The sequence below is a fragment of the Eleutherodactylus coqui genome, chromosome 1 (assembly GCF_035609145.1).
Source record: "Eleutherodactylus coqui strain aEleCoq1 chromosome 1, aEleCoq1.hap1, whole genome shotgun sequence".
NCBI classification, from domain to species: Eukaryota; Metazoa; Chordata; class Amphibia; order Anura; family Eleutherodactylidae; genus Eleutherodactylus; species Eleutherodactylus coqui.
The window spans coordinates 73,958,223-74,102,401 of NC_089837.1; the positions used below are offsets into that span (position 1 = coordinate 73,958,223).

General features: G+C 45.1%; 2 protein-coding genes across 2 annotated transcripts; both read left to right on the forward strand.

Moving 5' to 3' along the window:
- The first annotated feature begins 925 nt into the window (after positions 1-925).
- Positions 926-59,253, forward strand: NOL10 (nucleolar protein 10). The gene is made up of 21 exons (XM_066597287.1): positions 926-1,103; positions 4,002-4,047; positions 4,532-4,630; positions 4,762-4,839; positions 5,524-5,561; positions 6,836-6,972; positions 11,291-11,356; positions 11,537-11,597; positions 11,710-11,795; positions 12,675-12,753; positions 16,411-16,560; positions 18,656-18,722; positions 20,068-20,120; positions 35,793-35,919; positions 37,663-37,742; positions 37,833-37,931; positions 38,053-38,139; positions 39,328-39,501; positions 40,214-40,461; positions 54,586-54,688; positions 58,867-59,253. Exons 1-21 carry the CDS (start codon positions 1,038-1,040, stop codon positions 58,987-58,989), a joined length of 2,067 nt encoding a protein of 688 aa, XP_066453384.1. The 5' UTR covers positions 926-1,037; the 3' UTR covers positions 58,990-59,253.
- A 39,086-nt stretch (positions 59,254-98,339) lies between these two features.
- On the forward strand, positions 98,340-104,469 carry ODC1 (ornithine decarboxylase 1). Its single transcript, XM_066597299.1, has 11 exons — positions 98,340-98,498; positions 99,445-99,591; positions 99,706-99,848; positions 100,083-100,256; positions 101,169-101,341; positions 101,512-101,646; positions 102,407-102,572; positions 102,713-102,875; positions 102,966-103,081; positions 103,742-103,956; positions 104,044-104,469. Exons 3-11 carry the CDS (start codon positions 99,747-99,749, stop codon positions 104,180-104,182), a joined length of 1,383 nt encoding a protein of 460 aa, XP_066453396.1. The 5' UTR covers positions 98,340-98,498; positions 99,445-99,591; positions 99,706-99,746; the 3' UTR covers positions 104,183-104,469.
- Positions 104,470-144,179: the final 39,710 nt, after the last annotated feature.

Here is a 144,179-nt window from a genome sequence, read left to right on the forward strand (position 1 = left end):
AGCCCTTGTACCGCCATTTTGACAGAAAAATAAAAAAGTTCTGGCTTTTGAAATGTGGAGATAAAAATCTCCCAAAAAGTCGTTGCGTCCTTTGGGCCCAAATAGGCCGCGTCCTTAAGGGGTTAATCCGTATTTGCTGACATAGTATTTTATCTCTACAGCGCAAATATGGATCTGTGTTTGCAGAATAGAAAATAACACCAGTGAATGCAAATTTGGAGACAAAAATGGTTTAAAATTAGCGCATACTGCGTTTTTAAAGCACGGCCGTGACAAATACAGCCATGTAAATAAAACATAGATTTACATTAGCTCCACACCGCGGTCCACAAAACACGGACCAAATGCAGAGTAAGAATACACTCATCTGAAAGCGGCCGTAACCATTAACGGGTTTTTACAAAGTGTTACACGCTAACGCAAAAATGACATGACGGCCTCCGTGACAGGAAAGCCGCAATGTGTAATTTTATAATTCTAGTTTTATTTATCAAAAAAGTGTGAAAATTGTTCTAAATGTATAAATATGCACGGCTGAAATACAATAAATACGGGGAGGAATCCACACAAGAAACAACAATGTCAGCTGTTATGCCAACCACAAGATGGCGATCCGATTAGTTATCCGCTAACTAAGTGCGTCCGCCTCTGAACGTAAACTCCAGCGCTGACAACCACAAGATGACGTTTATCTCCGAGCAATGATTCTATCAATCAATCCCATTGGCCCATGACGTCATCTCTTTGCGCGGACCTCCGCAGCATGGCGTCGCCAACCAAGTTCCTGATCAGTTATCCGCCAACCAAGTGCGTCCGCCTCTGAACGTAAACTCCAGCGCTGACAACCACAAGATGGCGTTTATCTCCGAGCAATGATTCTATCAACCAATCCCATTGGCTCATGACGTCATCTCTTTGCGCGGACAACCGCAACATGGCGTCGCCAACCAAGTTCCTGCTTCCTCTCCATGTGGCTGTGTGAGTATCCGGCGGGCGGCTCTCGGTGTGTTAGCAGGTGATGAGGCGCCGGTGCAGCCATGCAGGTGTCTAATGTGAACGACGTGAAGATCTACAACCTGAGCTATGGGAAGTCCCTGCCGGAGGTGAGTGCTGCAATAGTCTTATCATGAAACTGCAGCAGACTTGGCCCCCCATGACTGTCTTAAAGGAGTGTTCTCATACCTGGGCACCTATGGCATCTTTTTGGGACCTTCATCTATCAGGGGAGTGGGGTGCCACGACCCCCATGTGTCATAGAAATCCATGGAGGGGTCAATTCTCTGCTTTGGGCTCTTGCACACACGAGCGGGTAGCGGCAGCACACTGCGTGCGTATCTCCTGTGCGGCAGTACACTGTGTGTACGTGCCAACACTATCTTGTATGCCCACTTGTAGAAAGAGCCACCGAAACAGCTCAGATGTGCCATCCACGCCCAACATGGGCACAGTGTCAGAAGTGATGACCAACTCCCGTGCCCCCACGGCATGCTTTGTTTTGAAGCTCCCAAACATGCGTTTGGGGCGATTTCTAATGCTGGGTTCTCACAGGGCGGATTCTCGGCGGAAATCTTGCGGTTTGGCCGCAGTGAAAAACCGCGAGATTTCCGCCGGGAGAACCGCCGCTGCAAAACCCGTGGCGGTTTTGAAGCGGCCGCTCTCTCTTCCGCTGCGGCCGGCACTCCCATAGTGGAGAGCGCGGCCGCAGCGGAAAAAAATAAAAATGAACATGCTGCGGTCGGCAAATCCACGCCGCAGCAGCGGCTTCTGCCGACTTAGCCGCAGCGGATTTGCCGTCCCGTGTGGACGAGATTTCTGAGAAATCTCGTCCACGTGGCTGGCTAATCCTGGGATTAGCGGCCGCATGCGGATTTGACGCAGCGAAATTCCGCACGGAATTTCCGCAGCAAATCCGCCCCGTGTGAACCCACCCTAAAGGTAAAACGGATGCGAAAAAGTTGTAAAATTTGGCGCAAGGCTGACTTTTTGTGACTTTTTGCAGTCTACATCGTACTACACAACTTTTCCGAAAAATGCACACGGCTTGTAGAAGGCATGCCGGCTTTGAGCGACACATTTCTAAACTTCTTTTTGTACTTTTTATCTTTTCTAATAATTTTTTTTTACAGTATAATGTAATACCCTAGTATTACATTATACTGCATTTTGACAGGTATTCTATCAAGACTTGCCATAGGCACACCTTGATAGGCAATCAGTCGTGGCAGCCCCAGGGGCCTTCAAAAGGCACTAGTCGAGGGCAGGGGCATTTAAAGAGTTAACAGCCCTGATGGCAGCTGTTGTGGACGGATGGTAGCTATCGAGGACAGCCGACATATGCCTTGTATGGAGCGGAATGGGCTTCTGATCTCGCTCCGTATGAACCCCCTCCTACCTATGTATTATGTGTTTCTTGCTGCGTGAAAGGGTTAATACCGTAGGTTGTGAACCTGGCTTATAAAACCAACCAATCAGCTGCTTGGGATCCGTTTTCATCATATGAGCTCGATCCTCCTCCAGAACATCCAAGGAAAGCAGTTTACTTCCACGTGATACACCTCGCTGTGTGCGCCACTTTCTGGCATAAATGATACCAGACAGCAGCTCCTAGTCAGTGCACAGAGGAGCTGAGATGCGCCTCACGTATGGAGAAGCGTGCGCCTCATCATATATTAGGCGCGTCATGTGCTGACGGAAACTTATGTTAAGACCGATGTTTGAACCGCTGATCGTAATAAATTCCTCCTCGGTGCGTCAGTGGGGTTTTATTAACGGGATATTCCCTTTTCGGCTTTTCATAGGGAATGGGAAACCGCTGCTATAGTTACTGGCCGCCTGGCGTTTTACTACGAAAACAGCCGAGTGCCTTATCCCAGTGCAGTTTCTGTAGCTCTTATTGATTTGAATGGGAGTTACGGAAATGGTGTAGCGGACTCTACTGGGCTGAAGCGCTCGGCTATTTCCGACAGGTGATTAGAAACAAGAGGGCCGGGTGTTACCGTCTCGGCCATGAAAATCTAAGAAGGAAATCCCCCTTTAAGACTAGCATTAGAAATGTCAGTCTTAATAGAGTTGTATTCTGGGTACCTTTTGGGGCAGAAAATGGGTGCTGGATGCAATTTGGTGGTAGTTATGGCCATATAAAAAAGGTTTAGTGGCCCTGATGCCAACTTGTCTCTATCCATTGAGCCAGAGGATTGGATGATGCCACCCTGTAATTGAAAGCAGCTACATGTGTTTTGTCTTCATTGGAATAGATAAAAGCTGCAGAAATGTAAATTGACTTTCCGAAACCTTTTGATATGTCAGAAGTTTTGCTCCGCGGGGGTTGCGGGCTCATTGATTGCTAAGGTGAAGGGGCAGAAGCTCTCAGCTGGGCACTGTGCCCCTTCTGCTATGCGCAGAGTACTGATTTGTAGACTTTCCAATGAGTCCGTACATTCCTCCGTGAAGAACTCATCAGAGATGGAGATATAATGAGCGCTTCTTTCCCTTCCCTTCCATGATTGGCCGCACCGAGATCCCCACTGATCTGACATCTCAAAAGTTTGCTGAAAACTTTGTTACACTTTCGCAGTAACTTCACGCAGCCTTAATGCTATCAGTGGTCACTTCTGAGACTGGGTGGTCTCGGGGGCCGGTGCTGGGACATGTCTTACTAGGACATCCCCTTTCCATATTGCAGCGATCAGCTGGTTCTCAGGGGTCTGGCTTCATCAACCCCAAGTTGTTATCACAGGGAGATATACTGCAGTGTTACATGGCAGCTGTACTGAGTCCAACCAATAATATTCCAGTGTGTGCTCTGGGTAAGTGGGGTGTCCCTGGCAGGGAATGCACCCCCTCTATAAGGTCAATATATAATAAAAGGGTAGGGGTTGTCCTGGTACGACAACGCCTTATACTGTAAGTAATTTTTGGGATAAAGCCTATAAACTATTCCAGTGAGGGGTGAGATATTCCGTAATCAGTTACTGACATGATTTCATCTTCCTCTATTCCAGTGGCTTTCGGATCGGAAGAAGAGGGCGCTGCAGAAGAAAGATGTCGGTAAGTATAAGTAATGTGATCCGTGCAGCCAGTTCCTGTGGTTTTCTACCTTCTCCAATGAGGATATAACCCCCGGCGGTGCTGCTTGTATTGTGCTTGCTGGTGATGACCTTTTACCGTATAAAGCCCCCGTCTACACGGCGCGATCATCCCGCAAATCGCTGGTTAGATGAAGTGCCTTGTATGATAATTGTGCAGTGAAAGAACAATCAGCGGTAAGTCGTTGACCAGATCTTTCATGCAGACCATAAAATTATCGTTGGTCCGCAGCTGAATCGGCCTGTGCATCTATGAATGATGGCCTCCTTACTGTCCATGGAGGCTGGGGTCTGGAAGAGATCTCTGGCCCCCTCCACCTCACTGAGTGCTGGGACGGCTGCCAGGCGCTGTAGTGCCCGAAAGTCATCCCGTGTAAAGAGGCTTACATGGTGTGATATCACACAGCGGATGTGACTAGAGCCATGTCTATCACTTGTATCCGTAGATGTTCAGAGGAGGATCGAGCTCATCCAGGACTTTGACATGCCCACCGTTTGCACCAACCTCAAGGTCTCCAGAGATGGACAGTACATTATAGCAACTGGTAAGTGTGGAAGGTCTCCGTGCCGGTCGTGATGTAACACTGCATGTATGACGGAATGGAGCTGATGGTTCATTATGTCTTTACGGATAATATACGGTGCCATAGATGACCTTTCTGCCTGTCTCTTCCAGGAACGTACAAGCCTCGTGTCCGCTGTTACGACACTTACCAGCTATCTCTGAAGTTTGAGAGGTGCTTGGATTCGGAAGGTAATCATTATTTAGGAGAGCGGTCGTTCATATATTCAAATACTCTATTTAGGGGAAAATAATCTGTTAGTCGGAACAGAGTGTGGCCGAAGCTGAACATATCTGCACAGAAGTTCACCCGTATTTGCAGCATGTCTGCTTCTTCTGCATGTTTTTTATAATCTGTTTTATGTAGAAGGGTGAGATCCAACATAAGGCCTCTTTCACACAGGGAGCTAGGCGCACGAAAACCACGCGGCTATTAGAACCAGGCGCATGTGCCGCACGGACATTCTGGATAGAATTTCCGCAGCAAATTCGCCCCGTGCGAACCCAGCCTAACAGCCAGTTAATTGCGATCAGGGTTGGATGTCCAGTCCTGACCGCACTGAGGAGCTGGGAGAGTAATAGGAGGCAGCGCTCCCTCCCTGGACAGTTGTTACACTTCCGGCGATAGCCATATCCAGCGTGCTGCACTGACAGTGAGTCGGAAGATCAGCTGACTGATGGGGATCCCCAGTGGCGTGCCTCCGGGAACTAATGATGCATTATCGTGAGGATAGGTCATCAATGGTAAAAGTCCCCGAATATCCCTTTAATTCCATGGCATCTTCCAGGATAATGTCCCTCCTTACACACTGCACTGCTTATGACTCGCTCGCTTCTGCTGATTTTTGTTTCTGACTGATTTCTTTTCTCTTTCAGTGGTGAAATTTGACATCCTATCAGAAGATTATTCAAAGGTATGTGTTCTGTTAAAGGGGTTTCCCAGGACTCTTTATTGTTGACCTATCTTCCTAATAGGCCATCAATAGTGGATCGGACGGGGACCGCCACTTGGGATCCCACTGTTAGTGTGCACAGCGCTGTCAGCATTGCAGTGACCCAGGTTGGTAATGCATTGAATTCAATGGAAGTTGTGTTTGTAGTACCAACCTGGGTGGCTGCAGTATTGATAGTGCTATCCGCACTGAGAGCGGGCCTGGTGATTGGCTGATCAGTGGGGGTCTGGAGTGTCAGACCCCTTGCTGATCAACTAGATATGACCAGTGCGGAGCAAAAGTCCTGGAAATCTTTCTAAAGAATCTTCCAGTTTGTGCAATAATATTCACAGTTGTCGGATTTGTTGCAACAGTTTCATAGGTGTGTGAGTATCCAGAAACCACGTTGTAGGAACTAGTTCTCGTTACCAGAAAGTTTTTCTTCACCAAATCTCCTTAGTTTGAACATACTGAGAAAACTGGTAGTTTTTGTTAAGGTGGTTTTAAATGTAAAGCACCCAGTCATGACTTACTCCTAGGGGGACGTCACATCGGGATGTTTTTTTGGCAGGCTGTTTTTGCGGGGTGGTTTGCCATTGCCTTCCCCAGTCATCTTTACCACCCAGCAAGCTGGGCACTCATTTTACCGACTTTGGAAGGCTGAGTCAACCTTGAGCCTTGAGTCTACCTGAACTATGCTGGGATCAAACCGGCAAGAGCTTAGGACCACATTTCTGCTGTCTTAACGCTCTGCGCCACTCGAGGCTCTACTCCCCTAACACTCTTTACATGTTAGTAAAACATGGCTGCTTTCTTCCAGAAACAGCACCACTCCCGTCTGTGGGTTGTGTCTGGTACTACAGCTTAGCTCTGTTATTAAGCAGAAATTCCAGACACAACCAACAGACAGGGGAGGTCCTGTTTTTGAAACGAGCAGCCGTGTTCTTCTAATCCTGTACACCTCCATTACTTATAAGTGGGCTTTCTTGAGCAGATGAGTGTTTGGAGCTCTTTTGAAGTTTTGCACGCTGGGCTCTTGTCAGTAAATCTGCCACCAGATTTACCCTGCACTATATTAGAGCAGCCAAAATTAGTGATCGGGATCCTGATTGCAGTGCGGGGTCACTTTAATATCTTTCTGGTATCTGCAGTCTTTAGGGTGTAAATAAATGTGATGTTAGGAGGCATTCTGTTACTGGTGGCAGCCTAAATGTAATTAGAAGGGCCCCTTATTAGTTGTGCTTGTTCTGTTGCAGCTCCTCTTCCTCCATAGTGACAGATATGTGGAGTTCCATTCACAGCACGGCTTCTACTACAAAATGAGGATACCAAAATTTGGCCGAGATTTTTCCTACCACTACCCATCCTGTGACGTGTACTTTGTTGGAGCCAGGTAAAAGTGACACGGAGTTGCATATTTAACTCTGATCTCTCCTTTACCCCCTGCATCCAATCTCTCGCCGAATATGTCAGCTGCACCTCAACAACATCGCAAGAATCCACTCTTTTCTCACTGTGAACACGTTAAAAGTGCCCTCATACACTCCCGGCTCGATTATTGCAACTCGTTGATGATCGGCCTCCCCTGTACCAGACTCTACCCTCTCCAATCCATCCTGAATGCGGCAGCCAGGCTCATCTTCCTGTCCAGCCGCTACTCGGATGCCTCTGCCCTGTGCCAGTCACTGCACTGGCTGCCCGTTAAATACAGAATTCAATGTAAACTCACTACCTTCATCCATAAAGCCCTCCACAGTGCAGCGCCCCCCCTATATCGCCTCCCTCATCTCAATCCATCACCCAGCCCGGGCTCTCCGCTCTGCTAACGTAACCAGACTGCGTGCCCCTTTAATTTGAACTTCTCATTCCCGCCTCCAACTTCTCCAGAGCAGCATCGGTCCTCTGGAACGCACTACCAAAGGCTACCCGAGCAATCCAGGACTCGCAGAACTTCAGGCGTGCTCTAAAAACGCACCTCTTCAGGGAGGCATACCACATCCCCTAAACAAACCCCTCTGTACTCCGCCTGATAACATGCTCCCTGACCTACTGACTGCAATCCCTGCTAGCCATCATAAACCGCGCCTGCAGTCATACTGTTTCTGCCGTCACACGGCTAAACGTCTGACCATTGTCTATGTGTATAGCATCCCTCACTCTCCACCTCGCCATATTGTGCACAGCTCCAGCCCTTTACCTTCTGTATCACCCCATTACTTGTAGTATGTAAGCTCGTTGGAGCGGGACCCTCACCCCTATTGTTTCCATCAACTGATTACTATGTAACTGTGGTTCTGTAATGTTTGTACTTTTGTCTTTCTGTATTCCCCCTGTCTATGTAAGCGCTGCGGAATATGTTGGCGCTATACAAATAAAGATTATTATATGGTGCACCCTGCAGTTGAAGGCCTGGGAGGCCAATGCTGTCTCTAAGAAAGAGTTTGCGCGCCTCCCCCTGGGGTCTCTAGGCTGTTTGGTTCTCAGCTGGACAAAAACATTTCTGATTCCACGGGAAGGAGTAGTTCCTATTTCCCGTAATAGAGGCCTAGATTTGTTGGCTCCAGAGGGGGCAAAATTTTTCTTTTTCGGCCCTTTAACCTCAGACCAGAGGCGAGGTCCCTCCTTTAAGCCAAGGCTGGCATTGCACCCACATTCTCAGCATGGCAAGCCGTTTTCTGCTAAGACCTCTAAATGAGGGGCAGCCCCCACTTGGGGTTTCCAGGGTGGGGGGATGGCTGACCCTGTTCTGGGATGCCTGGATTGCCCACATTGTGGGCGCATGGATTTTAGAGGTGGTCTTTGCAGGTTATGCTGTTGAGTTTGTTGCCCAGCCACCCGAACGTTTTTTACTTGAAGGGTGCCAGAATCTCCTCTAGCAGCCAGAGCCTTAAACCATTCTATTTGCAACCTGCTTTCTCAGGGCGTAATAATGCGGGTCCCATCCTCCCAGCGCTGCATGGGTTTTACTGCAATCCATTTCCTGTGGCCAAACAGGACAGATCATTCAGGCCGGTCCTGGATCTGAAAGCCCTAAATTGCTACATAAGAGTTCAGCATTTTCGCATGGAGTCCCTAAGGTCAGTCGTGACATACATGGAGCCGTGCAAATTTTTCTCGTTCATGGATGTCAAGGACGCCTATCTGCTCATCCCCATTTGTCAGGTGCATCAGCGTTTCTTGTGGTTTGCCTTTCGGGACAGACATTACCAGTTTGCAGCCCTCCAATTCGGGTTGGCTACTGCACCCCAGGTTTTTACCAAGGTGTTAGCGGTGGTCATGGTGCTCCATCTAAAAGGGATTGTTTCCATTCCTTATTTGGACAGCATCCTGATAAGGGCTCCTACTTGGGGGAGTCCAACCTGCAGTCTTCAGGACACATTGGGCACTCTGGTCAGATTCGGATGGGTCATCAATTTCCCCAAGTCGCCCCTCATCCCAGCCTAGCACATAATCTTTTTGGGCCTGCTATTCGATACGGCGTGTGCCAGGGTTTTTTTTGCCGCCGGAGGAATTGTGTCGCCTTTGGGAGCACATGCACTCTCTACAGGCGCCAGACTGTGTATCCATTTGCCACTGCATGCGAGTGCTGGGCCTCATGGTTTCAGCTTTCTAGTTGATCCAGTACGGTCAGTTCCATGCCCAATCCAATGGGCCATCCTCTCACTATAGTACATTTTTGTGGGGTCACTAGAACATAGGATCTCAGTACCTCCTCAAACCCAGTGCTCCCTCCAGTGGTAGCTGGATTCTAAGGTTCCCTGAGGTCCCCCCCCCCCCTTCCTCCTGGGAACCCCCCAGTGTCATGTGCTTACTACAGATCCCATCCTGACCGGCTGAGGAGGAACACTTCAGAGTTTCAGGATGCAGGACGTCTGGACCTCCCAGCAGTGTAGGTTGCCCATAAACGTGCTGGAACTTTGAGCCATCTTCCTCCTTCTTCAGCCCTTTGTGCGTCAGTTGAGGGGTCTTCCAGTGGGGGCCAGACGGACAACCACCAGGACGGGCACCCGCAGTGTGAGAGCCATGGCAGAAGTGGCAAAAATTCTGTCCTGGGCTGAGCGGTCTGGAGTAGGGGCTTGGCCTCAGTTCCTTTAAAAGAATAGGTGTTGGCCCTCTCGGTGCTTTTTCAGCGTCGTCTAGCCTCAAGGTGGGCGGTCTGCACCTTCTTGTAAGGTATTGCTTACGCCGTTCCTCCCTATCGATCCCTGGTACTGCTTAGGGACCTAAACTGGGTGTTGATCGCATTACAATCTCACCTCTTTGAACCACTAAAGGATGTTCCCATGCGTTTCTTGACGTGGAAGGTTGCCTTCCATTTCCAGGGTGTCTGAGTTGGCAGCTCTCTTGGCTCAACCGCTGTTTACCGTCCTCCATCAGGATAGGGTGGTATTACGACCTATCCCATCATTTCTTCCTAAGGTGGTATCCACCTTCCACCTTAATGAGAAAAACGTCCTCCCCTCTTTTTTTTCCCTGCCGCCGATCATCCGCTAGATTCGGTCAGCCATCTCTGAAGCCTACCATGCTTCCGGGTCACGGCGCATTTGGCTCGGGCAGTGGGGGCATCATGGGCTTACAATGTTGGAGCCCATTTAACCCCTTTAATGCAACGGGACGTAAGTTCATGTCCTGTGAATGCCATAGGCTCAGAAGTGAGCCCTCACTATCCCTCTGTTGGAGTTGGCTGTGACTGATAGCTGGCCTCCCGCTGTAATAGCGGGTATCGATGAGAACACTAATCCCTGCTTGTTAACCCCTCACATGTCACAATCCATATACATCGCGGTATGTAAAAGGTTCACAGATGTAATCATGGAGGGCCGGTGGGTTGCCATGGCAACCAGACCCCATACACTGGTGTCCTGGCCTGCCATGATTTGTGATTGCAGTTGTGAGCAATAATGCATTGCAGTACAGAAGTACTGCAATGCAATATCATAGAAATCAGAGCTTTCATGGTTCAAGTTCCTACAGGGGCATATAAAATAATTAAAAAAACATAACCCTTTTGTTTTTTTCATTTTTGCCTCCCAAAAAAAAAGGTATTAAAAATGGTCAAAAAAAGCTGTATATACCCTAAGATGGTAACAATAAAAACTACAGCTGTCACGCAAAAGACAAGCCTTTACAGAACTTCGTCCATGTACAAAAAAAATATTTTATTCTGCAATAAAAGTGGAAAACCTACAAAAAAAACCCAAAATTGGTATAGTTGTAATCGTACCAGCCCCCAGAAAAATTGTATCATGTCATTCATACTGCTTGATTAACACTTTAAAAAAAAAAAATGGCAGTATTGATGTATTTTTTTTTTTCTCCCTGCCCTTCAAAGAAAAATTTATAAAAGTTTTACAATACATTTTATGTACCCAAAAATGGTACGAAAAAACTACAAATTCGCCACCCAATAAACGGGGCCTGGCCAGGTCCATGGTAAATTAATAAAAAAAAGTTATTGCTTTTGAAAAGTGGAAATGAAAAATTGATAAAATTTGCATATCTCATCTGAAAAAAAGCGAATAAAGGGATTAACCTAAAGCTAAATAAAACTCTGTAGAGCTGGGAGTGAATGCAGACGTGCCTCTAAATCAAACGATATTCATGCTTTCCACCAACAACCGTTTGATGTGCGAACAGTTAATAAACCTTGTTTTTGTGATGACCATATATATATAAAATAAACTTATTTTATAATTTTTTTCTTCTCTCAGTTCTGAGGTCTACCGATTAAACTTGGAGCAAGGGCGCTTCCTGAATCCCCTTCAGACTGAAGCTTCGTAAGTAATCTTGATGAATGCTCTAAGCCACTAGGTGGCGGTAGATTGTCACGAAGCAATAAGTATGTTCATTCTGCAGAACCTCATTGTCTGTATATAGTCGTACGTCTTCTCCTATAGAGGTAGACTTGGCTGACAGTTTGTGTATACAGTCAGATTGATTTTATATTTTCCTTGCAGACAGATTAACGCTTGTGACATCAATCCTACGCACCATTTATTCGCTGCTGGCACGGTGGAGGTAATGTTTTTTGCCAACATCATGTCTTTTACTTTTATAAGACCTCTTAGCTCTTGTCTGGTGATACAAGTTGCTTCCTGCTGTTTTGCCTTACACTTGTAAATCTTCCCAGGGTAAAGTTGAATGCTGGGACCCTCGAATACGGAGTCGTGTGGGGATTCTGGACTCCGCCATTGGCAGTGTAACCGAGGACACCGAGTAAGTTAGATGACCAACTCTACTTCGTCGTTTCTTTTAGAGCCCATAAAGATGGACATTAGACCAGCACGGGCCGGGATAATCTAAGGGCTCATTCACACAGGCATAAATACGCTGCGTATTACGCATTGAATAGATCCCGTAGATTTCTGTGGGTTTATTCACATATGCGTATGTATGCAGCCCAGAAAAAAAACGCATTATGTCCTATTTTAGTGTGTATTACACACCCAAATAGCCCATATTAAAATCAATTGCCCATTCAAATCAATGAGGGCATGCTTGTGTGTTTGTTTTTGTTTTTCAGGCGCGTTAAAAAAAAAAAAAAAAAAAGAGGCAATACGCAGAGAATATGTATTTCAGTCATGCAAATATGCTGCATATTTACATAACTGTAATACGCATACGCCTGTGTGCAAAGGAGTAACTTGAAGCTCTTGGGCCCCAATGCAAAACTTGTAACTGGACCCCCAACTATAATGCTTTATTCATAGTACTGGGTTCCCTATATGGAGAGGAGAGGCCTTATGGGCCCCCTAAGGCTCGTAGGCCTGGGAGCAACCGCTTCCCCTATAGTTACGCTCCTGCCCGTGTTAATGAGCCCTAAGTGGACTGGTCACACAGACCGATGGCTCATGTGAAAGAGCTTGCGGCATGTCTTCCTCTCGTCCAGGTTTAATGAATGAGAAAGCAGATTCGGTGTGCGGGGTCCATGAATATCGGATGGCACATGGGCAGGTAGCCATGTGCTTTCCAATATGAGTTTCCCTGGTGCAACCCGCAGCTATCCGAATATGGCCCAACAGGTTACAGATGCTGTCAACTTGGGTGCAACAAATGTCTGCATGGTGTCTTATCCTGTGACTGTTTCCCTTCCAGAATTGAGGGTTTGCCATCGGTCTCTGCCCTGAAATTTAGCGGACCTCTACACCTGGCTGTGGGAACGTCAACTGGACAGGTAAAGAGATACTGGACGTATAAACAAAAATGTGTGCGACACATCAGGCTGGTAACCAACCGCCATCACTAAGTATGACCTGATTGCCATCCTATGCTCCGTGTGTATTGGCTGGTTTATCCTATAGGAACCTCTATGTCCATTCTAGTTGTAGAATTCCTACTCCTGACGTTATGTAGGTAGTTTGTGGCTCACCAGCCATTCTGCCTTTGTTTTCTAAGGACTTGCAAACCAGGCAAGATGATGAGCTCGTCTTTTGACTTTATACCTCTCATCCCAAAGTTTTGCAGTGGATTACGTCTGCAGCGGCCATTAGTTTGCTGCAACTTTTGTGGGACGTCATACAGCCGTTGCTCTCTTAAAACATCTTGCAAGTCCTGTAGCTCCGCTGCGTAGGCGTATGTAGCGGAAACCATCATCGGAAATGTGCCAAGTCCTCCTATTAATAAGGGGCTTTCCGCTCAGGACAAATTAACTTTTTGGAGTCGATTATATAGGGAATCGTTTTTAGGATCCCCATCAATCGGTTGTAATCTGAGAAGGCAGGGAGTGTCCAGTTTGCCTGCAGTGCCTCTAGAGGAGCAATGAAGCATTACACAGTTCTCATTGAAATCAAGTAGGCTGTATGTATAGTATACATGGACATGTTGGGTCCTCTATAGCAGTGTTCCCCAACTCCAGTCCTCAGGGACCACCAAGAGGTCATGTTTTCAGGATTTCCTCAGTGTTGCACAGGTGATGTAATTATTGTTGGTGCCTCAGACATTGCCACAGGTGTTCTTACTATAGGATATCCTGAAAACATGACCTGTTGGGGGTCCCTGAGGACTGGAGTTGGGGAACCCTGCTCTAGAGTGAGAGACCTTGTTCCTTCTAGCTTCTCTCTGCTCTAGATAATAAGAGTTTAGGATATAGTAGCTCAACCCCCCCCCCCCTCAACCCATTTCAACTTTGCATGGCAAAGATGACTGACTACACAGATCTAGAGTTAGAAGGCGCTCGCACTTTGCTGACTTGCTGCAGATTCTGTTGTAGATCCGCAGCAGATTTCACGCTTTTGATTGAAGTGAGGGGGTGAAATCTGTTGCAGATCTGCAACAAAAAACGCAGCAAAGCAGCGACATGTGAACGCATTTACATAGGACAACTATCAGCCATATATAAGCTACAGCTGTTCTGTGTATATACGGCCACCAAGTGAGAATTTGCTTGCTAGTCTCTGCTGCCGTGGACGCTCCGACCGTTAACTTTGTATGGGAGAGGGGTTGAAATTTCAAATACACCCCCACCAAAGAACCTCACGCCCCATAACTAGTCAACAAATTATATTTCGGCCCGTGTATATGCTCCCAACAATTCGCTCAGTGATTGTGGTTCACTTGTCCAAATTCACAATCGCTCTGAGGAAATGACACACTAAAGGCCTCATGTCCACGATCGTATGAAAATGACGCCCATACACAATGTATTGCGTACGGACTGCTTTTTATATTCTGCAATGTATAGGGCTCACGCTGCAGGCTACGCAGAGAAATAGTCCACTGACTTTCATGGACTCCATTCACTATATCAGGCGGCCGCGTAATACACAATGAAAACACGGTTGTGGACATGAGCCATTCAGTGACTATTCTGAGTGACTATCCAGAAGATAGTCACTCAGCCAGTTTTATGGTTTTTTTTTTAATTTTTTTTTAAATTTTTTTATTTTTTTTAGATAAGCCAATTCTCGTCTGAATCGCTGCTAACTCGTCCACTCAGGCAGCCTGTTCATACAGGCAGATACATTGTTGACTCGTTAAAACGAGAAAGCCTTCAGAATTGCTGAGTCCTTTGTATAAGTGAATACAGAGACTGAACGAGCGCTGTTTAACCCTTTCCAATCCACTGTGTGACGTTTAAAGAAATTATGATTAAAGGCTGTTTAGCTCTGATGTCAGGGTTCTCTTATTGTATATTGCCATCCTCTCTGCTGTCGGAGCCTATCTAACGTGTCGCCTCAGGCAGTACTGGTTTTAGCCAGCAGATAGTGCTGTTGTATAACGGCAGAAAAAGAGTAAGCCCCCTAGGAAAACCAGGATACAAATTGGACTGGAAAGGGTTAAACCAAACATAAACGAACGAGCTAATGACTATTTTTATATGCCTGCATAAAGTGAACGACTCGCATTCGTCCTTCAGTCGTTGGCTCGCATTTAGATCAAACAATTCTACACTTTCACTCGTTTTGAACGATTTTTTTAAATGATCGTTCCGTCTAAAAGGACATTTTAGTCTGATGGGTGTGAAGCGTCCATGTAATGAGGTCTAATGCCCCATTTACATGGGACTGTCGGCTAAACGATCTGCGCGAGTGGGTGACGCCACCGCCAGTTTGCGCTCATGCAGAGCATTTAGACGGGCAGATCCTCGCTGAGTATCACTCGCTTCTCGCTCAGCGCTTCACATTCTATGTGACCCACTGAGCCGGGTGCGTTTAGACGCAGTGAGAAGTGAGCGAATCGGCCATGATTTTTATACTGGTTAAAAGTGAGCGACAAAGAAAAAGTAAACTAGTGCGCGATGGGCGCAAAATGTGTTCCAACGTAAATGACCCTTAAATCCAGGAGTTGAGTTGACTTGTGTTAAGGAATAGAAAGTTCTTATCAGTTTGAATTTTCAGATTATTTCTGCCTCTTCTTAAAATGCCCATTTTAGTGTTAACTCCTTTTACATCTGACTGAGTCCAGAGCTGTGACCTCCTTAAGTCAGCACTCTTTTCCCTTCCATCCTATATTGCTCTGGCTTATCTTAAAGGGGTTGTCCTTCTCTAGCTGCTTTTCTGAAGGAAGCGGACAGCTCTGTACATTGCACAGTGGTCTAGATTGGTACTGCAGGCTAAGTCCTATTGAAATAAATGGGATTCAGCCTGCAGTACCAACCCGGGTGAAATATACGGAGCTGTCTGCTTCCTGCAGCAAAATGGCTCGAAGTGGGACCACGCCTTATGCATCAACCCATGTAAATGTCTTGATGTAGCATCCACTTAAAGCTTATGCATTTCTCTCAGTTCTTCATTTTGTTAACCTACCTGTCATTTTTCTGGTTGGCTTCACCTCCATTAATACGTTCATCCGTTTACACAAGAGTATTTCACAAAGATGATTGATAAAATGGGAAAAGGCTTCGGCCCAAAGTTAATGACCTTTTCATAGCAAATAATCTGATGTATGCCAGTGTCAGGCTGCACAGCTCATTCTATGCACTGTGTTAGGCAATAACCCCCATTGAGTAGAAGGTGGACAAATGGACAGAATTCAGGATGGGATCCAAGAATCTACTGGAAAACGCTGTAACCAAATTGTCAGAACATCGAGTCCCGGCTAATGCAATTCTGTATTCAGGATATAAAAAGCAGCTCAGGAAGGACACGCGATGTGCCTATCAAATGTACAAATTGATTTAGATGGTTTTAACTAGTTCCTAGTGAATGGGACTGCACTGCTTTGTAGCTAATAAGCTGTTCATAGACATCCGATAACTGTTCTCTGCCACAGATGACCTGAGGGTGGGTCAAATTATTTATTTTTTTTGGGGGGGGGGGGCTAGAAAACCCCTCTAAGTACATATTCCAAAAACAAGCAAATGAGTATTTTAATGCCTGTGTCTCCTTTGTAGGTTCTGGTGTATGATCTTCGTTCCAACAGACCGCTGATTGTAAAAGATCACCAGTACGGGCTACCCATCAAATCCATCCAGTTTCACGATCCATTAGAGCTGATTATATCTTCTGACTCAAGAATCATCAAAATGTGGAACAAGGATAATGTAAGTGCGCCAAGATGTGCTGCAGGGAGAGCATTCAGACAAAATCTACGAGATATGCCTTCCCTTAACCCTTTGCAATACAATTTTGGATTTAGGGTTTCCTAGGGAGTTTTCTCTTTCTGCGATTTATAGAATTTTGCCATCTGCTGGCTAGAGCCAGTACTGCGGTATGGGACATGCTGGAGAGGCCTCTGACAACAGAACGGCCAGTAATATACAGTAAGAATACCCTGCCGGACGTCTTCCGACATCAGAGCTGTACAGCCTTCAATCAGAATGTCTGAAGACGTCAGACAGTGGATTGGAAGGGGTTAAAGCGACCCTCTTGGCCTTGACAAACAAAGAGACTCGGCGCTGCCACCTGACTACTTGGTGTGCACTGTGTATTAGCATGCATCAGTAGACACTGCATGCTGCTCTGATTGGTCGGTACTGCTCACGTGGCCAATGACAGTGCAGGCACAGCTGGAGTTTCCTTATCCGCTCTGCAGTTAGCTAGCTTAAAGGGGTTGTCCCGCGAAAGCAAGCGGTGTTAAGCACATGCGCAGAAGACCTGTGCGGCGCGAGCACGCCGGAGCGGCCCTATTCAACAGAACAAAAGAGGAGACTGCGCAAGCGCATCTAATCGAGGGAGAAGGAGGCTTCGGTCGGCGCCATGGAGATGGGGACGCCAACACCGGAGGGGGTAAGTGAATAACTTCTGTATGGCCAATATTTAATGCTTGATGTATATTACAAAGTGCATTAATATGGCCATACAGAAGTGCTGAACCCCACTTGCTTTCGCGGGACAACCCCTTTAAGTCTGATTTCTCACCTCGTCTTAGCTAGCGTACGAAAAAATGTACAGACTAGGCTGATAAAACCTTGTGCAAAAAAATTCTAATAATCACCTATTCTGTACATTAAAAAAAAAAAAAATTAAAGTGCAGTTAACTCTTTAACCCTTTCCAATCCAGTTTCCCTGCCACCCGCACACTCCCCAGCTCTTATCTAATTTGGGTGCATACAGCGTGTTGTTGATTCTATGGTATGACTCAACAGAAACGCATAAAAACGACCCGTCCTGAAGATTTAATTAGCTATCTTTTGAAAATGAGTGTTTCACACCGGAAGATCGTTTGTAATAATCCTGTAAATATATGTATATTGATACGGTGTAACATTTATATAAGACTGTTCTTTTCTAATTTCGCTAGTGACAGATTTCATTAGACAAATTAGTAATTAAGTCTTATTATGTCAATTAGCAATGAATAGTGTATGCAGAACAGAGTTCTGATATCGGAGGCCGTTCTGCATATACATATTACACTATGCAGAACGGCCTCTAACATCGGAGCTCTGTTCTGCATAGTGTTAGAAACGTGTCAGATCTCGTACAACATCGGAACTATGCTGGGAAGTCTGAATGTTGGGCGAGGTCCCACACTAGATTGGAGAGGGTTAAAGAAGTTGAGAGAGGGGAGCAATCCCCAGAATTCCGTCCAGAATTCATCAAAGATTCCAATAGCATGAAAGGCCGTCGGACAGCAGCATATCCATAGGTGGGCAATATTTTTTCCAGGCAAGACACGAACACCATAAAAGACAGCAACGTTTTCGACTCTGCTATAGTCAAGCTGGAGGAAGATGCCGTAGAGTTGAAACGTTGCTGTATTTTCCGCTGCACTTGTCTTGTCTGCAGTAAAGATTGCCCGTTTTTGGATATGCTGATGTCCGACTGCCTTTTTACGCCTATTGGTCTCGTTTAGCAGTCTAAGTTTCTTTTATCTTCCTGCTGCCCCCTTATGCACTGGTTACAGCAGTAAACCGGTTATGCCTGCACATCTCAGGGGCATTTGCCCTAGTTTTACTGTAAATCTAGCCGGGATTACATAAATGAGTGCATTTTTTAGATTAATTTTTACATTTATTCAGCAATGCAATTATTTATTTCAGAGCCAGATTATAGTCAGAAAATGCTTACAGATGGCAGGAAATGCCCGCCCCGTCTTTCCATCATGCCACAGCTTGTGTGTCACATAACCGCCGCATCTTATGACCACATGATGATACTTATGGGATTATTGTTTGTTCTTTTTTTTTTCTACAGGGCAAAGTTTTTACCTCCATTGAACCCAAGGCTAATATAAATGATATTTGCCTTTACCCTAATTCAGGTGAGAACCAGTTTTGTGTATGACGATGGGCAATGTGATCTCTAGTTCTCACCCGCCATCCCTGCTGATGATCTCCTGGCATGCTGCACCTTCACTAACATTGTTTACTGTGATGGAGAGGGGTGTCCAGAAGCAATCTCTGGCCCGCTCTGCTTCAATTCACTGAATGATCCTCGCTCCTGGGTAAAAGCACAGGAGCGAAGATTGTTGGGCCCTGCTACAATTGTCCCATGTAAAGGTGCACTTAAGAGTCCAGTGAGCGGGTCTATCAGTGGTTGATGGGTTATTTCTGTACACTGATACAGAGAAGGGTGTCAATCGTTAAAGGGTTTTGGGGGTAAAAACGTTTTTTGCAGAATGGAATGTAAAGTGGCCACTACTTACATAAACTGGTCTGGTCAGGCATTCAGTCGCACTGTTCTGACAATCTCCGCTCTGGTCACATGACCACAGCGTGCCATTCAGCTCATCAAGCACAATATAAGGGGAGAGTCTGATTGCTCCCTGTGCATTACAGGGACCTTTTTTTTTATCTTCAACACAAATGTTTTGGGAAAGTACCAAAAGTATTAAAACGTATCACTTTACATCCCCATGGATGGTTAGACCTACATTTAACCTCTTACGCTTATGTATATTTTTCTTGTGGGGTAGAAAATCTTCAGGATAGGTCATAAATAGTCGATTGATTTAGGGGAGGGTCAGCTTTTCATGATCCCTGTCAATCAGCTGATCACCAAGCCCACTGGAAGCAGATAGCACTGTCAACGTTGCAGTGGCCCAGATTGGAACTGCAGTCACAGCTCCCATAAAATGCAGGAGGTGTTCCTGCAATCCCAACATGGGCTTCTGCAATACAGACAGCGCTGTCTGCTTCTAGCCCTACCCGCACTCATAGCCGGTCTGACGATCAGCTGATCGGCAGGGATCTCAAGCCGCAAACTCCTGCCCATTAACTATTGATGACCTATCCTGAGGATATGACACTGATAGTAAAGCCCTGGACGACCTGTTTAAAATCCCCTGTGACTAATATGCTTTTGCAGTTCTCAGCACTGACCAGCAGAGGGCGGTGTCGTATAGAAGTGTCTATTGCTGTATACATGAAGCTTTGTTACAGAGGTTATAGCATCAGTTTAAAATCTTTTTAGCTTGCGGTAAACCAGCAGTTTAAAAAAAAAAAAAATGTAAAAAATGGTCAGGTTCCTCATGGCTCAATCTGATAGAACTTTCCCATGGTCCTATGATCGGGCAGCACCTAGTCCCAGTGCCCGCACACCTGCCAGGTGTCTGATGCCAGTAGAGAAGCACACTTTCAGGATCACATCTCCTTATGTGTTCTCAGGAATGCTCTTCACTGGTAACGAAGCTCCCAAAATGAATGTCTATTATATTCCGGTAAGTTCCGTCCATTCTGTATAGTGGGGCGCCATGTGGAATACACTGTATTTATTATTTTTTTCCTCATTGCATTGTAATTAATATGCACAGACGCCTAGTGAGTTTGGCCAAGTACCGTTTACGAGCCACAATAGGATGCCAAGTTTTTATCATGACAACTCTGTTCTTGCTTACATCAATTTGTTAAGCCTCTTATTAAAGGGGTTGTCCCATCATTACATTTTATTCATTGTGCAGATCATAAAAAAAGTTAACCCCTTCATGACTATATATATATTCGAACACACATCATGCAGTCACTGGGAGCGGATGGTGTTCACTTCTATTAAGCCTCACACAGCGCCTGTATACTGACAGCCGTCTGTTTCCAAAACTAGGCCAACATTGAAAGGTGCAATAGACTGCAATACTGAAATATTGCAGTGTATTTTGTGTAATGGAAATACAGTTAATTGAAGAGGTATGACGCTTGGAAGGCGAGAATGAAAAATGGCGGGTCCTTAAGGTGTGTCTACTTATGACTTTTACATGGCATGGCTCCATCTGCTGTTCAGAGCGAATATTAATGTGCACATTCAAATGATGACTGCTGAAGGACATTCGGCGGCCACTGACCACGCAACCTGCATAGTGATCCTCTGTTCACTGTAGAAGTAGCTTTCTGCCTGTTTGTCGGGAATGCTGTACATGGTGCTATAGAGGAGAAGACTTCTGCATGGGAAGGGACTATATTGTCAGCTGCCAGAGGGGGGAGGAGACTGATTCATCTCAGAGCTGCCACCAGCAGGATTATGGAAGAAACACTACAGATGGCTTTACAGTTGTGATAGGCCTTCAGGACTAAATGATTTGGGATAACATTTTAATAATGTGGACAAAACTATAGCCTGTATTTGTCGGTCAGCTTTCTCAGACTCTCGAGTGGTAAATCCAGCTTAGTTATGAAGAGGACCATGCCCTGCTGTTATATCATGGAATAACCAGATGGATTTGCCATTCAGGACTGGTGGAAGCTGTAAAGGTAGCAAAAAAAACAATCAACCTCGCACAATCTTTTATATTAATAAAAACCGGAAGCATGTCCTCTGTAGTTGTCACCAACTTGCCCAAGAGCCGTATATTGCACAGCCAGCCAGTGATATGGAAGCAAGGGATACATTACTATGTAACTAGGCTGATCTGCCACTCGGGGTTCTGGGAAAACTCGGTCTGGCCCTTTGGGGGTCGTAGTGGCAGACTTTCCTATCAAGTTGTTCATTTCTGGGTTTGAGTCCTTTGAACCTACCGATATTGTCGGCGACTGACTACTCTCTAGTGGGGGTCGCCCAACTATTGTCAGGGGAAAGAAGAACTGTGGATGTTAAATTTCAGCGAGGTAAGCCGGCGCCAAAGCGGTCTGGCCGAACCAAACGTTTACGTGTGTGAGGGAGCTGGGAAAACAGCTGTTGCAAGAATGGTCATTTGTTGGCTGGTTGTAGTGGGTGTACGGGCACCATTGGTAGAATGAAGGGGTTTTAGGTCCTAAAGGGGTTTTTCTATTAAAGACAATCATGCCTTATCTACAGGATTAGGGATAGATGTCTGATCTCTAGGGTTCAACTAGGGCTGGGCTTGATTCTTATTTTTTCCCAATCCCTTCCCGATTTTGTGATTTTTATTTTTTTTTTAACTTCTATTTTATTTCATTTTTTCTTTTTGTTTTTTTGTTACTAAACAAGCTAAAAATACGAGTAGGCTTTTTTTCTTTTTTTTACTTAAAGGGGTTGTCCCGAGGCAGCAAGTGGGTCTATACACTTCTGCATGGCCATAATAATGCACTTTGTAATGTACATTGTGCATTAATTATGAGCCATACAGAAGTTATAAAAAGTTTTATACTTACCTGCTCCGTTGCTGGCGTCCTCGTCTCCATGGTGCCGACTAATTTTCGCCCTCCGATGGCCAAATTAGCCGCGCTTGCGCAGTCCGGGTCTTCTCCTCTTCTCTATGGGGCTCCGTGTAGCTCCGCCCCGTCACGTGCCGATTCCAGCCAATCAGGAGGCTGGAATCGGCAATGGACCGCACAGAAGCCCTGCGGTCCATGAAGACAGAGGATCCCGGCGGCCATCTTCAGCAGGTGAGTATGAAGACGCCGGACCGCCGGGATTCAGGTAAGCGCTGTGCGGGTGGTTTTTTTAACCCCTGCATCGGGGTTGTCTCGCGCCGAACGGGGGGGGGGGTTTAAAAAAAAAAAAACCCGTTTCGGCGCGGGACACCTCCTTTAAGGAAATGGCATACACAGCAATTTTTTAACATACGCGAATTATAATCAAATCTTAATGGGACAATTCTGATAATTAGTACTTAACAAGCAATTGGTGTGTATACACTTATGTAAAGTAAACTTTAAGGCTCATGCCCATGACCGTGTTTTCGCAGTGTTGCAAGGATGCGTGATACGCTGTGAATTGAGTCAATAGACTTTCGATAAAACAGAAGGGGGAATTTTAAAAAAATAACCCACTACGCATGGCCGTGTACGTGTGATACACGGGCATGTGCAGTGCCATACAAAGCCCTATGCGGTCTCTGCCGGCAAAGCGTATGGCTGCAGGGAGACTCGCAGCATCTTGGGCATATGGCCAAGGGCATGAGCCCTTAGTCACATGAGGGATGGGGTTTTACACCCTGCAGTCATCCCAGCCCCCCCATGTACTATGCACACACCCCATCACAACCTTCATGCACTTTCCTCCCATTAGTCATCACAGCCCCGCTCCCCAGTGTCCCGCGCATCCCACTCGCCTCCAGCCCAGTATTGGCCCCCGGTCTAGTTCAGTTTCACAATTCTGATGAAAGTTTAAGGTGCATTCACACACAGATGATCGCTCAAAATTCGCCAGGATCTGACAGTTCTAAGCAATCATTTTGCATTGGGTACTAATGGGCTAAACATTAGAGAACAGTGGGTATTTAGAGAACAGTGGGTGGTCTGTTCTCTAAATACACCACTATTCTACAGCGGGACAGCGGCTGTTAACAGCTGTTTAAAGAATGTGATCAGCACTGCCCGCAGAGAACTCAGCGTGCCGTCCGTCCTATCTTATCCTGAGGCCCGAGGATTTCATGCGGACCTGAAGTCAGCGATGGACGAAAAGTGCATGATGGGCGCACACAACGATCGCTCAAAATTAAACCCCAGCAGTCCCAAGAACGGCGCACCCCCAATGCTCCACATGAAGAATGTGTAACCACTAATCCATTTACTTCTATTAGAGTGAGTGAGATTGATGCGCTCGGCTCTCTATCCCCTAGAAGTGAACGTAGTGATGGTCGTGTGTGCACCGCTACTTCATGCATATAGGGAGGCATTCAGGGTGTGCTGTTCTTGGGATCCCTGATGGTCCCAGTAATCAGACATGGATCCCCAGTCCTGTTTAAATGTCATTAGTAGGAAAACCTCATAATGGGCCTTTTTTTTTTTTTAACTATTTGTCTCATTGCAGAAATCCAACCTGCAGGGCTCCCACTAATCAGCAGAATGAAGGGCATGCGGCGCCCCTTTAAACCCCATATCGCTGCAAGGTTTACTCAAGTACGCCATTCATATTTAAGTCCTGAAAACCCCTTGAAGGCCAGTTTCACATGGTCTTAAGTGAGATGCACCTAAGAACCTTTGGCTCAGCTTGCATTGGACAACACATAGACACCCGTCCGTGCCCCGTCCCCTGCCCATAGACCTCGCACTTTGCATGTCCTATTCTCACAAGTGGAAACTGACAAGAATAGGACATGAAGTCAACTTTTTTTTTTTTTTAATGCAGACCCCTGGTCCATGTGATAAATCATTCACATGAATAGCCTCAGGGGCCCTTGTAGGGCATTGAATACACAGACAACACACGGCCTGAAAGTGCAGCTCTGTGAATTGGCGCTGATATGCTTTACAGCCACCTGAGAAGCAGAGTTGTACAATAAAGTATTATGCATTTGGTATATGAGACAGACCTAAATAACGGCTATAGGAACAGTCCGCCCCCCCCCCGCCTGCACTTTTAAAGTATTTAGTTACGCTATTTAATGTTGCCTTGTGGTTGGAAAGAGAACGCCCAGCCGTACCCACATCCTACTCCGAGCGGCGTGTCACCCTACAGCTGAAGTCAGTTCATGCATCAGCTCCTTGTAAACAAAGGCAGGCAAAAATAGACACACAAGGCAAAGGGCAGGCAGCCTGCAAGGTGCCAACGTAAGTGCCAGGCGAGACCCAGCTCTGGGGTAAATCCAATAGAGGCAGATCTTCAGCTCCGGGATTACACTGCAATATCCAATTATGCAGTCTAGGGTCGGTTAGAGACAGACATATGTTTGTTCTGTCTGCCTGTCCTCAGACCCCCGAGAGGCGAGATTATTCTGCACGTCTTCTCAGAAAAGCCCATAAAAAAAAATAGGTGTGCCTGACCGAGTCTAGATGCCGTCTTCTGCCCCAGTGACACACTTTCATATACTTTGCAATCATAAAACACGATGGGCTATATGATGTATAATTTTGAATGCCTTTATTAAGTTTCCAGCCTGCGGCTCCACCAATGGGAAGGTCGGCTTGTGCTGCCTCCCTTTGGGCTGGGACTAGACGGGGACATGAAGGTTGTAGTGCTGCGCGCGACGTTGCATCTATTCATGTTCAATCAAGTTGCATCGTGGCCAACATGACGGCTGAAGAAAGTTCTAATCTGTTGGATTTTGGTCGCAGGCACCATAGACCTCAATGTAAGTCGCATGTGACTGCTTTGGCTGTTTGAACCACCACCTTACAGCTCTGGACCGGTCGCACAGCAGCAAATTGCAGTTTGTTAACATTAATGAGACTTGATGTCGCGTAGCACATGTCACCATGTCCGTAATGGGGACCGCATGCACCACCATTGATTTGCATTAGTGTATTCAGATGAGGGGTTTTTTTTCCGTTCATGTATGGAGGGAAAAAAAAAACCCTGCAGCATTTCTCATTTTCATTTATGTTAACTGACCGAAATCGCCCATTAAAATTAGTGGGATCACATGGAAAAACACAGTACATGTGCAATTACATGTGTTAATTACGTGTTCACGCTTGTTGCTGGGAGATGTAGGAAAAAAGAAATATCAATTGGGTGTTCTTGCAGGGTTTTGTGTTTTTTTTTTGTTTTTTTTTTAGTGTGAGAAAAACTCCCTTGCACATGCTGTGACAGCGGTGCATTATTCGGGCTGACATTGCATCCGCCCGTCTGAATGAGCCCTTCCGTTGCAGGAGGATGCCTGTGTGCGATGCACTTGGGGATAAACACACGTGCGTGTCTATTGTGAAAATCGCATGTTATTTAGGCAGGAAAAATTAAAAAACCTCATCGCACTTGCATGAAAATCGCATCTGCGTGCAAATGCAATGTGATTGTTTTTGTGCAGATCCATATAAAATAATGGACAAAATCACCCAAAAAATAGCAAGTGTTGCGAGAGCAAACAAAATCGCCCATGCATCGCATCCTACAATGCACCAGTTTTGCACAATAAAACCGCCCTAGTTAATTTTCAGCCTCTCCTTTAAAAAGGTGTATTCATATCTCGGGCTTCTATAGTATACAAATAGAATGTCATAAAAGTCTGATAGATGTGGGCCCACCTCTGAAACCCGCACCAATCACTCCCAGCCTGGCTGTCCAAAGGTGGCTAGGAGTGGTCGGGATTATGGAAACGGCTGGACAGGCTTTGCTAGTCTATTTCCAAAGCACTTACAGAAGGCAACGGAGTTATGGCAATGGCATAGCCCGGCGCTCGGCTGCTTTTGTAATCCCAGCCACCTCATACAGAGTGGTGGTCCCACTAAAGCCAAGCAAAGGCGAAGCAAATTATTTTTTTTCCCCAAAAAGAAAGATAATGTAAATTGATTGCTTTCTTATGTGTATTGCAAAAGGTCCTTTAAAAAGGAGACTTTGAACAGCTACATCAATGTAAAGAATTGTGGGAAAGCATGAGCAAAAAGAAATCGCTCTACCTACCTATAACACAGACAAACCACTAACTGCATTGTGGAGAACCCTAGAGAAGAACTGAGCAGTGCTGATGTAATTCCAGTGGCTGTGGAACAGTAAATCACTCATCACTAGCTGTGGCCACTTATCTGTGAGTCTTTGACTCTCTCTTGCGTCACAGTGCTAGACACCACTTCCCCAGTAGTTGGCACACAACGGCATCATGTCACTGAAGAAACAGCCTCTCCTCTGACTTGTTCTGCACTCCATCCCTTTTAGCGCATATACATTCTGCATTCCATATACATACAGCACAAGCACTCCGGCCATGGCTGGACAATGCAGTGTGGCAATGCATGGAGCAGAAAAACAGTTCCAGCTGTATCCATGCAAAAGCTTATACATGGGTATGGGGCTGAGATGACGGAAGGAGGGATTCGAGGGAGGGGTATGAGCTGTATTGAGTGAATGGGATGGGTGTAGGGAAGAAAAAAAAATGTACTTGTACATGACAATCAGACCCACCCTTTATGGGGCTTGCTGAGGTGACCAGGAGCGTCATGGTCACAGGACTGTCAGAAGAAAAAGCAGAATGGCGCACCTGAATACTACAAAAGGTCAGATCTATATAAGTAGTGTCCACTTGATTGTACATACTCCAAAAAAAGTCTCTTCCTGGAAATCCCCTTTAAACTTAAAGCAGCCCTCCAATCCTGGGACAGAATTTGTCCAGCGATGAGAGGTGGGGAGTTTTATATTACTTGGTGTCGTCTTTCTCCCTTTTCTGCCACCAATCCACTTGTTTCTGGAACTTCTCTTCATTCTTCCAAGATGGCTGCACAGATTCTTAGACTACCCGTTGCACACTGAGCACTGGTGCTGCATTCTGCTCTGATTGGCCAGTGTGGCTCATGTGACCAATCTGAAAGCAGTATGCAGTGTCTGACTACAGATGCACAATGTACATTGAGTAATCCAAGCAAAGGCAGACAGCAGCATATCCAAGTGTTCTTTTATTACCCCAAACAGCGTATAAAGTGCAACGTTTTTCTCAAGGGTCATGGGAGCCGAAAGGTTGCACTTTTATATGCTGGTTTGGGTAATAAAAGAACACTTGGATGTGCTGCCATCTGCCTTTGCTTGTATTACTATGTAATGCTAGATGGGGTCAACCCGGGCGGATGGTCTCCTGCATTCGAGTGTCCATTGGTGCTCTTTCCAGTCCTTTTCTTTGAACATACATTGAGTAGTCACAGGAGCGTAATGGCCATCTTGGAAGAATGACCAGGGCCCCAGGAACAACTGAATAGGCTGCAGAACGGGCAGGAAGGATGGCAGCAAGTTATAGAACTCACCACCTCTGGTCCCTGGCTAAATTTTGTCCCCAGAACTGGAGGGGTACTTTAAAGGGTAGGGTCATAAAAACCCCTGCCCGCCCTCATTAGTGCGTATAGACTGTTTAGGGGTTCCGAGGACCTAGCTCCCAGCAACTTACTCTGGTGGCCATCTATACTGGAAACAATACATCTGAATCATCGATGGAAGGCCGGTTTCACATCTACCTTGGAATCTTCAGACAAGTGGTTCCATCATAGATCTGGCTCAAAATACTGTAATGGAGTCTGTCCGGCGCTATTTGGGTCCATCCAGAGACAGAGCCATTTGCCCACGGGGATTCCCCTTTCCTGCTCCCCGAACAGAGTGGGAGGGTAGAATCCCCAACACAGGTGGGAAACCGTCTTAATGGGCTGTTGACAGGAGGTCCCGACCAATTGATGACCACAGTGGCTCTTCTCTTTACCACTGTTGTGTTTGGCAGCTGGAGGTCACCTGCGGCTTCTCGCACGCCATAGCTCTAACAAATCCAGCTGTTTCTGGTCCTTGTCGGAAGCCTGTGAATATTTGGGGAAATAAAAGCAATTAAAGCCTTCGCTATGGGATGTGGTGCTGCAGGGGTGGAGGACGTTCACAACAGGATATACCTTTTTAATCTTTGCAATAGTTTAGCAGTGAAGTAATTATGGCTTGGACATGAAGGGACCTGTACGGGTGAGACCGCGCGGCCTGTGTTTAAGCTGATTTACGTCAGCACTCCGCGTGAGGAGCATCAAGGGAAACCTAGAAATTAGCTCAATACCTGGAACTGAGAAGTTTTCATGGAATTGTTAAATCCCGCCGTCTTGTCGCTGGGTGGTTGTTTTTAGAAATGTTTTTTTTCTAACATGTGACTCACTGGAAGAATCTTCAAAGACCTTGACTTGTATAACGAAGAGGCGCGTGTTCTTTGGGGATGCACAATGACATTTCTGTCTTTGGTTTCGGTCGGACTGTAGAAAATATTTAATGCGAGTAGCCAAAAATATAATGGAATCCGTAACCGCGGTCTTTCTCTTAGAAGATCTGTTTGTGGTTTGGACTGCCTGTTGGCTTCTCCATATTGGCTCCGGTCACTTGGTCGCCCTGTCTACCCTACATCTATGAGAGGTTTTCCGAGATTAAAACAAAAACTGTAGAGCACATGAAATTCCAAAAACAAAGATAAAACATGCTCTCCTTTTACATGTCCCCTCCGGTCTAAGGCCAACAGTTCCGTCCTGGAAGTTCTTGCAGTAATCACGTACGTTCACATTTATTTCTGTCGCCGGTTTTAACCCCCATAACGTTTTTTTATTTTCCCGTCCATGGGGTTGTGTTTTTTTTATGAGTTTTTACCAATACTATTTTGGGGTACTCATGAATTATCTCCGATTACAGCTGTTACGGATAGGTGTCAGCTGTCAAAGACGGCAGACGCTTGCCTTGTATGAAGTGGGCTCTGATCCCAAGCCCACTCCACACAGTGAGGCTCAATGACCTCCATATGTGTACGGCACATGTCAGCAAGCTGTTAAAGAGATACTCCCATGTTGGCTTTTTATATCCAAGGTAGAAACCGCTGCCATGGGTTCCTACCACCCACCCGGAGCCTACAGAAAAGGCCTGCGGTGTGCTACGCTGTTCCCTGGCTCCCGTTCACTTCAGCAATGGAAACAGCCCTACGCTAAGTGCTCGGCTCTTTCCGACAAGTGGTTGGAACAGAGCAGCCCGGTTTTCATGGGTATGTTCGCACGTGCTTTGCCGGGGGTTTGGTGCAGAAACCTTGCTGCAAATTTCATGCTCCTTACTTAAAGAGTGAAATTTGCTGTGAAGATCCATTGCCTAAATGGACATACTATGGATTTAAAATCCGCAGCAGAGGCCAATTTACACTGCGGATTTCTTCTGCGGCGTGTGGACGAGCGTTTTGTAAATCTCATCCACATTGCCGATACTGTAAAATGAATATGCTCAGTGTTCCTGCAACGTGTGAACATGCGCTTAACCCCTTGAGTGGCACGCCCGGAAATTTTCCGGGACGAGCTCCACTGCTCATAGCGATACTGCCCGGAAGATTTCCGGGCTATGTATCACTATGGGAGCTGCAGAGCACAATGCCACAAGCTGTGACAGTGTGCTCTGCCTGCACAGACCCACAGAGAACAAAGCAAGGGCTTTGAAAAACCAGCAGAAGATATTGCCGATATGTCGGCAACCTCCTGCTTTGTTTATAGGTTGCCATAGAGACCATCGGCTTGTCAGAAGCAAGCCGATGGGCTCTGTGGCAGGGAGAGCTGGTTGTTAGCTGTCAGAGGACAGCTAGGTACTAGCTCTTACAGCAGAGATCAGAGAAAACCTCCGATCTCTGCTGTGTTAACCCTTTACATGCTGCAGTCTATGTGACTGCAGCATGTAAAGGGCTGTCACTGCAGCATGTAAAGGGCTGTCACCATCAGACCCCCGGAATGTGATCAGGGGGTCCTGATGGGTCCCTGTGGAAGTCCCCTAAAGGGACAAAAAAAAAAAAAAGTAAACAAATTATAAAAAAAATAATAAAAACACTTGTCTCCCTTTACTTTGTAAAAAATCAAAAATACAATCACACATGTGGTATCCATGCGTCGTAATGACCCAGAGAAGGAAGTTAATACATTATTTAACCCCTTAATGACATGGCCCCTTTTTTCTTTTTTCCCCATTTCTTTTTTTCCTCCCCCCTGTTTAAAAAATCACAACTTGTCCCGCAAAAAACAAGCCCTTATATGGCCATGTCAATGGAAAAATGAAAAAGTTATGGCTCTTGAGACGCAACTGCAAAATTAGTTGAAATTCAATGATTAGACCATTTTAAAAAACCTGCCCTGGTGGGCACGACAGGGTGGTAGGAAACCAGCCACTCAAGGGGTTAAAGGAGTTTTGCCATCTAAGGCATATCCACAGGATGGGAGGGGGGTAAGTGCAGGTAAAAGCCAAGGAGACCTTAAATTTTGATATCAACCTTGGCCCCAAAAGCTGGACCTGCAGCGATCCTCATAGTGACAGACTATTAGCACTAGTTACTCGCATTGTCTCGTTTCCCTGCACAGCAGCGCTCCCATCCACCTGCTGTCACATACAGCGTGGCCCTATTTACTAGAATGGAGCTGTGCAGGGGAAAAAAAACCTTTGTTCTCGGCGCTGGGTCCCATGGTTCAGACTCTAAAAGTCATGCTATTGCATAATAACTAGAATAATGGCCATATTTTATATCCTTTCCTTTTTCAGAAAACTACTTTTTCTGCTTTTTGGTCACCCTGTAGCCCTGATCAGAGAATTGGGGGTTGTCTAAATAAGGGGTGTAGACCTCAGTATCGCCTTGTTCTCTCCGGCTCGGTCGTCTGGTTGAGCTGTGCACAGATGGGCAGGCGCAGGAGGAAGTAGGTCAATGTGTTAAAGATTTCACCCGGCTTGTTGTCTAGGGCAGAGTGGAAAACATGTGCATCCTCCACCCGTCCAAACACGTTCAAGGAGAGCGAGAGAAATTAGGAAAAAAATCAAACCCAACGACAGGAAATCCTAGTGATTTCCTCCAGTGCTCCAGTAGGAACCCGAAGTGTGCGCAGTGTTTACTTTACCGACATATGTTCAAGACCGAGGTGATTTATTGTTACTGCAACCACTTTTTTTTTTATGGAAGTGCAAAGTTTCAGTTCAGAGAACACAGACAAAAATAAGAAAATCCATTTTTAGTTTGAACCTATGTATACAGATTGGCCCTTTTGTTGCAATTCTTGGCAGCGACTTGTGGAGCATTTGGGTTACATTATAACATCGGCCAGGTGTGCCGTCCAGGAAGGGGAATTGGAGACTTTATTTGCACATTTCTTAGATGGTAAAAAAACAGCAATAACAGAATTTTGCTTTTAGATGTGAATAGAGAAGAAAACATTGTATAACTCAAATCAAATTATCTCCTCAAAGACAGCCCTTTTCAGATGTGATTCCTTGTCCGATCAGCTGATCGTCCCAGGTCCTGTCCCAGCAGCTGATTTTGCTGCGGCCAACCATGCATTTTCCCTGCGGTGACCACTGTGTGTAAAATGTAGTGTTGCATGGCAGGCATCCAAGGAGGGGGATTTGAGTCCCAATAAGACACATGGACAGGTGTTGTCGCCTTGAGACAAGCCCTTTAATGATAGATCAGGTCACATCTAAATAGCGGAGACTGTATGGAGACATGTGGAGACCTTGCATCTCTACTACACAGCCATAGACAATCCTTATGCGGCTGTTTGGTGCCTCCGTACGGCATTGTACTCCAAAGATTTAGTCTTCGAAGAGAAGCCATGCCTCTAGCTGGAGAATAGCTCCAGATTACTGAATCCCCCAATTATTGTACCATAGGTTGTAGTTCCCCTGCACCAATTCCTTACATGTCACCTAATAAGCTGTATTCATATAGCGCTAACCTATTCTGCAGCATTTTAGAAATCGGAAGGTACATGAACAGATGAAATCAGATAGAACATACAGTATAAAATGACCAACTTGGAGAATAGGAGTGAGGACCCTGTTTGTGACACATGAGATACAAGTGCTTGTCCAGTACAATGCTCCGACCATCTTATATAAGTGAACTGTACGTAACACTGTATGAACCGGTCACGGGGTGTGGGGGCAACCAGGTGTAGCGACTGGCACGGGGTGTGGGGGCAACCAGGTGTAGCGACTGGCACGGGGTGTGGGGGCAACCAGGTGTAGCGACTGGCACGGGGTGTGGGGGCAACCAGGTGTAGCGACTGGCGCGGGGTGTGGGGGCAACCAGGTGTAGCGACTGGCGCGGGGTGTGGGGGCAACCAGGTGTAGCGACTGGCGCGGGGTGTGGGGGCAACCAGGTGTAGCGACTGGCGCGGGGTGTGGGGGCAACCAGGTGTAGCGACTGGCGCGGGGTGTGGGGGCAACCAGGTGTAGCGACTGGCGCGGGGTGTGGGGGCAACCAGGTGTAGCGACTGGCGCGGGGTGTGGGGGCAACCAGGTGTAGCGACTGGCGCGGGGTGTGGGGGCAACCAGGTGTAGCGACTGGCGCGGGGTGTGGGGGCAACCAGGTGTAGCGACTGGCGCGGGGTGTGGGGGCAACCAGGTGTAGCGACTGGCGCGGGGTGTGGGGGCAACCAGGTGTAGCGACTGGCGCGGGGTGTGGGGGCAACCAGGTGTAGCGACTGGCGCGGGGGGCAACCGGTGTAGCGACTGGCGCGGGGGGCAACCGGTGTAGCTTGGGGTGCGGGGGCAACCAGTGTAGGGACTGGACAAAAAAATGAGCCTGGCTGCTGCATTCAGAATGGATTGTATATAGGAGAGGTTAGTGAGAGGATGACTGATCAATAGTGAGTTAAGCTGCGTTTACAGTGAACAATTGTCATTCAGAAAATCGCTCAAACGAGCGAAACCGAGCGATAATCGATCAGTTTAAATGCCAACCACTGAACAAGAATTCAGTTTCAGGCGACATAAAAATCAGCGCCGCCTCCTTTCCCTGTCGGGCAGTTTAAAAACTGTGCATAGGAAGGTGAAACGCTGACCAGCAACTCAACGAGAATGGCGCGATGTTCAGCGAGGATCATGCAGTCTAATAAGCGGGCGGTGTGAGTGCGCATTCCAGCTTATGATAACGTCAGCAACTCGTTTGCTCCGGGAAGCGAGAATCGCCTCGTGGTGATTGCAGCAGTGAAACCGAGAATGTATCGGGGCAACAAATGAGCATGGAGGTGACATGGATACAAGGAGTGAAGTCTGACCCCCCCCATGACAGCGGGCGTGCTGCGAAGGAGTTGTGCTATCCTCACTGGCTGAGATGGAAGTATCAGGATTGGGCAGATCAGTAGATGGCGGGAAGCTTGTTTTGTGAAATATTCCGTTTCGGATACAGAGAGGGAACGATATTAAAGGCTCCTGTCACTTGTGGATCCCTGCTTTCCTTGGTGCAATACTTCACCCCTATGGCTACAGAGGGGGCCATCGGAAGATGTCCTGCTGCTGCTCATGACAGGATGGTGACATATTGCTGGAGTCTTGGTGCACACAACACTACTGCAGTGTCCTTTACAGCAGGGCCATCTGCCTGGGAGGTATTTACTGCTCGCACCTGCCTTCCTCTGATAAAAGCACTTTAACGGTTTCATGATGTTTCCACTCTGCAGGAGGCTCAGACCAGCCCAGTTTGTTCACAGCTTCTTTATCGCCCTTTCCAAAAACTAGTCGTGCCGACCCCCCCCCCCCCTTCCGCCCCCCCTCCACTGATCACATGGTGCATACTGGCCATGTAGAAAGTTTGTCTTTCTTTTGGCCCCTAAAGTTTTTGTATACATATTGGTTTATATGACTAAGGTTAATGCAAATCTCTTCAATCATTGGGAAGGTTTATTTGATATGCATTACACTTTGATGATGCCAGCCAAGGGCAATGAGAAGCTACAAAAGGCTCCTGAAAGGGTTCTTTTATTTGGTAATATTTCAAGGCTATGCCACCCATGTCCAATCGGCATGGGGTCTTACTGCTTCCGCCAATCATATAAGACAGTGGCTGTTGTTGGGGTGCACACTTATCAGGGCGGCTGACCCTTGTGATACAACGTGAGAGAGATCTCATTGAATTTCCCGTGTATACAAAGTCTGTATGACCGCTGAGCAGTTTGTACATGTGATTGCCGCTGGCTGTTTCCTATAGAACACCTGGTTAGCGGTTACGTATTCATGCTGGGATCACTGCTTTGCTTTCCCATATTGGATGAGCACCGCATCACACGCTAGTAGTAAGTGTGTGTTGTACTTTCTCCGTATGACACCGATGACCCCGGTCATTATATTGACACTGACTTAGCGCTCATAGCCGTCCCAGAGAACTGATGTGACTTCAGATCCGCTGTCTACACTGAATCGGTGGCGCTTGGAAGTAGTAACGTGCCTGCGAAGTATATCCGCTACTCTCCTAGTACTCTGCTAACTTATATCTGAGGGGGTATGGCTGTATGGGACAGAATAGTAAGTTTGATTCGGGATGCCATTTAGCAAGCACCCGGTCGGCATAGATGGTACCTGCACTTATTTTGTAAAGTGGGCTGGGCTTCTTGGGAGGGGCGTGGCCACTGCACTAATAGATTTATGTATGATTTTGTAATTTCATATCAGAAGTGTATGTCTGGTCCAGACTTGGAGTAAATTTTTGTGAAGGCGCATGGAGCTGCCCGATGCGCTGAATACATTACGAGGCATGCATGGGTAAAATCATACTGTGTCGGAAATGCCGGGCTTAGCAAATTTTCCCCCTGATCCTTTAACGAGAGATGTGAGCACAAAACCCGCACGCGTAAAATGCTGTAACCATATATTTATGCAAAGGCGCCCTTAAAGGGATTGTTCACTTGTAATCTACTACTGGCCTAGCCACAGGATAGGTCATCAATGCTAGATTGTCCCTGGTCCGCTGCCCAGGACCCCTATGATTAACTGCTCACTGAGCTCATTTCTATAGGAAGTAGCTAAACTTGGTATTGCAGCCAAAGTTCCCATTGGAATAAATAGGAACTTTGGCTGTAATACTACGCCAGACCACTGCAGTGGGAACGGAGCTATTCCAACCAACAGCTGATCAGCGAAGGTCCTGGGTGTCAGACCCTTGTCCATCTATTATTTATGACTGTTATAAGGGTAGGCCATAATGATTTGAAACTAGACAACCCCTTTAAGTAATTTAGCTTTTATTTTAGTAGCAAACTTTATTCAAAAAGGTTAAGTTTTAACTTTGAATTCATCATGCTGCTTTCCCTTATTCTTCCCTTTTCCCTCCTTTTTATCCTGGCACAAGCCCTCGAAGTGCTCCCATTCGTTTCAGTAGTCATGAATAATGCATGTGCGGTCACCAGTGCGTTGTGAGGACTAGTAGTACTCCTTGTGTTTGGGATCATTTGGGTCTCGAGAGCCATCAGTGTTATAGTGATAGTACTGTGCAATTAATTTATCAACACTGTTTAACAGAAAGTCTTAAAGAAAAAGTTAGCAAGACTTCTAGGTAATTCTTTGAGACGGAACTACAACTCCCAGCATGCCTGGTCATCCTGAGACTTCCAAAGCATGCTGGGAGTTGTAGGTTTCCAGCATATGAATTGTGAGTTATTGACCGCACAGTCATGTTTTTGCGTGTATTGGGATGTGCAGTGAAGTCAATAGGAATGTTTCCAGCGGCGGTGACAGGCCTGTGCGTCCATAAACGTGGATATTAATGTAGCATTCCATACGCTTCGTGTCTGGATACACGCATGAGCTTGTACTAAGTGCATGTCTGCGGTTTCAGGCTCTGGGCCCCGCTCCCAGATGGTGCTCATTCTTGGACAACCTGACAGAAGAGTTGGAAGAAAACCCTGAAAGCACAGTCTATGACGACTACAAGTTTGTCACCAAGAAAGACCTAGACGACCTTGGTAAGTAATGTTATATATATATATTTACCACCTGCCGCTCGTCCTATTGTGTCCCACAATAACGAGACTCCATCTGCTTTTCTCATACACATGTGATTCCCTCTTTGCAGGGCCAGGAAGTGCTTTTCACTATGCGGTGGGATTACATCTGGCGGTTCCATCACAGCTGCCGAAAACAGTATTGTGATGGGACCGCCGAACAGAAATGGGCATCACTTTGGTGTCTTTTTGACAAGGCCTTAGTTCGTTCCCATTAAGTTTGGAGTATAGAATAATGCTATACTACACTCCAAATATAACGGAAACCCGATAAAACAGACTTCGAAGTGGTGTCCTTTTCATTGGATAGTCCTGTCCTTTTCTGTTCGGGGGTTCTGTCACAATGCGGTTTTTGGCACCAGTGATATAACCCTCCAGGCGGAATCCCATAGACTATTGAAAAACACTATGGGAACGTTCCCTTCAAGTAGTGTTTCCATTTTGGCTTTTTATAGCAGAGATGGCAAACTGCTGCCATGGTTTCTGGCTACCCAACAAAAACCTATGGAAAGAGCCAAGCGCTGTTTCTGTAGCTGTCATTGAAGTGAAAGGAGTTACGGAAACGGCATACCACAGCATGCTACACTTTTTCCGTAACCTAATGTGAACTTTGGAAACGACACTTGGCTCTTTCGGACAGATTGTCAGCACAGAGCGCTGGGTCCTCCCATCTTGGTCATGAAAAGCCAACATGGGAATACCCCTTTTAGTTAACTTTTAACCCTGAGCTGGTGACGCTCTCTGACATCCATGTACCCTAATATCTCATATAGACAAGTGTCGTCTTAATAGGACAACCTCCTTTAATTGTTGTAATGGTAGACTTTTTGGAAAAGTTTGGCAACCAACTCCAGCCCCCATAAGGGGTGTTACTCATCCTGAGTCCTGGATGATGCATCCCTCCCCTGTGGCTGTCATTCAGAAGGTTAAGATAGCGGCGTGACCATCACTTTTGAGGGGTGTAATTTCAACTTTGTTGGTTGATATTGAACTTTCTAACAAACTGCTGAAGACTTATTCACATCTGCACCCGAGCTTCCATCCCAGATTTCGGTCAAAGTCCAGGCCGAAATAGAGCAGTATGCTGCGGTATTTTATCCAGGAATACGCCGGATGGACCTCGTTTAAGTCAGCTGGGTTTGTTTGGCACTATCCGTCGCCATCTTGTGATTGAAGGCTTTCTGTGCCATGATGGAAAACGGCAACCCTGAAGGTGATGTGAATAGGCTAGAGATGAGCGAGCGTACTCGGAAAAGCACTACTCGCTCGAGTAATTTGCTTTATCCGAGTAACGCTGTGCTCGGGTCTGAAGATTCGGGTGCCGGCACGGAGCGGGGAGCTGCAGGGGAGAGCGGGGAGGAACGGAGGTAAGATCTTTCTCTCCCTCCCGCCCGCTCTCCCCTGCTCCCCGCTGCGACTCACCTGTCAGCCGCAGCGGCACCTGAATCTTCAGACCCGAGCACAGCGATACTCGGATAAAGCAAATTACTCGAGCGAGTAGTGCTTATCCGAGTACGCTCGCTCATCTCTACAATAGGCCCTTTTACAGCAGTGGAATATTTTAGGAGACCGTATTTTTGGGGGTGGGGTGGGGGGTCGATGTCACGACTCGGTTCTTGCACCAGTGGACTTGACTTTTTTTTTTTTTTTCTCTTCTTCTTTATATTCTATGATACTAAATCTTTTGTCCCTTTTCTTTTCTAGGACTGACACATCTCATTGGGACCCCCATGCTCCGGGCTTACATGCATGGCTATTTTATTGATATCCGGCTGTATAACAGGGTAATTGATTGGTTTATATGTAAAATGCTGATTGCTATTGGATAAGTAAAATACATTTCCGGCTTATAATGTGTTGTATCTTCACTCCAGGTAAAAGCGATGGTCAATCCTTTTGCTTATGAAGAATACAAGAGGGAGAAGATAAGGCAGAAGATCGAGGAGGCTCGGGCTCAGCGCGTTCAGATTAAGGTGAAATGCGTCGATTTAAACTGAATTACTTGGGGAACTTCTTGCAGCAAACTGCATTCCAGCCGTGGGTTCGCCTTTCCCGGGGCGTATAGTCATCATGAACCTTTGGTCTCTATTGTAGAAACTACCTAAGGTGAACAAGGACCTCGCTCTCAAGCTTCTAGAGGAGGAAGAGGAGGAGCGTCCCTTAAAGAAGAAAAAGCAGAAGGTAAACTATGAGTCATGGTTATGTACACTGTGCAGGGTGGAGCCGGAGACTGAACTTGTATCTTCCATAGTCTAGTGATGCATTAGCTTCGCCTTTTAGCTACTTTGTGGAATATATTAGACACTTTTTTTAAACTTTGGCAATATCTTAAAAACTTCAGCTCAATTCTCTCAGCATCCCCTGCTTGTTCAGTACATGCACACAGCTTGCTTTGGTGATCTGCATTCTAAGAGTTTGGTAGTATTTATAATACAAGGCACTATGTAGTAATTTAATGGTGGAACATTTCCCTCCCAGAATGCAGTGCAGCAGAGGGGGTATGAGTATAAGTGTACAGTTAGAAGTATGTTTTGACTGGTTCTAATAGGAACTACCAGACTTGCTAAAAGGTTGTCCCATCCATTGATCGCTGCCAGTCTGAGACCTGGGCTCAGCTTGTCTTCTGCACCTTCCTAGAGATAAATGGTACGGCAGAGTGCATCCTAATCTGCGATTCCATTCATATGGTGTTAGATGGGACCCCATGCTAGTGATCGGTGAGGATGCCATTGGTGGAACCTCTGGTGATCAGACCTAATCATCCCCTGTACATTTAACGGATATCCATGATAGCCTTTTGTGGCGCAGAGTGTTAAGGAAGCAGTATGCAGTCCTAAGCTCTCACTCACTACCTGAAGGTTCCAAGTTCAATCCCCACATGGTTCAGGTAGTCGACGCATCCTTCTGAGGTTGGTAAAATGAGTACCCAGCCTGTTGGGAGGTACCGGTAATAAATAAATTTACCTGAAAGCGCTGCGGAATAAGTTGGCGCTTTACAAATAACAAGATTTATTTTATTTCTTTTTAATTAATGAGCCCACCAGTTACTCTTAGCTTATTGGGGGTGTCTTAACCCTTTCCAATCCAATTTGTATCCTGGTTTTCCTAGGGGGCTTACTCTTTTTCTGCTATTATACAACAGCGCTATATGCTGGCTAAAGCCAGTACTGCATGAGATGACACGTTGGATAGGCTCCGACAGCAGAGAGGCTGGCCATATACAGTAAGAGAACCCCGACGGATGTCTTCCAACATTGGAGCTGTACAGCCTTAAATCAAAATGTCTTCAGAGGTCAGACAGTGGATTGGAAAGGGTTAAGTGTTTTGCAAGACCAGTCTCTAAAATATGCTTGTTTGCTTGTTCTACAGAAAATGCCCAATATTCTCTCCGATGACCGATTTAAAGTCATGTTTGAGAATCCCGACTACCAAGTGGATGAACAGAGCGAGGAGTTCAGACTGCTCAACCCGCTGGTGTCAAAAGTCAGCGAGAAGAGAAAGAAGAAATTAAAGGCGATGGAAATGCTGCAGGCCGTGGAGAAGGTACGGTCCCATCCTCCATACAGTCGTCGTGCAGGGCTCCATTGTATACAGTCTTGTTGAACATATTTGTGGGGAAGTGTAAAGCTCATACTGTATATAGGGAGCTAGAAGGGACGGCTGTCAGTCAAAGAGCGTTCTTTGACAATTTATCTATGGTCCTCTTAAAGCAACCCTCCGATCCCGAAACAAAGATGGCCACACCAGCTTCTCTGACTACCTGAGGCACGATTGCATTAGTATGCGTCATTAGTTTAAGACACTATACACCTGCCTTGATTGACCAGGTAAGCGGCATTGACCAGTCACATCGTATTGGCTTGGACTAATACATACTAATGCACAGTCTGTCACAGATAGTTAGGAAGTGGTTTGGCCATCTGTTTCTCCAGGACCGGGTGTAGGGGGGGGGGGGGGTTGCTTTATGAGCCCCCTCGACTCTCTCTACCAATGTTGACGACTTGGATTTTTCATCCATTTCCTTCCTGCCAAAAAAATATTCTTAATTTGGAGTGAATGGATGTTAATCTCCTTCGCAGTGACAAATGATTTGTATAACAACATCTTGATCCATCTTTAGCGTCTCGGTAAAATAACACAGGTGTCGCTTCCTTTGTCTTTCGGGAAATCTATTAAATGCATGATGACACCGGTGAGGATTTTTATACATGGACCTAAATACCACTTGTCATTTTGCTTCTAATTTTGGCCCCAGGAGGAAGAGGAAGAGCCAGAAGGAAAAGCAAGTGATGCAGAGAGCTCCGAGTCTTCAGATGATGAAAAGGGATGGGTCGAAGAGGTCAGGAAACAGCGCAAACTCATACGCCAAGAGGAAAGGTTCAAGAGGCAGGAAAGGGAGGAGGAGGACCGGCAGGCAGCCCTTAAACCTCAGTTTTATGAGATAAAAGCTGGGGAGGAGTTCCGAAGCTTCCAGGATGCTGCCAGAAAGCAGAAAATGATGAGGTAGGTGTGATACGTGGCTCACCTCGCTGGTGGAAACTCATGGACCGTGTTAGAAACGACGCTTCGTGGCGAACAGATGATCTTCCTGTAATCATTTTGGCCAGAAGTTCAGTATAGTTGTTTCATCACCCCCTATCATGGTTTAGCTGTCACATCAATGGTTTCTTTGAGTGGATTTATGGTGTCATATCAGTTGTTGTTAAAGGGATTTTGCCAATGTTCTCTCCTATCCACAGGATTGGGGCAACTTAAAGGGGTTGTCTCGCGATAGCAAGTGGGGTTATACACTTCTGTATGGCCATATTAATGCACTTTGTAATGTACATCGTGCATTAAATATGAGCCATACAGAAGTTATTCACTTACGTGCTCCGTTGCTGGCGTCCCCGTCTCCATGGATCCGTCTAATTCTGATGTCTTCTGGCGTTTTTAGACGCGCTTGCGCAGTCCGTGCTTCTGCCTGGTGAATGGGGCCGCTCGTGCCGAAGAGCTGGTCACCGCGTCGTCATCGTAGCTCCGCCCCGTCACGTGTGCCGATTCCAGCCAATCAGGAGGCTGGGATCGGCAATGGAACGCACAGAGCCCATGGTGCACCATGGGAGAAGACCCGCGGTGCACCATGGGAGAAAACCGCAGTGCATCCCTGGGAAAGGACCGGCGGCCATCTTAGGGAGAAGATTTTTATAACTCCATATTTCGTCAGATCGGTGAGTAGCAAGCGGTTTAAAAACCGCTTTAAATTGCTATTTTATGCCAGGGGGTGACGGGGGATGGGGTAATGTAAAATTTTGATGTTTGCCGCGAGACAACCCCTTTAATGACCAGTTCTGCTCCAACGGCTGCGACTTGGCCAGTCCCTAAGTGAGTGGAGTGGTAGTTGCCGATCCATTCACTTCAATGAGTTGAAGTGCTTTGGCAAACTACGACACTGTCATTAAAGTGAATGGAGCAGCGTCATGCCCCGCGACTTCTGCTCTATTCATTTGTGGCCCAACCAGACCCCCGTTCTCAGGATCGGAGGGGGTACCGGCAGTCTGACCCCCACGATCATAAAGTTATCTCTTGTACTGTTGATAGAGAATCCATACTAATATTATAAATGCGAAAGTAACTGTCTGCTACCTTTTCATGACTAAACCGCTGAAGTGATTTTGATGCAATTTGGCAGGGAGATAGCTGGCATCCTGAGGAAGGACATAGGCTATGTTTTATCCCGAAAATTTATAGCGTTCTCTAGGGAGGGCGACAAGACAGACTTACTTGGTAATGCGCAGGCGCAACTCCGCTGTGGCGCTGTGCGAATCAGAAGGGGGTGCACATCATAAGCTATGCCTACACAAACAGGCAGACACATGAGGGCAGACGACCTTGCCGCACGTATACGATTATTAGGTGCGGCGGAGGGGAAGGGGGTGCACATCATAAGCTATGCCTACACAAACAGGCAGACACATGAGGGCAGACGACATTGCCGCACGTATGCGATTATTAGGTGCGGCGGAGGGGAAGGGGGTGCACAACATAACCTGGGCCTCCCCAAATGGGCAGACGCATGAGGGCAGACGTTGTTGCCACACATATGTGATTTATTAAACTTAGCAGGGATACCATGTGTTGCCCACGATAAAACTTGAACTAAAGACACGTTAACATGGATGGAGATTTTAAAGAAAATCTGTGTTGCCGATAGCAACAAATCACAGCGCAGCTTTTATTTTACCTCAGCAGTATAACAAATAACCAATCACAGCACAGCTTTCATTTTACATTGCAGTTACATTCCTTTTCACCATTTCAACTTTTTACGTTTCAGTATACAGAAAAACACAGATTAGAGTAAAAAAATACAAATTCCTAACGGACATAGTTGCGGGTAACAAGCTAGTAACTTTTATAATTTGGCACAATCCCTTTAAGGGGTTCTCTAACTCTCAAAGACCCGAAACAGAAATTAAATATCTTCTTGCCCTTCATGACATTTTCAAAAATGTTCTTTCTTCCTGTTGCTTCCTATAGCAGTCTCTCCTTCCTGGTTTATAGGGGTAGTCCTCGGCAGGAGACCCCCCCCCCCCCCCCCTCCCCCAACTCCATGGCATTCATATGCTCCAGTAAGGTTGTTGTAATGAGACGAGCCTTAATTTCCCGGCAGCGCTGTCATATCTGTTTAAAACCAAATGATCCTGCAAGGAGTTCTCCAGCAGCAGAGAGCTTGATGCTTCCTGTCTGTGATATGTTATCAGCCGGGCCTACGTCACCCTGTTACACTCCCACACAATCCCGTGACAAACATCCATACAGTCGTTAGGTAATATTGTATGACACCGACCGATCAGGTGATGTGACACGTAGAAGGAATGGATCTGTTACTTAAATTACAGGGTGGGCCACTGAAAAGTAGCCCAGAACCGCACTCTTATGGAAGCTGTCTAAAACAAAATTTGTCTTTGTTGCCCGTAGCAACCAATCACAGCGCAGTTTTCAGTTCTTATAATGCTGGGGTAAAATGAGCTGCGCTGTAATTGGTTACTATGAGCAACAAAGACAAATCTTCTACTAGCTTTCATAAGAGTGTGGTGCCGGGCTAGTTTTCCGTGGCCTACCCTGTATTATATCATCGCATGGAATTTGCATTCTTTGACAAGTCATGTAAATCTAGTACCGTGTGACTAAATGATGTCACTTAATTGCCCTCGTGAATAGTGCATGGACAGGTAAAAGTTCGAGTGGCTAGTAGCTGCCAAAGGTGGTGGTAGAGTATAAGTACATGGGGAGGAAATGCTGCGGAATGTCCGCACTGGACATTCCGCTGTAGATTCCGCATCCAAAACGGAGTCAAAATCCCCACCATTGGGGCAGGTTTTGACACGAAATCAGCTGATTTCAGAAACTACAGCACTCTCCTCCGAAGTCTTCGACTGTCAGCGCACTCCATCAAGTACCCGGCAGTCTTAAATGAGTGCAGCGCCGCTCATCAGGTAATGCAGAAGTGCCTGACCAACGGCGCTACACGCAGTACATCTCACTGATCCACTAGAACATGGGAAACAAATGGCGCTCCTTTGTGCGGTACGGAATAGCAGGTAGATGAACAGGTATACAGAGTATCAGTACCTGCCGGCGGTGTACTAGCAGCGCAGCGCAGAGAGCCTTAACACACGGTGAATAGAGGCAATGAGAATCTATGGACTTTCATTCATACCTGTGTTGGAACTGCGAAGGAACACCTGTCTAAGACGCAGGAGAAATAAATGGCAGCATGCTGTATTTTTCCGCGTTTCATACGCAGCCCCTTCTGCACAGAGCGGGGAACTTGAAGAAAAAAAGTCGCACTGCGCATGTCCGTGTTATCAGAATCCCGGGCATGCGCAGTGCCAATCAGTAAAGCTTTATTCCTTTCTACCCCGGCCTCTGGTCCAGTGTGCCTAGCCCCAGGATTGATACAACTGAGAATGGTGTAATGCTTAATCTCCCCTGTGGTGGCGCTGCAGAGAAACCAATCACTCATGCCGCGTTTATACATAGGGATTATCATTCAAAAAGTTGTTCAAATGAATGAAAGTGAGCGACAAACCATAATCATTGACTTTGTCATTCATTTTAAAAGCATCGTTCAGATGTCGTTAAGTTTAAACAGCGTTCGTTCAGTCCCTCTCGTTTACTTATGCAAGGACTGAACGATTTTCGTTTGAACGAGCCAGTGATGTATCTTCCTGTATAAGCAGGCTGCACGGGTGCGAATGAGTTAGCGATGACGTCACTCGCTTGTTCTAACGAGGAGCGGCTCATCTAAAAGGATCCTTATTGCCAGGTTTCCCCACAGATTACAGCTGGTCATTACGGTTCCCAGCGGGACGGGGGGACACTTTGTGATCTACGAATTGTCAAGGGGCCGTTCTGTTAAGTAAAGAATCCCTTTAAGCTTCACATATTTCAAGGCTTCACCATGTTCCAGTGGTTTCCCTGGGGGCGCTAAAGTGCCTGCTGGAAGTGTATATTACTGTGTATTAAATAATAACTATGGGCCTGTCTGCATCCAGAGCACTTTGGATTGTGGCGCTGCAGTCAGTGATGTCTTATTAAATGCGTTTTTCAGAACTAAACCATTGATGACCTGTTCTCCAATAGTTGATCGCCAATGTTTGCTGCTCAGGATCTCCGTGAATCAGCAGGCTGAAGTGAGAATGGCACTAGAGTGAGTGCCACGGTCAGTGCATCCATAACCAGGCACAGTGCCGTGCATGGTATAGTGGCAGTGCCTGGTATTGCAGCTCAGTTCCACTCATTTAAAGGGGACTGAGCCGCTCTCAGATCATGTGACCGATGAATGTGACGTCACAGGCCTAAGGAGATGTCGTAACACAGTGGTCCCCAACCTTTTTTTGCACCTAGGACCGGCTTCAGGCAGGACCATTTTTCCATGGACCAGCAGGGCAGGGGCGGGGCTTTGGTCATATGGCTTTAGTAGTAATGCTATTACTACTGGGGCCGATATATAGGGGACACTATTACTAATAGTATCCCCTATATCAGCCCCAGTAGTAATAGCGCCCCCCTGAGACCCATATACTTCTTCCTCCTCGTGCAAGCGCTGCTACTCTTCTGCTCGGCACTGATCCCGCTGCACAATCTGACATCAGTGTACTGCCAGACACCTCCTCCCCCTGCTCTTGCGGAACCAAGTAGGAGACCTTAGGGGAGATGGGAGGAAGATCCCCTGGATCACTGGACACTGACCTCACCGTGTGTGCTGGAATCAGCGCCGCTAGTAGCGCTGCTTTATGAATATCGGCAGGGGAGCCGCGGCCCCTGACAGTATTCACTACTAACGTGGTGAGCGGGCGCCGCAAACCGGCAAAAAAAAAACGGCCCAGTCTTGGTCCGCGGACTGGTGGTTGGGGACCCCTGCCGAAACATGCAGTCTTCAATCAGCTGATCAACTATGGACCTATCCTGAGGACAGGTCATCAATATTTTAGTCCTGGAAAACCCTTTTAAATATGGCGTTTTGAAGGTCCGGCAATTTTCAGACATTTTTCTCTATTTAAAAAAAAAAAAAAAAAACGCCTGAGAAAAGACACTATATCAAAAAATAATTGCTACCTAAAACCCCATAAAATGCTTCAAGCTGCAGGCTGTATTTATGTGCGTTTCTAAGAGCAACACTGTATGTGGTTTTGCGCCGTTGTGGAGCTATACGTTGTGTATATATAAGAGCAGTGAGTCCGGAAGTATTTAGTTTCCAGTAAAGTGTTGCAGCTGTAGATTGTGTAGTATCTGCGTGACGGCTGCATTTCCTGCGTCATCGTCTTTCCTCTAGTTCCGTCCGTGGCAGAACATCCTGACCTTGACCAATTTTTAATGTTATTTTGCTGCTTTTAAACTTTTACCACAATTTAAAATATAAATGAGGAAAATGAAAGTCGCCTCAGAAATCCGGAACGCTGGATCCTCATAAAGCAAAAGGGGAAATGGACAAAATAAATGCTGTATGAGGACTGTAGCATAAAACAAATGGGGGACTCTATCTGGGAAGGGCAGATAGGAACAAATGGGCGTGCTGCCCCTGAGATAGCAGTACTGCACTCTAGTGCTGGCAATTAAAGGGGTTGTCTCGCGAAAGCAAGTGGGGTTAAGTACTTCTGTATGGCCATATTAATGCACTTTGTAATATACATCGTGCATTAAATATGAGCCATACAGAAGTTATTCACTTACCTTCCCTGCGCTGGCGTCCCCGTCTCCATAGCTCCGTCTAATTTCAGCGTCTAATCTCCCGATTAGACGCGCTTGCGCAGATAGGTCTTTTCCCTTCGGCTCGGTTCGGCAGCAGCAGCGTTCTGGCTCCGCCCCCTTGTTTGCGTCATCCCGTAGCTCCGCCCCCCGTCACATGTGCCGAGTCCAGCCTCCTGATTGCAGGACTAAACTATGACCGATATGGTGCCAGAACGGAGCGTGCTGCATGGGTACGGCGCCAGAACCGATACATACACGGAGATGCGCTTTTACACATACATGAACAGGCACCTAGGTAAACATTTACAAGTAAGCACACAAAAAAATCAGCAGCAGGATAAAATAAAATCAATTCTTATTTACTAATAGTCCATAGATAGTCTTGGGAAAGGGACTTATTTGTATAGCGCCAACTTATTTCGCAGTGCTTTCAGGTAATTTATTACCCCCAGCAAGCTGGGTACTCATTTTACCGACCTCGGAAGGATGGAGGGCTGAGTTAACCTTGAGTCGGCTACCTGAGCCAAGCGGGGATTGAATCGGCAACCTTCAGGTTGTGAGCGAGAGTTAATGCTGCTTCTGAGCCACATGAGGTCCCCATTAAAAAATGGCTATAAGTTCACATTACAGCAAATACTCTGCACGTGGACGTAGCCGATAGAAGGTATAGAGTGAGTATGCCATTCGGCAAAAAGAGGCAACAAATGCTGATCAGCGCCAAAAAAGGTATAGCAAAGCACTTGTCCCCTCGTTTCTGGCTATCTGGCTGGGTCTCATTGATCTGGCTTGTATAGTTCCTCAGCCCTGAGACAGCTTCTTGAGATCGTCTGGAGCATTTGTTCCAGTGCTTGGAAATAATGACTGGACAGTAAATGAATTGTGTGCCGATGGGCTCGCAGTCACGGGCTCTTCTGATTGGGCCGCGGAAGCAGACGGCTTGTGCTCTTTGTCTGTTTTTCCGGTTATGAATAATGCCTGAGTGATGTAGAGCGGGAGGGCTGCGGACGTCTACTCTGCAGATGAAATGCATTCTCATAGCAAGAGTGGGCAAGTAGGAATTCATTATGACAAAAAGCACTTCATAAATGATTAAGAGGGGAAACCAAGGATCTGGCATAGAGCAGACACTGACAATGGGGGAGCGCAGCACGCGGCCTACAGGGCAGACAGAGGTGCTCACTGGGAAATTAGCGAAGATTAACCCCATCCTCCAATCAGACTTTCTCTTAGAAAATTGATAAATCCACAGAATTACTAAGTATTCATAAAAAGAGAATTTCTGTGGTCTGTAACGACACCGTGGTGGAAATTTATAAAAGGTGTTACACCATTTTCTGGCATAAAAGTTGCAAATTTTTGTGCAAAACTTTTTTTGCAACTTTTGGCTGTCTGCGCCACTGGCCACCATTTTCTTAAAAAGTGGCCGTGGCAGAAGGAGGTGTGGCCGCCTCAGACTGACACATTGATGTATAATTAACTTGTATAAGCTGTACTAGAAGTGTAGATCAGATCAAAGCTGGCATACATTTCTGCGTAGGCACACGGAGGAGCCAAAATGCACGTAAAATACACTACTCAACATCGACATTGCGACAGCAACAAGGACAAGCGGTAAGGTTATGCAAAGTTGAAGATGTTAAGATATGCAAATGTTCAAACTTTCAAGCACCTCGCTCCAATCTGTGGCATGTGGGAGGGGCTTCAATGGTATCAAAGCCAGATCGAAAGCTAATTTTTTCAGCCATGTGAAACCTCAAAAATCGGCTGAAGTCTCGTGGTATGATTGTGCGATGCCTCCTGGTCATCAATGTTCCAGTTATTGCCACTTGTCGGGGACAGAATCCTTGAACTGAGAGACCTTGGTCGATCGCTACATGCGTAGGTTGAGATATCGCCGCTGTTCAACATTGCATGTCCCAGTGGCTCGGAGAACAACCACAAACTCAAATGACTGCAAGAGTGTACAGAGGCGAAACCGCACGGTCAGATTAGAAGAATGGCGCATAGTAATCCATTCTGTACTGTGAGTGAAATCAGACGTCACATCCCAAGCCTCGGGCGTTGAATAGTATTTACATAAACCATCAGAAGACACTCGCACAACGTGGGGCTACAAGCCAGATGTCCAGCAACATTCCCTAGACCTCATGCCACCGCTTACAAAGGCTATCATGGTGCAGAGCAAGATGGCAAAAGGAGGCGGGAATGGAGGTCTATCCTCCTTGGCCAAGAGTCTGGCTTTTGTCTTGCATGCAATGATAGCCAGGGACTGGTTTGGAAACCACATAGGCAACACGAAAGAGTCATCCAGCCCTGCTAGTTTTGGTGGGTCCAGAAGACTAAAGTCTAATGTGTATGGGGGCCTCTGCATTATTAAATTCTGTCTTCCTGCTGCTACCACTAGGAGGAGTTTAAAGGGATTAACCACTTTCTAACCATATTTCTAAATTGCATAAAATGGTTTAGTTTTGACGTTTGCTCACGAATCTCCTGTATCCGCGCAAGATAAATGAGGCATTAAGGTTCTGACGTCCCTAGGTAGACCTAGGTCTAACATCTCTCGCTGCCGTTTCCTAGACTTGGGTAAGATTTGCCATTGCCTTATATATAGTATATTGCTCTTTTTTATTATATAGATATATATATAATATACGTACACACACAGATTGTGATCTGAGGCTCCTGTGTCCACATTCTCATCAGCCTTTACAAAGACTAGAGACCCCAGACTGAGATCCGGTGCCAACAACTGATCTCCTGCCATAGTCAGCTTGTAGGCGCACACAGGAGATGTTTGTACAGGGATTTACCAGGAAAATCCGAGCTCAGGGCACAATGGCAAAACAACTTATCAGACCGATTGTCATGAAAGAAGAGAGGATGTCAAATATTCTCAGAATTGACCTGGAAATAAGTTGCTCTTAGAAAGTGCAGATTCAGAAAGTCCTACTTTTTCTGGTTATTTAGACACCGAAAAGACAAGCTCCAATTCTGGTTGTGGGAAGAAGTAACTGGAATGATTTTCGGCATTACATAAATGGGGTCCTCCAGGAGTCCTCACAAGGGTGCTAAGTTCCCCTTTTGTAGCAGTAGAGCGCCCATTTCTTAACTATTCTTTCTCTGAAAAAAAAAAGTAGCTAAAGCTGAAAACCTAATAAAAAGCGTAAATGTGCATACCAAGCATAGCACTTCAGAAGGCGGGCAAGAGCCTGCTGACATACAAGCTACCTACTGGGAAGAGTACATTTCCAATAAGTTATACTTTTTTGATATTTCGTTAGGTTTTATGTGTCTGTAGAATTTTATGTTTTATTATTAGTGACCCTTTCTGTGATTTGTGACTTGTAGGCAGTTTTGTCAACTGGTTGCTGTGTGAAAAAAAAAAATGCCCAATGTGTTATTTATGTACACTAGCTTATATACCCGTGTTGCCCGGATTTCCACTCCAGCAGCACTTTCCAGGAGGCTCTATTTTAAATTTCTTGGCATGAGAGTAGCAATATATTTGGTCTATTCGTCCAATAGTAACATTTGGATGTTGATTTGTAGTTCTTGTGAGGATCATATGGACCACCTTCCAGCAACAAATTGGAATGCCTTGCCTCGCTTGATGTACTGGCTGTGTTTTTTTCTCTTTTTGAATTCCCGCCTTATGCTGTTCCGGAGTCTCTGCAGCCCTTGATGTCCTGGCTCTTTCCCTCTCCTTCTTAAGTCATTGGTCACATTGTTCGCTTGTCTCACTTGTTCACAGCAATTTTTCTTTCTTTCCTTTTGGCTGACTTATCCAATGGGTATCCATTTTTTCGGAGGCGTTCCGGATCCACCACACGTCTAAATTATACACCGTGCTGAATTACAAAGCATCTTACTTTATCATAGGTTATACCATAAACTTTATTTACTGAAATTGTGTTTCCTTCCTTAAGCTCTGGTAAAATGAAAGCTGTGCTGGGATTGGTTGGTATGAAGAGGAAACAGTTTTCATAAGAGGGTTTACACAAAAATTTGGGGGTAATAAGTCACAAAATTTTGCGTAAGGGTAGGTTGTACTAAAATTTTGTGACTTTTGGCTGTCTGCGAAACTGTCCACCGCTTTCTTGAAAAGTGGCCATGGCTTGTGGGGACGAGGCATGGCCGCCTCAGTGTTTTTAAGTTGGGTCATTAAGAGTGTGTACCAAGTTTTTTGAGATCTATCAAGGGATGTAGGAGCCTATGAAGAACAAACAGTTTTTCATTCCTCAATATCTATATAGACTTATGCTTTTTAAGAGTTCATCTCTAGATACTTTTTTAAATGATTGCATTAAAAGTTATGCTTTTAGACATTTTGTTTTTCATCCCAACTTTAGTGAATAGCGATTTGGACCTTTTTCTGGGAAACGTCTCTTCCTTCCTTCAGTGAAGTTGTTTTCACTCTTATTATCTCTATGGGAAGTACGATGAGTGCTCTTGACAGTTTCCATATCTTTCGTTCAGGTGAATTTGGATGAGCTACACTTTCAGAAACCTACCATGGTCAGGAGTAGCACTGTTACTGTGAGAAAATTATGACACGGGATGCAAAAAGGGGAAGCCATGTGTGGCAAGCTATGGCTCTTTGAGTTGTTTTGAACAAGTCAGCATTGTGTGCCTCATTTGGAATGGGGGTCTGTTCTGTTTACAAGCTCTCATCAAGTCATGTCTCTTACTGTGATGGTAATATATTTTAGGATCCTCTTACATGAGGCAATTGTTGGGTAAAGATTCCAAATTGGCAAGTTCATGGAATGGTAGAGTTGGAAGGGACCACCAGGGTCATCGGGTCTAACCCCCTGCTCAATGCAGGATCACTAAATCATTCCAGACAAATGTCTGTCTAGACCCTGTTTAAAGACTTCCATTGAAGGAGAACCCACCACCTCCCGTGGCAACCTGTTCCACTCATTCATCACCGTCACTGTCTAATATCTAATCTGTGTCTCCTCCCTTTCATTTTCATCCCATTGCTTCTAGTCTTGTACAAATGAGAATAGGGCTGATCCCTCTGCACTGTGACAGCCCTTCGGATATTTGTAGGCAGCTATTAAGTCTCCTCTCGGCCTTCTTTTCTGCAAGCTAAACATTCCCAGATCCTTTAACCGTTCCTCATAGGACACGCTTTGCAGACCGCTCACCATCCTGGTAACTCGTATTGTCTACAGCCCAGGAGATAACTAGAAACCTCTCCCATTCGATGGCCAAAAATATTGGCATGCATGAACTGTAGATAGTGATGAGCAGAAAGAGAAGTTCCTAGACAGTCCTTTAGTGATCGGTCATGTTGAATAATCATTTCAGTCTATTGTGCTTTCATGTTGCTAGGCAGGGTCATAATGTGAACAGCTGCCAACAAATGGCATGGTTTTAATTTGTCAGTTTGCTTAATGCAACCACAATGACTAACCGTTCCTTCGCATCCAACACGAATGACGACTTTCAGTTGAAGGTCTGCTGAGCCTCTCCCCTGCCGCATTCTTTTTACTAGTAGGATTTTCCCCTCATCCTAACACTCCCTGATCTCTGTAGCCACGTAACATAATGTAGAACTTGCACAGATCATCCGGGAGTCCCTTTGCATTTACTCTATTTTACTAAGACCAAGTAAAGGTACCTTCAACAAGGGGCGACTATAGGCCCAATTATCTATTGAAAGAGCAAATTTAAACAATAATCATTCATCATAAATATGGCCACCGACAGGGTGACGGGTAATAGGTCACTAGTCATTTAATTTCTGCTTATCAAAAAATAGTCGCTGGTTGAGCAAAAGTCGTCTGGTGTAAAGTCAGTTATTCGTAGCTTGAATGACTTGCAAATGGATTTCCATTTTACCAACCTCTGAAGGATGAAAGGCTGAGTGAACCTTGAGCCAACTACCTGAGCCATGCGGGGATTGAACTCTCAACCTTCAGGTCGTGAGCGAGAGCTTAGGACTGCATTTCTGCTGCCTTAACACTCTCTGTGCCACATAAACGCTAATATTATTGTATATTGGTTATTTTAAAGTGCAGCTACGCTTTCCTAAAACTTTTGACCTGTCACAAGGAGATATCAAAAGTTTTGATTGTTGGAGGTTCCAGTACTGAGACCCTCACCGATCACTAGAACAAAGCAGTCAAAGCGCACATCCAAGTGTTGTCACTGCCCAGTAGCTGAAGAGGGGCTCAACTGAAAGCTTATGGGCCTGTTTTTAGCTGGTGAGCTGTGACAATTCTGGCTGCTTTGTTCTAGTGATCGTGGGGGTCTTGGCACTGGTATATCCACCAATCAAAACTTTTTGACATGTCAAAACCTTTTGGGAAAGCACAGTTACACTTGATGCCACGAATGGAGGGTTATCATTGCATATAGTCTTGGTTTAAAAGTTTTTTGACCCTCCGAAAGGCAAGGGGGCTGAGGACTGGGGAGGGCACAAAGTAACAAACTAAGGCAAGTTTACTGGTCACCGGTCCATTGCAGCCACTTCGGTTCCAACCGCTCAGGAATCAAGAAGTTGCTGAAGCGTTCACATACAATTCATTGTGACTGATCAGCCAGTCACAGGCTTCACTGGTCATTTTGCCATAAATGGCACATGACCACTGAGGTCTGTGATTAGCTGAGCAATCACATGCACAGTGACTGGATCTCCTGCTATGGAAGGTGAGGGCCTGTGACCAGTGAGTATGCCTTAGCTTGTTGTTTTGTGCCCTCCCCAGTCCTCAGCCATGTCAGAAAACTCTTTTAAAGGGCCACTCCAGGGAATTTTTTTATTCCATTCATTATGTACCTAGTCCTCTAGTATATATGCCAACTAGTATTACCTTGGTTGGTTATTCCTTTCTCTCTGAAACCTGCTGGAAGTCCTTCTCAGGTGGGTCATGTGATCTTTCTGACTACCAAATAATTACTTGGCTTTATGTTCTCTCAAGTCAGTTTTTCAGTCAGCAGAACTCCTGTATAATATTACATGGCCTCTACTAGATAAGAGCTTCATACTTGTGACAGAACCTCCTATCACAGTTATAATGAAGGAGATCACAGCTCATTCTCCTGACTTTATAGTTCTGGTCTGTAGTTTTAGTTAGATGAATATAGAAGCTAATGGCAGTGTCCTTCCAGCAGGCAGAGATGGTACTGGCTCTAGCTGGTTGTGTTATGCTGTGCTAATGTCTGATGGGAGTGTTAGCAGAGCACAGAGAAAAACAGCAGGGAGAAACTTCAGCATCAAGATGGTGCCTGTTAAATATCAGACAGGAGGCTGCACTGCATGCAAGTGACTGCAATATACAAATTAGACCTCCAGAGCGTGACAGACATCAGGTGATGTGCAGGTGTGAAAAAATGTGTTTTCGCCAAAGCAGCCCTTTAAACACAAATTGGTAAAACTTAAAATGGTCAAAAAATGATGTTCTCCCTATTAACTACAAATCATGTGCTGTATACAAATTATTTAGTAGTTCAGTATAGTTAGTGTACAATCGGAGTGTTTTCATGGGATACGTCGTTGAATGACCTTGGCAGGGGTTATGGGTTGTTTTGGCAGCTCTAAATGTTATGTGTCCCCATTGTAGTATTTTAGGTCATGTCTGATACTTTTCTTTTAATTGCAGCATGATCTACATCTCTTTTGTAATGTTGCGCAACGACGGCTCCTCATTAGGGAAATAGCTGTAACGTTACATAAGGCTTCATTCTTCTCTTGTTGTCTATTCCGCAGCACACTCTGGTAAACGGTCCATCTATTGAAGTGATGTGGTACCAGTGTGTTGTAGGTGTACTTCAACACACTGGTACCACATCTTACCAAATGTAATTGGACACCTGAACAAGAATCAAAAGTAGTATTTATTTCCATATGCTAATAATTTAGTGAGCATCCTTCTGGCCCTAATGACATTGGATACTCTGTGGTATACTTTGTACTAACATCTAATACACTTCAGCTGGTACTTCCCTCCATCCATCCTGCAAATGTCTGCCAAGTTCCCTCAAAGATGATGAATGCTGTTCATATTTCCTGCCTGACGTTCCAGTTCATCCCAAAGATGTTAAGTAGGGTTCAGGTTGGGACTCTGTACAGGCCAGTCCAATCGTAGAACATCCATATCCTCAAACACACAAGCTGTCCGTGATGGACAGCTTGTGTGCAGCGGAGCAAGCCATTAATGCAATAGTGTGCAGTTCCTGCCATAAACTCTGGCTGACTCCTCCGAGGGTCTGAATCTTATGTAGCGTGGTTTAGGACGTGACATGCTAATAACGCACTACTACTGCTGATATGAGCGCCCAAATACTTTTGGTAGGATCGTGTAGTTGATATAAAGTATTCTACAAGCACAAATACATTCTATCGGTACGTTCCCCTTTAACGTCTGCTTTTTGCCTTTTCAGGAAAACACTTGAAGACCGGCTGAAGGTAGAAGAGAAACTTGGAACACTCAATGTGTCCGACACAGCTGTGGGCAGCAAACAGTTAACGTTCCAGCTGAAGAAGGTAGGAGGAATTGCATTATAGGAAGTGTATCCGGTTCTATAGTAGTTTTGGATATGTGGTCTGAGTGTATTGGAGCCTCTTATCCATATAGGGAGCCAAGTACTATGAATAAAGCATTATAGTTGGGGGCCCTGTTACAGGTTTTGCATTGGGGCCCAGAAGCTTCAAGTTGCGCCTCTGCCGTATAGTCTGATTCTGCGGTCCTGCTCATTTACATCTGTCCCCTACTTCTCGCTAGACCCCCAAATGGCAAGAAATGGTGGATTGATGGGGACTATGACTAGTATCAGACTACACAGGGTTTGTTTGTAGTCTGCAAACATAGAGGCACATAGATCTGCATAGGAGCTGTATGCACAAACCAATGAGATGTTCGCAAAATTGCTTCATTTGTGTTTATTTTAGATGCATTAGATGTATAAAACAATTGGTTGACAGGGTGAATATAACCCTTGAGTCGAATATCTGCAGTTGCTTATAAACACCAATAATTGGCATAACGATATTCCTTTGGTCTAGGACCTCTGAGTTCTATAGAGCCAATGTAAAGATAGTTGATTGGTGAGAGTCCACTGCTAAAGGTCCCTGCCAATCAGCTGATTGCCAGTGTGGAAAGTGCTGGAAGCAGATAGCGCTGTCCATAGGATGACCTGGATCCCGAACGGTGGACCTCCACAGATCATCTTGAAGATTGGCTATCAATAGTAAGAGTACCAGACCACGCCTTTTAATGACCTTGTGTTGAAGGTTTCTTACATTAAAGCTACTCTCCAATTTTGAGACCAACTTCTGTCCTGGGACTGGAGGAATAGGGAGTGGCTATTGCATGCAGTAGTTCTTCTTTGCTGTCCGTCCATCTGCCAGGTCCAGTTTTTAACCATCCAAGTTGGACGTCTCAATATCTACCTAATCCCCACTGTGCATTAGTAGTGTTAAGGCCCATTTACTCGTAACGATTATTGCTCAAAATTTGTTCAAATGATCGAATTTGAGCGATAACCATTACATGTAAACGCAGGCATTGTTCACTTTTCATTTGAATGAAGATTTTAAAGCTAACCTAAAATCCATCATTCTTCTACTAGAGATAAAGCAGTTTGCATTTATCTCCAGTAGACCACAGGCTGTGTTCTCCCCAGTGAGCCAGCAGATTACATTGTATTCTGCCGGCAGTCCCAACGAGAACAATGCAGCATTGTGCACAATCCTTCAAAAAATTATCTTTGCATGTAAATGAGCTTTAAGACTACTAATAACTATATCTGCTCTCTGATTGGCCAGAGTTGCTCATGTGATCAGTGCATAGCGTGCATTAGGTAGATTAAAGATTGCTGCAGCTATTTGGATGGCCAAAAACAGGGCCTGAAACCGGGATCAGAGGGGGCAGCAGGAAAGAACTGCAGGTAATAAATCCTGTTCCTTCTCCTGCCCTGAAATCAGAGGGTACGTTCACACGTGGCACATTTGCCAAAGCAAATTTCAAGTTGAAGGGGTAAAATCTGCTGCAGATCTGCACCAAAATCCATGTCAGAAGCGGCAGCTAATTCGCTGTGTGTGAATATTCAGCACATCCTACCAAGGGGATTACTGATGAGGGTCCCCTACTGTGGTTCTACAGGACAACTCTCCAGTCATCGGAGCAGCAATTTCATTCATCTTCTCGTCTCTCATCCGGTCACTGTCTTTTACTAAGCGATGCATGACTTAAATTTGGCACGCAGGGAATTTGATCATGCAAGAGCATAAAGCTTATTTTAGTTAGCCGGTCAGTGTGCAAGTTGAGCAAAAGACAACCATGTTATAGCAGTTGGCGTGCCACCCAAATGGTAATGCTCCTCTCGGGTTTCAGGTTTATTTTTGTCTTGTGGTATGTATCTAGTCATAAATGTTAAAAATATCTCTATGGGGTTTCACACACAGGTCTTTGCTAGGCCTTTGAAATGATTGATTTTGATCCGTTTTTGTAGCAATTTGTTTGTAGTAAAGCCAAAAAAGTGGATTAAAAGGGTATAGGAAATATTAAGGAAGAACTTCTCCTTCCTGCTGGATCTACCTTTTGGCTATGGCTCAGCAAACTGCCAAAAAACTTGTGTGTAGCGACCCTCGAGAGGAAATTCCTGCCAAGGAAGATGTTTTTCTTTACATGACCAGATTGAGATGAACACTACACACTGTTGTGAAGCGAGCCACATCCGGCCCATGGTGTGGCTGCAGGGGAAGCTTACTGCATGTCGGTTGTTCACAAGAGTGGCCAACCATGTAACACATGGGCAGGTGGGGAGTGTTATGCCATGGCTCTCTATCCTTTGTTGGTAAATTTTATATCTTTGTTAGAATATCTAATAATCTGACACCCATCAGAGCCCATTAATGCCCTATTAAAGGAATTCTACTTTAGTAAATAAAGGAGGCTCTGAAACCTGATGTTAGAATGATAACCTAAGTATAAACCATAGTGACTACTCGCATGGAAATCAACTGCTGCCATCACAAATGTAAGCAGCCTAGTGGACCATAGGTGTTGCATATTTGTCCTGATCCTGAAGTTTTCAAATTGATCAATGGACGCTCTTGAGGACGCAGCCCGACCACCACTTGATGTCTGTATTAGAAGGAAAGCGTGATACATAAGGTTATAGGAGTGCCCAAGACATTTGACATCCACTTATCACTCTTAATTTAAAAAAAACAACAAAAACTATGCCTGGTTGAGTTTGACGTAATGGCCGTGTAATGTGCAGGACCAGGTTCCTACAGTGCTGTTAGTAAAGCAGTCTACCTTGATATCCAATAGGTAACAGGACTAAATTCCAAGTAGAAAAGTCCAGCGAAAAATATAAAACCACAAGCTTTATATAAGTTTAAAAAGTAGTACAAACTGGACATCTTGATTAACCTACTAGTTTCAAACCACACAAGGTCCTTCCTCATGGCTTGAAACTAGTAGGCTAACCAGGATGTCCTGTTTTGTACTTTTTTTTTAAATACATATGAAATAAAGCTTTTGATTTTATATTTATCACTGGACAGAGTGCTGGACTTTTCTACTTGGAATTTTGTGCTTTTACCCGTTTTTGACACCGGATCATCTAGCACCACCAAGAGACCTTCAGGGATCAAACTGATTGGAATGGAGTCTAGTGTGGTGAGCAGTACTGCTGGGTCTGAATTGCTACTGGTAATGGGAACATAAATAAGCTTGGCATTGTGTAATATCAGTCTAGTTTAAATTATGGATGAATATCAATGGCATAGCTAGAGGACCAGGCTTTTGGTAGCCCAAGAAGCAGAGGCGGATGATTGCGAGGGAGGGACTGTGGCGGCGTAGGGGAGGGTAAACCTTTCTGCACATATTCGTTTTGTGTTCGACCAGTCTTGGTAAGTTGGTGATCGCTTTATTTCCACTGTCAGTAATAGACTGGATTTTAGGTTAGAATATAAATGACTTGAAGGGAGAGAGAAGTGATTTAGATTTATGATAAAGGTTTCGAGTTGGTTTTGTTTGTGATGTGCCTATGACAACTGTGACAGCTGCTCAGCTAACAGAACGTCCTTCACCGATCTAAGATCACCGCCGCACATCAAGAGGATTATAGAAGGAAACTGCCCTATAGCTGCTCCAAACTGCTCGAATCTAGTGTTGGCCACAGCAAGGTGTATGGAAATCCCCATGTATTGGGTCATTAGACTACACCGATGTCTTCATACGTGATGATTAATGCTTTGTATTACCACTATGTGTTGTTAATGAGGAGTATGTTCATTGTGACCAGGCAGGCTGGAGTTGACTGACCTGTAGAAGGATTTCTATTACTGTGGTGGATTTTCCCTTTTGTCCCGCTGAAGTAATCCTTTGTATAGTACAATGTGTCATTGCCAAACACTCACTAGGCCTGAAGTAGACTGTTATCACAGATCCTGTATTACATCATTATATTCTATATTAAGGTGACGACCTGCTGGTGGTTCATGCTCTCAGGATATATGATGATGTAGTATCTGCCTGGTGAGAGATGGTTCAAAAATAAGGATTTATCAAAAATGGTGCAAGCGAAGGATCTCCCCACAGCAGTCAGGTTTTAGTGCTCGTTTCTTGGAAAAGAACGTAGGGATCTGATTATCTTCTGCAACAGTTTCTGCATTTTCTTGTGTTCTAACTTATATATTTTTTGCCATAGTCTGAACAACAAAAGAAGCGACAAGAAGCTGAGAAACAACATAAAGAGGAGAGGAAGAAGCTGCGCCGCTCTGCAGGACACTTGAGGAGTAAACAACCCGCCAGGGGAAGGCCGTTTCGTTAAGAGACTTGAGACCCCAAGGATCTCTAGAGAACACACTGATGATTAGAGGGTCATCCACAATTTTTTATAAATGTAGTGATGTGTGTGGGACTTTTGAGCAAGCGTGTTTGTTTCATGACATTCTTATGTACCAGTTGTGTGAGGCAGACGAGCTTGGGGAAGACCGAAACCTCCAATGGAACAGAAGGACTGTGGTTGGTCTACTGGACAATGAAGCGGTGTATGAGGTCACTGCTAATCATTAAAGCTTCATATTATGTTTTATTTTTTTGCTGTGGTAAGAAGTATGTTTATTAGTAGCATTGTCTAAACCTGCATATAAATGTATTGACAGTATGCAAGTGCCTGAATGGGGTGGCACGGCGGCTCAATGGTTAGCACTGTTGCCTTACAGCGCTGGGGTCCTGGATTCTAATCTAATGAAGGGGACTATGTACATGGAGCTTCTATGTAAGAGTTGTGCAGGTTTCCTCCCACACTCCAAAAAACATAGTAATAGGGGAATTTGGTATTTAGATTGTAAACCCCAATGAGGAAAAGGACTGATGTAAGTCATGACAAGGTCTGTATAGCATTGTAGAATATGTATGTGCTATAGAAATGAGTAATATAGGGATAAGGAAGAAGAAAGATCTGGAATACACTGACTTCAACACAAAAACACTTCTAACCACAGAGCAGAAGGAACTGGTATGGTATTGGAGCAGACTATGCATTTTGAAGCTGGTATGGTCTATCCAACTCAATGTGCAGTCTGTTACAATTAATGGCTCGTTCTCTCTACTCCTTGGTTTGAAGTGTTTCTCCGTTTTAAGGCTGCATGCCCCGAGTGCCTCTCCCTCTCTTGTGCCTCCCTATGAACACTTTCGGACATTTGATTTTGTGACAGCAGCACTTTCATGATTTGGAGCTTCCCTGTATGGAAATTAAACACATGATCCCGAAGTGCAGCTTATAATCAAGGGGAAAGTTTTCTGTGGATCACTTTCAGTAAAATGGGCAAAGCTGGTGATCTGAGCGACTTCCAACAAGGCCTGGTATTGGTGCCAGACTAGCCAGGGCTAGGATTTCACACACAGCCCACATTGTAGGGTTGTCTTCTACATCAATGAGTAGAGTATACCGTACTGGAAATGGTGTGATTGAAGAAAAACATCCACCAAAAGGGGATCCTGTGGAGGAAAACAACTGATCAACGAAAGGGGTCAGATGTGGATGTGAAAAACCGTTCTGACAAACAGGCGGTGGACAACCAAGTAAATTGCAGCTAAATACAAAGCTGGTGCTCCAACTAACGAGTCTGAACGCACAACTCATCATTACTTAGTAGGGTTGAGCTATAATGGCTGAAGATCCGTTTTAGTGTAATTGCTGACTAACAGAAACAGGAAAACTTCTCCAGTGGGCAAAAGAGTGCAAAAAGTGTATCACCGAGCAATGAAAAGAACTACCTGGTCAGATAAATCCAGACTTCTGCTGCACCGAACTGATGGGAGGGTCAGGCTTTGGAACAAGCAGTATGAATCGATGAACCCTTCCTGTCAGCTGTATAGAGCAAATCACTATCTCCGTCTAATATGGGCCATCTCCAAGAAGCTTCCTGTCCATATGGGCAAGAATTCCGGCAGATTTAGTGTAACACCTGGTGGAATCTATGCCACAGCGTATTGCGGCAGATTTAAAGGCCAAAGGAAGACCAACGTGTTACTAGATGGAGGGATGGTTATTCCCTTCAATAATTAAATTTAGTTAGTATTTCCATAAGCAAAGGCTCTCTCCTGACTGATGGGTAAAAATTTCATAGTTGTATGACAGCCAATATGGCCACCTTTAATGGGTTTTGCCACCCGGTTTTTCTAGACTGATACAAATCTGCCCAGATACATCGTCCTCTTATATTCTTTCTGTTATGCAGGAGTTGGCAAAATCTGGGTCACCATATGAGAGCCGTAATGGCAGCTATCAGTATAATCCCGGATATCATGAGTAACTGGAGGAAGGGAGGATGACGTCTACCCGGTGTACTAATTCCCATGTAAGCTGATTGTAGAAACGGTTATTGTGAATGATGGCTACAAAAAGCCACTGGAGTTTGAGGCATCATGAAGAAGCGACTATGCAGTGTTTTATAATCACATCATGAACCTATGATTGCGGAAAGAAGTATAATTTTCCAAAGTGGAGTGTGATCACGAGTCACTGATTGGTAATGTCTTAGAAAGCGCCGTCTGTCACAGGTGACTGTAAAATACTTTAGACCTGAGGAAATAATTTTAAGGCTTGTTACAGTTTCAGCAAATGAAACTTGTTTGTCAAATAAGTCCTACATCATTTTCTAATACACGTTCCGTATCAATTCCTCACGTTTTTTGGGGTATATTTGCTGTTCATTTACCCATTCAGGATAGAGCCTAGTGAGCTGGAAGTATTGGACTACCAGGGCACTATACCTGCTCTCTGATTGGCCAGCACTGCTCATGTGATTAGTGCTGGCCAATAGCAGAGCAGTGCATTATATGCATGATGCAGCTAGAAAACTACTGTGGCCAGCTTGGATGGATGAAAACAGGATTTCGAACTGGCGGATCGGGGCGACAATGGCAGAGAAGAATGACAGCAGGTATTACAATCCCGTCCTCCACACACCCTTCAGTTTAGGGACACATTTGCCCTGAAATTGGAGGATCCCTTTAAAGGAGCACATGCTGATTTTTTTTTTTTTCACTTTTGCATTACCACTGCAAAGGAGCTAGAAGTTTAATTTTTCAGTTGACTTAGCTGTATTTGTCTTTGTGCCATGAGCTGTATTATTCCATAACATTTTGGGGTGCCATATGACTAACTTTTTTTTTGGGGGGGGGGGGGGGGCGGGGGGGTTAAAGGGGCAAGCAATTTTGGCGCTTTTTTCTGGTTTAAGTTTTGTGGTGTTTAACGTGTGGCATAAATGTTTTCTTTATTCTATGGGTCGTTATGGTTATGGAGATACCAAACATGCATAGTTGGTGATCGTGGGGGTAGAGTTGTTGTTGTATTAACCACTTTTGCATGATAATAGCATATTTTATGGCAAATTGGTTCTGGGAACTGAGAGGGGTGGTCTTTGTTCTTTCATGATGTCAGCATGGCTATGCTCACTAGCCAGTGCACACTGTACATCAGTAATTTAAGGCACTTTATTCTGCTTTTGGATTGGCCAGTACAGTTCATGTGAGCAGTGCTAACCAATCAGAGAGCAGGTATAGTGCTTTGGTACTTTTCCACGACAGTTGTCCGAGTAATTGCTCAAATTAGAGGTGGTCGGGCAACCGTTGTCCCTTGTAAATATCGGAGCTGACAGCGCAAGTGAGCGACAATCGGTTTTTAGCTCGCCTAAAAAACAAGTGCCTATTGGTCTGTGTAAACAGGCAGGCATTCATCTGTGAACGATTGCCTGTTTACACTGCATGGATCAGGGGCGGTTGGAAAAGATTTCCAGCATGTTTTGCCTTCATTCAGTGTAAGTGTCCTCAATGCCAATATCCTGCAGATGTCTCGGGGTAAGCTTCTTACGTTATGCGTCCACTGACCTATACACCAAACAGTTTTGTCTTGTTTTCCCGGGATGCCTGCAGGCAAATGATCTAGACTGCTGGAATAATGACGTACATGTTCACACTGTTATATCAGGCTGAAATGAGAAGCTCTAGTGACATGGCTGATTTATGGCATTAAACATCCATTCCCTTGCATCCTGGCAGCAGCACAATTATGGGGTATTCTTGCCCCTATGGTGGGACTAATGGAACCTTGAATAAAATGGTTTAAAAAGAAAGCCCTGCCCCTTTTATTGAAGGACACCTAGCACACCCTCACCCTGTGTTAATTATAAAGTAATTTAAAAAGATAATTCCTTTTTTAGGGAGGGAAGCTTGTGCTGCTGTTAGGACAAAGGGAAAACAGATTAACAGAAATCAATGCTAACCTTGTGAAGAACCCCCACTGGGGAGGGCATTTGGTACAGAGTCACCAAAGGTTGCACTGACAACCTGGATTCCAATCTCTAGTGGTTGATGAATGTGTTGTCCATGTTGCAAGAAGCTGTCTCACCAATGTACTCTCAGGGACGTTTCACACAGGACAGAATAGGCCACATGACACACCGCAAGCTACCTTAGGATTTTGATGTAGATTTGAAAATTGCTTAAAACCTGCGTGCTATTCTACATCTATATCTGCAGTTAGACCTGCAGATTTTAGCGCATCTTTCCGGCCTTGGAAGTGGAAACGTCACCTTTACGCATTGCGGAAGGTATAGCCCCTGTGCGGAGAAGGCTATTCTGACTGCTTCCCTTATTCATCTACATAAAGTGGCCTTGGAAGCTTTTTTTTTTACCCTTCTGTGCTTGGGGTCGAACATATGGAGTTAGGAGACACCGTTTTTTTGTTTGTCTCTATACGGATTTCATTCTCCACCTTGTTTGAGTTCACCTACTTTGGAAGTGGAGAGAACTCTTCTCTTTATTTCCAGCCACTGGTAGTTCTTAGTCCATCCTTTAGGATTGCCAGGCCTCAACATGATGGCAGTACCCACAGTCTACACATGCAAACTGGGCGTGATCACTTCCAGTTCTGTGCCTCTCTGCAATTGGCAGGGTTTCTTCCTCCAGTTCTAGGAGTGTTTAAGTCTTTGCTAGGGTTTTTTTTTTTTTTGTACCAGGTTTTAAGCTTCACTCAGGATTGTAATGAAGTATTTAGGAAGTAAGCGTCAGTTGCAGCCATTTGTGGGCTGGTACTTCCAGGTTTTATCTATTTAAGGCTTTTTTTCGTTGTCTCTTCCTCCTTCCCACGAGTCCTTGCTTGTATACAACACTGCTTTCTGTGGAGTACATAATATATTTACATTCTGAATCAGTCCTTTGACTATGTAGGTGACTTAAATTACAGCATTTTTGCACCTTTTCTTATATTTAAATATCTATTTTTCTATTACAGTCAGGTAAGAGAACCTCCAAACGCAGACACCTAGAGTGCAAAACAACTTTACCAGATGAGTAGGAGTATAATCCGTGTAGGTCTTGTTGCCCACAAGCTCCATTACCGGAACCGACAATCTAAAATGTACTGATTTGGTTAAAGTATTTTGGCCAAGGTTCAATAAAGGAACTTGGAGTCCTTGGTGATTCAAGCGAAGGCACCATGTTATCAGACAAGGAAATCCTGCTTTTTACCCTTGGCTTTATCTTCAACTGGAGCAAGTAAGCTAATAAGGTCCATTCGGTCATATGACAATGATGTTGACAAGGGGGAAGCCACCTTTAGGGGCCCTAGCATCTTCAGAGTGGATGAGGTCTTAGATGAGACAATGATGGCAGAATGGAAACCACCTTGAATAAGCTCTGATTTTATGCAGGAGATTTAGGGTGATGTTTCCCAATAAAGAAAACCAATGAAAAAGTACCGAAGCTTGATATGGCAATTGCCAGGATTTCTCACCAAACACTAGTCCCTCCGGAAGAGGGTCAAGACTACAGCATTCGATTGACTGTAGCGCAGACTGCTCATTTAAGGAGAGACTACACTACCTCTTCAGCATAATGCTCTGTAGCTGTTGCCCCTCATGATTCAAGAAAAGAGCTTCCTCAGCTACAAGAAGATATTGATTATGGCGCTCAAGACAGCCTTTTTGCAGCTTTTTAGAACCTGAACCTGGAAGTAAACTTACTCTGTGATAGGTCGGACCAGTAAGTTAGATTTGTAGCTAGAGCCACGTTCTTAATTAAAACTGCTAGAAGAACTGTGTGGTTGAATCTTCAGGTGGCAGACAATACTTCCAAGTACCACCACTGTGGTCTTACTGTATGAGCCCAGTCACCTTTTCAGGTCAGCCTTATGATGCTGGGATTCTGGCCAACACCATAAGAGACATTTTCATTTCAAGCAGGCTTGGCAAGACTCAAAGGGCTGTTGGGTCCTAAATATTATCCAAAATCTGTATTCAATAGAATTCTACTCATCCATCTCAAGACAGATTCATAAAAAAAACAAGCAATTTCATTTCAATCAAGCAAAGGATATTGGAAGAATCTATAGAGGATTACCCCTCAAAAGGAGCCTCAGAGTGGGCGTACCTATGAAAGAGAGAGAGGGTTAGGTGTCTATTCGCCCATCAACTGAATCCAAAATCGTCTGGAGGATGATAATAGACTTGAGATTCCTCAACACATCTATCAGGAAGAAGAAATTTCAAATGGAAACGATAAAATCTGTATGGACCATTCTCCAAGCAGGAGACTTCATGGTCACATTGGATCTAAAGGACGCCTATCTATACATTCCTATAAGACAGGCTCAGAAGTGTAACATGGCGCTCAAGACAGCCTTTTTGCAGCTTTTTAGAACCTGAACCTGGAAGTAAACTTACTCTGTGATAGGTCGGCCCAGTAAGTTATATTTGTAGCTAGAGCCACGTTCTTAATTAAAACTGCTAGAATTAATGCAATCCTATGCAGGCTTTGAGCGGCGGAAATCCCGCGGGAAATCCCACCGCGGGATTTCCACCTGTGTGCAGGCGGCCTATATCTGGATGATTGGTTGATAAAAGCAAGTTCAGCAGAATTGCTGAAGAGACGGCTACAAACTGTGTTCCTTTCTCTATAATCTTGGTTGGATAGTCAATTGGAAAAAGTCAGGGATAACGCCTGCTACTACCAGAATGTTTCTCGGATTCATCATAGACACAGTACAGATGATGCTCACATTCACACAGTGATCCACTCACACAGCCTTATCTATGTATGTATAGCGCCCTATGTGTATATTCCTTATAGTCTTTGAGCTCTTGCGAGCAGGGGTATTGTACGAGCTTCACACCAGTTCAATACTGTTATTACTCACTTTTTCTCAAGTTCTGTGGATATATGATGGTGCTATACAAATAAAGTTTATTAACTATGACATGGACTGTATTGATAGTACTGGTGGTCTTAAGGGCTCCTGTCCACAAGCATAGCGACATCCCACAGCAGATCTCCGCGGCCAGGGAGCAGGGGAGAGCTGACGGCTGTCCGCGCTGAGCCCATCTGACAGATAGGCTCAGCGCGGAGAATCCCTGCAAATTGCAGCATGCTGCAATTTAACTCCCGCAAGCGGAGAATTGCTATGATTCTCCGCTTGTGGACAGCGAGGCTGCGCTTTCCATAGTAATCTATGGAAAGCGTTCACTGCATTCCCCGTGGCCGGATTGGCGCCGGTGAAAACGCAGTGAAAAAGTGCCCGTGGACAGGTAGCCTTAAGTAGGTGGAGAACTTTTGGAATCCCTCAGCTCCAGGCCTCATGTGTGACTAATGTGGATTCGCGCTGAAACTGATCCATGGAAAACTTGCTCACTTGATTGTATGCTGCACTCTGGGGTCACATGTATAGTTTCCATTAGCGTAGTTGTAATCATCAAAGAGCCAGTCAGTGGCAATTCAGTGTATATCAGTTGCTGTCCTCAGTGGGAATCCTAATCTAATTTCCATATCAGTCACACACACACACACTAGGGTCAGAATTAAAAAAAATATATCTGAGCTCCAAGGAGACCCTTGGATCTACAGTACAATGGAGACTTTTGATACTTGACCTAAACTTTTTGGATATGGAAGTTTTTTTTTGTTTTTTTTTTAAAGCTGAGCTCCATGGTCATATACTGTGTTTTTCACTTTGGATGATAAGAGGCAACCCTGTTTTAGAGGGGGAAAATAGGGAAAAAATATTTTGAACTCACCCAGGGATAGTGCAGGCAATAGTGCTGGGCGACGGAGCAGAAGGAGCAGCAGAGGTCTGAAACAGGGGAGATCTGTGTCACAGAAGTGATGGTCGGCAGGAGGAAGGGAAAAAGCCTATTGGTGGTGAGCGCCAGTGGGAACTGCTGCTTATTCCCCACCTCCACCAATCAGTGGCACGTATGGGCAGCAGTGGGATGGCGAGAAAACTGGTAAGTGATCGCACATTTGTTTTGGGCGATCGCGCAAACAAATGCAGATACAACGAATTTCGGCACATTCACTTGATAAGACGCTGCAACTTTTTTCCACGCTTTGGGAGAAGGAAATGTGCATCCTGTTCTTCATATTTCTAGGTTCGTCCTTTTGTCATTTCTCATCAATCTCCCTACCTGATAAGTTTGAAACTTGCTTTAAATTATTAATGTCACTGTGTCTATCTATTGAGTCAGAAGATCTTCTCAATCAACTGTTATCTGATCCTGCTTGAACTGTTCAGGGTGTGTGTCCTATTTCTCCCGATGATAAAGTTACAGAGTACGTCATATCAAGTACGCTATACTAGGTTGTACACTAGACACTACAGGAATAGCAAGGACCTAACTTCAATATGACTAAAAGTTATTACCCTGCTTTGACTTGGGGAAGAAAAGGGTTGCACTGCTGTGACTACTGGGGAACTAGAAGTTGGTAACCTTACTGTGACAACTGGGGAAAAGGGGTGCTGTTAGGTCTACTAGAGAAAGCTTTCATGTGAGTAGTCATAGAGAGGAAGGTATTTATGGTGACTTTTTGGGAATGTTATAAGGACTTGGTGAATAGGCGAGGGCACTATTGCAAGCCAGTGCCTACTGGGTAAACCAGTGCATTGGTGTTCAAAGAGGGAGATGAAGGGGACACTGCTGCTGTTACTGTTGTGGCCTGGAGAACAATGCTGTGATTCCTGCTCCGGAAAATTGGTGTCAACATGTAGTGGAAGCTACTAAATTATGTATTCCATAAAAGCTTGGATGGACACAGTCTCTTATGAATATTCATGAGTAATCATTCGGATTAGCACACAGATCTACAGCGCACAGTAAGTTGTATGAAGATATCTAACTGCCCATCTGCTACATTCAGTCAGACGCGAGCTGTGTGTTGTGATATATAGTCCTTTCAGTAATGGATAACTGTGTAGTACAGAAGCTCTACACATCTAGTATATAAGCCCCCAACAACTTACTGAACGCATTGCAATGACCAATAGACCTCTATTGAGATTTGGAATTTGTGGTTGCTCTTGGCCTGAGCTAATATTTTTGCCTTCCCCAACACCCTGCCAGCAGCACAATAGTGGAGTATTTCTGCCTCAATGGACTGGTAGGATAGATGGAAATTTTAATGAACTAATTAAGTAAGAACCTCCCAAAACTATATAAGGCTGAATTACCTCCTCCCATCTTGTGTTTTTGTTTTGGGGGGGGGGGGGGGGGGTTGTCTTACTGGACACTGTAGAGCAGATGATGTGTTCCTACTAGAGATGAGCGAGCACGCTCGTTTGAGGCTGATACTCAATCGAGCATCGGTCTTTTCAATTAACTGCTTACTCGTCCGAGCACCATGCGGGGAGGCAGCGGAGGGTAGCAACGGGGGGGGGGGGGGGGGCAAGGTGAGAGATCTCTCTCTCGCTCGCCCCCGGCAACTCCCTCTGCATGGTGCTCAGAACAATAAGCGGTTACTTGAAAAGACCATCAGCCTTAAACGAGCGTGCTCGCTCATCTCTAGCTCCTAAACAGAGTACCACGGGCAGCAATCTCAGTTGTGCTAGCTAGGCCTATTTCCCAGGACCTCCTCAAAAAGAGATTCCTAAAGGAATCTACCAGATTAAGACCGTCTATCTTGAAACCAGAGGTGACATGGGACTTAAGGCACATTTACACAGAACGATGATCACTCAAAATTCGCTCAAACGACAGTTTGCGTAACAGTTTTGAGCAATCATATTTGCATAACTCTAATTAGCTAATTAGCAGGATATTGCCGCGATAGCTCAGAGAACAAAGCAGTTGTTTTGTATATGCAAACAGCTGCATTGTTCTCTTAGCTTCCAGCTTGTATCCCGCTAAGAACTGCCAGTGGGATACCAGCGGAAAGAATGCTGTCAGCGCCGCCAGCTGAGAAAATCAGCGTGCAGCACTGATAAGTTATCTGTTATTCGTAGCTTGCTAGAAATCACCATTGAACAAATAGTTCACGAACAGTGCATGATGGCTGTGCGTTTAGGCACAATGGTTATCGCTCAAAAGACTACTTTTGAGCGATAATCGTTATCTAAATGGGCTTTTACCTTTGGTCCTAAAGGGGTTATGCCTTCCCTCATTTGAACCACTGTAGGAAATTGACTATAAGTATATATGCATATAAATCTCCTTTCTGTTGGCCATTATCTTTTAAAAGGATTAGAGAGATGCATTCCTTCTCTTGTAAAGTTCCTTATCTAATCATTCCAGACAGGGTTCTTCTTTTTTTATCTACCATCAGTTTTAGAAATGGTCCCTCCATTTTATAATGCCAACCAAGTCATCTCTCTTCCGATACTTTGTCCTAACTCATCCTTTGAGGAGGAATTTAATCCCCACACTCTAGAACTCTCCCATTGTTTTAAAATCTGTTTGTCTAGAAATCAGTCGGCATGGATGGTTGAGAATCTCGTTAACCTCTTCAAAGGAAAGAACAAGAGTTTTAAGGCGTCTAAACCATCCATAGCTAGATGGATCAAGACCACCATTAGAGTTCCTTACAAATCATAGGATCGGAGCCACCTGAATTTATAAAAACCCATTCAACTAGAGCAGTATAAATTTTCACGTCTTGGTCCAAAAGACGTTTGATTCCTTTGAATCAAATCTGTAATGCACTCTCTTGGAGCTCGCATAGCACCTTTGTCAACCATTATAGGTTGGACTCTCTGAATTTGCAAAAGATGGTCTTCAGCTAGGGCATTCTTAATTTCCTCCAGTGAGAGGACCCTTCATAATGGGGTTTCTACTTGCAAAATCTCCACTATTGTTCTGCTGATAAGACTAAATGGAAGTGTTGCTTTCTGTTAATCTGTTTTCTCTTGATCCTAGCAGCAGCGCAAGCGTCTTGCCTAAAGGCCCATTTAGACAGAACGATTATTGCTCAAAATTAGCTCAAAAGCCATCTTTTGAGTAATAACTGTTGCATCTAAACGCGCGGCCATTGTGCATTGTTCGTGCTCGTTCATCTGTGATTTCTAGCAAGCTAGAAATCACCAATAACGGTTATCAGCGCCACCCGCTGATTTTCTCAGTGGGCGGCGCTGAAAGTATTCTTTCAGATGGTAACCCGCTGGCAGTTCTCAGCGGGAAAACAGCTGAAAACTCCAAGAACAATGCAGCTATTTGCATATACAAAACAGCTGCTTTGTTCATGGCCCTATAGTGGTCATATCCCGTGCCACCTGCATTAACTGTTAAGTAGCTAATTAGCTACTTAGAGTTATGCAAAGATGATCACTCAAAACTGTTACTCAAACTGTTGTTTGAGCGATTATCTTTCAGTGTAAATGGGCTTTATGGTATCTTTACATGGGGTGATTATCACTGGAATTATTGCTGGAAACAGCGAATTCTGGTGATAATTGTCTTGTGCACACACGGCTGCCGACAGGACTCTGAGGGAGACATCACTCACCTATCGGAGTCCCTTGGTTTTTAGCAGAATTAAAAACCAAGCGTCTGTCAGGCTGTGTAAACAGGAGTCGCTCAATGTTTAAGCGTCTCCTGTTTACTGTGAATGGAGGTGGTTGGGCTAGAATGATGTGAGGTCAAGACCAGCAGAGAAGCAGAAAGTGCTGTGGCATTGCAACCCTCCCATCGATTTCAATGGGAGTGAAAGCTGGAACCTCCTCCCCTGTGCGCTTATGACAACGTCCAACCCACTACACTAGACAGCGGGCCACACGAGCAGCTGAGGAATGTGGGTTTCCAGCAATGGACCCCTGTCCATCAACTACTGTTGACATCTTCAGTCCATAGGTCAATGGTGAAAAAAATGGCTGACAACACATTTAATTCCCTTAGAACGAAGTAGTGCATGCCATTGGCACCCTGCGATTTTAATCTTTATAAGGTAGCCCCGCAGTTCTTCCTGGGTTGCACTGATTATATTTAATGGACAGTTTACTTTATTAAACTGCCATTTTATTTTCCTGAGTGAATACACAGACCAAAAAAAGCTATCTAATAGATTTGCTTTCCCCTCATCAGCCTCTACAATTTTTCCCTCATTACTTTTTAAAAAAGCCAACACTTTCCATTTTATTTTATTTTTTTTACTATTTACATAGTTGAAGAACTATTTAGGACAGTAAGCATCCATGACACATTGAATAAAATAAGGCTTTAGTTTAGAGACCAAATGCAAGAGTTCCACCATGTGTTCATCAAAAGCAAAGGGAGGAACCAACTCCAGGACCGTACACAGGAATTCTCATCTACTTTGACATTATCCTTTCCAAATCCAACATCACCATCCCACCTTACCTTATCCTATCTTAGTTCCCCCATCCCTCCTTACTCTACCTTAAAACATATTCATTCCTTCGGTTCTGCCCACACTAATGTTATGGCTGCCATTTAGATAGTCTTACTATCAAATATACCAGGAGTAGAGATGAGCGAACGTGCTCGTTTAGAGCAATTACTCGATCGAGCATCGCTTTTTTCGAGTAACTGCCTAATCGAGCAAAAAGATTTGGGGGGGTGCAGGGGGTTGTGGGGGGAGGGAGAGAGACAGTTCCCCCCTGCTATCCCCCGCTCCAATCCCGCCCCCCCCCCGGCACCCCCCGAATCTTTTCGCCCGAGTAGGCAGTTACTCGAAAAAAGCGATGCTCGATCTAGTTATTGTCCTGAATGAGCACGTTCGCTCATCTCTAGCCAGGACCCCTGATGAAAAAAGTATAATGGTTTATATTAATGGGGCTCTGTATTTATGTCGGGGTTGTAGGGATCTTTATAATTAGATGGTCTGAGCTCTGTAATAGTAAAGGGGGTCTCAACTGTAGTAACTTTGGGATGTTACTATGCAATATTTTTTATTCAAATGGTATCCGCTGGGAGCATCTCCTATATAAATGGGCAGGGTAGTATGGACAATATTTTGCTGGGTGCACACAGAGGGCCACTATATACTTTACTTTTTAGAATTTTCCCGATGTCCCTTCTGAAAAGTTATGAAATATGACTTCTAACATGTGGAATATCCATGGTGGTCTCCCCTGTATCCTCTATTTCATGAAATGTTGCATTGTATACCGGGCCACGCCTTGTTAATCTCCGCTATGTACCATTTTATATATTTCTAAATTCACCAGATCACAGAGCCAGTAAAGTGAAATTACTTCCTGAATGGTTGGGTTTCCTCCTGTGATGCACGTTCACTCCCTGGAAACAAGATGGAAATTAAAATTCCAGACTCACGTCCGCTGCAGCTGTTTGGAAAATGTTTCCTATCTGCACATTTGGTGTGAAAAAGGGAAAAGGGAGTTCTTATAATAGTTGTAGTGAAATGTTCTACGGGGGATTTCAGGACGTAGTTCCCTTTTGAAGGTCATTTTACGCAGTAGTTACAATCTGGAGAGAATCTACATAAAAAATAACTTTTCTTTACTTATCTTGGACTTCTCCTGAATGATATCAATTTTAGGGTCCATTCTCATCAAGAATTACATTCACAGTTTTGAGCTCAAATGTTACAGCATTCCCTACTTGTTCAGTGTCAGTCAGTTCAAAAAATGGACAACACACGGGAAGAAAATATGCCTATCTGAATGGGCTCTAACAGAACTGCTAGCTACATTGCTCCCCCTCACCTCGACATACATGGTGCTGTCCGTGCATCCCGGCATAGGTCCCTCGGCAGCCTCTAGTGAGCGACTGGTCAGGTGATTCCACTTGTGGTGCAGGTTTCTATGTGGGATTTGCCGCAACCTTTGTGCCCCATGTGAACATACGCTTAAAGCGCCTTCACACTGGCAAGCGCAATTTGGTGCGGTGAATCACGGCCCGATATCGCTCTCACCATCTATGTGAAAGCCCTGTGGATGCAAGGCGTTTTCATGTTAAAACAGCCTTGCATCACTGCAGGGATAAAGGGAATCCTTGTCACAGCCGCTGCAGAGGATTGTGGGAGTTCTCCCATTGCTTTGAAGACACTGGGTGATCTCAGAGAAAGATAGGACATGCTGCAATGTGATTCCAGCATAGCATTGCATTGCGGTACCACGCAGGAAAACATTGCTAATGTGAATGAACCCATTGAAAAGAATGGGTTTCATATTTGTGTTTCACGCAACGCACAAATCTTGCGCGATTTTCACGCTGGTGTGAAGACAGCTCAAGAGCGCTTTCACAAGACAGTTTTTATGTTTCGTTTTATGTCAGCCAAAACCAGGAGTGGAGAGAAAGTATAATGGAAAGATTTGCAGGTCTTCCGTATTTTGGACCCACTCCTAGTTTTGGCTCACAGAAAACTAAACATAAAAACTGTCGTGTGTAAGCGCCCTTGGAAATTCTTGAGGCAGAGTATTTTTTGAGATGATATATATATTTTTTACAGGTATTTTTTTTTTTTGGGGGGGGGGGGGGTAGTACTATTTTGTTATTTTTTTTTCTGGCTTTTTTTTCCCTAGAGAGGAGCCTATGGGAAAATTGCATAAAAAAATGCCAGTCCTAGAGCATTCACCAATTTAAAAAACAAAAACACCACGAACTAAGAGAAACAGTACCAGACATAAGTTCTGACTAAGACTAAGTGCCGAAACATGTTAATCTAACTAATTGATTTTCGCATGGAGTGTTTCAAGATTAATTACATTTAATATCTTCAAACCAACGTAAAACAGCATTGGATTTGTGACGAGGGACGTTGTCTTGTTGGAAGTATTGCTGACCATTCCCAGAGTATTACCACATTGTCAGAAGCACATTATTGTCTGCAGTGTTGGGGTACACCTCCATGTTCATGGTTCTTTCCACTACAACCTACACGCTAAGACCATGCCACGTTTATCCCTAGACCATAAAGGAACCTCCGCCGTACTTAACTGTTGGCACAACACACTTGGGTAGAAGATGTTCCCCAGGCATCCTCCACATCCAGGTACCTCCATCTGATTTGACGATGGAGTAATGTGATTCATCACTCCATTCTTGCATTGATCAACTGTCCAATGACAATGCTTCTTGCACCATTGTAGATGGGCCGATGCATTGAACTTCGGGATGAATGGCTTGTGTTCAACGGTATAACCTGTATATCCAATAGCATGCGCTTTCCGTCACAGGCTATGGTTGACACCTCGATCATGGTTTAGCACACGTGACATGCTAATAACACATGATCCATTCTACTGATAGTGGTATCCTAATACTTTTGGTAGGATAGTATATGAAACTATTCAAAAATCACTTTTTGTTTTCTTCTTTTTTTTTACAAGGGGCAAAAACGCCACCCAAAAAAGTGTGTGTGAAGAACGCCTTACTGTGCTGCTTTTTTTTTTTTTTGAATTCCCAACTGTAACCAGCTTGAGAAAACATGTCTGTGTTTTGACATTTCTCAGACAGGCTACTGTCATTTCGAGAAAAATTATTCCAGCAAGCAAAGAAAATAGAAGAAAAAAAAAAAAGGTCCTGTCCCATTTTGCCCCGAAATCCTGGAGGTCTGCTCACAGGCCGCTGTCTGAGGATGGGTCTGTAAGGAGTTTAATCAGGTCTTTCAAAGCTGTTGTTTTATATTCCACATTGTTTTGCTTTGGCACAAAGATACGCTGGCGCCTCTCGTCTGGCTACTTCCATTCTACTGAAAACAGCCCGTTTTTTCTTCTCCTCTCAAGAATCTGCCTGGGCATCGGCTGATTTAAAAATAAAATAATACTTTTGCTGTCTACTTTTGGTTAATGCTTGGGTAACGCTGTTGTTCCAGCACCTCAGAAAGGGGCTTCCCTGTGATAACAAGTTGTAGATACAAAAACAATCAGGATGGGTTCTTTGAAAAAAAATTCCTTACACTGTAACCTACCGTACTTGTTCGAGGGCTTTGATCTCAGGCCTGGAAGAAATATATTCCTTGAATTTGGCAAAGTTGTTCTAAATGCATCAAAGCAGGCGTGTGAAATCCGCATGAGCTTCAGAGACTTCAAGACATGACCGAAAGAAATTGTAGTTTCACTGGCTCGACAGATTTGAAATGATATCAAAGTGTGATTCCGCTTTTAACAATATTTCACGGTTTGTATCTGAATCTGTTACTTTGCAAATACTTTGTTTTTTTGTTTTTTGTACTGATTTTTTTTTTAAAGATTTTACGGTTCTATTTATGTACATAGCTGCAATCAGAATTCTACCGATTTCCCCGTGGAAGCAGACAACCTTACCTGCCCTTTGGTGTCAGATGTGTTATAATTGTAAAGACTATTGTTAAAGGAAGTGTCACCCTTAATTACCGTCATAAAGGGAAGTGATGGCACGGTCTCTCAAAAGGGCCCAGAGAGTACAAAATGTCTTTATACTCGAATGATATGCTATTGTATATTACACAACCGTGTATCTTCTTGCGATTTGTGCTTAGATTCACAGGTTTGGCCATTTGAGTAATTTTTATAATCCATATGTCAAAATTGGAAGAGCTTAATGTATCTGTACCTCCTACAGAGATTGCTAGTTTATCACAACATTTCCCATTTAAATGGAGGAACTCTAGCATTAAGGATCTGGGCACACATATGTCCAGAGATTTTTTGTCAATTTATTCTCTAAATTCCCTCCCATTAGTAGAACGTACTATTAAGGATTTAAACAATTATGACAAAAAATTCTTGTCGTGGTTTGGCCATATTAATGTTCTCAATATGGATGTTGTCCCTCGCTTCCTGTATCTGTTGCAGACGCTTCCCATTGTCCCTTCCGAAGGGTTTTTTTCCCAAACAGCTGCAAACAGCATTTACTCGATTTGTATGAGGAGGGAACTGGAGTAGGATAGATTTTGGAACACTTACAAGACCTAGAGGGGATGGAGGAGCGGGTCTACTCAACCTAAGGATCTACCATTTGGCCTCCGTATGATGCGTTTGTTTGACTGGCATTTTCATAGGCAGTCCAAACAATGGGTGAGTCTAGAGAAAGACTTGTTGGAAACGACAGTGGGGGATTTGCCATGGTTGGCACAGACGTCAAGACCTAGACCAAGATTTCCTGAAAATGTGGGATAAATCAGTGATGAGATATGGGCTGCCCAATAAAAGGGGACTATTACCTCCTTTATTTGGTAACTCAGACTTCCCTTCTGCTATGAAGGTTTCCAACTTCCTAGGTTGGTCAATAACAGATGACATTAGAGTGTACCAGATTTTGAGAGAAGAGGGGATCCTGTCATACGAAGACCTGAGGGCGGCACAACCAGAAATAGTTCTCAATTACACAAATTTCACGACTCCACTTACTTCCATTGAAACACTATTCACAAAGGGATTAGATGCCTGTCAAAAATTTATCAAGAAATTATGGTAGATACCAGAGTTGAGTGAACATGCTCGTCCGAGTATTAGCATACTCGATGGTGTTCGTTACTCGAGCGAGTACCATGCTGAGTTCGAACCCTCCCCGTTTTGACCCCTCACCGCATTACCACTTCCTGCTGTGACGTGCCAGCGTCTGCACGTCCACAGTGACAGAGAGAGAAGAAAAAAAGGTCAGCACCGGGCGGGTCAAATACAAAAATGCTCAGGTGTCCATTGATTTCAATGGGGTTCGATACTCAAATAGAGCTCTCGAATATTACGAAACGCTCGATTCGAATAACGAGCACCGGAGCATTTTGGTGCTCTCTCATCTCTAGTAGATACCCTTGACTGGGACCCCACCCTTGAGTGGAAACATGACCTGGGATGTTCAATCAAACCCGAGGAGTGCGAGAGGGCCTTCCTACTGCCTCACAAGGTATCAATGGCCTGTAGAGCACAACAAAGGAATTACAAAATAATAACAAGATGGTACAGATGTCCAGATTTGTTGCATTGCATTTTCCCCGCGATTTCTCTGCATTGTTGGAGATGTGGTAGAGAAATAGGAACCCCGCTGCATATTTGGTGGAATTGAAATTGTCTTAGCATTGTACCCTTTTGGGATATGGTTAGAGATGAGTGAGTATACTCGCTAAGGCACATTACTCGAGCGAGTAGTGCCTTAGACGAGTATCTCCCTGCTCGGCTCTAAAGATTCAAACGATATTTAGTTTAGTGTAAAGGCCCATTTAGACACAACGATTATAGCTCAAAATTCGCTCAAAAGCCGTCTTTTGAAGCTAGAAACGAGCAATGAGCCTTATTAGTGACGCACGCTGATTTTCTGAGCGGGCGGCACTGATAACATTCTTTCAGCTGGTATACTGCTGGGACTTCCCAGCAGGATACCAGACGAAAGCTTCAAGAAGAAAAGAGCTGTATACAGAAGACAGCCCTCCAGCTATCTTCTGCATACCCTGCTTGAAGCGCTCAGCTGTATACCAGAGTGCTCCGAGAGCACAGTAGCTGTATACAGAAGACAGCGCTTAGCTGTATACCAGCTGAGTGCTCCGAGAGCACAGTAGCTGTATACAGAAGACAGCGCTCCTCCGGCGCCTTCATTTACACACTAATAAGCTCTTAGGTAGCTAATTAGCTACTTAAGAGCTTATGCAAAGTGAAGGCTCAAAACTGTCACTCAAACTGCTGTTTGAGCGAATTTTGAGCGATCATCTCGCCATGTAAATATACACAACAATTATCGCTCAAAAGATTGCTTTCCAGCGAATTTTAAGCGATAATCATTGGGCCTTAAGCCGCCTCTAACGTCCCTGATCTAGATGAGCTGGAAACATCTTATTTACTTATCCATTAGTACTGTTCCTCTCACATTTATGGAACTGCCAAGGATTCCCATATCTAGTAGCCGGTCAAGTTTTTCTCAAGGTCGGCCAGTTACAGCCGGGATGATAAGCTCAGCTACCAGTTATTCAATCACATCTGCTCTCCTCCCTAGATAAGGCCATTGTTGGCTTCTAGACTTTGTTATCTGGAAAGCAAACAAATTGTAATATGTAGTAACAGATTTTGTGTTCCTATTACTTTGCTGCCTTTTGACAAGAAGGCATCTTTTAGGCTATGTTCACGCAGAGTGGAATCTGATACGAAATTTGAAGTGGAATTCGCAATGCAAATCCAGTGCTATAATTACCATGTTGTGGATCCAAAATTTGCTCCACAGGTCGATTTCTGCAGGCATTTTGTGTGAATTTTTTTTTTCACAGTAGGTGGCCAAGATTTTGAGAATCTCCTCCACTTTGCTGCTACTGTAAATGCCACAGACTTTCCATATGGAGAGTCCGAACAGAAAATTTGTGGCAAATCTGCCCCATGTGAACATGGACTAAATAAGGATAGTGTATTAGCCCCTTAGTGACGAGCCCTGTTTGCGCCTTGGTGACGGAGCCAAATTTTGGAAATCTGAAGTGTCACTTTAACATAGAATAACTCTGTAAAGGTTTTGCATATCCAAATAATTCTGACGTTGTTTTTTCGTCACATGTTGTACTTCATTGATGTGGTAAAAATAGACTGATAGAATTTATGTATATTTATTAAAAGCGCCAAAATTGTCATTTTTTTCACATTTTCAATTGTAATACGTCAAATATGTGCAAACATACTGTACAAATATCTGGATGCACATTTGAAAAACTTTCATTTTTTTGGAACCATTTAGGAGACATACAAATTTAACATGACTTATCAACATTTTGGGGAACACTTTATTTTCCTGCACCAAGCCAAGATTGCAAAGGCTCATAGGTGTCAGAATAATAGATACCCCCACAAACGATCCATAAGGGGAGATGAAACTAACTTTTTATTTTTACTTTTTTTAACTTTACATGATTACTGTTATCCAATGTCTGCATCCAGCAATGGGAAGGGGTGGAGCTTAGCAGCAAGGGGCGAAGAAGAGAAGAGAGAGGGAGTTTAGTAGTCACGCTGCTAAACTTTCTCCCACCTCCCTTCTCCGGCTGCTGTCATTGGCTCCCATAGGAGCCAGAAAGTGCCCGACATGAAAGTGCCCAGCTGGGCGCTTTTACACTGTGGGAACACGCCTGTGCTGTGTGATCTGATGCATTAGAATCCAATGCATCAGATGGCAGCGTGAAAACGCCGGCCAGTACACGCTAGTGTGAATAAGTCCTCAATCATGTAGCATAAATGACACAATACATTTTTTCTGCAGGTCAATACATTTACAATGTTACCAAAATTCTTATATTTATTTAGGTTTTTCCACTTTTCCGCAATAAAAACACTTTTTAAAAAATTAGAACTTTTTTTCTAAATCACTGCATTGGAAGTCCTATAACTTTTTTCTTTCCATGGACGGAGCTTTGTAAGGGCTTATTTTTTGTGCGCCCCCTCTGTGAACCCTTTACATGCCGCAATCTATGTTGATCGCAGCAGGGAAGGTGCTAACAACGGGGGTCACTGCTCCAATGGCCCCCCACAGCTGTTGCAGAGGGAGGCTGGCTATCGGTGACAGCCGACTCCCGCTGACGGATAGCGCGGGATCTCTTATGATCTCGCTCTATCCCCAGGATGTAAAGTTACGTCCTGAGGCGGGAAAGGGTTAAATATTTTTCAATCAACTTTAATTCTAATTATTATTATATCAACTGTGGAATTTCTGCAATCCTCTGTTTGCTTCAATAATACACTGCAAACTGCTGTATTGCAGTGTACTATCGACTGTCAGTGTTTAATTGGCTAGCGACCCTTTAGGCACATACACGTGGCAGACTTACAAGACTTTGCTAGTTGCCTAGCTAAAATGATGATCCATCTTACACAATGGGTGGCCAAGAGTGTCGCTGTGCAGAGAAAGCCTGTGAAGCACTACTGCGCCTTCATTCTGAGAATTGGTAGGGAATCCTGAGAGTTCTGGTGCTATCATCCCTTTTTCTTAGAAGGGTTCCTGGAAAATAAGCTGATTATAGGGTGATTTTTTCAGTTTTCAACAAAAATAAAACATATTTGTCATATAGTAAAAAAAAACAAACCTTGCTTCCTAGTACAGTTTGCACATCGGTTAATCTTGGTTTTAAAGATCTCTGCTTGAAGTCATTGACTTGATAACTATACTGGAAGTGTAACAGCCGCTTGTCTTCTGCATCCAGCTGTATTCTGCTTGGAGCGCCCGGCTGTTTTACAGCTGAACGCTCGGAGCAGGGTATGCTGGACCGCTGTGTTCTTCATACCCCGGCTATTCACTGAGCGCTCAGCTGGTATACAGCTGTGCTCTCCGTGTGGAGTATGAAGAATACAGCTAGACAGCTGTGTTCTTCATACTCCGCCTGTGGTCAGGGATACAACAATAGTATCAGCTGTATCCCGCTGTGAACTCCTGATAAGGCTCATCGTTGTCTTTCAGCACGCTGAAAGAGAATGATTAACGATTTCTTAACGAAAACTGCACAATGTCAGTGCAGTTCGACACCACGATTATTGCTTAAAAGACGGCTTTGAGCGATAACCGTTTGTCTAAATGGGCCTTAATGAACCTGTTAACTGTGTGATCATTCCACTAGTCATGTGTATCATAATGGCTAACTACATTACCAACACAGGCCTGCCAGGCTATTGGCTAGTATACTCCTGATGAGAACAGGGACTGCATTGCCCATGGGAGTCATAAGTGTTATGGAGTCCTTATAATGTAAAATAAAAAAGTACAACTTTATAAAGGTATGAGACGAAGCTATAAAAGAATTGTGTAACGTTTCATATCATAGTCCTAGTAAGGCCGGATTATACTGGATTGGTGGGATTCTCATGCATTAGCATTGGAAAATATATCAACTCGGTGAAATAATCAGCTCGGAAGTATTTATGAGAACAAAGCAGCGTTGTTTGCTTACAGACTCTGGTGTGAGAAGCGAACGGAGATATGTGAAGAATGTGTCATGATAAAAGAACTGAACTTGAAGCACCCAAAGATTCTGTCAAAAAAAGAGGTTTTCTTGTAGCTGGCAATACTTTTTTTTTACTTATTGAAGAAACGTTTTTCTTCTTTTTCCCTCCTTTAGTTGATGGTTTTGAGTGGGATGGGTGCTGTGTGATTGTCTAACCTGTGATATCTTATTGCGTATGCGAAGTGTAGTTTCTACTCACTGGAATTCTCTTTCCTTTGCGGCACATTCACACCAGCGTATTTGCGCAGCGTATTACGTAGTAAATAGAACCCATTTTTTCACATGATGTGCGTTCGCGTGAAAACATGCGCAACATGTCCTATTTTGGTGTCTAATTAAGCATAAATTAGCAGGTTTTTTTAAAATGCGTAAATACGCTGAGGATGTCCACGAGTAAAAAGACTTCATGCAAAGCAACACCGTATTTCAGCCTGTGATAACACTGGGTATTCACACACCGAAATACATATACGCCGTGTCTTTTAGACGAGCCGATTCTCGTTTGAACATCCAAACGGGCGAGTGACGTCACCGCCAGCTCGTTTAACCTGTTTAGAGAGGCAGTCAGATCTTTGGCTCGTTCAAAAGAGCATCGTTCAGTATTTCACATTCGCTGTATTAGTGAATGAGAACGACTGATCAAGCGCTGTTTAATCCTTCCCAATCCAATTTGTATCCTGGTTTTCCTAGGGGGCTTACTCTTTTTCTGCTGTTATACAATGGCGCTATCTGCTGGCTAAAGCCAGTACTGCATGAGGTGACACATTGGATAGGCTCCAACAGCAGAGAGGCTGGCAATATACAGTAAGAGAGCCCCGATGGATGTTTTCCAACATCAGAGATTTAAATCATAATGTTTTAAGACAGTGGATTGGAAAGGGTTAAATCAATTGATAAGTGAACAAGTCAATGGTAGTTTTTGTGCCTGCAAAAAATAAACAATGAATGAAAAGTGAGCGATTCTTATTCGTCGTTCAATCGTTGGCTTCTGTTTAGACTGAAGAATTATCGTTCACTTTCGCTTGTTTGAACGATTTTTTGAACAATAATTGTTTTGTCTGAAAGGGCCCTTAGTAGAGATGAGCGAGCGTACTCGCTAAGGCAAACTACTTGAGCGAGTAGTACCTTATGCGAGTACCTGCCCACTCGACTCAAAAGATTCGGGGGCCGGCAGGGGAGAGCGGTGAGTTGCGGGAGTGAGCAGGCAGGAGCGGGGGGGAGAGAGGGAGAGAGAGATCTCCCCTCCGTTCCTCTCCACTCTCCTCTGCCGCTCCCCGCCTCCCGCCGGCCCCCGAATCTTTAGAGACGAGCGGGCAGGTACTCGCATAAGGCACTACTCGCTCGAGTAGTTTGCCTTAGCGAGTATGCTTGCTCATCTCTAGCCCTTAGTCCATGCAGCAACAGCAGTGGAGGTTTTATCCTCCTGGAAAGCAGGGCATCAGTATAGTATCAACTAAATAATGAGTTAGGCCCCCTATATAGAATGTCAGCTAGCTACATTGTGCAAATCAAGTAATAGACCAGACCGAACAAAAAACAAACCTTTATTGGGAGGGTAAACTGTGCTGCTGCTTCCACTATGGACTTAGGCCCAGCTCACAAGAGCGTAATTTCATTGCGTATTATGGGTGCAATATACGCATGCATAATACACTGTGAATGGAGTCGATGAAAGTACATTGATTTAATACACACATAAAAAAAAACGGGGCATATTCTATTTTACCTATTTTTCTCTATGGGCACGTAATAAGCACTGTACATATATGCAATTACATTAAGTATATGTGCGGTGTTTATACGCAACTTCGCTAAGCAACAGAGTGGAAACTTAAAAAAAAAAAAAAAAAAAATGAAAGAAGGAAGACTGCGCATGACCGTGTGCGTGCGATACGCTTATCATGCACAGTCAAAAATCGCTGCCATAGGGTGAATACCCACTTGTGTTTTTCTTGCGCACTTTTTGCATGCGATATCACTGCGTTTTTTTAACATGATTGTCAATGGGACTTTCTAATATTAAAAACGCATCGCAAGTTGGTGCTTTGCAATTTTTGTGCGATGTAATTGTAACATTAGAAAGTCCCATTGACAATTGTGTGAAAAAAACGCAGCGATATCGTGTGAAAAAAAAGTGCAAGAAAAACGCAAGTGGGTATTCACCCATACATGGCGATATGCCAGCTCACACAGCAGTAAAACATGGCATTATAAACACAGCGTTTTACCACATGCTCATGTGAACCCAGCCTTATTCATACGCGCTTGTGTGAATAAGGGCTTAAAGAAGGTGATAAATAGAAATGACACTTACCCTGACGTCCACAGCAGCAGCACCACCAATGGGGATTTAATAATAATAATCTTTATTTGTATAGCGCCAACTTATTCCGCAGCGCTTTCAAGCATGGGATAAATGCAAACAATACAACAATTACAATGTGAGGTACAATCAGCTTGAATTAAATGGGGTGGGGTTGGTACAGGAGGTACAGGGGAGGGGAGCGAGTCATGGGGAACACAGGTAGTAGGGCATTTCATGTGGAAATCAGGTATTAGAAAGCAGACCAGGTGGGGCGGTAAGGAAGTGCAGGGGTAGAGGTCATATGTGATAGGCATGGTGGAAGGTGTGGGGAGTCATAGGGAGGGGCAGGGGACTAGGTCAGGGGATTTGGTATGGGGTGCGTTTTTAAGGTGCGTCTGAAATTTCATGCATCGGGAATTGTCCGGATGCCTTGGGGTAGAGCGTTCCAGAGGATGGGTGCTGCTCTTGTAGACGAGCATATGAGGTTCATATTAAAGGTGTGTTTAGTCCAAGTATGTTAGCATATCGGAGCAAGCCGGCTGGGTTGTGTATGGACAGGAGGGAGGCGATGTACGGTGGTGCGGTGCCATGCAGAGCTTTGTGGGTGAGGTTGAGGAGTTTAAATTTAGTTCTGCAGTGGATTGGCAGCCAATGCAGCGACTGGCATAGTGTGGAGGCGTCTGAGTAGCGGCTGGATAGAAAGATGGGCCTAGCTGCCGCATTTAGTATGGATTGGAGAGGGGAGAGTCTGGTTCAGGGGAGGCCGATGAATAGCGAGTTGCAGTAGTCGAGCCGGGAGTGGATGAGGGTGACCACGAGTGTCTTTAGTGTGTCCATGGTGAGGAATGGCCGTATTTTAGCAATATTTCTGAGGTGCATGTGGGATGTTTGGACCAGAGATTGGATGTGGGGGGAAAAGGAGAGGTCAGAGTCCAGTGTAACGCCAAGGCAGCAGGCATGCTGTCTGAGGATTATGATGGTGCCAGGCACTGTAGAAATGTTGAGGGGAGGTCAGTTGGAAGGTGGAAAGATGAGAAGGTCAGTTTTTGAGAGGTTAAGTTTGAGAAAAAAGGAGGACATAGTGTTAGAGACAGCGGACAGACAGTCGTGGTTTAGAGATCTTACAGGCAGAGGTGTAAAGTTAGGTATCATAATAATAATAAACTTTATTTGTATAGCGCCAACATATTCCGCAGCGCTTATCAGCATAGAGATGGTATTGGAGGTCGAATTTGTGGATGGTTTGTCCAATTGGGGCTGTATAGATAGAAAAGAGAAGGGGGCCAAGGACCAAGCCCTGGGGTACCCTAACAGCAAGAGGAAGTGGAGAGGAGATAGAACCAGCAAAGAAGACACTGAAAGAGCGGTCAGAGAGATAGGGGGAGAACCCGGAGAGAGCAGTGTTCTTTAGACCATTAGAGCGGAGCATAGTGAGAAAGAGGTCATGGTCGACAGTGTCAAATGCAGCAGAGAGGTCAAGGAGGATTAGTAGGGAGTACTCACCTCTCGACTTTGCCGTCATCAGGTCATTTGATACTTTTGTGAGGACAGTTTCGGTCGAGTGTAGAGAGCGGAAACCAGACTGGAGGGGCTCAAGGAGTGAGTTGTCAGAGAAAAAGCGTGTGAGGTGGGAGTAGACCAGGCGTTCTAGTAATTTGGAGATGAAAGGGAGGCTGGAGACGGGTCGGTAGTTGACAGCATCGGTCGGGTCAAGGGTTGGTTTTTTAAACAGAGGGGATATGATAGAGTGTTTAAATGAGGAGGGGAAAGTGCCAGAGGTTGGGGAAAGGTTGCAGATTGTAGTGAGGTGAGTAATGAGAGCTGGGGAAAGGGACCGGAGGAGGTGAGAGGGGAGAGGGTTGCTAGCGCAGGTGGTGGGGTTGGCAGCGGAAAGCAGCATGGAGACTTCTTCTTCTATCGTTGGTTCTAACATAGAAAGTGAGTAGGTGCTGGATGCAGTGCTGGGGAGACTGGGATCGGGGCGAGCCGTAAAGTTTTTGGAGATTTCTTTTCGGATGTCGATTTTTTTCTTTGAAATAGGCAGCTAGTTCTCCAGCAGTCAGATCCGTCTCGAGGGCCTGTTCTTTGGGGGTTAGGAGGGAGTGGAAGGTCTCGAAGAGTTGTTCGGGGTTGTGGGATAGTGAGGAGACAAGGGAGGTGTAATAAACTTGTTTGGCATTGTGAAGGGCTAGGTTATAAGTTTTAAGCATGAATTTGCAGTGGAGAAAGTTTGCGGGCAGCATTTTCTCCACAGTCGCTTGGCACACCTAGAGCACCGCCGGATAAAGCGCGTTTGGGACGTGAGCCAAGTTGCTGTGGTCTGCGGTTGACGGCTCGGGTCATGGGTGGTGCTGCTTCATCCAGGGCACGGCCAAGGGTGGTGTGGTAGTGTTCGGCTGCCAGGTTAGGGCAGGGGAGGAGAGAGATAGGGGACAGGGAGGACTGAATGGTCTCAGCGAACTGTTGGGTGCGGATGGACTGGAGGTTCCTAGAGGTGCGATAGATAGGAGGGTTAGGGGAGATACTAAGGTGCCTGATGGAAAAAGAGAGGAGGTTGTGATCTGAGAGTGGAAGGGAGGCGTTAGTAAAGTGAGAGGCAGAGCAGAGACGGAGGAAGATTAAATCAAGTATGTTGCCATCTCTGTGAGTGAGGGAGTCAGAGATTAGTGATAGGCCGAGAGATTTAGCAATTATCAATTTCAGGGTGGGTTATTATTAACTGCAGACTTCAATACCACTTAACCAAAGACTGCCTCTCCAAGGAGCCTTTCACATGGGACAGAATATTCTGCAACAATGCTGTGGAATATGCCTTCCCTGAATTCTGCACAGAAATCTGCACTGCTAACTGTGGATTTTGATACGCAATTGCCAGTAGGATTCTGCTATTTTCAATTCTGCACCAAAATCTGCACGTTAGTAGTGCAGATTTTGGGGCTGAATATTCCGCAACGCTGTTGTGAAATATTCCATCTTGTGTTAAAGGTCCCCAGCTCTTCTGATGTCTAGTCTATAGTGGCTTACGAAAGTATGAGGTTTACTCCATGACGGTTCTAATGGGTTGGCAAACGGGGCAACCAGACTGGATTTGAGTCCCAAAAGCAACCTCATATAAACCTTCATTGCTGTTAATTAGCAAGGACTTTATCATAAAAGGGGTTGTACCAGAATAGACTTTTAATGCCTATCTATAGGATAGGGGATAAAAATCTACTTGGTGGAGGCCTCATCTTTGAGACCCTCACCACTCCCGAAAACGGGAATTCCATTTCCTCCCTCCTCCTTCTCTGCCTCAGGATCTTTGTAATGAACCTCTTCAGTATTTAGAAGTAAAGTTAAAAAATGTCATTGACTCACATCATAGGGCAATATGTATGAAAAGTAAGAACAACTGATAGCTCACCTTGCTTGGTCATGAGATGCAATAACCCCCTTAGCATACCAGGATGCAGTCACCAAGGTATTGCTTTCTGGCATAGTCAGAACACACTTTAGCAAAAAGGTAGGTGCAGACAAGACAACAAAAATCTCCGAACACTACACGGCTAGCCCCGACCCGGTCTCTTCAGCACTGCATCCATCACTTACTCACTATCTATACTAGAACCAACGACAGAGGAAGAAGTCTCCAGACTGCTTTCCGCTGCTCGCTCTACCACCTGTGCTATCGACCCTCTTCCCTCACACCTTCTACTGTCTCTTTCCCTGGCTGTCATTACCCACCTCACCACCATATTCAACCTCTCTCTGACCTCGTGTGTTTTCCCCTCCTCATTCAAACACTCCATCATATCCCCTCTGCTAAAGAAACCAACCCTTGACCCGACCGACGCTGCCAACTACCGACCATCTTCAGCCACCCTTTCATCTCCAAATTATTACAATGCCTGGTCTACTCCCGCTTCACATGCTTTCTCTCTGATAACTCTCTCCTCGACTCCCTCCAGTCTGGCTTCCGCCCCCTACATTCGACCGAAACCACCCTCACAAAAATATATAAACGACCTTGTGACAACCAAGTTGAGGGGCTACTCCCTACTAATCCACCTTGACCTCTCCGCTGCGTTTGACACTGTCGACCATGACCATCTCCTTGGTATGCTTCGCTCCATCTGCCTAAAGGACACTTCTCTCTCCTGGTTCTTTTCCTACCATTCTGACCGCTCTTTCAGCGTCTTCTTCGCTGCCTCTATCTACTCTACGCTCACCCTCGCTGTTGGGGCCCCTCAGGGCTCAGTCCTTGGCCCTCTCCCCTATTTACACAGCCCCAATCAAACAAACTATCCGCAGATTCGGCCTCTAATACCACCTCTACGCTAGCAAAACCCGATTATACACCTATTTTCGTGACATCTCTGCACCTTTCCTCCAAAACATCACTGACCTCTCAAAAACTGATCTCGTTGCCTTTTCGTGCTCAACCAGCCGACCTACCCTCAACATCTCTATATCAGTATCTAGAATCATCATAACCACCAGACAGCATACCCCGCTGCCTTGGGGTCACAATGGATTCTGACCTCTCCTTTACCTCCTATATCCAATCCCTGGCTCGAACATGCCACCTGCACCTCAGGAATATTGCTAAAATCCGTCCGTTCCTCCCCATGGACACTTGTTGTTGCCCTGATCCATTCCCGACTTGACTACTGCAACTCGCTGCTGATTGGCCTTCCCCGCACCAGAATCTCCCCTCTCTATGCCTATCATGTACACTTCCTGCCCCATACCTCCTGCCTGTACTACTCCCAACCCGTTTGTGTCCTAAAAACTGTATATCACATGTTACCATCGCATTTCTGTGTTCCTCTGCTCCACTGTCTGCCCCTGTACTTTCTGTTATCACACCCACCCCCTTTGTTTCCAAATAATTGAATATCACATGTAACTTTTGCAATTTCTGTAATTTTCATATTCTTTGTGTTCCCCGTGTGCCTCGAAAGCGCTGCAGAATAAGTTGGCACTATACAAATAAAGATTATTATTATTAATAAAAATACCTCAGGGCTTCCCATCGAGGAGAATGACAGAAGTGATTGCCCATCTATAATAGGTACATAACCATCAGAACTGGACAATGTAGCAATGGAAGAAGGTGGCCTTGTCTGATGAATCAAGTTTTCTTTTATGTCATGTGGATGGCTGGGTGCTGGGGCATCACTTACCTGGAAAGGCTTGCACCAGGATGCATTATGGGAAGAAAACAAGACGGTGGAGGTAGTATGATGCACCGGGCAATGTTCTCCTAGAAAACTTTAGGTCCTGGTTCTCATGCGAATGTGACATGTACTATCTATCTAAACATTGTACAGACTAAGTACACCCCCTTCATGGCAGTGGTATTCCCTAATGGCAGTGCCATCTTTGAGCAGGATAATGCACCCTGCCACACTGCAACAATCTGTTCAGGAATGGTTAGAGGAACATGAAAGTTCAGACTGATGACTTGGTCTTCAAATTCTCCATGATCTCAATCCGATCGAACATCTGTGGGATGTGATGCAAAAATAAGTCTGATCCATGGAGGCCGCATCTCAAAACCTACAAGACTTAAGTGATCTGCTGCTAATGCCTTATGCCAGATACTACATGACTCCTCCAAAAGTGGAGTCTATGTCTTGACTGGTTTAGAGGTCTTTTGAGTACACAAGGGGGCCTACACCAAATTGGTTTAAATGTTATAGCTGATTAGCATATAGAAAGAATATAAGAAGTCTACATTGTCTTTATGTTAAACTAAAAATATTCCACCATCAAACTTTAGCAGATTGATGGGATCTTTTTAGACAAGCCAATTTTTTGTTTGACTGAGTAAAGGACGTCATCGCTCACTTTCACTTGTTTGAGGAAAATGGTAGAAAGAAAAATGACCCCAGCGCTCGCTCCATACATATTGGAATTTTTCTCCAGCGAGCGCTGGGGTCATTTTTCTTTCTACCATTTTCCTGAATTTATTGGGTCTCCTCCTTGGGGCACTCAAGGAACCCTGCAGCTCTCCCAATCTGTGGATGTGGAGGAAGAATTTTCATCAAAAATTTTAAGGCGATCTTGGACCGAGAGGTGCTGGCAGGGCCTGTCTTGGTATAAGACCCTGAGCAGTACCGGGTAAGTCCTCATTTAATATCTTATATCTTACTATATATGACCGCAGGAGCGCTACGCTGACCTCTGTATATTTCATTTCACTTGTTTGAATGATAATCATTGCATGCAAAACCACCCTTAGGCCTAGCTCACGGTGTACATGGGCCCTTGGGTGTCTGCGAGGATGCACAGGGCCTACTATGACACTGAGAGTGAAGCTGCAGTTGCATCACGTTTCCCTTCTACTATTTATGTACTTGTGATAAGTAAACTACAAAATGCTGAAAGATAAGATACCCTAATCCCCTGATATATCCAGTGTTTCCCCAGGACTAGAGGACTTATCTCTGTTGACAAGTATAATAGATTCACCTACTGCATAGGAGTCTAATCTTAACTGGCCATATACTATATTGCTGTGAGCCAAGCAATCTCCCCGACCTCCTAATAAACATGGACTCTGTCTGATATTGAATCTCAGTCCCATTCAAGTGAATGGGCTGAATTGCAAAAACGGAGAGAGCCCGTGGTCAAGAGTGGCGCTGTTCCAAAAAAAAAGTTTGAATTGCGGTAAAAAGCGGGCTGTGTGAGAGCGACCTTAGGTTATTTTCACAGAGGATAGCTGTGGAGTGCTTTAGTAGCCATCTAATAGCGTGTTAGAACTTTTTTGGCCTTCAGAATTGCAGCAATTCGCCGTGGCATAGATTGTACGAGCTGCGGAAATCATTTTGCAAGAATACTAGACCCAGGATGTGCCAAGGAAACATCCCCCACACCATTACTGCCCCTCCACCAGCCTAAACTGTTGTCACCTGACAGGAAGAGGTCATCGATTCATGCTGTTTGCGGCAAATTCTGTCCTTCCCATCTTATGTGGATTCGCAATGACACTGAACCACAGACTTTGTTTTATGCCGCACTCCAGGATCTAGTTTGCATTCAGGGAAACTCTAATGATGAGAGAGTCGGGGTCTCTAATAAAGTGTCCGTTTGGTTTCTATACTGTATGTATATATTTTACATACTTTTCAATGAGGAAGATTATATACTGGATGGTTCCAGTCAAACATCTTGAACTGCTCATAAAACACGTCTTATGAGCGTGATTTGTGTCAACAGGTGTCACAAGACTGAACCTGGCCAAAACCTGGCTATGCTTTGTGCGAACATGAATGCTATAATTACACCTGAAGTTTACATGAGTGAGAGTTATCTAGGGCACGGATGTCAGCTATACGTGGAAGCGTTCGAGCTGCATACTGGGTCATATTGTATTACACAGCTTTAGTAATCTGCAACCAGTGACGTTCAGGGCGGCTTCACACGAGCGTCTGCGCAAATATGCTCGCCGGAGAGGACTATAATCAGGGTGTTGCGTGTCTGTAATTCTTGCAGACACATGGCCAGTCCACACGTGCGTGATACTCCCTTTCTGTGCAATTGAATGGCTATTAAAGCCTAATAAGGTCACCCTGTCTTCTTCTTTCTGCGTTTTGCGCAGTGTCACACCCTTCCCCTTGCGTATTTTCGAACCTGCCATAGAGGCGTGACGGGGTGGGGCTAATTACTGAAACTTAGCCCAGCCCCCGATCCACCTCCTCTCATTGCAAATAGTACAGAGGGGCGGAGAGGAGGCAGAGAGGGGGTGGGAGCTCAGAGCACTGCTCCTGGCTCTTCCAGGCTCCTCCCCCTGCAGAGAGAGACGCCGTATATCGGCTGGGCGTGAAAACCCAGCCGATATACGGTCGTATGAATGCGCCCTTAGCGTGTATTTACAAGAGTGATATTCCTGTGCGTGTATCGTCCGATCGCGATTTGTATGGAACTCACACGGCAAAAGAACCCATTAATTTGAAGCTATTTATATAGGGACCGATGATCCAGGTTTGAAAACTCACAGCATGTACTATTTCTGTGTGAGTCTCCAGCGAGATTAGGACATGTAATGTGTTGGGTCCGTGTACTTTGTGTTGTGCCCAAGAGTCTTGAGCGCAACTGACAACGTCCGTGTAAATGCAGCCTAAAGGGAACTTTTCTTGATGGTTTAGTTCTGCACATCACCACCAAGCTGTTATCAGGTTTGCAGTGATGTCACTCTTCGTTCTTGGAGATTCAGCATGATGCAGATAAGGGACTTTGGACGCTGTACTTAAATGACCTGTGAAGACTCACGAGGACGAGGGTGGAGCCGCTCTTCAAAAAGTTATTCTGGCCAGTTTCTCTCCTGGCTTGACTGATATTCCACAGGCCATCTACACCCTAACCCTTCAAAAGAATGGGGCTCATATTAGTGCAAGATTTGTTCGTCTCGCAACGCACAAATCTGGCGTGATTTTCTTGTTATGCGAAAGCAGCCAAAGAGGGTTTTCCCACCAAAATCATGTATCACCAATACACAGGATCGCTATGGATCTAATGACAAGAACATTACGCCCCAAGTCTGCTGGGTGACTGGAGCAGCAGTGCGTGTATGTGACCACCAAGCCCATTAGCTTTTATGGGGAAGATGGAAATAACCAAATCCTGCACTCGGCTATATACATAGACAGTGAATGGAGTGGAGGTTGTGAATGCTTAGTGCAGCAGACTTGAGTGCGCTGTTCTTGTGGTCCCTGCGGTCAGATCCACAGCGATTAATCACTTCTCACCTATCCTGTGGATAGATCCTAAATGATTTTGGTGGGATAACCACGTCAACCAACGGCAGTACACCCCACTTCACTATGCATGCATCAGATCCCCATGGAGATGCCTTCAATGGACTTATGCTTGAACAGATTGCTACATCTCCCTCAGAAGATATTAGAATGAAATATAAAACCCGACTGCCTTCTGGCAAATGAATCCAGTCTGTACCTGCCTCTCATTATATAGTACAGGGAGGACTGACTTTGTGCGGTACAATCCAGTAGGTGACTCAACTTCCCTTTGTTGGGGAAAATTTCATGAATGAATTCAAGGACCTCCTTCTTTTTTTTCTTTGGCATACGTCAATGAAAAGAACCTGGAACATACAATAGGGAAACATCTACTCATTTGTGAAGAATCAGGAGACTGTACTCAACATAACAAAGACGGACCAAAGACGAGATAATCCCTCTGGGGCAGACATGTGAAAGGACCCTGCTGGTGATGAGCATTGTGATTATGTGTATTAGTTCTTTACTATGTAGACAGTAGATGATTAAATGATTTGAGCAGGTGCGGCCAAATGCTTCTGGTACATGAACTATAGATAAACCACTGATAACATGGGCCAACTCCCTCTTTGGGCAAAGCAGGAACAAGACAAGCAATATGGTGCCCAAAGCACGTCCAACAAACTGCCTTACAGGGTATTATGTGGTGTGAAGGAGTAATGCAAAGGTTTTACTATACTATTGGTTTGACTGTTTTCAGTGTGCCTGCCCCAGATGCGTTCCTTTCAGAAAATGCAACTCAAGCCCCCCCTCCATTACTTTTTTCCTCCAGTCACATGTCCCAATAAGACAGATACAACTCACCCTTTCTTGAAGGCCTTTGATTAACATTTTTGGGAATGTTCATTTTCCTGGACAGTGGGCCACGTGAAGCTAAACCCAAACACAAGCAAATGTTCTTAGGATCCTCTTACATGACAAGATAAAGTCCTGATGATGAACACAGATGAATAAGATTGCCGCTCGTCTACCTTGCCCCTACATCGAGCTAATTAAGAATGTATGGGGGAAAAATGATCGTAGCTATGAGTTTTATCAGAGTTGGAACCACTTTCCCATTCACAGAAGGGGATGTGCAGCCAACAATGATGATGTTTTGGGGCTGCAGAAAAGAATAGATCAGTCAATGAGGAAGTATTTGTGTCTAATCACTGGAATGTGTTAAAGTCCTTTTACCCTCCGTGGTCCTCTGGTGCCGAGAAGCTTTGCCTCACAGATGCCTCCTGGTGCCAGCCTTTGCTGGGACTAAGCGGAAGCGGGATGTTGCAACGCATAAGCCTGGCTGACGAAACCTAAAGGGTAATTAAACTTTTAGAAAGCTTCTCACGTGTTTTGATTGTTGGGAATCCAGGAGCCGAGATGCAACCCAATCGCTAAAATGAAAGGCAGAAGTGCTCATCCAAGCGCTGTGCCTGTTCGCTATGAACGTTCAGTGGTGTATGAGCTCATAGATTTTCTACAGAGCCCATATGTCACTGCGAGCTGGGACAAAAATGGGTGAACTGGCACAGTACCCCTTCATTTTAGTGATCTGTGGAGCTCTCAGCACCCGGATCCCCACTGATCAAAAATTTTGTGACTTATTGGAAGTTTTTTTTTAAAGTTTTGTTACCCTTTAAGATGGTATCATTTTCAATGAGAATGGCTACTGGTCACCACAATGTATTGGCATTAATAGCTGAGCAAGTGGGATTGGCTATTATGCTACCTTTGGATTAAAGGATTTGTCTATTTAACCCCTTAACACAACAGGACATGTATGTATGCCCTCCAGTAGCAAGGTTGATACAGAATAGGCCCAGAAGCCAAGCCCTCTCAATACATATAGCAGATGAAAAGCCGCAGCAGCCTTGATCGGAGTTAAGCCCCATTGCAGTTGTTAACAATTTAGACAAATTTGACAACAGCATTGAAATGGCCTGACATAGGGAGTGTGCTCCCTCTGTCTCCTGAATGGCCCTCCAGCAATGATATCGTGGAGTGCCTTTCAGATATCATGGCAGCCTGGGGTCTTGTGAAGGCCCCCAGGCAGCCATGTATTTCTGCCTGCAAAAAACCAAAGTACTGTAGTAGTGAAGTGTTGCAGTATACTGTATAAGCAATCACATCATCACCAGTTCGAGTGCCCAATGTGGATAAAAAAAAAAAAAAAAGAAAATATCGGTTTAAGTTTTTTTCAAATATTACAAAGAATAAAAAAAAAGTTAAAAAAAGCCCTTCTCCCATTTAAAACATAAACAATAAAAACTAAACAAAACAAAAAAGTCAGCTCTATTAAAATAACATCACTTATTTTCACTGTGAATACCGTCAGAATAAATATATACAATGTCAAAATTGTGCTTTTTGGTCACCCTGTCTGCAAGAAAATGTTTTATATAAAATGATCAACAAGTCGTATGTACTCCAAAATGGTACCAATAGAAACACGTCCGCACACAACTACTTGTACAGAAAAATAAAAAAGTTATGGCAGTCAGAAGATGGCACAAGGGCAGCAACTTTTTTTAAAGATTTTTTTAAAATTGTACAACAAAAATAATAGATTTGACATCGCGTAATCATTAGTGATGAGCGAGCATACTCGCTAAGGGCAATTGCTCGAGCGAGCATTGCCCTTAGCGAGTACCTGCCCGCTCGGAAGAAAAGGTTCGGCTGCTGGCGGCGGGCAGGGAGCTGTGGGGGAGAGCGGGGAGGAACGAAGGGGAGATCTCTCTCTCCCTCTCTCCCCCCGCTCACCCCTGCTGACTGCCGCATCTCACCGCTCCCCCGCGTCGGCACCCAAACCTTTTCTCTCGAGCGGGCAGGTACTCGCTAAGGGCAATGCTTGCTCGAGCAATTGCCCTTAGCGAGTATGCTCGCTCATCTCTAGTAATCATGCTGACCCACTGAATAAAGTTAACATGTCATTTTTGCCGTACCATGAAGATGGCAAAATTGCATTTTTTTTCATCTCATCCCACTTAGAAGTTTTGTAAAAGTTTTTAGTACATTATATGGTACCATTGAAAAATACAACTTGTCCCGCAAAAAAGAAGCCCTCAGATGGCTATTTCAACAGGAAAAGTTATGATTTTTTTGAAAGAGGGAAGAAACAAACAAAAATGAAAAAATGGAAAATTGCTTGGGTGTGAAAAAGTGAAGAAATATATCAATTTGTAATCTGTGTGGGAAGTGTTCGATTCCCCTGCAACACCCCTACAGGAGAAATAAAGCATTGCACTCTATTGAAATCAATGGTCGTTTCACATGCTACACGGACCCGCTAGCTCCTCTACAATTAAAGACTCTCTCTACGAGGGTCCTGAATTGGGGGACGTCATCCTACATTGAATTCCCCAATGTGAAAATTAGTTTTCTTAACACTTTTAACTAAACAGTTGCCACAACGGTTTCCCGGCTAGTTTCCTCATAGTCTCTACCGTATGAGCGTGAACTCGTGTGGTCGTACAACCAGAAGTGTGGCAGGATGTAATAGATTCAATGTTTTTACAATCAGGAGGCTTTGAGAGGAAACAAACTCAGGGTGTTGGGAGGATATCTATGCAAACTACTGAGGAGCAAACAAGGGTGTACAAAGAATCGGAGGGGAAGGCTTTTCGCAGAAATGCTGGTACATTGCATTGAAGACATGAGTGCTGAGATAAGAGGCAAATTCAATATTCTGAAAGTCTATTGAATGTGGAATGGTTGTGTCATTGCCATTTTTCGTACATATTGCTATCATCCTATGTACAATGTACATTCTATGTAATCTCTGCGCTCCGGAGTATTTCATTATATTTTAAGACCGCACCTGGTACGAGGAAATACGTCTGCATGTGCCTTATTAAACCCTTACTGCCTCAGGGGTTCTAGAAGAATCAAGTTGGACCATATTTGCATACATCTCAAAACGGCTTATTTCAAACAAACGGTTCCTTCATGTAGAGAAAAAAAACATGGTGGGCCGTTCAGTAATAGTCCAGGGCAAAGGATGATTTTTTTCGTTATAGCAATGTTTCGGGATCATCTTTGGGTCTCCTACACACTGGTAGGTTGGACCCCGCATGCGGGATTCCCGCAGCAGAGTTCGACCCCATCCCTGGCTGGTGTCCCTTGCGTACCTGGCCGGCATCTTCTTGGCCAGATATTGCGCTTGCCCGCGTGAATGCAGCCTTAGGCTTTGTGCATGTACGGGGTTGTTGAGGTTTATTAGTGCGCATGTCTGTACGTAGTACCGTACTTTTTGCGCACACAGGGCCAGTTCACACGTACAAGCGACACACCCCTTTGTGGATTAAAAGGCTATTTAGCCTGATGAGGTCCAGATTAGAGATGAGTGAGTATACTCGCTGAGGCACATTACTCGAGCGAGTAGTGCCTTAGCCGAGTATCTCCCCGCTCGTCTCTAAAGATTCGGGGGCCGGCGGGGAGCGGCGGGGGAGAGCGGGGAGGAACGGAGGGGAGATCTCTCTCTCCCTCTCTCACCCCCGCTCCCCGCCGCAACTCACCTGTCACCCGCATCGGCCCCCGAATCTTTAGAGACGAGCGGGGAGATACTCGGCTAAGGCACTACTCGCTTGAGTAATGTGCCTTAGTGAGTATACTCGCTCATCTCTAGCCCAGATGTGTTCTTCACTTCGCAGTTTTGCGCAGTGTTTCACGCTTCCCTTTGTGTATTTGGACACCTCCCTTAGACTTCTATAGGAGACTTCTTAGACACAGGAAGATGGAGCAGGTCCTATTGTTTTACGCACGCGCAAAACACGCTGCTGAATCCACTGAAATCAATGGGAACTATTCTTTGTGTTTTGCGCATGTAGAATAACCATGTACAAATACGGTCGTGTGAAGAAGCACTGAGAGCTTAGAGCGCTTTTATCGGGCGTTTCAAACTCTGCGCTAAACACTGTAAAAAACGCCTGCGTGGGAGTGACCTTAGGCCGTCTGCACACGAACAGGTTGGCTTCCGCATGCCGCGGATTGGCCGCGGGTCGGACGGCATCCATTCACTTCAATGGAAGCTATCTGTGCGGACCCCGCATAGAACATGCTGCGATTTTTCCTCCGCTCGTAGAAATTGCGATTGGTTTCCGCAAGTCTGCAGGAAGAATCAATTTTCCATAGCATGCTGTGAAGGGTACCTTGCGGAACCGTAGTGCGGATACCGACCGCGGTTTCCGCAATGCAAATCCGTTCATGCGCAGGTGGCCTTAGGCTAGTTTCCCACGGCGAGTGAGAAAATCGCGGCAATATCGCATGTGTGCTCATGAGGTGTTAGCGCGTCAGCGATACGGTTCCTGACAAATAATCTCGCAACGCTGCCGCTTGCGCAACAGACAACAGGATATTCTAATGGTAAAAGCACATGGCTTCGCACGAACATCGCAAGTTCATGCCTCGCCATGCAATAAGACGGAGGCTACATAGGGAAAGGGGCGATACAAAAAATCACAAAGCGCAGAAAGATGGGGCAGGCGGCGATTTTGAAATCTCGCAACATCACAGATGTGAATAAAAGCATTCCTAATTTTGCGGTTTCACTCGCTCACGTTATTTTATCGCCCCTTGCGTGAATCCGGCCTAAGCCTAGGTTACGGGGCACGGCGTGCGAGGTCTTTACTCGTCCAGGCGAGAGTGATTTTGGTCAGTGGAAAAACTGAAAACACACGCATTTTACATCAATATTTGCGTTCCATTTTTCCTAGACACCATCAAAAGGGAAGTTGGCGCAATTGATGTAATTTGAAACTCCCAGTAAAGTCGATGTTTTTGTTAAAAAAACCCACCTGAACGCGCTTAATTCTATGCGAGTGCATTCCGTTTATTTTTTTAACTGCCAAATGCCTTAAATTGGCGATTCTGGTCTGAATATAGCATCGGAATAGAACATGTGGCGTTTTTCTGCATCGATCCGTGAAAAGAATCGCACGCACTTTCTTGTCAAGTTTCAGACGGGCTTAAAATGTGAATACGCCCAAATGGTGATTCTAATGCGCAATTTCCAGTTGTGTGAGGGTTTCACTTACAACTTTTTTTTCTTACTTAAGTTTTTAGTCACAAACCGCCGAAAAAGCGTCAAACTGACCAAAATGGACTGAATTTAATGTATTTTGATGTGGCAGGACCGTTCCTCTCATCTCCCTCCAACTTCCCCCTCACGTGTGGGCTCATGTCAGCCATTAGAAGCCCCTATATGTGTTCCTATTACAAGCCCGTATCTTTATTCACACTTTTCTCCTCATACATTTGTGTTACACACATTGATATCGCCTTCAGCTATCACGACAGAGGCGGCGACCCCTCAGGTTATACTTCTAGAGCGAAGCCCGCACCGCAGCCGGACGGTGACGTCACAATAGACCGGTGGCTGGGCGCCAAGCGCGCTCCGTCAGCCTCCCGGAGTAAACCGATCAGCGCTGGTTTGAGCTGGCGCGTCGTCCTGACAACGGAAGCCCCGCCTATAAAAGGCAGCGAGAGCCGGCGCCTCAGTTCAGTCCCTGCGAGACGTGTGAGCGGTCCTCGGAGCTCTGTGAAGCGGCGCTGCTTTTGCCTTTTCTTGTGTTTTTCGAGTAGCTATTTTTCTTCTCTTCTTGGCATTTATTGCCTCGATGGGTACAGATTTCGTAAATGCTTTTTAAGGTAAGTTTCTATTATCTCCTACTTTGGTTTTACGGGCAGCTGTTAGAGCGGCAGCGTGGCTGTGATGCGCGTTTTGAGGACTTTTGTTCCATTTTTCTATCCGTAGTTCACAATTGAACAAGCTTTTAGCTGTAATTGGGCGATTCCTACTGCCCTGGCAGTGGACACGTGTCTGTATGAATGAGGTGGGGGATGGGTGGTACATGTAGAATGACTATAATCCCTTTATAATTCTCTTTTGGTATTAAATATTATAGTATAAAGCTCAGGTTACTTCTGTCATACTGTAAATCACTAGGTAGTACTAGATCTGCTTCTGTCAGGGTACGATGACTGCACATCTGCTATGGCGAAAGTCACTGAGTCAGATCATAGTCTAACGGAGTGGCGTATGGGATCGTAGTGACCATATATGGAGTTTCCTGAGCATTTTTTTTTTTTTTTCAAAGACCGCTTTTAAAAAAAACTGTTTTATGGTTGATTTTTCTATTAAAGCTTTGATTATGTTTTTGCCTTTTTTGGCATTTCTAAATTTAGAAATGCCAAAAAAACCAAAACCTATTCAAGTCTTAATAGACAAGGTATTACGTGGCGGCGGTTGACTTGAGGAGTGTCTGCTATATATTAGCCATGCTGTCAAGTGCCGGGTGCAGAAGGTAGTTGTAGCGAGTAAGAAGGCAGCATGGGAGCCGGCATGAGCTCTGATTGGTCGGTCTAGTCCCCGGGTGGAGAGGCTGCTCCACTCCAGCTAGTGACACGAGGCGAGCTTTCTAAGTAGGAGGTGGCGAATGGAGCTTCGCAGTCACTTATGAAATGGGCTGGGCGCGCCTCTGACGTAAGGGATCCGGTTTCAAGGCTTTTCCTTCATTGATTAACGTAGATTGTGAAGTAACATCTGGGAATGTGTGATGACTAAGGAAGTTTTTTGTTTTTTTTTCCTTTGCAGAACGCCAAAAGCACAGCAGTGAAAAGCGGCTCCTTCGAGGGCGTAAAGCTTCTTTTATACTTACTGGGCTTCTATTTCACCGGAGAGCCTCCTTGGGAGCAAAGCTGAGGTCCTCTTTGTAATAAACCCCATCTCTAACTTGTCCATGTAAGTGGATCACAGCGGATTTAACTTCACATTATGACTATTATATATAATTACTATAATTAATATAAAAATATATTATTGTGGTTGTAACCAATTTTTTCGCCTTTATCGCAGTTTGTTGCATTCTGGTCCTGTGATCTGATAACGCTGAGACAATGAACGGCTTCAGCAACGAAGACTTTGACTTTAGCTTCCTGGAGGAAGGCTTTAATGCCCGGGATGTCCTGGAGCAGAAGATAAATGAAGTGTCCTTATCTGTAAGTTAACTCGCTTGCTTTCAATGGGCCTGCTTAGATAGCAAGCACTTAAGTATTTCCTCTTTGGAATGAATGGCAACCATGCGTGATGTGCCCAGTCAGTACTTCATTCATTCATTCTGATGTCTCCGTGGGGGGGGATGAAGGGTCCCCGCAGTACCAGGCAGTCTTTTGGGTTTTACGTTGGTTGTCTCTAGCGTCTGTAAACTGAACCAAAGTTATTTTATGTTCTAGGATGACAAAGATGCCTTTTATGTAGCCGATCTTGGTGATATTGTGAAGAAGCATGTTCGGTGGTTTAAAGCACTCCCACGAGTAACTCCATTTTATGCAGTTAAATGCAATGATAGTAAGGCCATCGTGAAGACTCTGTCCATCCTGGGAGCTGGATTTGACTGTGCCAGCAAGGTAAGTTCTGGTGATCAGTACTTTTTGAGGCAGTCCAAGTGTGTGCTCCCACCTTATCAGATTTCGGACATGGAAAGATGCAATCAAATTCATGGAGGGCCAGTTATTGAGATGTTTAATTCCTAGCAAATGTCATATAGTGGCCCTAGTCTAATTAAAGGATTGTACTAGAATAGCAAGTTCTCTATCCACAGGATGGGGGATACATTGCTGGTAAGACTCTCATTGATCCTGAGAATGGGGGTCCTGTGTTCACTGCACAGTGAGGAGGAGACCGAATTTGAGTGGTTGCGCATCGGCACTTCATTTGCTTTCAATGGGACTGCTTGGGTATTTTTGTCAGCCCCTTTGAAGTGAATGGAGTGCCAGCCACGCATGTCCAGTCAGCAATTGATTCCTTCTGATGTCTCCATGGGGGTAAAGGGACCCCCTATTTTCATGATCATTAGGGGTCTCTCAGTCAGCAAGTTATTCTGTCTGTACAACCTGTAATTCTGGTACAAATCCGTTAATGTGACCTGTGTATAATGCTCACTGGGTGTCAGGCCTTTGCAGAGGTAACTCCCTGTCCAGAGTGCACTTCTCTCCATGCCAATTCAGGAGAGGGGCTTGACTACAAAACTGTACAGCCTCACATAGAAGTTTCTGATTGTGAATGGAAAGACCAATGCCTCTACAGCGCCACCTATTGCAAGGCAGCATTCCTTCAAGTCAATGTCAGACTTTAACAAGTCTTGTAACAACTGGGAACTATGAGCCAAAGCCAGAGTCTTCAGAAAATAACCGTGTACAAACTGTTTCAGGGTTTTTTACCCTCCTCAGTGTACAGTAGGTTTCTGCCTTGGCTAATTAGGTCTTATGGACGTGGTTCAGGAAGGGTATTGTTTCTAATAGTTCCTCTTCTTTATTCAGACTGAAATACAACTTGTCCAGAGTATTGGCGTGCCACCTGAGAGAATAATCTATGCCAACCCATGCAAACAAGTTTCCCAGATCAAGTATGCTGCCAGCAGTGGTGTGGAGAAGATGACCTTCGACAGTGAAGTAGAATTGATGAAGGTGGCAAGAAATCACCCCAATGCCAAGTAAGTTGATTGTACTGCAACATTCAAAGCCTTTCTCAAACTATTAGACTATTCCATTTTAGATCATAGTAACTATTGCCAGTAATGAGGGTTGACAGGGTACATCTGTCAGTACATGTGCCCATTTTTCTATTACTGCTGGTATAAGGGTGCTTTCTTCTTTCTTTCAGGCTTGTTTTGCGAATAGCCACAGATGACTCAAAAGCTGTGTGTCGACTGAGTGTAAAGTTTGGAGCCACTCTTAAAACATCCAGGATTCTTCTGGAACGTGCAAAGGAGCTCAATGTGGAGATCATTGGAGTAAGGTAGGGATTCTAAGTTTTTTTTTTTTTTTTTTTTTTTTTAATAAGGCTTCATTAGTACACTTCTAAAAGATGCTACTTCCAGTATAACTAAACTTTTTAAAAACTTCTCACATGTCAGAAGATTTGATTAGTGGCTGTCCAGCTGCTGTTATTGCAAGCAGTATATAGATTTTCTGTGGAGTCCATATGTCACACCGATGACTGACAAACAGTTGAATAGCCACAGCGCTTAAATGAGTGCTTGTGGCTTGTTTTTTTGCAAAACTTGATTTAGTTGACTTTAACCTTTCATCTTTTTGCACTGTTCACTGAGGGCAGCATAAGGTAGTAACAGTTTTGCTGATTAGTGATATATCAGCTGTATGTCTGCAGTAGTTTGGGAGAAACTTGCAGTTTAATAGCAGGCGCACAAAAGCTGCAACTAGCCTTGCCAACCCCACCCTTCAGTCACTGACTGCTCTCTGCCTATTACTGTGCATAGAGAAATGGCTGCCAATCATTGGCTGGAGGGAAGGGTGGGTGTGGCTCCAGGATAAGTTCTGTTTAGCTTCTATTGATAAAAGTTTCTCCCAAATTACTGCACAGCTCCATTTTAAAGCGATAGGTCTGTGTGACAGACACTACCTTCTGCTACTGTGAGCTTCAAAAAAAGTGACCTATTCCCTTTAATTACAAAATGTCATCCAACTATAAGATTCTGGCTTTGTTTGTCCTAAGGACCTCTTAATCTAATGTGTGTCCTTTATTTTCTCCAAACTAGCTTCCATGTTGGTAGTGGATGCACAGATCCTCAGACCTTCGTTCAGGCGGTTTCTGATGCCCGATGCGTCTTTGATATGGGAGCTGAGCTGGGATTCAACATGCACTTGCTCGATATTGGTGGCGGCTTTCCTGGGTCTGAAGATGTCAAGCTCAAATTTGAGGAGGTGGGTCTATGCAATGATTGTTGTATGTAAAAATCTATAGAAGATTGGGTCTGTTCTGTTGTGAACCTAAAAGTGGAGCGCAAATCTAAAGTGCAATGTCTTTGGTCTTGTAGTTAACCTGTGTATCCAATTTCTTTTAGGTGACCTCTGTAATTAATCCTGCCCTCGACAAGTACTTTCCAGTTGACTCTGGAGTGCAAATTATTGCAGAACCTGGAAGATATTACGTTGCTTCAGCCTTCACCCTTGCTGTCAATATCATTGCCAAGAAGGTTATGGTGACTGAACAGACTGGATCTGATGGTATGCAGGGAGATCTTTGTTAAAAACTTTAGTGTGAAGTTTTTTTATTAACTTGACTTTGTTGATTTTTTTGGTCATTTTCTATTTCAGATGAAGATGACTCTTCCTGTGACAAAACTCTCATGTATTATGTCAATGATGGTGTCTATGGATCTTTCAACTGCATATTGTATGATCATGCTCATGTCAAGCCTCTTCTACAGAAGGTAAGGACTTGTAACAGCCTAACTTTGCTAACAGAAGGGGATGGGTACAGTATCAGATGACCAAGTAATGGCTTGTTAAAGATGCGTCTTAAAAAAAAAAAATTGAGAATGCAAATCTCAGGGGTATTTTGGGAATTTTACTATTGATGACCCTAGCCTCAAAATGGGTCATCAGTACTTGATTAGTGGGGTCCACCACTCGCGATCCCTGCAGATTGCCTAGCCTGCTGTTGATACAGCAGGCTGGATATCATTGGTGGTTATGTCCAGAAGTGTAATAATAGCTGGCTTCACACCCATTGAACTAAATAGAAGTGATGTCCCCTATTACACTTCTGGATCCTTATTGCATTCAAAGCCAGATAACAGGAGCGATACCTCCTAACTTCAATATGAGTGAAGCTGGCTATTACACTTCTGGTCCACTGCATTAACAGCTGATTGGCAGGGATCCAAAGTGTCAGACCCTGAGGATAGGTCAGCAATGGTAAAAGTCCTGGAATACACTTTTAAAAAAAAATTATTTCATTAGTTTGCATTGCATTTTTCTAAGCCTGTGCAATGGGATTATATTGGCCGTTTTCCTACTGAATACTTGTGTTAAATTGTAGTAAAACAAGTTTATGAAGCTGTGGTCTAAACAGAGGTTTATCTTTACAGAAGCCCAAATCTGATGAAAAATACTACTCTAGCAGCATCTGGGGACCAACATGTGACGGACTGGATCGTATAGTTGAGCGATTTGACCTTCCAGAGCTGCAGGTTGGAGACTGGATGCTGTTTGAGAACATGGGAGCCTACACTGTAGCTGCATCTTCAACATTCAATGGATTCCAGAGACCATCGCTCTACTACGTAATGTCAAGGCCTTACTGGTAAGAAACATGACATTTGAAATCTTGACTATATATTGATGATCCATAGCAATGCTGATACTAACTTTTTCCTTTGACATTTTTCAGGCAACTCATGCATAATATCCAAGAACATGGCATTGCCCCAGAGGTGCCAGAGTTGGGTGCACTTCACGTATCTTGTGCCCAGGAAAGTGGGATAGAGCTTGCTACTGCAGCCTGTACTTCAGCTAGTGTTAATGTATAGATTTTTTTTTATTTAACTAATGTAAGTAGGAGTAGTTCCTGTCTATTAGACTAAGTTCTGGGACCATAACTTAACTTTTTTATGTAGTGTTAACATGCAACAAAATGGATGACTGGGAGATGGGGTCACAATTATCTGTGTTCCTATGGAAACTTTTCTTTATATATTTGTTCAATTTTATTAAAGAGGCATTCCTGCCACCCAAGCATTTTAGCTTGTGTACTGGCAGACTGCCGTCTTCATGGTTTACTCATTTTACAAATAAACATTTATTTAATGAATTGTCACTATTTGTCATATGCTTTACTCAACACATCACCTGGTGGAGAAGGACCAATATGAGGCATTATTGCAAGGTAAGGGTTCATGCATCAGGTGACAACTGCAGCTCTACATGCTTTGCAATGGGAGAAACTCATAAGATCCTCTGCCATGGCTGTGACAGTCACACTGGAGGATCCCTGAAGTGATGCAAGGCTGGTTTCCCATTGAAAACTACTCTTATCTATGGGGCTTTCACATAGGCAGTGGGATTCACAGCCCCATCTTGCACTTGCCCGTGTGAAGTTGGCCTTGGCCACTACTGCATTCATTCAGGATTACATGTGCATACAAGTGATTCATTTCAACGGCACTGCTGGTCATGAACAAGCGTTCAGCTATCTTCAGCAGTCCTACTGAAATCAATGGAGCAGCAATATGCACCTGTGACCACCACTCCTCATTTGGGGACTATTGGGACTCCTGCTCTCATAGTTGAGGTTCAAGTAGTTGGACCACCATAATCTTTTTTTCCCCTATGCTGTGGATAACTTAGAAGTACAACACTTATTCTAAATTCACCATTACAACTTCTACATAGCAGATTCTAAATCTGCAGCATGTCATACTATAGAACTCAACCCTTGTAATAAAAGGGTTAAATCTTGCAGCAGATCTGCCAGAAACGAGTGAAATGTGCACCGATCCAGCAGGATTGCACATGGAGTGGAAACAGTCTGCTACAAATCTGCAGTGTTTGAAAACCTAGATGCTGCAGCATGCCTATTTGTTGAAACAGACATGCAGTTGAGCGTTCAGCCACTCCAGGCTTCCAGTGTTTCTTGCAGAAAGCTCTCAGCATACACAGAAGGCTTAAAAGGTGTGGGTTCTAAAACTTCCAGGACATGGGGAAAAATCGCTTCAGGCTTTCTGCATTGGCCAAGTCTTGCATGTAAGGCCACCTTCACACGCTAAGCTGCAGCATTTAGCGCACAAGCCACATAAAGGGGCTTTAAAGGAAATCTTCATGATGTAGGTATCTTACATGACATCTGCAGCATGGATATTTATGCTGAAATATAAGGCTTGGATCCCATTGCTGTTGGGCAAGGAAACTCTGCCAAATTCAGACCAGTTGTGTGTGGACTTGCTGCGGGTATTGTGTGGTTAGAATGCCTGCAATGAATCCACCATGTGAGAAAGTGGCCAAAAAGGTACCTTCACAAACCACTTAACTGATCTGTTGTGGATTTTTAACTCTTGCAGTTCAAGGGTTTGGATCCACAACATAAGTAAACATATAGATGCCTTGCAAAACTTTCCACATCACATGATGCACATTTTAACAGCATTTCCATCATGTGAAGATGGGCTAAAGCTGTCTTCACATACAGTGGAAATTCCACTGCATTTACAGTATGGCATGTGGAGGGGATTTTAAAAGATCTTCACATGGCATGCAAATATCTGCAATGAATTTGCAGCATTTTTGAAAGTTTCTGTTGTGGATTTCAACCCTTTTAACGGGGATTTGTCACTAGGAATACTTATATATTCCTCCCCCATCAGTCTGCTTAGCGCATCTTCTCGACGGTGAGTCACCTCACCGCAAGCTGGCTGATTCTTCTGGTGCCAAAGCATCCATTCTCTGCAGTCTCCTTCCTGCAGGTGAGTGTGCCCAATCACTAGTCAGTGTTCATAGCCTAGCCAGGATGTGCAGAGACTGCACATGCGTGCTCTCTGCAATAGTAGATGCGTGCATGCGCAGTCTTGGCAATAGATGGGCATTCCTTCCTGAACGTTACATCACTAGTGACATAACCTACACTTACCTGCCAGAAGGAGACTGCAGAGAATGGATGCATCATAAGAGGATCCAGCTGGCTTGCGGTGAGGTGACCCGGGGGACTTGAGAAGATCATCAAGGAGATGATGTGGTAAGACTGCCTGAGGGAGGAATAAGTAGTTTTTTTTTAACCCCTTAGGTGCCAGACACTTTAGTTTTTTTTTTTTCCACCCATGTGGTGGTTTAACCCGCTTAGGGATGGCCCTATAGTGTTTTTACATACTAGCTAACTGGGCTTTAATCCTAGATGACGTAAAACATGCATCCTTTTAGGATTAAAGCCATGTGTGCTATGGTCAGGACAGCTCCATGCTGTTGGTGTCTGGAGGTAGCTGACAACATGGAGCTGTCATCCTGGGCTGCGGGCAGCCCCCCTTTCCTCCGGCAATGCGATCGACACTATCCAATAGGTAGTGCTGATCGCATTAAAGTCAATATAAAATTTAAAAAAAGTTGAAGATTCAGCTGCCCTGATTCATCAGGGCAGCTGAGATTACTCACCTTGGTCCTCTGTGATGTCCTGCGATGAACTGGTCCTCTGGGACCTAACACCGCTCTTTTGCACATGCGCGCCAGACATGTGACGCCACATGCACGCACAAAAGGCCGGGAGCCCTGGAAAATTTGAAATCTCGTGGATCCTGGCTCCTGAAAGTAGCCGGGAGACAGGAGATGTCACCAGTGACCGCTGTCAGCAGTCCCTGGGCCTGTGACCGCCAGTATCCAATGGATACCGTAGATCACGGAAAAGTGGGAAAAACTTAGTTTCAGCAGCTCCCATAGATCAGATCCATGGGAGAGCTGAAAATACTCACTCCGGTCCTCAGTGATGTCCCACAGTGATCGGGACCTGGCGCATGTGCAGAAAGCCGGAGAGCCCGGCAAATTTAAAATCTGCCTGCACCCAGCTGTCAGAGATAGCAAAGTACAGGGAGATGTGAGCGGGGACCACTGTATGCGGTTGCCAGTCACATGATCACTGTCATCCATCGGATAACGGTAATCGTGGCAAGTTATAGCAAAGTAAAATTAAAAAGTTTCATCTCCACTTACGGATCGTATCCGTGAGGGGAGATAATATTACATACCCAAGGTCCCCGATAGGATCTTGATCTGCGAACCTTACGCCGGCTTCGGCACATGCGCCAGTCAGCAACATGGCGGACGCATGCGCAAAAGTTGAGGATTGCCCAGGAAATTTAAAATCCCCCTGTCCCTGGCTACCGAAGGTAGCCAAGAGCCTGGGGATGTCACAGGAGGCTGCGGTGAGCGGTTCCTGGTCACGTGATTGCCGTTGTCCAATGGATAATGACGATCACGTAAAAGTTAAAAAAAAAAAAAAAAAAAAGTTGAAGTTTAAATGCAATCGGTGAGAGGAGATGAAACTTTCTACCGGAGGCCTCCGCGTTTGAACCCCGATGCGATCCTCCTATGTGGATCTTCCCGGCTTCTGTGCATGCGACCGCTGGCAAAATGCCAGACGCATGCGCAGGAGCCGGGGAGCCTGGGAAATTTTAAATCGCCTTGCTCCCGGCGACCAAAGGTTGCCGAGAGCCTGGAACAGTGAGTGGTGGCCTCTTTGAGCGGTCCCCGGTCACATGATAAAAAGGTAGTGATCTACTTTGGGCCGGTCTCATACGACCGAATAGGAATTACAGATTCCGCATGCGTTTGATCCGCGGATCAATCAAACGCATTGGATTACACAATTCTGTTTTTATTTTACCACGGAAATCCGCAACATCGAGCCCATTGTACTCTATGGTTGTGGAAGTACCTGCAGCCCATACGCAACTACATTGTGTAATGCGGGGATCCGCGTCATCACTAAGCGACGGCGCAGGAAATACAAAAATCTGTGTACTAAGCATGACCGCCTGTGTGATTATGCAGTTATGCACAGTATATTACGTGGCCGTATGCAGCGCCACGGTCGGGCTCAAAGCTGGGATCCACTGCGGTTTCCACATACAGCCGTGTGAGCCCGGCGTTATTCAGACCGCTACCTGTAATACGTAATTTACAAGAAGCTCTGGGAATGCTCACCTTCCTGCAGTTCCAGGAGAAGCTTGTTGAGCGCCTTCTGTGTGAGACTGCCGCACCTCCGCAAGCTTACGGAGACTCCCAGTGCACCACTTTGCACCCCGTCCCTGCCGCTGAGGGCTAGAAATACCTCAAAAAAGCATGAAGAGGAGGGGGGGATACCCGGCTTAATTGCTCCATGTGCCCATCCCAACCAGGCCCCCGTAATTACCTCTGTCTTCGGAAATACCACACAGCTCACATTAATACCTTTATCTAAGATTTAGGGAATGCCAAAAAGGGGAGGGGGAGGGATTTTTTTGCTTCTCAAGTGAGCAATGGGGTCTAGAATTTATTCAGTTATGCCCTAAAATCCAACGGGTGTTCCCTCCATTATAGACCTTGTGATGTGTCCTGTAAGTAGATTAGGGCCACAATGGGTATGTTTCTGAACACTGAACAAACAGCGTAATTTTTTCCTTCTGCTTTGCTTAGATTCATTCAAAAACCGTGAGGTAAAAATACGCAGTACACCCCTAGATGAATTTGTTAAGGGGTCTAGTTTTTAAAATGGGGCCATTTGTGGGGGTTCTACATCGTTTTAGCACTTCAAGGGCTCTACAAGTGGGCAATGGGGCCTGAAGCACCTTCAAGCAAAATGTCTGTTCTGGAAGCCACCTGCTGCTCTTTTCGGTTTGGGCCCCGTTGTGCATAGAAACATAATATTAGGGCCACAATGGGTATGTTTCTGAACACAGGACAAACAGGGGGATCCATTTTGGGGTGTAAATCCTCGTTTTCATGTGCACTATAGAAAAAAAAATATGTCTTTAAAATGACGTAGTTGCAAAAATTTGAAATTTTATTTTTTCTCTTATAAATTGCATTAATTCCTGTGAAAAAAACTGTGGGGTAAAAATACTCCTGACCCCCCTCAGTGAATATATTAAGGGGTGTAGTTTTTAAAATGGGGTCATTTGTGGGGGTATCTATGATTCTGATATTATGAGCCTTTACAATCTTGGCTTGGTGCAGGAAAACAAAGCGTTCCTCAAAATGGTAATAATTATCAATGTTAAATTTGTACGTCTCCTAAATGGCTAAAAATTTTTTGAAAGTTTTTCAAATATGCGTCCAGAAAAAAGTAAACAGATGGAAATATATATCTTATTAAAAATGTGTACAGTTTGAGATATTGCAGTTGAAAATGTAGAAAAAATGATAATTTTTTTCAAAATGTTCCCAATTTTGGCACTTTTCATAAATATACACTAATTCTATCGGTCTATTTTTACCAACTAAATGAAGTACAACATGTGGCAAATAAACAATGTCAGGATCGCTTGGATATGCAAAGCCTTTACAGAGTTATTCTATGTTAAAGTGACACGTCAGATTTCCAAATTTTGTCTCCGTCACTAAGGCGCAAACAGACTTTGTCACTAAGGGGTTAACTGTCCTATGTTTTTTTTCCCTTCAGCTGCCAAGATTATTTTTGCTGCATCTCTTTTTCCTGTGACATATAGGGCTATATTTTAATATCTCTCACTTACTTTTTTCAGTTCTTTTAGTTTTAAGCATTTATAGTTTATTTTTTTTTAATTAGTATATTTACGCTAAAATAAAGTGTGGGAGCGGGTCCCTCATTTTGTCTCAGAACTTTTGATAAATGTATTGTTTTGGATTACAGGGCGCATACGGTAAGGGTTTTGGTTGGCGTTGGTTTTGGGTTATTTTCCTTTTTACGTATATATTTTTATTTTAGGGCTTATTTACATGAGCGTATATCAGTCGGCTTTTCACGCCCGGCCAATATATGCTTCCATCCTAGCAGTTCCTCCCTTCCCTATCACCAACCGGCTTCTTGTCTCTCTCCTCCCCTTCGAGCGGTTTGCAATGGGAGTGGGCAGGATGGGGACGGAGCTAAGCTCCCACCCCTCCCCGCCCCTTGTCCATAGCCAGCAATGGGAGTGGGTGGAACAGAGCGGAGCTTAGCCCTGCACTGTCCCACCCCCTCCCATTGCAAACGCCGGACTGGAGGAGAGAGGCAGAGAGCCGGTAAGGTAGATGGAAGGGGGAAACTGCTTAGATGGAAGCGTATATCGGCCGGCTATGAAAACCCGACTGATACACGCTCGTGTAAATAAGCCCTTATTCTGTCATTTTTTTTTTTTTACTTATTCATGTAATTATTTTTTTTACTATGTCCCCCATGACGTCTGGGGGACATTCGCTTTTTAAAAATTTTTTTTTTACACTTTCCCACTGTGGCTGGGGCGTCGATAGGAGCCCCAGTTACAGGGAAAACATCTCCTGTAGTGACAGTAGTTTTTTACTTTTATACTCAATGAGCGATGTGTACTTTGGAAAGGAGAAGACAGAAGGGGTTAAAAACACTTCTTCCTTCTCCTCTGGTTATCAGCTGTGACTAATAGCTGACAACCCAACATGCTTCTGATTGATTACAGAACCGCCCCCACCCTTCCCGCAATGTATTTTTACAATTGGCTGGGTTTAAAGCCCAGGACCAAGCGCCATAAATTTCCTGTGCTTGGTCCTTAAAGGTGTTATGTCATTTAACCCATTAACGCCACAGGATGTAACCGCTTACCGATAGCTGGTCTCCCGCTACAACAGTGAGGGTATATGAGAACAGTGACAGTTATGAAACCAATGATTTTTAATGGTTTCCTTCCCATTTTTGATGTTTTCGCTCGTGCGATGTTGCGTGAAAAAAAAATCGCTTTCTGACCTATTTTTTTTTTTGTGTTTTGCTTTTTTTAACCTCCCACATTTCTCTATGGCGCCTTTGTTTTATCACATCACAAAGCATGAGCTTGCTATTTTCGTGCGATGTGTTTTAACATTAGAAAGTCCTATTGTCTTTCTCACAAGAAAATCGTGGCAAAATTGTGTGAAAAAAACGCACAAGAAAATTGCAAGCAATTTGATGGTTTTGCGAGAAAAAGCAGCGCTGATGCTCAAAAATAGCAGGAAAAAAAACATGATTTTCTTGTCATGATATCGCGATCGCCTGTGTGAATCTAGCCTAAGGGTACCTTCATGCGGGTGTTTCTGCTGCTGGCATTCCACAGTGGAAAACCCGCAGCGAATCCACAGTGGCTAAAGCCGCACCTAATTTGTGAATTTTGCTAAGTAAGGCCTCTCTCACACATCCGTTTTGAACGCCGCGGTATAGCGCTCCCATTAATTTCAATGGGGCCTCGCAGACATGCTTTAGTTTAGTGCCGCTCATCACCCATCACAATGATACACATGATATACATGATAAACAAAAAATATAAGACCCTGTCCTATATTAATTTTTGCCCCAAAAGAGACACTAGGTCTTTTTTTCCGGGGGATGTCGTATTATACTTACCTAGCAGGCTCGGTCCACGCCCCTCAGCCATGGTATTGATTGGCCAATTCAAAAATCCTGCCTCCACAATGTGATGGCTGTGATTGGTTCTCGAGCGCTGCTCAGCCAATCCATGTAGTAGTCGCATTGGTTCATCGAGCGCTGCATAGATTCGCTGAGCAGCGCTCGAGAACCAGTCAGAGCCATCGCTTCCTGGAGGCGGGATTTATGAATTCCGTATTCAGGAAGTGATCTCCTGTGAGTGGCCGAGGACTGCAAGAAGCGCGTTGGAGCTGTGGAGAGCAGCAGGAGGGACCTGGACTGAGCCTGCCAGGCAGGGGCGTAACTATAGAGGGTGCAGGGGATGCGGTTGCACCCGGGCCCAGGAGCCTTAGGGGGCCCATAAGGCCTCTCTTCTCCATATAGGGAGCCCAGTAATATGAATAAAGCATTATAGTTGGGGGACCTGTTACAGGTTTTGCATTGGGGCCCAGAAGCTTCAAGTTATGTCTGTGGGCAGCATGGTTTAGGTATGGGTACAGGTACAGATACAGATAGAGGGGGGCCCCAGCTCACGTTTTGCATCAGAGCCCCTGAGCCTTTAGTTACGCCCCTGCTGCCAGGTAATGTATTGCTTTTTTTTCCTCGCAAAATCCCGAAAAATCAGGGTAGAGCTTCTTTTCGGGGAAACACGGTACAATTTAACCCCTTTCTGACCACTGATTGCCTTTTGACGGTGTGTGGCACTAGGACCAAGTCTGCAGTAACTCTTTATGTTGCCACTTTTATAACTACTTGTATCTTCATATTTTCAGCCTACTTAGTGGCCAACCAGCCTTATGTAATGAACAGAGCCAATGGCAAGTAACCAAAGTAAACTGGAAGTTATTATCGCCTCCTCTGCTGTTGGTAAAAGCATGCGGAAAGGGCACCACTGCCCGGGCTCAGAAACTTAAAGCTTCCGGGTCCCAATGCAAATTCTGTAACAGGGCCCCCAACTATAGAAGAGAGGCCTTATGGGCTTCCTAAGAGCCCCTGCTCACAGGCGGATATTTGCAGCGGAACCCGCGAATCCACAGCAAATACCACCCATTACTTACTATCCACTGCTTCCTGCACACGAGTGGAAATCAATTGCATTCGCAGAGGAAAAATCGCAGCATGCTCCATTTTTGTGCAGCTTCCGTACGGACGGCTTCCAATGGAAGCCATCTGACCCCTGGCCAACCGCAACAAACAGGTCACAGATTCTGTGGTGCGGGGAAATGGATGTAAAAAAAAAATCTGTACCGTGCATGTGCGACGGCGAGCTGCCGGGTCCATCCGCCGTACAGATTCTCTGGGGACAGAGCAGGTATGCGCGGACGACACTGCAGCCAGAGCTGGAGTCCGCATGGCAGACCCCGCTCTGCGGTGTGCAGGAGGCCTAAGGCTCCTGGGCCCGGGTGTAACTGCATCCGCTGCCTCCCCTATAGATACACCCCTGTCCTGACTTTATTGGGATCCATTGCTGATAGCATCCTACGGCTGGGTTCACACGGGGCGGATTTGCCGCGGAAATTCTGTGCGGAATTTCGCCGCTGCAAATCCGCATGTGGCCGCTAATCCCGGGATTAGCCAGCCATGTGGACGATATTTCCCAGAAATCTTGTCCACATGGGACGGCAAATCCGCTGCGGCTAAGCCGGCAGAAGCCACAGCTGCGGCGCGGATTTGCCGACTGCAGCATGTCCATTTATTTTTCCCGCTGCGGCCGCGCTCTCCTCTATGGGAGCGCCGGCCACAGCGGAAGAGCAAGCGGCTGGGCCGCGTCAAAGCCGCCGCGGGTTTTGCAGCAGCGGTTCTCCCGGTGGAAATCTAGCAGTTTTTCGCTGCAGCCAAACCGCGAGATTTCCACCGAGAATCTGCCCTGTGAGAACCCAGCCTACATGTCTAGCAAGCTTTGTACTTTAGAAGTGTTCACTAGCCCGTTTTACTGCCTCTTTTCCGTCTCGGCCTCTGGACCGCCATCAAAACTTATGAGGTCATTTTTTTCCCCGAGATCGGCTTCAGGCAAGCGTATGCTTTTTTGCGCTCGTATTGGCGTATTTTACAGTACTTTTTGCGCCAGCAAGACATGTTTATTTGCATGTAGCAAACAAAGATGCACCGAATGAAATGGCTAATTAGTCTTATGAGTTCCAGATGTGTTCTTTTTCCTGTGCAATCACACAGTGTTTAACGCATCTCCTTGGGTATTGCATGCGCATCTGCGCACCCCACATTGACTTCTATGAGGACCTTTGGCGTGCAAATATTTATTTTGTGCAACCGAAATGCCCACGCAAAATATAGAAATGTGAATGAACCCATTGAAGTCAATTGCGTCTATTCTCTGTGTATTGCGTGGGCAAATACGCCCGTGTGAAGCCACTTAAATCACAGGTACCCTTTAAATTATCCTTCAGCTGTTCCTGTTGCTGGGAGATTATGGAATAATAGCTTTCTAGGAATATAATTGGACTCAGTACTAGACTCTTTGTACAACTGCGCTCTTCAGCTGCCATTACCAGATACCAGGAGCTTACAACTTGTGCACTGAGCTCCATTATAAAATGGTATGAAGTAGGTCCTCAGCGCCCTCTAGTGGCGGCTGCAAGAGGTGCAAGGCTCTTTTTGGTGTATTTGTGCATGTAAGTTTTATGTGCACAGAAAATAACCCACTGAGTTCAATGGGTTCATTCACATTTCCATATTTTATGTGCACAATTCAGATCATGCAAACATCCCCACCCCCCAAAAAAATGCAACACGCTCTATATTTCTGCGCATTTGAGTACCAATAGAAGTCAATGGGAGATGCGTAATTCCATTGGAAAAAGAACACATCTTATTGGACAAATTAACCATTTCATGTGCTGCGTCTTTGTTTGCTGCGTGCAAAGAACATGCCCTGCGGGCGGGAAAAAAACAGTAAAATAGCCGATACGTACGCGAAAAAAATGTGCTAAGGCGCATACAAATATGCATAGGCTTGTGTGAAGGGGCCCTTCGGCCAACATGACACAGGCCGTAAATATTGCAGAAATGCCACAGCGATGTGGAGGAGATTTCAAAATCTCCCCTTGAAGCCGAAAGGTTCCGTACTGAATCCGCCACATTTTTGACGAATGCAGGTGGCGGTGTTTGCGGGTATGCACTGTGTTTTGCACACACAAGCGTAATTATGTACGTATATGCACACCCCCATAGACTCCTATAGGTACCTTCGGTGCTCAAATGCGTCGAACAATAGAGAACGTGGCTTTTTTTTCATGCAAGTGAAATAGACGCGCAAAAAAAAAACGTGAGAATGAACACATTGAAATCAATAGATTCTATTCACTGCGTATTGGGTGTGTAAAAATTGCCCACGCAAATTTGCTGTCATATGCAACCGCCTGTAGGCTAGGCTAGGATGGAAATCTCGCAGTATGTCCACACGGACATTCTGTGAGACTTTCGCAGCGGAAAGGCTGCTTTGAAACCCGTGCCATTTGGACTGTATTCTGCTACAGCAATCTCTACCCATAGAGCCCGCTGCGGACACGGCCATACAATTGACATGTTGCAGATTTGAATTCCGCGCCACATGTGAGAGAGAGAGAGAGAGAGATACAAATAAAAAGCTCTAGTCTCTCATTGTAGTCAATGGGGTTCGTTATACAATTATACTAAATATCTGGGGTTTTTAAAATGTTTTAATTTTTTTTTTATATGAACAGGAAAGTGTACAAAAAAGATTTTTTTTTGTTATTTTTTTTTTTTACTATTCTTTACAGTTGTTTCTTTTCACATTTTTTGTCCCTGTAGGGAACCTGAATCATAAAAGCTATGATCGTTAGGATAATGCATTACAGTACTTCTGCTGCTATGCAGTATCACTCACAATCACAGGCTATGGCTGGCCAGCAGTGTATGCCGATGACGTCATAGAGTGTTCAGTTAAAAGGACTTTGTTGCATCCCTTGCTTAATTGCTGCAGCCACTTATGATACCTCTTAAGCCTCATTTACACACACAGATGATCTCTCAAAATTCATCAGAAACTGACAGTTTTGAGCCATCACTTTGCTTAGGTACTAATGAGCTAATCAGCCCATTAGAAGCGAATTAGCTTAACCCCTTAGTGACGAAGCCTGTTTGCGCCTTAGTGACGGAGCCAAATTTTGGAAATCTGACATGCGTCGTTCAACGTAGCATAACTCCGTAAAGGCTTTACATATCCCAGTGATTCTGACATTGTTTTTTCGCCACATGTTGTACTTCATTTAGTTCGTAAAAAGAGACCGATATAATTTGTGTATATTTATTAAAAGTACCAATATTGGAAAAATTTTGAAAAAATTGTCATTTTTTCACATTTTCAACCGTAATATCTCAAATATGTCCAAACATACTGTACAAATTTTTGATAAGATATGTATTTCCATCTGTTTACTTTATTCTGAATGCACACTTGAAAAACTTTTGTGTTTTTTTTAACCATTTAGAGGACGTACAAATTTAACATTACTTTTCAGCATTTTGAGGAGCACTTTGTTTTCCTGCACCAAGCCAAGTTTGCAGAGGCTCATAAGTGTCAGAATAATAGATACACCCACAAATGACCCCATTTTAAAAACTACACCCCTTAGTGTATTCACTGAGGGGTGTCATGAGTATTTTGACCCCACCAGTTCTTTTCAGGAATTAGTTCAAGTTAGGGGACAAAAAATAAAATTTCATATTTTTGCAAATATGTCATTTTAAAGACATATTTTTTTCCTATAGAGCCCATGAAAATGAGGATTTACACACCAAAATGGATACCCCCGTTTCTCCCGTGTTCAGAAACATACCCATTGTGGCCCTAATCTTATGTCTGGATGCATAACGGGAGCCAAAATGAAAGGAGTAGTCGGTGTCTTTCAGAACATAAATTTTGCTTGAAGGCGTTTTAGGCCCCATAGCACTTTTGTAGAGCTCTTGAGTGGCCAAAACCAAAGAGAACCCCCACAAGTGACCCCATTTTGAAAACTAGACCCCTTAACGAATTTATCTAGGAGTGTACTGACCATTTTGACCCCACAGTTTTTGAATGAATTCAAGCCAAGCAAAAGGAAAAAATTGTGATTTTCATTTTTTTGTCAATTCTGTCATTTTAAAAACAGCTTTTTTTGTACAGCACACGCATGAATGAAGCCTTTCATCCCAAAATGGATACCCCTGTTTCTCCCATGTTCAGAGACATACCCATTGTGGCCCTAATCTTATGTCTGGATGCACAATGGGGCCCAAAACGAAAGGAGTAGTCGGTGGCTTTAAGAACATAGATTTTCCTTGAAGGAGTTTTAGGCCCATAGCACTTTTGTAGAGCTCTTGAGCGGCCAAAATCAAAGAGAACCCCCACAAGTGACCCCATTTTGAAAACTAGACCCCTTAATGAATTTATCTAGGGGTGTACTGCCCATTTTGAGCCCACAGTTTTTGAATGAATTGAAGCAAAGCAAAAGGAAAAAATTGTGATTTTCGTTTTTTTGGCAATTCTGTCGTTTTAAAAACTGCTTTTTTGGTACAGCACACACATGAATGAAGACTTGCACCCCAAAGTGGATACCCCTGTTTGTCCCGTGTTCAGAGACATACCCATTGTGGCCCTAATCTTTTGTCTGGATGCACAACGGGGCCCAAAATGAAAGGAGTAGTCGGTGGCTTTCAGAACAGAAATTTAGCATGAAGGTGATTTAGACCCCATTGCACACTTGTAGAGCCCTTGAGCAGCCAAAACAACAGAGAACCCCTACAAATGATCCCATTTTGAAAACTAGACCCCTTAACGAATTTATCTAGGGGTGTACTGTGTATTTTTACCCTACACTTTTTGAATAAATCTAAGCAAAGCAGTAGGAAAAAAATTACAATTTTCATTTTTTTGGCAGTTGTATCAATTTAAAAACTGTTTTTTGTGTACAGCACACATAGGGATGAAGACTTTCACCCCAAAATGGATACCCCTGTTTGTCCCGTGTTCAGAACCATACCCCTTGTGGCCCTAATCTACTTAAAGGACGCATGGCTAGGCCTATAATGGAAGGAGCACCCGTTGGATTTTAGGGTACAACTGAATAAATTCCAGGCCCCATTGCCCACTTATAGAGTCATTGAGCGTCCAAAACTATAAAGACCCCCACAAATATCCCCATTTTAAAAACTAGACCCCTTAACGAATTTATCTAGGGGTGTACTGCGTATTTTGACCACACAGTATTTGAATAAATTTCAGCAAAGCAGAAGAAAAAAATTACAATTTTCATTTTTTTGGCAATTTTGTCAATTTAAAAACTTTTTTTTTTGTACAGTTTACATAGGAATGAAGACGTTCACCCCCAAATGGATACCCCCGTTTGTCCCGTGTTCAAAAACATACCCATTGTGGCCCTCATCTACTTACAGGAAACATGGCAAGGCCTGTAATGGAGGGAACACCAGTTGGATTGCAGGGCATAACTGAATAAATTCCAGGCCCCATTGCTCATTTGTACGGAATAAAAATTGACTCCCTAAAATCCCCCCCCCACGCCCTTTTCGGCGTTCCCCAAATCTTAGATAAAAGTAATAATGTGAACTGTGTGGTATTTCCAAAGACGGGTAATTATGGAGGCTGGTTGGGATGGGCACATGGGGCAATAAAACCGGGTATCCCCCCTCCTCTCATGCTTTTTGGGAGTCATTTTTTGACCTCAGTGGCGGGGATGGGGTGTAAAAAGTGGCGCTCTGTGAGTCTCCATAAGCTTGATGAGGTGCGGCGGTCTCACACAGAAGGCGCTCAACAAGCTGCTCCTGGAACTGCAGGAAGGCGAGCGTTCCCGGGGCTTCTTGTAAATTGCGTATTACAGGTAGCGGTCTGAATAACGCCGGGCTCACACAGCCGTAGGTGCAATCCGCTTACGGAGGCCCACAGCGGATCCCGGCTGTGACCCTGCGTACGGCCGCGTAATGTACTGCGCATAACTGCGTACTTACACGGGCGGTCATGCGCAGTACACTTTTTTTGTTGTTGTTTGTATTTCCCGCACCGTCGCTTAGCGATGACGCGGGTACCCACAGCCAGTATACAACGTAGTTGCGTATGGGCTGCGGGTATATCCATGACCACGGAGCACAATGGGCTCTATGTTGCGGATATCCGCGGTAAAATAGAACCTGCTGCGTTCTCTTTTCTGCGAGTGGATTACGCAATTCCAACCCACTAATGTGAGCGGAATTGGGTAATCCAATGCGATTGATCTGCGTATTACCGCTAATCAAACGCATGCGGAATCCGTAATTCCTATCCGGTCATGTGAGACCGGCCAAAGGTAGATCGCTACCATTTTTTCACGTGACCGGGGACCGCTCAACGAGGTCACCCGTCACTGCTCCAGGCTCTCGGCGACCGTTGGTCGCCGAGAGCAAGGAGATATTAAGTTTCCTGTGCTCCCCGACTCCTGCGCATGTGTCCGGTGTTTTGCCGGCGGTCGCATGCGCAGAATACGGGAAAGTTCAGGGAAGAAGATTGCGTCGGGGTGCAAATATGGAGGCCTCCGGTAAAAATTTTTTATCTCCTCTCACCGATCGCATCAGTGAGGGGAGATGAAGCTTCACCTTTTTTTAACTTTTACGTGATCGCCATTATTCTTTTGATAACGGCGAACACGTGATCAGGAACCGCTCACCGCGGCCCTCCGTGAAATCTCCAGGCTCTCGGCTAAGTTTTGTAGCCAGGAGCAGGGAGATTTTAAAAAACCACGGCTTTTGCGCATGCACCTGCCACATTGGCGACGGGCGCGTGCGCAGAAGCTGGGGTGAGGTCCGCGGATAAATCCGCAGGCCTTAGGTACGTCATTTCATCCTCCCTCACGGATATGATCCGTGGGGGGAGATGAAACGCAAGCTTTTTTTAACTTTTTAAGTGATCATGTCCCTGGTGACATCCCTCTGCTCTTGGCTACACATGGCAGCCAGGAGCAGAGCAATTTTGAATTTCCCGGGGCTCGAGCACCTCTGTGCACGCGCCCGATGTCAATCATCGGGCGCGCATGCGCAGACGGGGATTTCGGGTCCCGGGACATCGCAGAGGACCGGGGGTGAGTATCTTCATGGATCCATGAGGGGAGGTGAAACTTTACTTTTGTTTTACTTTTTAAACTTTTTCGCGATCACCGCTATCGCAATGGATAGCGGTGATCGCGGGCCCGGGGACCGCTCACAGTGGTCCCCGGTAACACCTCCTGGTTCCCGGCTACCTTCAGGAGCCGGGAGCCAGGAGATTTTAAATTTGCCGGGGACACCCGGGCTTCTGCGCGTGACGTCATCGTCAGGCGCGCATGCGCAGAAGGCCACCGGCGGGTCCGGGAGGACCAGATCTCCGGGGGACACCGCCGACAAGCCGTGTGAGTATTTTCAGCTGCCGTGATGGATCCGATCCATCATAGCAGCTGAATTACTACTTTTTTACACTGTTTTATTTACTTTTTTGCGATCGGCGCTATTCATTTTATAGCGCCGATCGCAATGCCGGGGGGGACTGCCCGCATCCTGGGATGACAGCTCCATGCTGTCGGCTACCTGCGGGTACCGACAGCATGGAGCTGTCACGTCCTCAGGCAAGTGGGCATCAATCCAAAGAGGATGCATAAAACTACGTCCTCTAGGATTAAGGCCCACTTTCTGAGGACGTAGTTTCCCGATGGGGCCGTCGTTAAGGGGTTAATTTGCTCATTGTTCTCTAAATACATCGCTATTGTTCTTCAGCGGGATAGCAGCTGAAACAATGTTATCAGCACTGCCCGCGGAGAACTCAGCGTGTGGTCCCTCTTATCAGGATTTTGAGCTGAGATGAACCCAGCGATGGGCGCACATTTTCACGAACGATTATCGCTCAAAAGATGGCTTTTGAGCGAATTTTGAGCGATAATCATTGTGTGTAAAAGGGCCTTTAAGGCTCTAGGAAAAATGCATGCTTCAGGCCCAAAAGGATATAGATGCCAGCGTTCCAAGTGCGTTCCAATATTTCCGCCCCCAAATTCTGCAACTCTGTACTCTATAATGTTAGTGAACATGCCATCAAGAACAAAGACTTTTTTAGGCTTTGACATACATTCCAAGGAGATATTTCTCTCCTTACTGCTTAGAAAGATAATATCTTGGCAGCAGAAGACTTTGGATCTGAACAGCTGTAGAGGAAGTTCCTTAAGCTTTTTGGCACTTGTACCCCCTGGAGAGAGAGATCCTGAGCCTGTAAAATCACAACCCACAGGGGTTGAATAGTTGGTGCCCCTTGCTATCTCAAGCTCTTCAATCCCACAGATGGTAGAAACATCTTAGACACAAGTGATCCTCTATCCAGCCTCTCTATATCCTGTCAACTGGAGACCCTTTGAGAGGTCGATGTCCTCAAATCTCAAAGAGTTTAGCACCATATGATATTTTCTTTCATTTTGCTCTACAGTTCCCGGGGGAAGCATTCTACATAAGGCAACAATATGACATCACAACATTAGCTGGTGTCAGAGCCAAATCAAACGTGCTTGAAAAATAATGCAATATTTTCTAGTATTGGTTGTTATGAATAAGGTGATACCAATTCTCTGTAGTTTTTTGTACTTTTTTTTTTTTTTTTGACAGCCCTCCCTGCCCCGTTTCTGCTTTGCACACAAACATAGGGGTAAATTTGGCATTCTCAACCCCACTTCAAACAGATGTATCTGCAATTCTTTAAGTGCTACCAACATACTTTTGGTGTTATTTTAAAGCCAAGACTCCTGGAGCAGATAGTTCCAAATTGTGGTTTATAAAATCCTATACTTCCTGCTGAAGGGATTTGAAAAAGACTGAGTTCATCGACCTTAAAGGTCTGAATTTCCTCCAAGTCCAGCTTTTTGGGTAAATCCTTGTTACAAGGCCCTCATTAAGGAGGTTCGTGGAACTTTCTGCTGGAATGAGACTGATCATCCTCCAGACTATGACCAAAATAGTCTAAGGGCCCTTATACACGGAACGATTATCATTGACGTAATCATTGGATCATGCAAAACTGACAGATAACACTGTGTTACAAGGATATATTTGGTACTGTTGTATCTTGTCTACACCGGACGTAGGGGTGTAGACATGGGTTGGCTGGGGACAGCAGTAGGGAAGGGCCAGGCTGACAGCTGTGCATGCCCCTCTGGCATGTACGCTTCCTGGCCTCTGCGACATGCCATGTCAGCTGCTGGCGACCCTGTGACTCTTTCCCCATCGGCGGTCTCATATTTTTAGAGTTGCCGGCCCTGACGACCCGGTTAGTGTCCTGTCGCCGGCGGGGTGGCATCTCTGCTCACCACCTCCCTGTCACATTTGCGGAGGTTTTCCATGGCATCCTCCGCCACGCCACTCTCTCTTTTCCCTCACCATCTCACATGGTCCCATGCCACCTGTGCTGAGCTGCCTCTGAACGGTGCTGTTCAGGGCCCTGCTGTGCTGGCTCATCGGCGCTGCCGCCGGCAACACTGTTGCTCTCCCCATTCTCTCTGTGTCTGCTGCAGAGGGGGACTGCTGTCACTCTAGCAGCAGTAGCGGCCGCAGCTTCAGGGCCGACCCCACTTCTAGCAGCATATGTGTGTGGGGCCCGGGAGGATGAGGCAGTAGCTCCAGCTCAGGAGGGTACCTCTGCAGCAGCCAATCAGCCGCTGGGGGCTTGCCCTTCAACTCAGCACTGCCAAAGCATGTCTCCACCCATTATTCTGGTGGAGACAAGAAATAACAGTATCGGTATATTTTCCCATGTAAAAATCTGTGTTATTATCGATATTAATGGTGCTGAATCCAAATACAGCAACCAAAATTGTTCGTCAGGCAAGAGAATGAAGTTCTAGACATCATAAAAAAGTAGTCCATTCAATATTGCACCATGTTGTTACTATATATTGACCATTACAAGCATGGGTCCCCTTCATCATAACGGTCTAGCAGTACTTCCTGGAGAGATGCAGGGACTGATGAGATGAGGATGGTGAAGGATCTCCCCAGGCCTAAATGTAAGTGAAAACCAGTATGAAGGACAGTGGATGCCGGCTGATTACTGCGGAATATTCCAGGGAAGAACACTGGCAGACATAGAAGAAATAAGTGACTTGTGCAAATATTGCATCTAACTTCCCATCTTGTCATAGCACTTCTGGAAGTTCTGTGTTGTTATCCATCTGCCCCCTGGTGATCTCATGTCTGGCTTATAACCGTATGTTACCCCATTCAGGACTTACTGTTTATAAGGACACTTAGGAAACCTATTTAATTGCAATTATATCTGCACTTGTTTATTCCACTGATTGGGTTATTGTCTGTAAATCTGTCCCTGACAGGCAAAATGTGAGCACAAATTTAGAATCGACACCCAAAACTGTAAGAAACACAGAAATTTGGTTCCAGAAAAAATAAAACCCATTTTTGAGTAACACAGTGTAATCGTTCACAGTAAACACAGACAATGGTTAAATGACAGATGATAATTTGTTCGCTTATCATTCATTCTATGCAGGCATAAATACTGACAATAATCAGCCCGTGTAAACACATTGATTTATGAAGGACTACCTTTTTTACTCGGAATGGGGGCGTGCGGCCGGAGGAGATCTTCAGGGCACTCCACCTACATTCAGTGAGTGATTGCTCTGAGGAGCGATATCTTTGGGACCTTTAGGGTCCTTTTCAGTGCCGAATTAACCATTAGGCAAATAAGGCATGTGCCTTAGGGCCAACCAAAAATCCAATCCATGAAAAAAAATAAAGTAAAAAAAATGTAATAGTTATAATTATATATTATAATTATCAGGTGATGAGAATGTAGTGGCCCAGTACATACTTTTCTGGCCCCCTCCATAATGTCATACATGTCATGTCTTATGTGGATGCTCTGTGCAAAACTGTCTTGTTATTCTGTTATGTGTATTGCACAAGTGCAGCAAATGAGAGGTTAATGTCTGCAAAGTGTGAACTGTCTGTCTGCAAATGTAACAATTCTATCCTGTTACGTGGTAATGAGAGAGGTTATAAATGTGAGTGCTTGAGAGCAGGAAAGGAGTTCCATGTCTTCTGGAGTTGTAGTCAGGAGGTCCAGCTGCGTGGGGGCACCTTCAGCCCTCATGTAGTGAAGCATGGTGGAGAAGGAGAGATTTCCCGGTGTGTCTGCTTCTATGATCAGTAAGTGAGTCTTGCAGAGAGACAGAGAGTGTGAGCTGGTACTAAGTCTTTCTTACACAAGGCCCAGTGCAGAGGTACGCTTCTTATTTCTCAATTGTTCATGCCCAAGCGTCCTGAAGTCTGGGACCGCTGTGGTTGAGGTATTCATCTACAGTTGTCGCACACACAGGCGTCCTGAAGTCTGGGATCGCTGTGTGAAGGTACTTATCTTCCAGTTTGTCTGTATATATTCCTAATTTTGCCTGCACTTGGAAGGATGTTTATTTTGCCTTGTATTGCTGAAGTTGCCAAGTAAAGTTATTCCAGGCCCTGACTGTTCCCAGGGACCTGAGGTACTATAACCTTGTCTCTGGTTCAGTTATTTCCCTTCCGATGTTCATGCCGGTGGGTGCCAGAATGGTGGCGTCACCCGTGACAACCCCTTCACCTGTCCTAATGTTTATTGGGCATCCCCATGCCAGGGGTGTCCAGAAAAGGCCCACAGCTGCCCTGTTCTTGGCCGCAAGCGTCGCTCTGGGAGGGAGCATGGTAAGCGCCTCCGTGACAAGCCAGCATCTGGCCCTCCTGCAAGAAGACTGAATGCCATGCTGCAAGAAGACTTGGAATTTCCAAGTTTCACTCTGTCAGTGCCACTCTCTCTCAGTGTAAGTCTAAATGTAGTTCAGGTGCGCTCGTCCGTAAATCGAGCACATACAAATCTACAAGTCAGAGAGTACCCAAGAGTAAGAAGCATGTCAGTGATTGAGATAATGTGATTGTTCCCAGCAAGAGAAACCACGTAATCTTGTAGATATGATACCTTTTAATGGCTAACAAAAATACATGATGTAATAATAGCGAGCTTGCGAACCAACATAGGGTTCTTCTTCAGGCTTATGGATTGGATCTGAAGAGGCATGGATATTTATACACACTTATAACATACATACTTATGACAAGGCACAGACATGGATGTGATTGGTTTGCACTTAAAAGGAATTCTGCAACAGCAAACAAACTTTTTTTGTTTAGGCACTGATAGCGGAGTGAAAGTTTTATGGTCCCTAAATTACTGTTGGGGTGGGGGAGGTCAGCATGCTACAAGAGGTACACTGACATTTTTAACTAAACACTGATAAGGGAGTGAAAGTTTATGGTCCCTGAATCACTGTTGATGAGGGTCTTATCTGTGCAATAAATGTCTCACACTTCCCATTCACGCATAAATCCTGGGGAACAATTTAACCCATTATTCAGCGTGTCAAAGGTTGTTATCAATTTATATTCCCAAATTCTTCTGTGGTTTTGTGACTTGAAACCACCCTTCAATATCAAAACTCTCATGATTGAGATGCCACAGATGCTGTGGAAGGGATGTCGGGCCTGCAAAAGTCAACACCTTTTATGTCATCATGGATCAACTGAAGTGCGCACTACAAAAACGTATTGCGGTATATTCCATGGTGCTACGGAGGTTTGGTGTTTTGACTGAGTATGACTCTGTCTCTGATGAAGATATCGATGTTAGTATTTCAAGACTTGTCCGTGTGAATTCCAAGGACTTGTCTTCCGATTGAGCTGGAATATGGTTTTCTCCAGCAGGTTTCGGGGTATTCTGTAGCTTCCAAATTGTATAGTGTGCACACATCATCGACCAGATCAGACACAAGTTATCAGTCTCATATCCAAAATGGCTCTCTGCGCAGAAACACCCAGACAGCCCCTTTTATTGTAAAGCATAACACCTGCCCTTTAATGGGCGTGCAACAGATTACATCAGTAACATATAGGATTCTCATTTGTCGGATCATATAGAATCCCCCGCCTCCCCCTCTCCCCACCTCTCTCAAGTAGGAGCCTTTGTGTTAACAACATGTGGCCAAAACTGAAACTGAAAGTAAGTATCTCTTTGTTGAAGAAGATTCTGTGTGGGGGATGGGGAAGGACTGGGAAAACACTCAAGATGAACACAAGCAATAACATATAACACTGTGATTTAACTCTTTCCTTATGCAGCAGAGTTCCACATTAGGCTGAAGTCACAAAACACACATCTTTTCACCATGCCATTGTCCAGCAATTACTATAATGAAGTTATGCAGTCATTAGCCTCTAAGAGTTAAAGTCACTACAGCTGCGTAATACATCTAGTTTAGTACAAATCAATAGACATTTTACACTGACTAATAATCATGTCTATCACAATCCCTCCTTAAAATGTCTATCCTCTAACTCTTCCCGTCAAATTTTCACAGTTCTCTGCGTGTGAGCCTATAATCAGAGCACGTTGAAGGTTCGATTTAGGGTCTTCAAGGGGGTGTAGGACTTGTCCACTCCTTCTGGGGATGCATCCAGCAAACTCATTGTGGGAGCGGCTTTTCCAGCATCAGTTTCACAGGTCTCTCTGACACAGGGGATAACACAGCAGACTAGAATGAAAAAGATAATCAGTTCACATACAACAGCGAAGCCCGTCTGTGCCAGGATCCTTTACCACCCGCTCATCCATGGCGAGTACTGGTCCCAAAGGTTAGCTCTTTTTAGTTAGTGCGGTCAGCTTCTTTAATGGCAACTGCGTCTTTACCCGCGGGTCACGTGTTGTCTGGTATGTAGGTACAACAAGTCTCCCCTATCATCTTACAGACACTCCCCTTTTTAGCTAAAATTATATCTAAGGCCATTCTATTTTGAAAAGTCATAGTCGAGGTAGGTCCTATTGGTCGACTAGTCCCTATAAGGCATCTCTAATGTAATTTATAAACCGCTGCTAATTATAATAAACATAATTAGTCCAGTCAACATTTTATTTACCCTAATGATCAGGAAAATGGACTTGAATCTAGTTTTAACTTGGTCTCTAATTTTAAAACTCGTCAGGTACCCCCCTTGGCTACCCTATGACGTCAATGTACACGTGTAGATCAAAACTACCACCAGGAGTCTCTCTTCTCGCTCTAGTATAATGTTACAATACTAGTAGTGTGCACAGGTACGCACGGCGTGGGACTCCCTAATTTTCACCCACACCAATGTCCCTCCTGGAGATAGCCCCAAAGGTGAACACGTCCAGGCCGCCTCACCCTGACCCTACACTACCTAGTGACAAGACTGGAAGGAACCGCCGTACCTATGTGGAAAACAAGGATAGACCAACATGACAGGATAACTACAGAACACAGCAGAGTTGGATCGAGATAAAGTAACTATTGGGGGTAACCTCATTATCCTCAATGCTGTCTGACAGGATGTGGAGGAGCATAAGGGCTTTACTAAGGCACACTCCCCTGTCCAATTACCCTCCAGGCGGGTCCTCTACCTCATGTCTCCACAAAGCCAGTAAACGTCTCCTGAGGACTGGACCTGATTCTGCATCCATTCCCCTCCTATCGTACCGTAGGAGGAGCAACAGCCGTTAGTGAGTTCCCCAAAAATCTCCCTCCACCCTGCCCATTTGCCTGGCAGGTGTAGTTTCCAAGGTAGTCAGTAATACTCTCTCTCTGGTGCAAAACACTTAAAGGGGTTGTCCCGCGGCAGCAAGTGGGTCTATACACTTCTGTATGGCCATATTAATGCACTTTGTAATGTACATTGTGCATTAATTATGAGCCATACAGAAGTTATAAGAAGTTTTTCACTTACCTGCTCCGTTGCTAGCGTCCTCGTTTCCATGGAGCCGACTAATTTCCGCCGTCTAATGGCCAAATTAGCCGCGCTTGCGCAGTCCGGGTCTTCTTCTTTTCTCAATGGGGCTCCGTGTAGCTCCGTGTAGCTCCGCCCCGTCACGTGCCGATTCCAGCCAATCAGGAGGCTGGAATCGGCAATGGACCGCACAGAAGCCCTGCGGTCCACCGAGGGAGAAGATACCGGCGGCCATCTTCAACCGGCAAGTAAGAAGTCACCAGAGCACGGGGATTCAGGTAAGCGCTGTGCGTTTTTTTTTTTAAGTCCCTGCATCGGGGTTGTCTCGCGCCGAACGGGGGGGGGGGGGGGGGGGGGGGTTGAAAAAAAAAAAAAACCCGTTGCGGCGCGGGACAACCCCTTTAAGTAGTTATAGAGTATTCCTTCTTCCACTTCTCACGGACAGTGTAATTAGCGGAAATGTTCATGAAGAGACTAAGAAACCACTCTTCAGCATCTACTGGGAGATTTAGGGGGACCATCCCCGAGTGTAGTCGGGCACTACCGCACACGCAACAGTTAGACTTGTTGCTCCTGTTAGCATTGTCTGGTCAGAGTCTGGTCAGAGTAGCCAGTCGCTACTGTCAAGGTGTCCTCAAAGGTAGGGTCGGCTATGATCATCATGTTCGTCAAGGTCTTTATCTTACGGCGGAGGGGGTTAATTATGGGCACGGGACTAAGTGAAGGCTTCCATTCGGCTGCATCTACCATACCCCTTATTTTGAACTTCCCTGAGGGATTTGTCCCCTGGTATGTCCCCAGACTGTAAGTCCCCCTGTCCCCCGGGCTTGGATCTCCCATGGTTAGTGTAAAAACCGCATTAAAACCAAGCAACATACTAAGTTCAGCCTTCCAATACCTGCTGTCCTTATTATTCTCAAGGAGGGTTATACGACTAATTAGGGATTTCCCGCTCTTATCTTTCTTATTTAAGGCACTTCGCGGTTTATAGGACTAGTCTGTTCCTGCGTTCCATCCCACTAATCCCCAATAACGGCAGTCTTCTCCCCAGACGTTATCAGTGGCGCAAACATATTGTATTCCCGGGTATATAAGTCATATAACCAGCCGGACTGGGATAAAACTGGCCTGCGGTGAGATCTTGCGCCTAGACACGGGACCACAGTACAATAGTCGAAGGAATATGCGGCTACTTGTGCATTGGACAAGTTATACCAGAAGGTAACCATACCCTCATATTCTTCCGACTAAGGATTCCAGTTGCCACCCTCCTCTCTCACTAGCCCTAACCAGAGTAATGTCCTTGGCACAACTAAGACTGGTCTCCCGGATCTGAGGCTTTCTTACAGTGTGAAGCATGGATCCATGTAAGTCTTTCGGCTAGTTTCACAGCTGTGGCAGTAGTCAGAAGCACCTGGTAGGGGCCATCAAATCGGGGCTCAAGAGGGTGTTTCCTGAGGAACTTCTTGACGCACACCCAATCCCCAGGCTGCAAGATATGTGTCCCAGTGTCTGCCTCTGAGTCTGGAAGAGAACACCTGTGCATAGGCTTTGATTAGAGCTTTAACAACGGAAATCACATACTTAGTCAACACATCAGATTGTAATTGTAACTACTGAGGATAGTAGCAACCTAGCCTTGGGGCTAGCCCAAACAATCTCGTAGGGAGATAATGCATGATCCCCCCTGGGTTCATATCTAACACTGAATAGGGCTATTGAATGACAGTCTTTTCAGAGTGGCATCATTTTTAAGTATCTTACTTTTTAGCGTGCCACTATGTCTCTCCACCTTTCCACTACTCTAAAGGTGGTAGAGTATGTAAAAGGCCTGGGATACACCCAGAGCAGACATGACATGTTACATTCACCTGCGAAGTTTATACCTCTGTCTGACTCTGAATCACTTCTGGTACCCCATATTCACAGTTTACCTCGTTCATGAGCTTCTTTGCGGTTACCTACTTAATTTGCCTTGGTAACAGGGTCGGCCTCCAACCTGCAAAGACATCAACAACAACAAGCACGTCTTCATACTTCCCAACAAGTGGGAGCTGAACGTAGTCAATTTGCAATCCCTGAAATGGGTAGAGTGGTCCCGGCAAGTGTGTTGTGGCAAATTTACTTCTGCCCTGACTCACCTATGGCATAGATCATGCTAAACTGGACAAATGATGCAGCAGCTACAGAGAACCCAGGAGTCGCCCATCCTCTTTCAAGCGTTGTCATCATTGCTGTTTAACTAGGTGGGTCTTTCCGTCCATCAGCTGGGCCATCATGGGATACAGGAACTGTGGTGGGCAAGTGCTGTTGACTGTTCACCATACGCTGTCCTGTTTCTGCTGCTCCCATATTAGTCCATTTATTCTTTCCTTCCTTGCTGGCTTGTAACTGTAAAAGTCTTTAGCATATCAAAGTCCAAATTTTGTCAATGTCCAAAGTTTTTACCACTGACTCATGCTGTCAGTATCTTTTCTTCTTTCTTCCACGGCTTGAGGGCCGCTGCCTTTGCTGCGCTGTTGGCGAGGGTGTCGTCTCTCGCTTCTCCAGTGTAGGAATCGGTGCGAACTCTCAACTTTGTCAGGTAAAAGTAGGGCCTCCATGAGACTCTGCACCGCTGCACCATTCTCAATTGGTTGTCCTGCTAAGGTAAAAACTGTCTGGCCTTCCATATTGGGCCGTAATCATGAGCTATGCCAAATGCATACCAGGAGTCAGTGTAAATGGTTGCCGTCTTACCTCTCGCCACTCTACACGCCTCAGTGAGGGCCTTCAGTTCCGCTTCTTGTGCTGAGACATGCGGAGGCAGAGCTTCTGCTTCTAGGACATCTGGTTGTGTGACCACTGCATATCCGATGTGGAGTCATCAATCCTCACCCTGGTACCATCTGCAAAAAGCTCAACATATGCATTATCAACAGAGGTTCCGGTAACTGTTTGCATACCTGCAGTTTCTTACTGTATTAGTACTAAATAATCGTGTTGATATTCTATTTCACATGGCTCGGAATCTTGTAGCACAAAATCATTTATTTATTTATTTTTTAAACCCAATAGCTGATCTACAACTCCTAGATCATCTATGACCCAGATCACCTATGCCTCCCCCCTTTTGAACCAGAATACTCAATGGAAAAAGAGTAATCGCGTTCAAACTAGTACAACATTGAAAACGGAAACCAAGAGGCACAAAAACAAGCACTTTGTAGGTCAAGGTGACATTGTACGCAGCGAAGTCTGAGCGAAAATCTCCTTAAAATTTTTTTTTTTTTTAGGTCGCAGTTAGCATTTTTTAACACAAGGGGGCGCAACAGAAGTAAAATTTTACATCACCCAGTGTAATAGTATTTCAGGGAATGTCCAGCGTTTAACTTTCACTCTCCTGTCGGAATATAATTATAGCTTCAGTGTAGACTGACACTAGAATATACAAAAGACTTAAGGAAAAATTAAAGAATACGGATGAATTAACATCCTACTCTGGGCAATTTAGTCCCTCTTTCTCACATAAAAAATAAAATTACTTCATCAAATTGCGTGAAAAAGTTTGCTGGGTGACTATAGGGAAATTATTCCATCTGTAGGAGCCTTCCGTAACATCATCTGTCTGAACATCCATTGGAGAAGCAGGCAGTGGAAAACAGAACCCCTGGGAACATGAGAGAGCGTCCCCTGTCATGGATTCCTGGCCTCTGTCCCCCATGCATCAACTCCAATCTTCCATACACTATAAACCAGCTTAGTCATCTACTATGTCCCAAGCTGCATCTTCACAAAGGTTTGTTTCCCTGAACCTATCACACATCCAAAGTGGCCACATCTTGGAGTGTAACAAAGTCCGGTCAAACAAAACCTTACTTCAGACAATCATGAGGTTAGCACTGGATACTGTGGCATTGGGGAATATAGGCCTCCCAAGTGCAGCAAAATGGCCACCAGAGGCAGAAAGGGGCAGGGCTACAAATTTCCCAGGTGAGGCAAGATGGCTGCTGAAGGAGGAAGGGGCGGGGCTTAGTCCTATCCCGGACTGGAATGGCCGGAAGTAACATCACACACCCTGAAAGTGAGCACATGGGGGGAAGTAATTTCAGGGTGGGGGCAGAGCTCACCACACTTGCTGCAGAAACATTGCAAGTGCGGCCGCCATTATAGGGAGGGGCTGTAGTCAACACAAAGGCATTACATTGTTCATGATTCTCATCTTGAATCTCTTTCCTACATTATACCTTCTCCTAGCAATCTAATACATCTTTCTTTCTGCTTATCTGTCCATAACCCGACATTTCTTTCTGCAACTTTTCCTGATCCTTTCCCATTGTTCAGCAAACTCTGCTCCCTCCCTTTCAGCAACCAAATCACAAGCTCTATGGCCTTTGTCCTTGCTCACTTTGCTCCCCATTCTCTAAACAACCTGCGTCTATGCCTAACCTTCTCAATCTGCTCAACTCTATTCTACCTACCAAGTCTATCCTATCCGAAGTTTCTGGACACAGTAGTGTTCCTCTTGTAAAATCTGCTTTCTTCAAATCCTTCCAATATAACCCCCCTTTCCCACTCAGATCACAATGCACATTAATACTATAACACCGAACAGACGGTACAGATGGGATTACTGGAGAATACCCACAACGGCTCAAGGTATATGGCTCGCCTACCTTTGTGACAGCCCACCCTCCACTAGTAATCCCCAACAGCACTGCCTGCACACAGTTGGGACAGGACATTTAGCTATACACAGGGACTGACGATTATATTCAGTGACCAAAGACCTCAACAGTATCCGGAGACGTCAGCCGTCACAAAGCACGGCTATAATTCCCGCGTATATACCTTTCCACATATGAGAACATAACACGCTCAATCATACATGTGCATACGCGTATCATAAATTTTCCTAACCTCACACTAGTTACCTAGGAGTAAGTGTCTCTGGCGTGCTCCCTCAGACTTAAACAGCCAAGTCCACCCTTCTGACAGATTAACCCTCACAGAATTTGTCTCTTGGTCTTGTATACACAATCTTTAACCGTCTCAGACACAACAGCCATAGCATACAAAATACCCCTAGACAGGTAACATGGTGGTCATCGGGTGGACAGAACTAGAGTTATTACCTGCCTTTCAGTGAATGTCTAGTCTGGATCAGATACAGGCAGATTAGCAGTTGGAAATCAGCTTGACACAGGTAGATTAAAATAAAGTAATCTTACCGTGTTCTGTAGACCCCTGAGTTCTGCGTGCTATCTGCCGGTCTCTATACATTCCAGGCTCTGACTTCACAGATCCACCCGCCCACCCAGGGACGCCACTGAGCTGGAATATGGTTTTCTCCAGCAGGTTTCGGGGTATTCTTTAGCTTCCAAATTATATAGTGTGCACACATCATCGACCAGATCAGACACAAGTTATCAGTCTCATATCCAAAATGGCTCTCTGGGCAGAAACACCCAGACAGCCCCTTTTATTGTAAAGCATAACACCTGCCATTTAATGGGCGTGCAACAGATTACATCAGTAACATATAGGATTCTCATTTGTCGGATCATATAGAATCCCCCGCCTCCCCCTCTCCCCACCTCACTCAAGTAGGAGCCTTTGTGTTAACAACATGTGGCCAAAACTGAAACTGAAAGTAAGTATCTCTTTGTTGAAGAAGATTCTGTGTGGGGGATGGGGAAGGACTGGGAAAACACTCAAGATGAACACAAGCAATAACATATAACACTGTGATTTAACTCTTTCCTTATGCAGCAGAGTTCCACATTAGGCTGAAGTCACAAAACACACATCTTTTCACCATGCCATTGTCCAGCAATTACTATAATGAAATTATGCAGTCATTAGCCTCTAAGAGTTAAAGTCACTACAGCTGCGTCATACATCTAGTTTAGTACAAATCAATAGACATTTTACACTGACTAATCATCATGTCTATCACAGTACGGCACTGCAGCCAGAAACAAGTATTATTGAAAGGCTGCAAACAGGCCTAGCTGCGTTATACAAAAATAGAAGCACTACTACTACTCCCAGCAGGCCCCAAATAAAATGCCCACGGTCAGATGTAGCCCTAAGAAGGAGCTTTGGGGTTTTTGCACGGAGGATATGGACTGTATAGTGTATATTACTTTCCCTGTAGAAGTGTCTGTTGCCCCAACACTCTGCATCTAATTCACTGCAGACAGAGAACGGTATAAATGAGGTAGCTCGCAGCAGGCTAGGAATAATTGGAGTGCACTTTCACTATGAGAGCGGTATAGTACGGCACTGCAGACAGAAAAGAATATTACTGAAAGGCTGCAAACAGGCCTAGCTGCGTTATACCAAAATTGATGCACTACTAGTACTACTACTCCCAGCAGGCCCCAAGTAAGATGCACACGGTCAAATGTAGCCCTAAGGAGGAGCGTTGGGGTTTTTGCACTGAGGATACGGACTGTATAGTGTATATTACTTTCCCTGTAGAAGAGGCTGTTGCCCCAACACTCTGCGTCTAATTCACTGCAGACAGAAAACGGTATAAATGAGGTAATTTGCAGCAGGCTAGGAATAATTGGAGTGCACTTTCACGATGAGAGCGGTATAGTACGGCACTGCAGACAGAAAAAAATATTACAGAAAGGCTGCAAACAGGCCTAGCTGCGTTATACAAAAATGGAAGCACTACTACTCCCAGCAGGCCCCAAGTAAAATGCACACGGACAGTTGTAGCCCAACAAAGGAGCTTTGGGGTTTTTGCACGGAGGATACGGACTGTATAGTGTATATTACTTTCCCTATAGAAGTGGCTGTAGCCCCAACACTCTGCGTCTAATTCACTGCAGACAGAGAACGGCATAAATGAGGTAGTTCACAGCTGGCTAGGAATAATTGGAGGGCACTTTCACGGTGAGAGCGGTTTTGTACGGCACTGCAGCCAGAAAAAAGCATTGCTAAAAGGCTGCAAACAGGCCTAGCTGCGTTATACAAAAATGGAAGCACTACTAGTACTACTACTCCCAGCAGGCCCCAAGTAAAATGCATACTGTCAGATGTAGCCCTAAGAAGGACCATTGGGGTTCTTGAAGACAGGACCTCTGCTACCACTTTCCCTATATCAGAGGCAGCACTTTCCCTATACTCTGTATAATAGACTGCAGACTGAGAAAGCTATAGCTGAAATGGCCTGTGCAGCCCGAGATGAAAAAAAAAAATTGTGCACTACTGTTCCCAGCCAGCCACAACAGTAATGCACATGGTCAGATGTAGCCCTAAGAAGGACCGTTGGGGTTCTTGAAGACAGGATCCTACGCTAGCACTTTCCTTATATCAGCAGCAGCACTTTCTCTAATCTCTCCCAGTGTGTGTCTGAGGCGAGCCGCGGGCGGGACCGCTTTAAGTACTTGGTGGGCACTTGATCTCGCCAGCCATTAACTGCTGGGGAGTGGGATAGGGCTGGCACGTCACAGGAGGAAGTAGTAATGCCTTCCCTGCATGTCTATTAGCTAGAAAATGGCGCTAAACATGCAGGGAAGGAAATGGAATTGACTCGAGTACCGCGTGGTGTTCGTCTCGAGTAACGAGCATCTCGAGTACCCTAATGCTCGGACGAGTGTGCTCGCTCATCTCTTAACACAATTCATAAATAGAAACATGAGTGTTTCTTTTGCAGAGGTGGTCACCCTGTGTCCTGATGTTTTAAAAAAGCAAGCTCATCCGGTCAGTCTTCTGCAAAATAATTTGTGGCAAAAAGCATTGACACCGGTAAAGTTGGAGAACATGCTTCCTTGGTTAAGGGGTTGTCCGGCTATAAACATTAGGTCTCATTACTTCTGTTTGCCCAATACAATGCACTTTGCAATATACATTGTGCATTGTAAATTAGGCAAACAGAAGTTATTCACTTACCTCTTGGACTGCCCCCCCCTGTGTTGCTCCTTGGTTGCCATGGGTTCCGACAAGTCTCTTCTCCTCTTCTTGTCGGAACGACGGGGACACGCTTCTCCAGCACAGCTCTGCGCATGTGCAGAAGAACTTCAGCCGCTGAAAGCTCAGTTCTGCCTGCAGGGGAGGCGTGGCTGCTGGCTCTTCATCTCCAAGGTAAAAATGAGTGGAGGGGCGGGCTCTCACGGGGGGGAGTGGGGGGTGGAGAGGGAGAGAGGGACGGATGGATGTGTGCAAGGGGGGGGGGGGTGCAGTGATGTGTGTGTGTGTGTTCGTGGTGTCTGGAGACCCGGCTGTCAGAAGTCCCGGGGGAAGGGGAGGGGGGGGGGGTGGAGAGGGGGAGATGGATGGATGTGTGCAAGGGGGGGGGGGGGGGGGGTGCAGGGATGTGTGTGTGTGTGCAGGGACCCGGCTGACAGAAGTCAGGGGGGGGGTCATTGTGAGAGGGGTCGCTGTGGGAGGGGCACTATGAGGGCATGTGTGTGTGGGGAAATGTTTTGTTTCACTTTACTTTAGCAGGGTGGGAGGGGGGGGGCAGTAGGTAGCTTTGCAGTGGGGGGCTGCAGGAGAGTTCTCTCTCGGCTCTCCCCCGCCCCTCTCCATTCACTATACACTGTGCTGCTGTTTACAGTCATGGTAGGATTTTATCGTGAACCATGACAGTCTCCCCTGGCCACAACCCCTCTGATTATAGTATGCAGCAGGGGGCGGGGCCTGGGCGGGGAGAGACTGTAGATCAGTTCAATAGAGGTGGGCGTGTCATGGGCGGGGCTAGGACGTGAGCTGAGGGAAATCCTGCCTTTTCATGTCTCTTACTACCATCGAGAGCGCGCACACAGAAGAGGGAGAGCGCAGAGCATGTGAGAAGGCAGCACAGAGGCGCCATCTTTGAAAGCTGCAGTGAAGATCAGAATCTAAGGTAAGAAACTGACATTGCAGCTGATCTGCTGGCCGGTTTGAGCCCCTGTATGCTGTGTGTTACTATCCTTACTGAAAGGAAAGCAGCAGCATTATAAAAATTTTTACCCTGTGTGGCCGGACAACCCCTTTAAGCAGGTTCCCAAACAAACCGATAGAGAAGTTGTTAACTGATAGGTTAACTATGGGTTTTCTTTTGAATGTGGTTCAGGGTATTGGGTGACAAGGTCTTGAATATTTGGCTTCGCTTAGAATGTATCCCCATGTTGTCTCGTCAGTTGATCTACAGCTTTTCATGCAGCGGGTAGTACTGGCTTCGATGCATTTTGGGATGGTCATTAGTGTGCTGATCAGTGGCATAGTTCATGGGTGTTGGGTGGTGTGGCTTCTAATCTGGTCCTCTTGGAATTATTCCCTATTGTTGTTTTTTTGGTTTTATGTGACCATTATTTTGCCAATAAGTGGGTTTTGTTTCATATGGATAACAAAGGGGTTATGTATGCTGTTAACTGTTTATCTTCAAAATTTATGATGGTGGTTAAGCTTTTGTGTCACCTTGTTATTCTATGTTTACATTTAAATATTTTGGATTAAAGCGGGACACATTACAGGTATATGTAATGTAATTACTGATTCTCTATCACGTTTTCAGCTGGAGAAGTTTGGTACCCTGGGCCTCCGAGGAGGGGGCAGCATGGCCGGAGCACTTGTAGCGATTGATTTTGGTCGTTATCGTTTTTTACATGGAGGAATTACATCTCAGCCTCGTTTTGCTGTGTTACATTATGTTATAGATATGTTTTTCTTCCTTTTAATTATCAGGACCTTATAGCCCTTTCCTTTTGTTTATTTTTGTTTCAGGAAAGCCAGGTTTGTCATCCTGTTACTTAATATTTTATTGTGAAGCAGATTTAAAAGGGGCATAGGAGGACTGGGCATGTTCCGAATGGTAGGTGTCCTTTTTTGACTGGCTTGTTCTTGCATTTTTGTGATACTAGCTTGTTACCTGCGACTTCGTCCGTGTGGAATCTGTATTTTTTTAATCCAATCTGAGTTTTGCTGTATTTTGAAACATTAAAAGTTGAAATAGTGAAAGGAATGTAACTGCGATCTGCTGTCAGCACAGTTCTGTTAGTTTTTATTCTTGTCTTTTTTTGCTAGGATATAAAGGTTTTGTGGGCTGTACACACATGAGTTGCCACATACAGTTGCTCATGAGAATAACATGTTTTTTCTAAATGTACACCTGCTACCTTAAATGTTTGCCCTTGAGCTCCAATGTATCTCTAGCTCTGAGAGACGCGTAACGGTTGTTATCTAGGGTTCGGCAGACCTGAGATTGCTCCAATGTCTCTGTAGCTCTAAGAGACATGTGACGGTCATAATCTAAAGTTTGATGAGCCTGAGACTGCTCAGCGGTCTCTACTGCTCTAAGAGCAGCTCGTCTTTCAGCTTCTTGATGTCTTCTTGCCTCAGCGTGGTCATCAGATTCTGGGTTTCTAGTAATTTTCACAGCTCAATCTCCGCTAGAGCTATGCGTTAGATCTGAATTAAGCTTGTGCAGCATATTAAAAGAATACCAAAAAATGGATAGGAAATACGAATATCAAAAGGAAAACATTTCTTACACAGCTGAGGTAAAATAAAAGCTGCACTGTGATTGGTTGCAATGGGCAACACAGATTGTCTTTAAAATCTCAATCCATGTTGATGCGTCTTTGGTTCAAGTTCTATTCCCGGGCAACGCCGGGTATCCCTGTTAGCTTAATGTATGCATACGTGCAGCAACGACATCTTTCCTCACGTATCTGCCCGTTTGTGTAGGCATAACTTATGATGTACACTCTGTGCCCTTCGAACTTGCCACACGGCGCACGCCAATGGCAAAGCAGAGGTGTGCCTGCGCATCACCAAATAAATCTATCTCGTTGCGCTCCCTAGAGAACTCTATAAATTTTGGGGATAAAACGTAGCCTGTGTCCTTCCTCAAGATGCAAGCTAACCCCCTGCCAAATCTCATCACAAGCACTTCAGCAGTTTAGCCATGAAAAGGTAACAAACAGACATACAGACAGAGTTACTTTCACATGTGTAATATTAGTATGGATATGAGTGTCAGATTGTGACTCTGCTTTCGAAGCTTCTTTTTTTCATCAGCTTTTTGTTTGATGTTTTGGGGGGCTTTCCATACTTTTGCCTCATTCCCTGAGTCATTCGTCAGGCTTACAATTCATGCATGTTACTGTTTTTAATAATTGTGTGTCTGTTTTAATTAAGTTTAAGGCCTCGTTCACATGGGTGACACGAGAAAATCGCAGCAATATCACATTGCTGGTCTGTGCAACATCGCTGCAGTTTCTCGCAGTGAGACTGCGACTTTGTAGAGACACAAAGTCGTGTGACTTTATAGCATCACATGCAAGGATTTTCGGGGGATGCCTGAAATATAAGCCCTTACCCGAAAATAAGCCGTAGCTGAAGAGGAAAAAAAAACCACATACATCACCTCAGTGGCGCTGCTAGCCCAGCTGCAGCTTCTCCCCTGGTCCCTGGCACTGATCTACTTCTTCTCTTCCGGCCGGGGATTGAAAAATCTCCGCCTCTTGGAAGCGCTAGCTTTGATTGGCTGACAGCCAATCACAGCTAGCGCTCGTTTAACCAATCACAGCAAATCATCGATTTTTCAATCCCTGGCCAGAAGAGAAGAAGAAGATAGTACTGGGGACCCGGGGAGAAGTTGCGGCTGGGCTGACAGCACGTCTTAGGTGATGTATATGTGTTTTTTCATTTTTTCCCTGCAACTAGGGCTTAGTTTAGACTTTGTAGGAGGATTTCCTACTGTCAAAGTTGTATCGCACAGCACAAAAACTGTGTTTTTGTGTGAATCGCTGCAACAGAGAGGAAGGCACCATAGGGAAGCATGGGCTACAAAACCTCACGAGTCACGTGCATGTCGCCGAACCTGCAAGGTTTTGTGTCAAGTTGTTGCATGCTACAAAATATCGTATGTGTGAAGTAACCCATAGGAAAGCATGGGCTTCTCATAGATGCGATTTGTAGCATTGCAGCAACACAACAAAATCGTGCAACTTTGTAGCCCTTGTGAACGAGGCCTTAAGGCCCAATGTCCACGGGTGGATTTAAATTGTGCAAGATCCGCAGTTCAAGCTGCCAATAGAGAAACATGGGCTTCTGCACTGTAATTAAAGCATGCGGATTTGTTTTGCTGACCTTTTGGTCCGGAATACAAATCGCAGCATGCTTCATTTCAGTGCGGTTTCTGCACGATCAGCTTCCATTGAAGTCAATAGAAGCAGTCCTATCTGCGGTCTACCTGCAGCTAACACTGTGGACGGGCCGCGGATTCAGCTGAAAATCAAGAGATTTAAAAAACAAAACCTGTATTGCCCATGTCCGACGGTGAGCAGTGCGGACCATCCGCAGTACCGATGTCCCGGCAGAAGAGAGGTCCGCGCGGATGCCGCCTCCTGCCTGCACAGGTATGCAGAGTCCTCAGCCGCGGGCAGGGTTGGATTCCACTGCGGCCTCCTGTACATGGAATTCGACCCGCCTGTGGCCTTAAGTCCTAAAATGGATGTTCGAGGCAAAGGCTGTTAGTTGCATATTGGTGCTGTTCTGCAGAGTAGGAGATGCTCAGTGTGTGCTTATTGTGCTATAAGGCCTAATTTAGGTAGGAAGTAGAGATGAGCGAGCATACTCGCTATGGCACATTACTCGAGCGAGTAGTGTCTTAGCCAAGTATCTCCCCGCTCGTCTCTAAAGATTCGGGGGCCGGCGGGGGAGAGCGGGGAGTAACGGAGGGGATATCTCTCTCTCCCCCCCCGCTTCCCCCTCTCCCCGCCGCAACTCACCTGTCACTCGCGCCGGCCCCCGAATCTTTAGAGACGAGCGGGGAGATACTCGAGTAATGTGCCTTAGCGAGTATACTCGCTCATTTCTAGTAGGAAGCTTTTTCCATTGCATTTGGACGATTCTCCACTAACTCAATTTCAGTTTCATAGCCTAAATAGACGGGCGCATGCGCTAATACGCTTGCGCTATGGAGCATATTAGCGCATTAATCAGTGTTTTTTTTTCAGTTTTTTTTTGACTATTCAAACTCTGCGCTACTTTGGAAAAAAAAGACTGAATTTTCTCATGCATATTATTAACAACCGAGAATACCGCTACTCAAAACGAAACCATTGAATGGTTTTAAATCAACTTGTTTTTGCGGACGTGATTTTCACGGCCACAAAACGGGACAAAATCACGAGCGTCTGAAGAAGTCCTGTTCTTGTTAAACGTAGTACTCATTTCCAGTTTTTCTTTTTCTAGTCAGTCCTTTCACATCGGGGAAGCTACTGTGGCTGTGAGAGCAAGTTTGAGTGAGTCTATAATCGAACGTGTAAGTAGATGGTCGTCATCCTGGTACATTCTGCTTGCTCGTCCTCAGTGGGAATCTGTACGATTATTGTTCAGATTTGGCCCATCTAAACAGGTAGTCGTTCACTTATAAACAACTGCCTGTTTGCTGTGACTGGAACGGTCGAGCCGAAGCGATCGCCGGACCGCTTTAGCTCCATTCACTAGCAGTGCTCATTCCTGTATAAAAGCACAGGAAAGATGCGCTGGGGCGACCCATGTAAAAGGGCCATATGGTTGGACTCTTTAATATGGCTAACAAGTTTTAAGGTCATGAAATAGTTTATATTCAAATGTTTGCTTAAAGCTTAATAAAGTCTTATTATCCTCCAGCCATTGTGTCTTTATTTCTAGAAGAGTCTATGTTTGCTTATGCATGTATGTTCTGTAATCCCACATTTAAGCAGTTGATGTTCAGTAAAGCTATCTTCTATTAAAAACAAAATTGCTGTCTCCGCCTCTGTCTGTCATCGCCATGCTATCATGCAACCTGCAGCACTAGCACTACCTGACTACCTGCCCTTTGTACATACGCTCTGCAAACACTCTCTGCACACCTGTATACACACTCTGCACACCTGTATATACACGCTGCACACATTCTAATACACATGCTACACACTCTGCACACCTATATACACACTCTGTACACCTCTTTATACACTCTGCACACATTCTAATACACACTCTGCATGCAGCATCCCTAGGGTGACTGCGAACACATGGCATATGCTGAGGAGCTGGGAGGGCAAGATGCTGGCTTGTCACGGCAGCACTTACCATGCTCCTGGAAGGATGCTCGCAGCCAAGACCAGGAAATTGCTTGGCCTCTTCCTGACACCCCTAGGATGGGGATGACAAACCAATGGTAGAACAAAACAAGTGTGGAGTTTGTCACGGGTGACGCCACCATTCCGGTACACACCAGAATGAACTCCGGCGAGAATAAAATGAGTCTGCAGCCGCAGGTAACTCCTCCCCTTGGGGATTGCTTTGAGCCTATTTGATATGGGTCTTGCCCCATACTTTATGCCTGGCCAGGGCCACGGTCTTTATGTCCTTTAACGTGATATGAGAGAGGTTATATAAGTGAGTGTTTGAGAGCAGGAAAACAAGTCCATGTCTTCTCGAGTGGTGATCAGGGCGTACAGCTTCATGGTGGTACCTTTAGCCCTCATTTAGTAAAGCATGGAGGAGCAGTAGAGGTTTTCCCCAACTTGGATGTGCATGTAAGGAGGAAGAAGTGAGCGCCACCTAAGCAGAGCGAGAGCAACCATGATTGAGTGCTTGGCAAGGCCCAATGCAGAAGTACTGTCTATGTTATCCCTTCCTATGCGGCCCTGTTATCCCTTCCTCTGCGGCCTTCCGCAGCTAGTGGATCGCCGCGTAGAGGTACACCCATTTTGTCTGCCACACACGGGTGTTCTGAAGTCTGGATCGCCATGCGGAGGTACTACTGTTCAAGTCTACTAATTTCCTGCACTGTCATTTCTCCAAGTTTGCCACATAGTTTATTTCAGGCCCTCACCATTCCCAGTGACTTGAGGTACTTCATATCTGTCTGCGGCTCATTTTATTCTGCACCGGAGTTCATTCCAGTGTGTACCAGAATTGTGGCACCACTCGTGGCAAACTTTTATCCTGTTCCACCATCTATTGGGCATCTCTATCCTAAGGGTGTCCAGAAGAGGCCCAGCGGTACTCTGGCCCTGGCTGTGTGCATCCCTCCAGGTGGGAGTGTCGTAAGTGCCACTATGACAAGCCAGCATTTTGCCCTCCCAGATCCTCAGCATATGCCATGTGTTCAGGATCACCTTAAGGGATGCTGCAAGGTGCACTTTGACTTTGTTGCCCAAGGGCCCATGTACATCTGAAGCTGGTCATGACCAAGGGTCTGGTTGACTCCTTCCTTGGGCACTAATGTCGCCAACCCAGTGGAGAGTCCTGAACAAGTCCATCCATTTTTTTATTCTTTGAGGATAGGAGGGGGATTGTGGAGTGGAGAGAGTTATGTGGGTGGGGGGAGGGAGGAGGAGAAAGTTTGGGGAGGGAAAAGTTTTCATCCATGTTCATCCGGCATCCTGTAGATGCAGGTGGAAATTACTTTTCTAAAGTATCTAAATAAGGAGGAAACAGAAACTAATGATACCAAGTGTTGAATGAATGAAAGTTTATTCAAGTATAAGGAATGCTGGAACTGAAGTTCGCAGGGTGATAAGTGGAAGGCACACATGACAGGGTTAACAGGAAAGGAAGAGTTAACCTTGCAAGTGGTAAGGGAAAGGGTTGGAGGGATATTTTGAGAAACCTTGTCATAGCAGCAATGGGGGGAGGGTCCTTGGAGTCAGCATAAAAGTATGGTGGGGGGAAGGCAGGGGCTGGATCGCTACCTTCCCCATCTTGATTGATTAGTAAGTGGGTCTGTCGCCTCTTGGCTTTGACAGGCAGTGCCCTGCAAAGATGGTGGAGGTGGCTAGCCAGGGTATGGCTAACTGGCCTTGGTGTCAGGAGGTCAGCAACAAGAGGCTAGTTGATGAGTGCTGGATCTCCTCAGTCAGTTGGCTTGTGGCGGGAGGCATGGTTTGTGAAATAGTGTCAACCGAGTTGGTTAGTATGCGACTGCTTGAAGTTACAACTATTTCCCATGTTGGTGAGGCGACAGATTTTTTGTGGCTCCAAGGATCTCTCCCTAGGTTTCCCATTGGGTTAAAATGTTTCATTTGTTCAATGTTATCTTTGTTAATTAACATGGCTGCTGTGGCCAAAATAATCCAAAGAAAAAGGAGTCTGTGGTTAATTAGGTAAGATGGGGTTTGAAGGGGGTGACAGCAGTGGAGATGACTCCGTTACATGCGGTCATGGTTTCTCAAAAGTGATTATCTGATGGGTGTGGGGAGAGGAAAGAGTTATGGAGTGGGAAAGGGGTTTGGGGGGAAATGGGTTATGGGAGTGGAGGGAGTAGAGGGTTATGGGGGAAGGGAAGGGGGATTGGGGAGGTGAAAGCTTCTAGCTGTTGTCATGGCATTTCTTTGGGCGGCAGCAGGAGAAAAGTCCTCGGAAAGCTCTAAATAAAGAAGAAAACAAGTGTGAGACTTGGGGGTTCAGGTGGTGCTTGATTATCATTTCCTACATGGACTAGATGTACCTATTTTTGTTTCAGCAAGTTGTGGTTTTAGCTACTGAACATAAATCTGCGCATTAGTGATGAGCAAACGGAAACAGTCCAACCCTGTTTTGGGTTAAATGTCACTAAAAGTTCAGTTCAGCGTAAACCTGAATCTCGGGCGCTTTGTCTCAGCTGAACCACCACCACTGTTATACACTAGTTTTAGGGGTATTGGTGAAGTTCCGGTTCAGTTTAAACTAATCTGGAAAGAACCAAACTTTATGCTGAAATTCAG

Excerpts from the sequence above, each read along its gene's own strand:
- NOL10 (XM_066597287.1), top strand. The coding sequence starts at position 1,038 with ATGCAGGTGTCTAATGTGAACGACGTGAAGATCTACAACCTGAGCTAT. Across the intron at positions 4,840-5,523 it reads GAGGTGCTTGGATTCGGAAG|TGGTGAAATTTGACATCCTA; the intron begins GTAATCATTATT and ends TTTCTCTTTCAG. Across the intron at positions 12,754-16,410 it reads TGGGAACGTCAACTGGACAG|GTTCTGGTGTATGATCTTCG; the intron begins GTAAAGAGATAC and ends TCTCCTTTGTAG.
- ODC1 (XM_066597299.1), top strand. The coding sequence starts at position 99,747 with ATGAACGGCTTCAGCAACGAAGACTTTGACTTTAGCTTCCTGGAGGAA. Across the intron at positions 101,647-102,406 it reads GTGGAGATCATTGGAGTAAG|CTTCCATGTTGGTAGTGGAT; the intron begins GTAGGGATTCTA and ends TCTCCAAACTAG. Across the intron at positions 103,082-103,741 it reads TCAAGCCTCTTCTACAGAAG|AAGCCCAAATCTGATGAAAA; the intron begins GTAAGGACTTGT and ends TTATCTTTACAG.